The sequence below is a fragment of the Podarcis muralis genome, chromosome 1 (genome assembly GCF_964188315.1).
Source record: "Podarcis muralis chromosome 1, rPodMur119.hap1.1, whole genome shotgun sequence".
NCBI classification, from domain to species: domain Eukaryota; kingdom Metazoa; phylum Chordata; class Lepidosauria; order Squamata; family Lacertidae; genus Podarcis; species Podarcis muralis.
Genome location: NC_135655.1, coordinates 24397839 through 24530815, shown reverse-complemented (window position 1 = coordinate 24530815; position 132977 = coordinate 24397839). Strand labels below are relative to the sequence as shown.

General features: G+C 43.6%; 2 protein-coding genes across 9 annotated transcripts; one reads left to right on the top strand and one right to left on the bottom strand.

The window, feature by feature from the left end:
• The first annotated feature begins 21366 nt into the window (after positions 1-21366).
• On the top strand, positions 21367-75128 carry SPATA7 (spermatogenesis associated 7). 3 transcript variants are annotated; one of them, XM_028718076.2, is made up of 12 exons: positions 21367-21507; positions 29175-29249; positions 33613-33708; positions 42443-42490; positions 47054-47187; positions 58000-58475; positions 60952-61018; positions 62159-62223; positions 64611-64664; positions 71806-71883; positions 72829-72886; positions 74285-75125. In XM_028718076.2, the coding sequence occupies exons 1-12, from the start codon at positions 21450-21452 to the stop codon at positions 74750-74752; spliced, it is 1677 nt and encodes a 558-aa protein (XP_028573909.2). In that variant the 5' UTR covers positions 21367-21449; the 3' UTR covers positions 74753-75125. The 3 variants fall into 3 exon arrangements, with proteins under 3 accessions (XP_028573909.2, XP_077781098.1, XP_077781091.1); XM_077924972.1 differs by lacking the exon at positions 64611-64664 and having other exon boundaries at positions 74285-75127; XM_077924965.1 differs by lacking the exons at positions 21367-21507; positions 29175-29249 and adding an exon at positions 30999-31181 and having other exon boundaries at positions 74285-75128.
• A 3803-nt stretch (positions 75129-78931) lies between these two features.
• PTPN21 (protein tyrosine phosphatase non-receptor type 21) lies at positions 78932-131370 on the bottom strand. Of its 6 annotated transcripts, none has more exons than XM_028718014.2 (20): positions 130955-131370; positions 126962-127319; positions 115447-115616; positions 113445-113542; positions 107794-107861; positions 105159-105229; positions 104375-104462; positions 103099-103187; positions 102694-102781; positions 102147-102226; positions 99979-100080; positions 98155-98215; positions 95812-95902; positions 93225-94693; positions 91283-91423; positions 90045-90266; positions 88243-88371; positions 86257-86491; positions 84670-84830; positions 78932-83848 (listed from the first exon to the last, which is right to left on the bottom strand). In XM_028718014.2, exons 2-20 carry the CDS (start codon positions 127139-127141, stop codon positions 83720-83722), a joined length of 3672 nt encoding a protein of 1223 aa, XP_028573847.1. In that variant the 5' UTR covers positions 127142-127319; positions 130955-131370; the 3' UTR covers positions 78932-83719. The 6 variants fall into 6 exon arrangements, with proteins under 6 accessions (XP_028573847.1, XP_028573867.1, XP_028573859.1 ...); XM_028718034.2 differs by having other exon boundaries at positions 95812-95899; XM_028718026.2 differs by having other exon boundaries at positions 91283-91420; positions 130955-131369.
• Positions 131371-132977: the final 1607 nt, after the last annotated feature.

The window sequence follows — 132977 nt, the reverse complement described above, 5'->3', positions numbered from 1 at the left end:
TCTTCTCAGTTATAGACCTTATCAGTTTTGTGCTCCCTCAGCTCTCTGTGGGGGAATCACCCACACTGCCCTAAATCCAGCTCTGCATTGTAGTTCCACCCTTCCTTCCATCCTGTCATTGCCAATGGGCAGCCACCGCCTCTGTATTTAATGGGAAATGTGCATAGAATTGCAACCTCCCTGGTTGCAGACCTTCTGTGTTTGATTATTTCCCCTCCACATGGCATAAGAAGAACGTTCCTTTCTGAAACAAAAGCCACGTGCAGTTATATTAAGGCCATTGGAACAAGTTTTCTGCATTCAAAACCACGAAATGGCCGGTGCAAGACTCATCACAGATAAACAGCAAATTAACCAACACACTTGCCCATGGTTTGCTGGCACAAGTCCAGTGTGAGGTAAATACTATCCAAGCAAGGCATGCATTGTGACTAGATCCGGAAATGGGGAATTTGCGGCCTTCCAGATTTTGTTCGACTACAACTCCCTTGATCCTTGGCATCAGCTGACTGGGGCTGATGGGAGTTGGGGTTCAACGCCATCTGAAGGGCCAAAGCTTTCCCATTCCTCGACTAGAGGGTGGTAGCTTTTACAGTGGTACCTCAGGTTACAGACGCTTCAGGTTACAGACGCTTCAGGTTATAGATGCTGCTAACCCAGAAATAGTACCTCAGGTTAAGAACTTTGCTTCAGGATGAGAACAGAAATCATGCGGCGGCAGCGGGAGGCCCCATTAGCTAAAGTGGTACCTCAGGTTAAGAACAGTTTCAGGTTAAGAACGGACCTCCAGAATGAATTAAGTTCTTAACCCGAGGTACCACTGTACTATGTTTTGAAGTGACTGTGTTCATGGAGCAAGACAAAGAACGACACTTTGGTATTCCTTTCTGCAACTGAAAAGAAGTATGGAAATTTTGTAACATATGAATGACTAAAAAAAAAAAAAAGCTCCCTTGAAAGTAGGCAGGTACCAATTCACCCTTTTCCTGATAAATGTCCTTTTATTATAATTATCTTTAAGGGGGAAATTTCTTCATTATATTTTTCTTTATGCTGAAAGGAAATTTCTCTCAGCTTTGGAGAACTGGATTCTTTGCTGTTCATACACACGCACACAGCTTGCATTGCTACAGCTGTTGTTTGCTAGTTCTGCCCTGTTCCTCCCACTCCGGGGTTGACTTCTGGTCAAAGACAGGTTGGCACCAGAGGACCCCCCAGGGAGGATCGGCTGGTTCTGGAGACGGCGGAATCACAGCAGCCTTGCACACTTGACTACACTCACCCAGACAGAAAAACGAGACAATCTTCAACTCTGTTGAGACTTGGAATTAGCAGTGTGGCTGCTTAGCCCAGTCAGTGATTTGGGTGTTGCTTTTAGACTTTGTATATGAGGTTTATTTTTTCCTTCCGCATAGTGAATATGCACATTGTCATTGTTTAGGTGCTTTTTGTTCTAAACAAGGGTACAAATGCCCACCAATATTTTATATAAATGAGCAGATACAGCTCAACCCCGCCACACTAAAAAACAAGCAGAAAATTAAGGTCCAAAGCGTGGGTGAATAAAAATGGGGTTTTTTGCCAGGTGCCTAAAAACAGATAGTGATGGCGCCAGATGTGCCTCCCTGCAGGGACCATTCCATAAATGGGGAGCCACCACTGAGAAGGTCAGGTCTCATGTCACCACCCTCTGTACCTCCCTCTGTGGAAACACACAGAGTAGAGTCTCAGATGCAGGGACGCCAGCTCCTGGGGGTTGAGCCCTTTTGGTGGCCCCTATATTTTGGGGGTAGGGGCTGCTCCCCCAATGTCCCAAAACCACAGAGCCAAAGCACAGAGCTGAGTGTGGCATCCCTCCATTGGCTGGCTCCTCCTCTTTCTGCCATGGAGGGGAAGGAGCGTTGGAGCAGCCTTCCACTGGTGGCAGCACAAGAGGAGGCAGAGGAGGAGCCACCAGCCTTTGAGCTGTATGGCCCCCATGTTTGGTTCCACCCCGGCTCCTCCTTATGTCCTTATGTCTCGCATTCAAAGTCGGGACGTCAGCCCTCGCAAGCGGGCGCCTCTTCTCGGATGATGAACACTGGGTCAAGGTTGGTTCATGGGGGGGTGGGGGTTTGAACCACCCACAGGCCCAAGTCACTTGAGCGATCAAAGTATCTGGAATGCTGTTTTGCCACATACCTGCCTTAAGGGCCAGATCACCACACCCAGTCCATTCAATTTATGCAGTAGATGATGAAAAAGATGATTGCACACACTGAAATAAGTCCAGAAGGTGATCATTAAAATGGGCTCCTTCTCAAAACACACTGCATAAGGAGCTATGCAGGGCAGCAGTGCTTTTGAAGCTCAGGTTGTACCATGTCAGTGGCAAATTGATTGAATTGTTCATCATGAGCCCAAATCGCTTTCAAGCATGCCACTGCTCAGTCCATATAAACCATGATTTATGTTTGCCATGAATTGTCCCTCACATCATTGTTTGTGTTTTAATAGTTGAGCAACAGCATTTCATACTGGTCTCTTTTTGTGCTGTTCTGACAATGTTTTATGCTGTGTTTTTTTATGACATTTCTGTCAAGATTGTTTTATTGACTTGTTTTGTATTTGATTTGATGCTATAAGCCACTCAGAAGACTTTGGCTTATGAGCAGTCCAGAAAATGTATAATATTGGGGGAATCACTGAGTTGTGCACTGCACAGAGTTCTACATCTGCAATGTAACATCAGAGTGCAGGAGGAAGAGAGTCCCACTGTACAAGCAAACGTCTCTTGCATGAGCAGAACATCGTTGGAAACATTCCATTACGTTTCCTCCAAAGTGTTCCTTAAAAAAACTGCCAGTACATCTTGTCCAGGAGCCTTTGGAATCATCCCAAAGTTTGTACATTGCTATTAGAACAGGAAGAGGGGAAAATAATGGTGGCACCATTTAATTTGGCATCATTTTGGTATGTGCAAGGAAGAGAGTTTCCATGAATGACAGTTAAGTTGTGGCAAGAAGCACATAACAAGTTTGCATGAAGTTTTGTCAGTTTGCATTCCATCTTTCTCCCTAATTTTGACACCCCCGTGGAGCTCAGTTGCTGTCGATATAGTAGGGAAAGGAGTTGCCAGGCGGCACAGAGACACGGCAGGAATGATAATGAGCTTGTTCTGTCAGACTTGGATTTAACGTGATTGTTGCTGCTATGGGACCAGGACAAAGACTTGATTTCCTCTGAATGGAAGAAAATCCCATTGAAGTCTGAAGAGGCTTTGGGATTCCAAGTGACACAAGTGCAGCAACCCTGAATGGAAAACAGAATGAGATTAGGCTGTGCTTTACAGTCATGTTAACAATAACACTGATTGTAATCGGGGGAGCTTAGATTGTTCGAGGTTATCTTTTCCTAAACCCACATTGAGGGAGGTACATTCCAAACCTGGACCTTCTCCAGATATCAGTGAGGTCTAGAAAGAGTTCGTGTAAAATCACCTTTGACACACCCACCCACCCAATGCTTGTAGAATGTGCCTTACTGGTCTTTCTGGAAAAGAAACCCCTGACAACATGGCTGCTTAAGAAGTAGAGCAGTCTTGGCCTGTATATTCTATTATTATTATTATTATTATTATTATTATTATTATTATTATTATTACCCAACCATCACCAGCAGGTCCCAGTTACAGTAATTTTAAATTCAGAAGTAAAAACAGTTAAAACAAATTACAATCATGGGAATATATCCTGATGTTTTGGTGTTTCCCACCAAACTAGTTGTGATCCGAATTGAGAAAAAACAATGGCCTCGCTGCATTTTAAGCCAACCATGTGTACACAGCCTTGGTTTCACTGAAAACAAGTCCCAGTAGCTTCAAGCACATTGCTTTAGTTGCAGCACTAACAGCAAAGTACATCAGACCTATAGACCTTGGGGGACCCAAAGAGAATCATAGAAAGCTGCCTTATATACCAAGCCAGACCAGTGGTCAATCTCGCTCAGTACTGTCTACACCTCGGAATTGTGGAACCTTTTTCCAGCCTGAGGATTGCATTATTTCTTGGCCTTCCATCTCGGGGGGGGGGGGGGTTTGCACGTCAGTGGTGGGCGGGACCAAAAGAAGAGTAGGCGGGGCCGCCATTTTCTCCCTCCCCCACTGGCCAGCTTCACTCTTAACACAGATCTCTCCCACTTTTGTCAATTAGGCTTGAAAACAGCCTTCAACGGAAGGATTTAATTGCAGCACACGGATGTTTTCCATTTTGGGATCAGTGCATGAAGAAGAAGAAGAAGAAGAGAAGAAGAGTTTGGATTTGATATCCCGCCTTTCACTCCCCTTCAGGAGTCTCAAAGCGGCTAACAATCTCCTTTCCCTTCCTCCCCCACAACAAACACTCTGTGAGGTGAGTGGGGCTGAGAGACTTCACAGAAGTGTGACTGGCCCAAGGTCACCCAGCAGCTGCATGTGGAGGAGTGGAGACGTGAACCCGGTTCCCCAGATTACGATACTACCGCTCTTAACCACTACACCACACTGGCTCCAAGGGGAGAAGGGGAGATTAATGCTTCCTCCCCCAGCTGTGATTCCTTCTGAAAATGCCACCCCCTTGCGCTACAGTTAGAATGCACTGTTGCACTGCACCAACAGAAGGCTGTTTTCAAACCAAATTGTGTGGCATGGGGGAGGGTCACAGCACAAAAGGGCGGTGGGATGAACCTCTCTCCAGCTGTGACAGCCTATGCCACAGTTAAGTCTTGAATAAAACCACCTATTGGTTGCAACAGGAGGTTTTTTACAACCTGAAAACCCAAAGCGAGGTGTAATGCAGGCCAGATGGAGAGGTCCTAGCCTAATGCACTGGCCTGGATTGTGTGTTCTCAGACTTCTATTTATTGGTGGAATGGGACAGGGGAGGTGCAACACCAGCCCCTGCAATTGGGTAGTATAAAACTTCTGGATTGACAAGCCCTGGAAGCCTGACTTTATGTTGCTGCCTGGTCAACAGAGCAATGCCTTTTTCCTTCAGACAGATTAACTCAATGGTAGAGAGCATATGCTTTGCATGGAAAAGGTCCAATGTTCAGTCCCTGGCAATACCATCTAAAATTACTGAGTAGGAGGTGTGGGTGAAATACACTCTACCTAGTTCCCTAGACAGCCTCTTCCAGTCAGTGTTGTGGACCTCTCAGCTCTGTCAGGTTTGGCAGCCTCAGGCAGATCGGGAAGAGGAGAAAGAAAAAGGGGCAGATGTGGGGCTGGAAGGCTGGCCCCTGGGAATGGAGGAGAGGGGTCCCCCCCTTGTGATTCTAGATGTCAGGGAGAAACTGTCAGCTTCCTCCTCTGCCCCTCTGGCAGAGCACTGAGCCTCATCAAGGAGGCAGGAGGACTTTGACCAGCTGAACAGGTGGAACAGATGGCAGAGGAGCTGGAGACAGAAGGGCAGGGCATAGTCTGGTTGCCAAGAACTAGATGGCGCCTTCATGGGTGGGATTAGATGCACCATTCAGATGGAGGACATGGACATGTGCACAGCAGACTCATAGGGCGAGAGAGTCCCATGAGTATGCTCTCCTTGGCTCATCTTTAAAGGCTTGTCACCTGTTAGGACATCTTTGTAGCGCCCGTTCAGTTATGAACCTCTTGCCAGAATCTGGACTTCTTGCTTGCTGTTGAGCCTGTACCGTGGTACCTCAGGTTACAGACGCTTCAGGTTACAGTCGCTTCAGGTTACAGTCGCTTCAGGTTACAGATGCTTCAGGTTACAGACTCCGCTAACCCAGAAATAGTACCTCGGGTTAAGAACTTTGCTTCAGGATGAGAACAGAAATCGTGCCGCGGCGGGGCAGCAGCAGTGGGAGACCCCATTAGCTAAAGTGGTATCTCAGGTTAAGAACAGTTTCAGGTTAAGAACGGACCTCTGGAACGAATTAAGTTCTTAACCTGAGGTACCACTGTACTGCTATCAGCCTGAATAAAGACCTTTCCCTTACTTTCCAGTAAAAGTCACTGCTGTCATGTTTTGAGACGGGATTCTGGCAGTCAAGGTAGACTTTGATGGGTTAGATGGACAAATAATTTAACTTGGTGTGAAGCAGCTCTCTATATTCCTGCCAATTCCAGGTCCCGTTTCTCAGACTTTCAGATCCAGCCACTGACCTCAGCAGAAGAAAACATCATTCAGATGCAGATTTGGATAAGATTACAAGAAGTGCTACAAAGACACCTAATGAAATCACACATTGCCGGTAATTAACATTGATGTTTTTATTGCTGCACTGTAAATTTGTAATCCGTGGTGACGTGTTTCGTGTAGTTAAAAGTTATACATGCTATCTCAAGCCCACATTCCCAGCATGTTTGCACTCCTGTCTCAGTGAGGTCTATGCTGGCTTGGTCATGTACACAGAATGGAAGATGGCAGGATCCTCAAGGACGTTCTCTATGGGGAGCAGGCTTCCGGCACCAGGCCAACTGGCAGACCAACTCTGCATTACAAAGATTTCTGCCAATGTGACACAAAGGCTGGCAACATCAACACTGCTATCTAGGAATCCCTTGTAGATGACCACAATGTTTGGAGACAGATGGTTAAGTTCTGTACCCACAGCAGGAGGAATGACCGCCTGCAGGAGCGCAGAGAGAAGAAACACCATGGTGCATCTGCAGCAGCACATCTGGATGCCTGCATCTGCCCCCAGTTGCAACAAAACATGTCTCTCCCACATTGGTCTCTACAGCCACAGCAGGTGCTGCAACAGCTTGACGTCAGCTCCAAAGGCGCACTCCTCCATTGTCTCCTGAGACAGATGAATGCCAGCAGTATTACAATAGTTCTTTAAAATCATGGGTAATTCAATGGTTCTGCTCTGAGTATGCCTAGCAATGGATTTCACCCCAGTGACGCTTTGATTACATCCTTAAAAGAAAATGTAATCTTTTTCCTAGAATTGAGTGTGGCCATCCTTGGTCTCTTTTGGTTCTACTCCTTTCAGGTTTTCCAGTTCCACCTCTGTCTGCCAAAACTAGTCTCATGTCATAAATTATAAATCAATAACAATATAGAAACAACACATTATTCTAGTATAAAGCTGCAGTGATAGGTAATATTTGGCATTGTAATCAATTAAATCTGATCCCTTTCTTTTTTAAAGTTGCAAATATAAGAAAAACCACATTACATGTTTAAATTTAACCTGATGTGAATGAACAGATCTCAAACTCTAAACTGTAATGGTTGTCACTCTTCTGTTCCATTTGGAATGCTTTTGCATGCTTTCAAATTCTAATGGTTTCATCCATTTTTATAATTGTATATTCTACAGTTATAACCTGCCCTGGGACCTTAGACTGATGGGAAGGGAAGAAGTCTTATAAATAAATAAAATAAATGTCATGGATATTATTATTCACATCATCACATTAGGTCATTGCTAATCTTATGAGTTGTCCAGACCTTTGTTTTATACTGGAACTAAAAAAATACTTCAGTGCTGCCATAGCTGCAGTGGTGTCTACGGTGTTTTCAAGGCTAGTTTTCTAAGTGCCAAGGGTTTCGTCTCCCATATTAATGGGACTACTCACAATTCATTATTTATGAACAGAGCATTATGTCAAGAGTGCCAAAAAAAAGTTGTCTTGACATCCTCCAAATGGCTTAAGCAGCTCATGACAAGCCAGTAGTATTCCCTTTGCATGTTGAAGCTACCAAGGGTCAGAAAAGTGCAATGCAGCTGATAAATGCTATCGGCAAATCTTGCTGAATTATTTCTACACCTTTAAACTGTAATTACCACCAGGTTTAATTGTGTGGTGGTGTTACTTCTGAAATATAAAAATATTCCACCAAGCAATTCATGTTGTGTGTGTGTGTTAATGTGTATGCCCAATGCTGGTGTAACGTTTCAGTTATTTACCATGAAATTGCTGCAGTAATGATCTGAACACAAAAACCTGATCTGTAGATGTTGTACAGATGTTAGCTGTCCCTGGAGAATCAAGAGATAACGTTTTTTGGAAGTGCAAAACTTGTTCCTTGGCCTGTGAATCCCTTCATGTTCTTTCCTTAAACAGTTCATCCAGACCGCCTACAAATTTCAGAGCAGCTTAGTAAATGGAGGAGGTAGCTTCTAACTCAGTGTTTCAGCTTCTCCTTCCAGTTCATTAATTCCATGAGCATTATGAAAGAAATCCAATATAGGTAAATCAAATTGACAAGCAATATAGTGAGATGTATTTCAGGACCTTGGACAGCTATTTGCATAATTCTCCTTTGTGGCGATCCCTGTATCCAAAATAATTGTTAATATGAATAAGCAATTTCATATTAATACCAGTAATAATATAATGGCATCAGTAATAATGTTCAGAATCTTGCCTATAATAACCACACTGGTGACAGCCTCTGAAATTACATAGAGATGTCAAATTTACTAGTCAGGTGAATGGTCTCAAGAATGAATCTCATGTCTGAACAACCAGTGAAAATATGTAGATGCCAGAACTTGCTTCTTTTAGCAACTAGAATCAGATTTCAGAAATGTGGATGATTCAAAGATACACAAATTAGACTTGATTAATGTACACATGGATTGACAGCTGAATGTCTGAATTCACTGCATTAAAAAGCTTGGCCTGATGTGACACAATGGGACAGAGAGAGATTCATATTTGTGCACATATGGCATTGTCAGTATTGGCATTGATTAACTTGCATTTGTGTGGAACAAGCCCTTGGAGTATGCAAGGTGTGTGTATCACACAATTACACAATGAATTTTCATTATCTTTGGGGAAATGCAAAGCTTGAAAGGCTTGTGCATCTTGCCACTTGACTGAGAAGAACCTTTATGGATAAAATTAAAAGTCTATCTAGTCTAGGATCCTGCCTCCCAACCAGGTGCCTCTGGATAGTATACAAGTAGAACTTGAAGACTATATTCTTTCCTCATGGCTTCCTCTCAGCAGCTGGTATTTAATTGGATACTAACTCTGAACCCACATATCCATCATGGCAAATAATCACTGGATTTGTCTAATTTCCTTTAAGAAACATGTGATCTATTGGCCATCACCACATCTGGTGGAAATGAATTCCACAGAGTAATTATGCAATGTGAAAAGAAGTTCGCAGAAGGATAGCTGCACTCAGCATTGTTCTTTTGCCTATTGGGATTCACTGAGTGGCAAAATGTCCCCCCCCCCCCAAATGACCTGTTTACCACAAGCAGAAGGTGCAGTTTTGCATTCCACCTCAAGCATCAATATGGGTTGAATGCTGGACTGCAAGGTTTTGCATGACCAGACTCCATGCAGAATGTCTATTAGTATAATAATAAAAGTATCATTTAAAATCCATCGGAAGGATTATCTCTTCCCATATGTACCTACAAGAGCCCAGAGACCATCAATGGAAGTCCTTCTCCTAATGCCTTTGCAAGTTGAGATTCAGTAGCTGGACACAGAGAAAGGACTTTCTGAGCAGTGGTTCCTCAATTATGGAATGCCCTCCTCAGAGCAGCTCAACAGGAACACACTTTAATGTCCTTTTGGCACCAGGCAAAGAGTTTCTTTTACTTTCATGGGCCATTGCTTCTATTTTCTGCTATTATGCTGTGTTTCAACCCTGTGGAACATGCTATACCAGGGGTGAGGAACCTGTGGTCCTTCAGATGTTTCTGGACTGCATCATCCCCAGTCAGAGATAACGGAAATCCAACAATATCTGGAGTTCCATGGATTCCCTATCCCTTTGTTAGGCTTTGTATTAATTTCTACTAGTCATATGACCTTTAGACTTCTTGGAATTAAAATTATTCTTTTTAGTGTTAGTGTTGCTATATAGAATTTGATGGGTATGGATTTTTGTGGTTTTAAACTGTATTATTCTTTGTGAATCACCCTGAGAAGAATTATTGTTGGGCAACTGATACTTTGGATGGATTATGGATGGATGGATGGATGGATGGATGGATGGATGGATGGATAATAGGATAGACATCAGGAGCCAACTTGCATTTTTACATTTCCAGGCACATAGCAAATGCATCCTGGCATTGGTTTCTTCACAACTTTCATATACAGAAAATTGGAAAGCTAGTTAGCTAGATTTGTGTGTTTCTCTTCTGCCATCAGGCAGGAGAGAGAAAACATAGCACTAAGTATATTAAGCTACTCCCCAAATATAAAAACTGGCACCTATGACAAAAGCAGTACCAATGGTATTTGCCATCTTAATAAGTTTAACTTTCTGGGTGAGAACATAATGAGAAAGCAATTGCTTCTGTGGAATGAACAAGGGGATGCAGCACTTTGTCACTCATGGTGAGGCTGTCACTGCAAACTAAATCGGCTGTCAGGCTCTGGGGTGTGTGTTGCAGCCATGAACAACAGCTGGTGTTTCAAGGCATTCTATAGATTCCCAATGCATACCGCTGGGAAAGGTGTAACATAACACAATTTACAGGTGAATTTTAATAGAGACACGATATTTCATATTATTTCATAACCTGATCTACCTCGCCATGATCCAACTGCCTAGAACAGATCTCTGTAGGGTGGATATTATAATTAAGTGATGGAGATGGGCATAAAGTAACATATTTTTTCTAGGAACTGAGATGGCAGAGGATAGCAAAAAAGGAGGTTTGTGAGTCAGGATGCAACCAGGAGCAGGGTGATAGGACTTAGCTGCTATGAACAAGGCATGTGCAGCATATTGGGGTTTTATCATGCATGCTTTCCATTGGAATTGCTCGCAAAACCCAGTTGGATCTTGAACTTGCAGAAGGTGCTACCTGCATGTGGTCCCCCCCCCCAATCATAATAGCTAGAAATTTGGGGTTAGAAATGGAAATTGCATTTGTTTAAAGATAAAAGACTCTCAATCAAATTTGGCACCAGATTCCTGAATCTACAGCATGTAAGCAGAAGTACAGAAAATGGTTTGCTTTAATAATACTCCAGTTATAGACAGATTTTTAAAAATGATATAAGATGGCTAAACTAGACCATGATGTGGATAATTTTCTATCATTTTGCATTATGAGCAGCCTTGTGAAACCATTTAGGAATGATGACTAAAGTTGGATGCTTCCTTCCTGTAGTTGTTTAATTGATAAAGTCTTGAGAAGGAACTGACTTTCATGAAATACTGAACATTTTCTCTAGAAAAATCAGTCCTTACAAATTATATTCTGATGGGAGAACATTGCATTACTCAACTTCTTCAAAACTCTATGTTAACAATTAGAGCTCTAAAGCCATTTTCAGCCTCCCATATAACTGCTATGCACTCAGTAGAATTGAAATAATAACCTATGATTAAGCCTGACATTTGTGTCAATATAAACATCATTAAGAAGCATCACATTGCAATTGTCGCTTCAGTTCCTGCTCCTAATATCATACAAGTGCGTAGATATATGATTTATTTGCTTGACTAGAAGCTATAACAAAGTAGCAAAATGTAACATTTACTACTAAATGTTAGAGTTAACCATTGAACTACAAGCCTGTCCATTGCTCAAAATACAGCCTTCAACTTCGATGGCTTCTCTTGTCATAGTGGAACCATCCATCACATCACTTTTAAATTACAATTGGTGCTGTTTTCCTATAGCTTTTGTTGTATCATCCAGTTACCAGCATTAGCAAAAAGGGAATCTGTTTCCTGTAAATCCATCCAAAGTTTCATGACAATTGAGAAGATGGAAACATTTACCAAGAGACTCTTCAGTTGCAGGGCAATGGCATTTTTAAAAGAGCCAAACTCCCTGTTACTTCTTCTTCTTCCTCATCGCCACAAATACAGCTATGGGAATTATAGGGCATTTTCCTTGACACACAAGCACACCCATCTAAAACAGCAGAAGATGTTTGCTGTCATCAAGGCAAGTGCTGCAGCCGGTAGATGTTTGCTCTGGTTGCTTTCACAAGTGTGCTGAAATTGTTCCATTGCATAGCAGGCACAACAGTGGAATACGTTACCACAGTTGAAGCCTGTTGGATTAAAGCAAAAGTGGGGAACCTCAAGCCATTCAGTTGTTCCTCCCATTAGCCCTAATTAGGATGACAGGATTTGTGGTCCAACAATTTCCTAGAGGGCCACAACTTCCCTGTCTCTGGTATAAAGTCTGACCAGCCTCATTTATTCCATGAACCGCCCTGAGATCTTTTGATGAAGGGCAGTAAAAATGAATAAATGCAACCAATCCCTAACAGAGTATATGTGTACATAGTAATAATAAGCAGCTCCGCTTTGGGAACCAGGAATAGAATGGCCACTTGGCATTGACTCGCCAAGACTATTGTACACCAAACCAGAGCTCAAGGCAGATATTCTAAGGCAGGAGTGGGGAACCTGTAACCCTCCCAATGTTGTTGTTGTTGTTGTTGTTGTTTAGTTGTTTAGTCGTGTCCGACTCTTCGTGACCCCATGGACCAGAGCACTCCAGGCACTCCTGTCTTCCACTGCCTCCCACAGTTTGGTCAAACTCATGCTGGTAGCTTCAAGAACACTGTCCAACCATCTCGTCCTCTGTCGTCCCCTTCGCCTTGTGCCCTCCATCTGTCCCAACATGAGGGTCTTTTCCAGGGAGTCTTCTCTTCTCATGAGGTGGCCAAAGTATTAGAGCCTCAGCTTCACAATCTGTGCTTCCAGTGAGCACTCAGGGCTGATTTCCTTAAGAATGGATAGGTTTGATCTTCTTGCAGTCCATGGGACTCTCAAGAGTCTCCTCCAGCACCATAATTCAAAAGCATCAATTCTTCGGCGATCAGCCTTCTTTATGGTCCAGCTCTCATTTCCATACATCACTACTGCGAAAACCATAGCTTTAACTATACAGACCTTTGTTGGCAAGGTGATGTCTCTGCTTTTTAAGATGCTGTCTAGGTTTGTCATTGCCCCCTTACTGGAGCTGATGGGAGGTGTAGTTCAGCAACTTCTCGAGGGCCACGAGTTTCCTACCTGTGTCATATGGGAATGTTGAAAACTGGCTCTTTCTACTTCTAGAAACCACCAAGGCTGAAATCCGACCTAGACACACTTCCCCAAGATTAAACCTCATTGTACTTAGTTGGGTTTAGTTATGATTATATAGGATTGTGCTTTCAAGTGTCCTGGTTTAAGCACATACACCAGCGCTGAGCTAAGGGCCTTTCTTTTTCCTTGACATCTAGTTTTCTATACACAGGTAGATGTTATTTTTGTGTGTCAAGGAAAATTCAGCCAGGTGAATTCTCACCTGCAGTCTAAAGTGGCACTGGCTGGAAACAGGTTTGCCATTTCAGCTGCTGTTTGGAAGAACAAGGGCTTAGTTTAGCCTCCAGGAAGTATGCATCTTACATCGTGGTCTATTTTTGTCTCTACCATCCTATTCATTAATCAGGGGTAAGTAGTGGGAGACAGCTGGCCTCCCGTTGTTGCCATTTGTTTCTTATTCATGAATAGGAGGAGGAGAAAATCCAGCTGTTGCAAACATTAGGCTCATAACAGTGTCACTGTCTATGGCATCTTTACAGCTGTGGGTGCTGCCATGGGAACTGACTCACAGTTTTCTTCTAGCTCATAATAGGCTTGCTATATATTGATATTCCAGAACGTCAGACTGCCTGGTAGTGCAGGTAGCCCTAAACTTGGTAAAGCACACATTATTTCATTGTCTGTAGACCCTTATTTCTTTTATGTTCACCGAACTTTTCAATCACCACTAAACCTGGAAGCTGAAAACACTTTTTCAGATACAACAAGGTCAGTTGTGCCATTTACTGCAGAGAATGCCACAGGATATGGAGTCTAATGGATTGAGAGTAGTTTGACCTTCCTTACAAAATCATAAAGCAAGTTTTTATCCCAAGCTATAGTAGATAAGTCTGAAACTACAGTGCTGCTGCTTGCTATAAAGAGAAAGCCCAGCTCGGCCAAGGGATGAAAACTCTTCACTTAGCAAACTACAGTATCAACTTTCACCTTGCATCCACAACTGCCCTACACTTACAAAACCAGAGTTCAAAGACATGTTCCAACCTGGCAAAAATACTTGGGTGAAAAACAGAGCCAGTGATGGGTCTGGCCTTGGAAGAGGGGGTGGGATGCCTGGGACTGAAGGCTGGGAAAACAACACCCAGCAGACTGAGAAAAAGCTGGATATTAAGACAGTGAGATGTTATCCCAGAATGCATGCTTTGAATATTTTAATAATTGTCACATACATAATCAGCTGACAGAGAATCAGAAGACCCTCTTTTTCTTTGACTTTATGTCTCTTCTTAGCTTGTTTTTCTATTATCTTTCATTCTCTATCTGTTAATTCAATCTATATCTGTGCTTTGATTTTTGAAGTTTCCTATCTTGGATTGATGGAGATACACACAGGAAGGTGATAGATAGAAAAAAGAAGGGCCCTGCGTGAGGGGCAGGGTAGAGAGGATCTCCCAGGGCAGAAGGCTGGGGGAAGAGGGGGAAGCTCCCAGATGAGACCTGGGAAGGTTCACTTTTCTGCATGTGGAATAACAAGATATAATTGTGATAGCGGGCCTGGTATTTATTTATTTTTCTTCTTCTCTTCTTTATTTTTTCCTCTTGCTTATTCTTGCTTCTTTCCTATTTACAGTGGTACCTCGGGTTAAGTACTTAATTCGTTCTGGAGGTCCGTACTTAACCTGAAACTGTTCTTAACCTGAAGCACCACTTTAGCTAATGGGGCCTCCTGCTGCCACCGGAGCACGATTTCTGTTCTCATCCTGAAACAAAGTTCTTAACCTGAAGCACTATTTCTGGGTTAGCGGAGTCTGTAACCTGAAGCGTATGTAACCTGAAGCGTATGTAACCTGAGGTACCACTGTATCTTTTTTAGATTAGTTTGGCTTTTAGTGTATTTTATGTTGAAAACTCTTAATAAAATTGACTTTTTTAAAAAAAAATGGAAGAGAGGGTGGTCTGGGCATAATTCCAAGAGCCAGACAGAGCAGCCCCCAAAGCTGCATTTGTCCCCAGGTCTGAGGTCCCTCCACCCTATGCAAATCTATCCTTCTTTACACATGTACCTCTGATTGGGGACAATCAGGTTGTGTATCCAGAGCAGTGGCCAGAGGAGTGACCATTGAGAAGAGTGCAGAAAGAAGAAACGTCATGGTACACCTGCTTCAGCGCAAATGTATGCCATCATCTGCCCAAGCTGCAGCAAAACATGTCTCTCGCATATCGGTCTCTACAGCCACAAACAGGTGCTGCGACTACCCGGTGTTTTGACATCACTCCTGAAGGCACACTCCTCCAATTGTCTCCTGAGACAGATGACTGCCAACCAAAATCTCTGGAAATTATAACCCGTCCCCCTTTTTAATGCCCTTGATTCAATACTGAAAAAATATCCCAGGGTCCACCCAGAACTCATGCCTAGTTCCAGCTCTTCACTTGGCAGAGATTCGGCAAAAGGTTCAGAGACTTGAAAGGCCATTACCAGCTCCTCCAAAGTTGGAGTTTCCTGGTATAAGATCCTTTTCGCAGAGTAATCCCCTCCCCTGTTTTTTTAATAGCTCTTAACCTGCCCTAGCTCCAAGCCACCCCTAGGGTCTGTCCATGTAATGCTTTTGCTACTTAGATCTGACTTCACAGCTGCACCACGAGAGCTTCTGCTTGGCAGCTGCCCACATGCTGCATTGAACCACTGGGAACTCTTGGTCCCATCTGAATCTTCAACCAAGAGTCTCCTGGCAATTAGACCATCTGCGTTCCAGGTTCAAGCAGACAGGGCACGCATACAGAAGCATTCTCAGCACCTGCCTCACAAACTATGGAATTCACCTTGGAGATTTTCCAAAGCCAACATTTCAGAATGTCTCAAAGCATGTAACAAGTTTCATGAATTTTGGGCTTCACAATCCCCACCCCCGAATTTGGAAATAAATTCCATTAGAGTCAGTGGGGATTATTTCCCGTTCTGCATATACATGGCTAAAAAAAGAGAGGCTATAAATCTGTTTTACGTTGTCACAAAACTTCTTTTTTTAAACTAATTTGAGCCATTACTTTTGTTATTTTAGCCTGCCATTTAAACGCATATAGCCATACTTTGGGAATATGCATCTTCTTGATCGTTAATTATCACAAAGGGGCATTTGCATATGTCACATTAGGCTGGTGTCACCTGGCAGAGGAAGTAAAGATTCAGAATTTATGGCCTGGATGACTAAAGTCAGATTCTCAACTTCTTGACTCTTCCAGTTAACGCTGCTAATTAGTGTCTGTATTCTTTAATGCCTGGCATTTCAAACTGAAACGGCGAGAATAAAGCAGCTCTTAGCATTGATAAAGTATAGCTGCAGTTTGTCATGTCCTTAATTCCACTCCAAAAAGTTTATAGGAGGAAATGGGTGAACAGAAAATGGTGCAGTTTAGGTAGAAATACAGAAGCGGCTTTTCTTACACATCAACCACCAATTTTAACTAACCCATAGGGACCTTCCCCATACCGCAGCATCCCCTACAGAGGCCCTATACTGGGTGCCTCTGACAAATGAAGTGAAGTGGGTCACCAACAGGGAGATGTTGGTGAGATTTTGATTTTATTAATAGTGTTTTTATGTGTTTTTTTTTAAAAAAAATGTTTAATCATTTTTTCAATACAAACATCAACCGCAAAAGACACATACAACAAAAACCATAATAACAATAACATAATTTGACAATTCAGATTTGAATACACTGATATACCTACAACTACACCTTTTTAAACAATATTTTCCCACCTCTCTCTCCTCCCCCTACTTCCCACCACTATCCGCCTTATCGCTTAAATATTCATTCCAGATTTCTTCATATTTATTCATTCTTATTTTGCGTCAACATGCAATTCGTTCATGTGTAGCTAATCTGTCCATATTATCAATCCATGTGCTCAATGGAATCTTTTCAGCTCTTCCAATTCATCAAAACAATCTTTTTTGCTTCTAATATAGCATGGTACATCCATATATTTTTTTGACCCCTTGAAATCTCCCATGTTTTGGATTTTTGTCATTTACTTTAATCCAGTCTTTATGTTATGGGGTGGCACAGAAATGTCATATATAAGGGAGCAGGAATTAAATTATGAAATTATGTGCTTTCAATTCTGGCTGAACAGTGCAAGAAATAAGAACATGTGGTTTTTAAAGATATCCCAAAGAACTGTCATTCTACATCTGAATGTCTTTAGGTATCCTAAAAGCTAGCCCAGTTCCTAGGTTACATTTTTTCCCCATCCATGGCATTTGGTGTTATTTGCATGGTTACATTCACAAACATATCATTAGAATGCATCATTCATGCAATTTGTGCAAAGATTATTATGGTAGTCAAGGTTAGGTTTCTAAAATAATTGAGTTCACAGGCTCATCAATGAATAAGTTGCCCAAATAACACAGTCAACTAAATGCTTTTTTAAAACATGTGTGCAGTGTACACACACAGATTAATCCAAAAGCAATTCCATGCATGCATTACATTGGAAACTGACCTTGAAAGGTGTTGTGTAAAAGACAAAAGAGGCTATTCAAGCCAACGGCAATCTGCTAAAAATTGTAGAAAATGTATTGGCACCAGTGGGCCAGAATTCTGGAACAAGGGCAATTCTAATAAACTGCAGTGGACAAGAAAGAAAAGCAAGAGAAATTGTTGCATAGTGTGTTGCCTGGTAACAAGGGAATAGCTGTGATGCTTTTGAAATGTTTGTTTGCTCAGTGGGAGACTGTCCCCATCCCTTTAAAAAAATATGTATTCTGTGAATGAAACCACCAACTTTTGTGGGAAACTGGAAGCCCAATGCATCAAGTGACGGTTGGGGCAGATTCATCCACAGAATTCTTCCACTGGGAAACATGAACTTTCAGAGTACAAAAAGGTGAAATAGTAAGCTGTTGCTGCAGACAGAAATCTGGCATAGTAAAGGTGCTAGAAACTTAGTGCATGTTTCTGCATTGTATCTGGCTGCCCCGTCTGAGTACAAAAACTAATGCAAGAACTGTCTATAGGATGTTAAGAGAATTATATACAATTCAGCCAATGCAATCCAAATTTGGTTCATCAACAGGCACTATTTACAGGACCGGCCCAGCATGGAGCTGATGTACCGTATTTTTCGCTCTATAACACGCACCTGACCATAACACGCGCATCGTTTTTAGAGGAGGAAAACAAGGAAAAAAATTCTGAATGAAACAGTGGATGTATCATTTTTGTGCTTCATGCTGTGGCCACAGACATGTGATCTGATGGTGAATTTGGGGTAGCTCAATGCAAAGATCCTGAGGATCCATGTGGATCCATGCTTTTTAACCACATTTTTGCACCATTGCAGCCCCAGGCAACAGTGGGTGTGTGATTTTTGGGGGGGAGGCTGCTATGTGATCTGATGGTGAATTTGGGGTGGCCCAATGCAAAGATCCTGAGGATCCATGTGGATCCATGCTTTTTAACCACGTTTTTGCACCATTGCAGCCCCAGGCAACAGTGGGTGTGTGATTTTTGGGGGGCAGGCTGCTATGTGATCTGATGGTGAATTTGGGGTGGCCCAATGCAAAGATCCTGAGGATCCATGTGGATCCATGCTTTGTAACTACATTTTAAGTGGGGAGTGAAGGAAAAACACAGAAGGGACAAGAGAGCGGTGTGCAGAGAAGCAGCTGGCTAAGAAAGCAGGAGAGGGATTTTACGGCAGGGAGGAAAGAAAGGCAAAAGTTTCCACAAACCGAAGCCAGCTTTCTCTCTCCTCCTGCATGTTTTCTGGCTGCCTGCGAGGAGCACGGAGAGGAATTAGAAGGAAAGACCTCTGCTTTCCCCTCTGCTTGCCTGGAGGGGAGGGGCTTTCCCTGCTCTTTGTTCCGTTTGAGCAAACACAGCAACGAAACAGAGGAGGGTGGGCAGTAAGACCCTGAGGCAGAATGCAGGAAAGCAACCACTTCCTCTTTTCAGGTTTCCCTCTCGGACACAACGCACGATTGATTTTTGCTGATTTTTGTTCCTGCGCTCCCCTAATCGGCTCCAGGGACCCCCCCCCCACATTCGCTCCATAACACGCACAGACATTTCCCCTTCCTTTTTAGGAGAAAAAATCTGCGTGTAATAGAGAGAAAAATACGGTACTTAAACTCATTGAAGTGTCTACTATGAATTTTTAAAAATAAAATCTAGTTTTTGACATTAGATCTGGAGAAACATGCTCAAATGCCTTGTAAATATTGAACATTTTATAAGACATCCGTATCTTATAAAGAATGAAAATTAGTAGAATGTGCTGCCATTTGTAAACGCTCTTCAAATCAATGTGGAAATTATGCTACTGACACATTTGTGATTCTACTGCTAGCATGCAGCCAAAGCCAAGTTATAAATGGCAGACAGGTAGCTCTTTCAGATGGTAACAGATTTTCCAGCACAGCATTCCACATTTTCTTTCTCATTTCTAATGCATTGCTCTTTAAATAAACACCACTGTTGGTTGGTTTGCTGTGTAGTGTTCATGAAACATGGTCACACTGATTTTCTGGTTAGTTCTGAATTCTCCAAACACAAGACCTGTTTTGTATATATATTGTGTCAAGGTTCACTGAACGCTCCCCCCCCCCCCGCCCATGTCCACCAATGTACCCAACGTACACTACTGAGGGGGATGGAACCTACTGCATGTAATCAGAATGTGCTTCTGATAACAATGCATGGATACATTTAACTTTTATGTTTAACAATGAATGTCACACACTAGGAAGTAAAAAAAATACAGTGGTACCTCGGGTTACATAGGCTTCAGGTTACATAGGCTTCAGGTTACAGACTCTGCTAACCCAGAAATAGTACATCGGGTTAAGAACTTTGCTTCAGGACGAGAACAGAAATCGCACGACGGTGGCGCAGCAGTAGAAGGAGGCCCCATTAGCTAAAGTGGTGCTTCAGGTTAAGAACAGTTTCAGGTTAAGAACAGACCTCCGGAACAAATTAAGTACGTAACCAGAGGTACCCCTGTATGGGTTTGTTACACAGAAATGAAAGAGGCAGAGTATAGGAGTGCTGCTTTGGGTAGCAAAGGTAACAAATACTGTATGCAGGTAGCAAATGATCACTAAGCACATATAAATAAATACCGTAGTTCTAAAAAATATCTCCAAAGCTCCCAAGCCTAAGGAAAGTGAGCATAGCAAAGTTCCATACCACTTACACTAAAAGAAAAGGAGGGGTATACTATCTGACCAATCACATTGGTTCTGCCCCCCCTCCTACTCTCAGTAAGGGGGGGACAGGGCACACTGGGCAACAGGGGGAATCGCAGAGCGGAGGTGGTGGGGAAGGCTGTAGGGTGGTAGGGGGGCTGATGGGCATCCTGGGATAACTTGGTTTTGCCCCTCCCAACAAAAAGCCTGCCCCCCCCCCATAAATTCTGGCTATGTCCATGCTGAGCAAGCACACACATTTGGATAACATGCCTAGGGGTCCTCGAGTTCCTCAAAGGATCACTGTGACTTCCAGAAAGGCAAGCATAAATGAAATGTGTTTATCACATGAGGAGACAGCAACCTGTGTAGAGCAACACTGCTCTCCCCTCCCTGGTAAATGTGCATAGGCTAGCATAGAAAACGACCTTAGGTGTTATGTAGTTGAATAGGATCCAAAAGGCAGCAGTCTGATTGGTCCTCAGGAGCCACCCAATCCAGCTCCAGGTGGAAGTGAATCCGCAACCAGATTGGCCTACAGGTGAATCCCGGAATTAGCCAATCATGTGGGACCCATTGTGTAAATAATGTATATAAAGCAGACATTCTGGGGCAACTTCTATTCCTCCTCACCACTATGAGCATGAAATCCACTCTCGACTCCGAGTATATTTCATTAGGTGAAGCCAGACCCTCACTCCACGTAGCTGAGTGCTGTTTACAATACCAGGCAGTGGCTCTCCGGGATTTCGGAGGGGGCCCTGCTGCCAACCCCACATAAACAGGTGGTGGCATGAACCAGGGAGTGGACCTTCCCCGTGGAAAACAGCCGCCCATCCTACAGTCCACCCTGTGTGGCGCAAGGCACCCGCGCTCCTATGCTTGGCAAGGGGTCCCCTCCGCGTTCAAGCACCACCTTTGGGCACGGCTGGACTTGCTCCTGAGGAGACCTGCTGCTCAGCCTCTACCTCTGAAGCCCCGCGCTCCATTTTTTACACGGGAGCAAGCCCTACTCGGCGGCGCAGAGAACCGCCTTTCCGGGCCTCCTCCTCCTCCTTGCCCTTCCCCCGGTCCCAGGACGTAACGCGCCCAGCGGCGGCGGCCGCCAAGCGAGCGGCGGTGTCCATAGCAACCCGCCGGGCTGCCAGGCCCGCCCCTTGCCGGCCGAGAGAGGCGAGGAAGGAAGGGCAGAGGGAGGGAGGGAGGGACGGAAGCCGCCGAGTTCGGGCCGCCGGTGGCCCTCTGGGCTAGGAGGAGCCTGGCGGGCCGGGCCAAGAGGATGGGAGTGAGCTTGGAGGGCGGCGGAGGCGGCGGCGGCAGGAGGAGGAGGAGCCCAGGTAGAGACGGCGGGCTGGAGGGGACGAGCCGGAGAGCGGGGAGGAGGTCCGCCGGCATGTCCTGCGGATGGGAGGGCGGCGAGACCTGGAGGAAGAGGCTAGGAGCGCTCTCCGCCTCCCTTTCCGTGCCCCTTTCTTCTGGCGCCTGCCAGGACACATTCGCACCTTCCGCAGCCGGCAGAAGCGGTCGCTAATCCTGCACCGCCCGCCCTTCACCTGCCCCCCCCCCGTATAGCCAAATAAATCCCTCTCGCCAGAGACTGCAGGCAGTTCCGTGCGCAAGAGCAGACAGACAATAAACAAGCTCTTCCCCTCGCGCGCGCGCCCCCCTCTCCTCTCCTCTCCAGCCTTGACTATGACGACATCGCCAAATGCGCGCAGGGAACCCCCCGCAGCGCGCGCCGCCCCAGTCGCGAGGCTTCTCTTTTGGAGTTCCGCGAGGGTTCCAGAACGCCCCGCTCCGATCCCACGGCTGAGAAAGGGCTCCAGAACGCGCTGGGGGGAAAGGATGAGGAGCGTGGGAGTTTCCCAGCATGCACCCCTCCTCCTCCTCCTCCTCCTCCACTGTGTTGTCCTGGTTCCCAGCCTCCCTTGCACACAGGTGGTTCTGTGGAGACCTGCCATTCTGGGCAAGCGGGATGAAACAGAAATCGCCGCCCGCTCCAGTACAAAGTGCTTTTTTTAGACGGCAGCTCCATATAATAAATTGGCCTGGGAGAAAGGCCTACTGAGCGGGATGGGGTTTGCTTCTGAGTAGACATGTGCAGGGTTTGTGGTGTGCTGGTTCGTTTATGTATACCTAAGCTTCTGTCCAGCCAATAAGCCCCGGCCTTGTGCCCTTTTGTTTTCTTGTGCAGTTTCTCAGCATGTGCAGTAAATGATTGTGAGAGTTTGAAAGGAGGAGCCAAGGTTTTCCCAAGTGTCACCTAGACTTTGAGAGAAGTAATGGACCCTCGTTATTTTTAAAGAACCAATAGCTCATGGTTTTGCTGGGAGGGGGGGTTGGAGGAGGGCCTGGTGGCAGTGCCGGATTTACGTATAAGCTAAACAAACTATAGCTTAGGGCCCCACTCTCTTGGGGGCCCCCAAAAAAATTAAAGGAAAAAATAAACTGGATGTACATTTCCAAAATATAAGATAAAAAACAAATAACATAAAACCTACATACAATAACAGTGTTTTGTGTTGTGTAGGCTCCTATGATGTAAGTAATGGGCCCCGCCTACTAGCCTGCTCCCTAAAATATCACTGATTTGCTCATTTCTATATATAGGGTGCCTATATTCTGCATTTTACATCCTACATTCTGCATTCTACATTCAGGACACAGGTGGTGCTTTGGGTTAAACCACAGAGCCTAGGACTTGCCGATCAGAAGGTCGGTGGTTTGAATCCCCGCAATGGGGTGAGCTCCCGTTGCTCGTTCCCTGCTCCTGCCAACCTAGCAGTTCGAAAGGATGTCAAAGTGCAAGTAGATAAATAGGTACCGCTCTGGCGGGAAGGTAAACGGCATTTCCATGTGCTGCTGTGGTTTGCCAGAAGCGGCTTAGTCATGCTGGCCACATGACCCGGAAGCTGTATGCCGGCTCCCTTGGCCAATAAAGCGAGTTGAGTGCCGCAGCCCCAGTCGGCCACGACTGGACCTAATGGTGAGGGGTCCCTTTACCTTTACATTCTGCATGGACTGGTCCATAAATTACCAAATAGCATATATTCAACAGAAAAACAGCGACAATTTGTTATTGACAAAGGACAGCTGGACATATAAAGTGCCCCATTACCTTCAGTAGCTTAGGGCCTCGTCAAACCTAAATCCGGCCCTGCCTGGTGGTTATATTATTTCCAACATTTTCTCCTTTTTATATTGCTCTGTTGCTCTCTGGTCCTTCTTTCTGGCTTCCCATAGGAATCGTGTCAACCAGGAAGAATGCTGGACTGGAAAGGCCTGTGGTCTGATCCACAGCATGTCTTTTTAATGTTTTACACGGGTTCTGTTTTTACGTGTCTGGGGGTATTTATATTGAAAGATGGCTTTGAAATGATTTAGATAAATATCCCCATGCTGTAGGGTATTAATTCAACCAAAGTATATATGCAGTCATAATTGATTTTAGTTGGAAGGCTGATACTCATAAACCCTTACTTTGTTGTTTCAACTGGGGTGATTTTTCTCCATGAATGTTCTCCATCTTCTTCTTCTCATTGAGGAATCCCTTTTTCAGCTTTCAAGGCTTACTGGTACAAAGCTTAAAATCCATTGGGTTAAGACAGACAGTGCATGATGTCAACTCAGTTGGAATATATCTAAGGATTCCAACCTTAGGAACAAAGTTGCTGAAGTGTAGTTGAGTTAATTTTTCCTTGGGATCAGTTTAACATATGCAGCAATCAAAACACTAGTGAAAAAAGCACTAACATTTTTTGCATTATTGACAGACCAGTGTTATTTATAACTAGACATTAATGCAACTGCTCTAAAACAGCTTTATTATTCAAAGCTGGTGGTTTGCACTGAGCTGTTTATCTCCCAGTGCCTTTGCTTGCCAAAGGTTGAAGCAGTAATAAAAGAATATCTGTAACACAGAAACGTGATTTTACTTGTGGCAAATAAGACGTAATTTACTTACAGGCTGATTACTGAGATATTTATGTTGTTTGAATAGGAGCTATGTGTGTTGTTCAATTGTAAAAGAAAAAAACTGAAATATTTAGATTAGTTTTTAAACGTACTGGCCATTTTTTCAATAACATATTGCTCAAAAAAAGATGTGCGATAATAAAACAACAATAAAACTACTGTTAAAAACAAGCATACTATTACAAATTACCAGGTCACAGCCATGCAGAGCGGAGCAAACCAAACCAATAAAATTAAATCCTGTTGCCAACATAAATAAAGATATATTTATGAGGCATCTAAAGAACACAGGAAGTTGGATTAGACTGAATCAAACCATTGGTTCATCTAGCTCAGTATCTCAACACCAGGGTGTGGAAACTTTTTTCATCCAAGGGCTGCATTCCCTTATGGGCAACCAGTGGGGGCCATGTGCCAATACTGATCAGGGCCAGAAGCAAAAGTGGATGGTGCGATGTAATTTTTACTTTTGCATAACAGACTAGTTTCTGCACAGACTTGCACATACCTCTCTGTTCTCCATTCATGTACACAGGAGCCATTATCAGTGTGAGGAATCAGATATAGTCTGAAGAGGGCAGTAGGCTGGTCCAAAAGAACTTTTTTGGCCGTTCCTTTAACCACTTCCTTTTCTCATCTGCCTCCCTGGTTTGCTTCCTACTCTATTCTACAGCTTGTTCAGTCCAGCGGTCTTCTTTCATCTTATGGACTGCATTAATGGCTTTGGCTCCTTGCCTGTACTGTCAACTCAATTCCTGCCACCTCTGCTCAGACCACCTAAAGCCTTCTGAACTACCATAATCTAGTGCCACAAGGACTCAGGATCATATACCGTATTTCCATTTTAGAAAACGTTGCCAAAATTGTCTTGCAAGGTACCCGAGAGTGGCAGAATAGAGAAGCAGCCATTGTTGAGAAGTAACCTCTGTGTTGACTTTGATCCAAATCCTCATAGACTATGTGCTACCAAAGCCTGCACCAGTTTAGCCCTCTGAGTGTCCGACTCCCCAGTTGCATCGTTAATTCCACCTCGCGTTCAGTGGAGACTGCTCTGCGCTGAAGAACAAGCATGCACTCTGTGACCTTTAGCAAATTCGTTTAATTGAAGCTAATAAAACCGTCTCCAGAGCAGTAGACTACTAGATGAATTTAGATGTATCTGCCTGCCCTACAATTCTAACTTCCCAAGTAGTTAAAAGTTAAGAGACTTAATTCTAACAGAGACTGTGTTGCTGTCTACTGGACTTTTCTAGGTGTTAAATGGATGTACCCCACCCCACCCGCTTAGCATGGAGATTCAGCAGTGGAGTTTTTTCTTAGCCAATGGGGGAGGGGGTGGCTGTATGACTCCATATAATCTATATAGATTAAAATGTTCAGCAAGTCCAACTAAGACAAAATAATGAAATGATGGTGGTCGCTCTTCTCCAAACATGATTAACCAATGCAGAATTCTAGGGACTCTAGAACTCCCCAAAGCCTGGAGTGGGATGGGGTGGGGGAGCAGGTAGGCAGTGCCAGTTCCAGACTCCAGGAGCCCTTAGCACATTCCAAGCAATGGGCCTCCCACCCAACTAGAGCAGGGCCCAGTGCTGTTTGTGGTAGCCGCAGTAGGACATTCATTATATCTAACCAATAGATGGGAGCTGAGCTTGGCTCCTGTACAAAAGCAGCATGGCCACCTGCCACTTCATATCCCTATTTGCAACCCCTCCCTAAGGTCAGTGTTAAGCTCTCTTGTTTTCGGAACCAATGGTCTGGAACCAGTTTGTGGTAGAGAGACAGAAAAGGAGGCCCAGCTCACACTCTGGGTTTTGTTTTTTGTTTTTAAACCGCTCTTCTTACTAAAGCAAGAAATAACATTTGTGAATATTTTTTCGAAAGCTCACATATTTCAGCAATCCGTTAGAATTCAATAATGAGAAAATGACAATGATAGCTGAAATAGTTTTTAGAACTGTACTGCAAATGGCTCGCTTCATATTTTATGTCAGTTTGCTGCTTCAGAGGAACGGGAGAACGTGTAATCCTCCATGATAAAATGTATTAGTAGTCTTTATCTATTTAATGGATTATGATAAAAAAAATCCACAGCACATGTGGCAGAAACTGATACCTACCACAATTAAGCAGACTCTTTCACAGTACAGTATTCTAGCTTTAACAGTTCCGCTTGTTAATTATACATATGCAAGGGTTCATTTTCAATATAGTACTATAATTGTTTTGAATGTAGTACAGTCGGTGAATGGAGTTTCATGGTGTGCAAGAAATACGTGGAAGCTAGCCATTGCACATGATTTTTTTTATTTTTTAAATGTTTGGTGGGTTAAATCTTAGGATGCACCAGAATATCACCCTATACAGTGGTACCTCAGGTTAAGTACTTAATTCGTTCCGGAGGTCCGTACTTAACCTGAAACTGTTCTTAACCTGAAGCACCACTTTAGCTAATGGGGCCTCCCTCTGCCGTGCTGCTGGAGCACAATTTCTGTTCTCATCCTGAAGCAAAGTTCTTAACCTAAAGCACTATTTCTGGGTTAGCGGAGTCTGTAACCTGAAGTGTATGTAACCTGAAGCTTATGTAACCTGAGGTACCACTGTACATAGTTTACCATGAACTTGTATGTGGAGAAAGCAGTACTCCACAGGTTAAATGCTGCATCCTTTTAGCACAGCAAACTTGAAACTTGTGATTCGTACTACCAATTGAAACTTGTAATTCTACTAATTCCCTCTCCTTCTCCCTTCTTTTCCATTTGTACTTGTGGAGATCAGCAGAGCCCCTACTTGCAGGTTTTAGGAATGCCAAATAATATGGAAACACTTTCAGTCTCGACAAAAGACATTTGCTTTACTGACCCCAGAATTTGACCCCAGTTTATTTTATGATCAGTTACGTATTTCAGTTTCTGTAGCTTTAAGAGGAGTGGGATTGAAGAAATCCAGAATAGCAACCACAAGCACACTAAGTGCCCAGGTTGCAAAGATAATTATATGTTTAATTTTTAATGTGGAAAAGCAGGGTGTAAAAGGGAAGGGAGAGGTAATTTCATACTTCATATCTGACATGACATGCACATATTTTGTACTTGTTTACTGCAGCTGAGTACTAAAAATATAGTACAAGGCAACCCTTTCTCTTTTTGCCTTAGAATCCATAATCCATTTTGATGGGATACATGTGGTCCTACTAATTATGTTAATGATTTGGAGCAGGAAATATTTCACAAAAAGCAAAAAAAATGTGTCTTTGGTACAGAAATAAACAACACAGATATGATTCTAGAATGGATTCTAGAAGGGAATCTCACCCAGGACTCCATCTGAAACCTCCAGGTATAGGGTGGTATATAAATTCAATAAATAATATAATAATAATAATCTTTCATGCCAACTCTCAGCCAAAGAAACTCGCAACACTCTCTCGAAAACTCACAACAATGGGGGTTCCAGGAACCTGCTGATGCCTTGTTACTCTCTAGGCTTTCTGTTATGGGTAGGCACCAAGTTTGGCAGAGCTATATTTTTTAGATGTGTTTATTAAGGTGTTTTTTTAAAAAAACACACAAAAAAACCAACCACATACAAACAAGACAAAAACAAACAAAGAACAAGGACTGGGTGTAGACATTATTGCAGTTAAAATAAAATAAACAGAAGGTTCTGTACACTTTCTCAGACAACATAATAAAATAGATTCAACAAAGGGACATTTGGGATAACATAGAACTTGCCACATAGAGGCATATGTTGTTGGGGGCCTATGCAGCACACTATTTTTATTTGTAAAGGATGTCAATGGAGACCATACAACATGTCTCTAAGAACCCTCGTGTGATAAGTTAAATGATCAGACAAGGCAGTGCTCATACCTTCTCAAACCATCTGTCGCTAGAGGGACCCAATGCAGACTTCTAATATTTGGCAGTTTAACTCCCCCCAAAAAACTTTTTCCCCGCCCAAAAGGTTGATAGAGCTTTGTGAGGCTGCCTGCCCACAACTGGTTCCTGTTAAGCACTCAATCAGCTGCATTTGCACACACCCAATTCCAGGCTATAGCAGATTTATTGGATGAGTTTCCCATATGGTCCAAAGGATAGCAAATAAGACACTTGCCCACTCACAGTTCTTTCTCTGGCACCTGCACACCTCTCTTCTTCTGGCTGCTAATTCCAAATATAGTTTGGATTGATGTACTTGCCTTCCCTTGCGTCCTCTTTTATCACTTTCGATTTTCCTGCAAACCATAGTTTAGTATTGCTTCTATAACTGCTACGAACCAAGGTTTACCCAGTTTGTTTGTCATGTGAAATCAAATCTGATGATAGGAGCAAGCCAGTGAGCCCTAGGATTGTTCTTATTAAACCAAGCAATTGTCTGTTCAGGATTCGGATGTCAGGATTCAGGAATCCATGTTTTTTATGTCCCGTCCCGCCTCCGCAAAATATAGAAAGTGCCATGGAAGATCCGGTAGTTCAAGACAGAACTACTGTTACTGGGATTTTGTATTTTACCAGAACTCAGGGTGCAAAGTTTTGTTGCTCAGAAAATGGACACCTTCCAGTGAATTGTCCGTTGCCACCGTGATGTTTCAGCTCCAAAACTATGATCTTAGATAGCTTGAAACTCAAAAGTATAGTTACTATAATTATGGTAAAATGAATGGGCACTGTATATTCATCTCAAGATGAAAGGAAAAAATATATGACTTCATTTTCAGTCCAATCATAGGCAGAGTTAAATCCGCCTAAGTACATTGATATATAGGCTTATGCATTACTTTAATGTATGGTTGCACAGTTGATTTAATCAGTGATTTACTACTATTAATGAGATTTTTTTTCTCTTCAGTTGATGTAATATTAAAGTAAGTTCACCTCATGTATTTTGATGACTTTCCTACAAACTCATGTTTTTCACAATAGGTTATCATAATGAACATACTGACTTTTTATGAGTTTTTAAAAATTCTCTATGCTGAAAGCCATACTTCCGCCCTAATTTCTTTGTTTCTTTTTTATATCAGTGCTTGAATACCAAGCCATTCCTCGATATGGACCAGCAAGCCCATTCAGGGGACATTTAAGTACTAAAAGTAATGGTAAGTAATTTGCATAATGGGGTAAACAGCAAGATCTTTTAAGTATAGCTTTGCATCGAATTCTTCTTGTTGTGTGGACTCTTAAAATATTTTACATTAAAGCATTGTGGTGAGACACGGGTGGCGCTGTGGGTAAAACCTCAGTGCCTAGGACTTGCTGTTCATAAGGTCGGCGGTTTGAATCCCTGCGGCGGGGTGAGCTCCCGTCATTCGGTCCCAGCTCCTGTCAACCTAGCAGTTTGAAAGCACCCCTAAGTGCGAGTAGATAAATAGGGACCGCTTTATAGCGGGAAGGTAAACAGCGTTTCCGTGTGCAGCGCTGGTGCTGGCTCGCCAGATGCAGCTTCGTCACGCTGGCCACGTGACCCGGAAGTGTCTTCGGACAGCGCCGGCTCCCGGCCTCTTGAGCGAGATGAGCGCGCAACCCTAGAGTCGGTCATGACTGGCCCTGTCAGGCAGGGGTACCTTTGTTGTGGTGAGAACTTAGTTTGGCTGAGACTATACTAATGAGTGGAGGACGCGGGTGGCGCCATACGGGCAGGGGTACCTTTACCTTTATACTAATGAGTAAAATCTGTCATTGCACAGTGCACATATTTGGAGTGGGGGAGGCTTGGGGGGGGGGGAGAAGAGAAAGGGGAAGTCTTTTTTGGTTGATCAGAACTGTTAAACAGAAACTGAATACTGATACTCAGTGCAAGAATATCAGCTGACCCAAAGTTTTTAGTCTTTTAACCAATTTTAACCAATTCAATAAATAATACATCTCAGTGTAGAAGACTGTTGCTGAAGCTTGGCTTAGATATCTTGGGAAAAACACAAATATATTTATTTCAGAGGTGGTTGATTTTTGGTGGGGGGGGCGGGTTTAGGGCAAGGACCACATGGATCCTTGGTCAGTCCTTGTCAGAATTGGCATGGCCAAAATAAGGAAACATTTTAGGATTCTTGGGTATCACCAAAAACTTTTGACATCACAGTGGGGTACCTATGGAAACAATCAGGGGGATGAAAATAAAAAGAATTTTAAATTTAAATACAGTGGTGCCTCGCAAGACGAAATTAATTCGTTCCGTGAGTTTTGTCGTCTTGCGATTTTTTTTGTCTTGCGAAGCACGGTGTCGGGAAAGTTTTGGAAAAGCTTCAAAAATCACCAAAGTCTTTAAAAACCTCAAAAAAGGCTACCACACCACGTTCTATGAGTTGCTCCTCGAAGTCAAGTCGCAACTGTATTAACGGTGTTAAGAAAAAGGAAACAAACTTGCAAGACGTTTCCGTCTTGCGAAGCAAGCCCATAGGGAAAATCGTCTTGCGAAGCAGCTCAAAAAACAAAAAACCCTTTCGTCTAGCGAGTTTTTTGTCTTGCGAGGCATTCGTCTTGCGAGGTACCACTGTAATGCTGATGAGGGGGCTTGGGAGGCCACAAAAATCTTTTGGCACCATGGCAATACAGTGGGGGACTCATCGGAGCAGGAAAAACAAACTTCTAAAAGGCCTTTTAAGGGTATCTTGGGGGGACACAAAATCCTCTTAGAGGATGTATTTATTCCACAGGAACCCCTTATTTATTTCAAGTAATGGATACAATTTAGGTACAACACTACCTCAAACATGCAGCCATTTTTCTTAAGAGCTTGTGCTGTTTAAAACCCAGTTAGAATCTACATACTTGTTTTATGTATAATTTGTTATTTGCCTCACCAGATAGTTGGATCAGTCCTGATAGGCATGAAGTCTGCTGCCAGGGCCTTCAGGCTGCAGTCCTTAAACTACTTGCTCCAAAGTAGTCATGTTGACTTCATAATGGGGCTATTCTGGAGTAGCTGTTTTTGAGGATCTCATCCTAGTTTCATATGCAGGGATATGTTTTGCTGCTTTGGCTGTTAAACGGTAAACCTTACATCTCAGAAGCATCACTGAAATGGCTCTGTGGTGAGTGATTTGCTTGTTCATGGCTTCATAACTGAAGACAGGCATTCTGATGTAAGTGTTGATTTTACCCTTAGCTTTTCAGTATGTCCATGTGTAAGCCATTTGAGTACAAAGTGTCCTCCTGCGATTTGCCATGGCAAGACATGGGACCTTACTAGTCAGCAAATAAAAAGAAAACAAATATTGTAAGTGGTCTGAAAACGGGTGGAAACTGCAGATACGGAAGCCATCAGGCTTGGTGGCATTTGAGTGTACCTGTTGCTAGTTCCACAAACAGTGAGGAAGAACGGATTGTCAGTAAATGTGCACTTACTTACCACTTGGAATCTGAGGTCCAAATAAGTGCAGCTCTGGCTGCCATGTGCAAAAATATATATAAAAGAGCACTGAGAGGAGTGTCACTCTGTTTAAGCCCATAGTAAGGAATACATGTGTTGAAGAGTTTGGCTAATTAAGGCTCATTATGTTCAGAGCCCTAAAAACAGCTTTGATTTATTTAAATACTCTGTTAAAGCAGGAATATTAGCTGAATGAAATATTTAAAATATTGCTTTACCATGGGGCTTCTTGTCCCTACCAGATATCCAGTCTCTCTCACAGCCGCCTCTAATACTACAGCATATGATGTGATCATGCTAGATGGAATATTGCATTAATCTTGGGAAGAATTCCCTGCTTACGACCAGAATACCACAGGGGCCACCTCCTGCTGCGTGAGTCTCCCCATTCTTTTAAACACCACTGAGGAATCAGTGAGTCCCATGTGCTGTTCAACTGCAGCTGCCATCATCCCTGCCTGATGGCCACACTAGTTAGGGCTGATGAGGTCTAATAACATCTGGAGGGCCACAAGTTCCATATCCCTGACTTAGAACATCTGGGGAGGCCCTCATGCATATCCCATTGCAATCTGAAGTTTGTTTGGCATGGTCTTTTTCCATTGTCATGCCTAGACTCTCTGTTCCAGGAGATCCATCTAGCTTCCTCCCTGATGATTTTTTGGAACAAAGTGAAATGGAACAGGAGCATTCCATACTGCAGCATTTTGTTGCAGATTCCAATTCACCCTGCTCCTCATGAGTTTTTATTTTTTTAAAAAAATACATTATTGATACAGCAAAAAAAGAAGAAAAGGAGAAAACACAGATACAGAATGACACACAGGAATAACAATAAACACAAAATTTTCTTAACAAACAATAAAACTTAAGTTGGTCTTAACACTATAGACCCGACCTCCCATCTATTCTTTATTTCAATCTCATATTACTTATTGCCAATACCCACTTTTATCATCATTTAACTTTTTCTTGATATATCTTACCTCTTATGTCTAACTTGCAACTATTACTGAAGTTCCTCGAATGCTGCAACAGAATTTAAACTACTATATTTATATTTCAAATATTCTTTGAAGACCTCCCATTTTGAGACAAATTCCTGTTTTGATTTGTTCTTTATTTTTTCTGATAGACCATCTAATTCGGCATATTCCGTCAGCTTTCAGATCCATTCAGGTACAGTGGTGCCCCGCAAGACGAATGCCTTGCAAGACGAAAAACTCGCTAGATGAAAGGGTTTTCCGTTTTTTGAGTCGCAAGACGAATTTCCCTATGGGCTTGCTTCGCAAGACGAAACGTCTTGCGAGTTCTTGCGAGTTTGTTTCCTTTTTCTTAAAGCCGCTAAGCCGCTAAGCCGTTAATAGCCGCTAAGCCGCTAATAGCTGTGCTTCGCAAGACGAAAAAACCGCAAGACAAAGAGACTCACGGAACGGATTAATTTCGTCTTGCGAGGCACCACTGTATAGAGGGAATTTCGAAACTCTTCCATTTTGCCGCAATAAGAACTCTTGCTGCTGCTATGGCATATAAAAAGATACCCTTCATTTTTTGCAGAATATCCAGACCTGTAACTCCCAGGAGATAGGCCTCTGGTTTTTTATTAAAAGAGATTTTTAACATTTTTTGCAATTCTGAATGAATACTGTCCCAGAATACCTGTATTTTCTTGCATAACCACCACATGTGGTAAAAAGTTCCTGAATTATCTCCACATCTCTAGCAATTACTTGACACATTTTTTTACATTTTCGAAAGTTTCCAGGGTGTTAAGTACCATCGGTGTTGCATTTTTAGAAAGTTCTCTCTAATTGTTTAACACTTTGTGAATTTCCAATTATTCTTCCACAGGTTTTCCCATTGGGCCATGGTTATTGAATGGCCAAAGTCTTGTGACTACCTCACCATGGCCACTGTTACCTCCTGCTCCTTGACTTTCCAGTCAAGGAGGAGTCGATAAGTTTTGGAAAGAGTTTTTCTCAATGACCTGTTTCCATCTATGTGTTCCTTCTTTGAACTTATATTTCTGCAATTGTTGGTGAAGACTACTGGCACTTTCCACAATAACGGTCAAATGTGCTTTACTTTTGTAGCCTTCTGCATTGACGACTCCTCCCGCAGACTAAGCAACCAGTACCTGATCAGGGATCACATGGCAGTCCATTACAATAAAATACTTTCAGCTAAAGGTAAGCATATACAAGTCATTCACCTCTCCTTGAATGGAGTAATTATTTAGTAATACATTTTCCCTGTTATCTGTCGCTTAGGGGGGGGAAAGAAAAATCACTCACATTTAAAGCCTACCATTTTAGAATTAAAAGAAAAATGCCAACGCCTAACCTTGCCAACATTTAACTGAGTGTTTGAAATGCTAAATTTAATCAGAAGCTCTAGTGTTTGTGCATTCTGAAGAGATATTATTTTCCCACTGAAAATTACATCAAGAATATATGCACTAGACTGAATACAGCTTGTGCCAATATGTCTGTCTAAAGATTTTCTATCATTAAGGTACATCATTTGCTATTTCTTGGATCGGTGAGCAGATAGTCATTCTCCAAAGTCAGTGCTATGTGCTAATTAATATTTGGCACAAACGTGAGCATTAATTAATCCTCCTTTATTTCTCATTGCATGGCATTGCCTCGACACACTTCCATTTTCACCCTCTATAAAATCACAGTATGTGGTTCAATATTAAAAAACAAACATATTTTTAATCTCTTATGTTTCAATTGTCAATCCCATAAATAGGAGAAAGATTAAAATAAGAGCACAATTGTATGCATGCCTCCTATGAAGTACTGTATGTCCCATTGGGTTTGGTGGCGCTGTGGTCTAAACCACTGAGTCTCTTTGGCTTGCCAATCAGAAGGTCGGCGGTTCAAATCCCCACAATGGGGTGAGCTCCTGTTGCTCGGTCCCAGCTCCTGCCAACCTAGCAGTTTGAAAGCACACCAGTGCAAGTAAATAAATAGGTACCACTACAGCGGGAAGGTAAACGGCATTTCTGCGCACTCTGGTTTCCGTCATGTGTTCCGTTATGCCAGAATTGGTTTAGTCATGCTGGCCACATGACCTGGAAAGCTGTCTGTGGACGAACACCAGCTCCCTCGGCCTGAAAGCGAGATGAGCACCGCAACCCCATAGTCTCCTTTGACTGGACTTGACCATCCAGGGGTCCTTTACCTTTTTTTACCTTACTCCCAGGCACATGGGTATAGGGATGCAGCCTGCCCTAAGCCTTGTAGCAGTTTAAGATGCATAGTCAATAAACAACCTTTCTTTTAAATGATCTTTAATTTCAAATGTTGTGTGTTCAGACACACACAAAAAGGTTTCCAACTATGATCTGCATTGTTCTGTCTGCAGATACTTAGGGGGTGATACTAAAATTGACTGCTGGGCTGAATGGAGCCTTGCTGCACACAGAAGCAGGAGTGGAAAGTGGGGCAGGCAAATCGCTGTGCCAGCCTGGAGCTGATGCTGCTGTTGGGCCCAGATGGAGTCCAGTGTTGTCATGTGATGGGAGCAAGGCTGGCTTGGACCGTCCCGGTCCTCAGAATGCCCTGTTTCAGGGCTTTCCCATTGGCAGCTGGTGAGCATCCCAGTGGCTGCCTCTTCAGTGGGTGGAAGGGAGAGGTCCATACAGGCACAATTGGGAAGAGTCCAGTGACATGGCTGAGAGGAGGGACCGGTGTAGAAGGGTTTGGACTGGGATACTGGCTGTTTTAACTTGGTTGAGTTTTAACTCATGTACATCATTCACCCCATCAGAAGCCTATTATTATTATTATTATTATTAATTTTATTTATTTATTTATTTATTTATTTATTATTTATACCCTGCCCAGCCACTCTGGGCAGCTTCTAAAAGTCTGGTAGTTGTTGTTCTCTTTGACATCTGGTGGGAGGGTGTTCCACAGGGAAGGCGCCACTACCGAGTGAGCCTCAAACTCTTGATGAGCTAGGGACTGTTCCCTGCATGCAAAGACAGGCTCTGGCAGATTGAGTGGACGAGAACCATAGTGGGTCCAACGGTCAAGAAGGCTGTTTCTGCACGTGCTGTAGAGGGAAGTGAGGGGCAGGTGGGGCTTATCAACCTGGGAAGGTAGCCCATCTAGGAGAAGGAAAACTCTGCTCCTAATCCTCTGCTGCCTTGCGGGAGAAGAAAAGGCTAAGGAGTAAACCCTATACAAATCCCGAATGGAGCCCCTAAGACAGTAGGATGGAGCCTTGTATGCCTCCTTCCAGCAACTCCTGCTGCCAAGCCAGTGCAATGCAATTGTATGCATGTTTACCCAGAAGAAAGAAAGGCCCCTTGTGTTCAATTACTCCTCATTACACCTGCCATCCTAGATACATTTCACCTGGAAATAAGTCCCATTGAACTAAGTGGGGTTTTCTTCTCACTAGACAAATATAGACTTGCACTGTGTGTTTAAGATTTCAGCCCCAGCCAGTCAAATCAAACTAGTCCCCAAATCCATTTGTTTTCCACATAAATTACATATAACAACTTTTTAGTCATCTTGCAGGAAATATTCACCCTGTTATTAAATGAAATCATTTACATATATCAGTCGCTTTTAAAAAATGAACTCAATGTGACTTAGAAAAACAAATCCGTACCAAACTATTGTATCCATTTTGTATTTTTAAAATGTCAACCATAATTGCAAATACTGGGTTAAAGGTAAACAGTACAAAAGACCTTAATAGATGGTTCTAAAAAATAATTTCATTAAAGGTGCAATTTATAGGGCCAGGTATTTTACAGTCTCTGAGCTATGTATCCTCAATACAAGCCCCCTGACAAGTTATCCCTATTTTGCAAACTTAGAATAGAAGCTGAGAACCCAAAGCTGTCCAGGATGTTCACCCTTGGTGAGAATTTGAACCCAGTTCTCCTGCACCCAAATCTAACAGCTCAGTTGGTTAGACCATGGTGCTGATAACACCAAGGTTGCAGGTTCGATCCCTGTGTGGACCAGCTGCATATTCCTGCATTGCAGGGGGTTGGACTAGATGATCCTCGGGGTCCCTTCCAACTCTACAGTTCTATGATTCTATGAGAACAAGCTGCCCCACACCTACCTGCTTTATGAAGAAAACTGTACAGTTCAGTGAACATCACTGTGAAACAAATAAGCCAATATTTTTGTTGAAGTGCACCTCCTCCAATTGCATGCTTCATTGCACAAAATTAATTCCCAGCTCCTGAGCTCATAGGCATCATCTGCCCAGGGTGTAAACTGGTACTATCAGTTTCATGTCACTTTTTTTTAAAAAAAATAATCCATAACTTTCTAGCCGTTGTGATCTAGGTGTATCATCAGATATTCAGAAAATAAGAAAAATAAACCACTACTAGGGATGTAAGAAGGGCAGCGCTGCTTGTTTTCCTGCATTGGGTGCAACTGTTCTTGGGGAAGCAGTCAAGGCACAATGGCAGGGGGCAGGGGAACAGTAACTAACCACAGCTGTTTGTCCTGAAAAGAGAGCAGGGACCAAAAGATATGGGTGTTTTCTGACTGACCAGGATCATGCCACTTTTGGCATGCCCTGAGTCCCTTCTGGCAAAACCTGTTGCCTCCAAGGAATGCCAGCTGACACATACGCACCTTCCACTTGCCAGATTAGAGGCAAGACAGATGTGGATATCTGTGCAAACAGAAGTTGGTTGAGATGCTGGCCCTCACTCGCGTCTCAAAGTGACCCTCTCCAAGGGAAACAGCTGCTGCTGCTGAGGAGTCCAAAAGGTGCAGAAGGTAGCATACATTATGAATGTGCAAATTAGACGCACTAAATTAACATATCTCATTTGTGCCCTGTGCAGCAGGTCATTTATCTCTGTAATTGTGCCTGGAGGGGGAGGGGAGTTCTCTTGTTTAGGTAATTCATATTTCTAAGGCGCTACTTTGGGCAGCAATTGATGGAGGGGATGAGAAGACAGTTGGCCGGTGGAGGGGAGAGGAGTGGAGGGAGAGAAAGAGGGAGGAGGAAAGAAGAATGGGAATGGAGCCTAATAGTCACAGTGCAGTCCAATAGTAGGAGACTATCTCCTGGGTCTGCTGCAAAAATATCATTATAGCCCTCCCTCTGACCCCCTGGGCTTAGTCTGTGCTTCCCTTCACTTGGTTCTTCCTGTGCTCATAAAACTCAAGCTTTCTTGGATGCCATGCTATTTGCTTCTTTAGATACTGCATTTCTGTCATGGCGCCCAAAGTGGCATATAGTTTATGATGAAAGGGTATAAGAAGGAAAAATCAGGAGGGAAGAGGAAAAGAAGCAAGCTCAAAGCACCAACCTTTTCATGGGAAGACATAACGGAATAGCGTGAGACCATTCTGGGGAGGGAGGAGCCCAATGGCAGTTGGCCCCAGCCAGGCTGGTGGAAGAGGGCTTGTTCATCTCTTCTGCTGCTGATGGAGACATCTCTGACAGGAGTGAGCCAAAGGGTGACTGATCCCTTCACTTGAGCCCACAGAATGGGGCTTGCTAAGCTTATTTCTCCCTCTGGAGCAACCAAGAGGAATGTCGGCGGATGGAGCCAGTTCTGGCAGGGAAAGAACCAATTGGCAGTTGTCCCGGCTGTTGTTGACAACTGTTTCAGCCTCTCATGCATCCAGGTGACTGGGAAGCTTTGTCCCCAGCCCTAGATATTCAGGGAACGACTGGAGTTTCACAGTAGTGAAGACTCAGCACTCTGCACATGGTCAGATATAATCTTGGTTATTATTGCTACTCCTCCAAAGCTGAGGCCTCTGGAAAGACTTGGTTCGAATTAAACCCAGAATGCCTCGATTTATCATTCCAACCAGCCTGTTGCCGTTGGAGCCGACAGCCGACAGCTCAATACAGTCACGTGTTTCTATCATGAATAGTCTTCCCCCATCTTCCAGCCTTCCCAGTGTGCTGGACAGTCATGCAGGTAAAATCACTGCTTTGAAATACAACCACGGTAAGTGGAAGAGTCTTGCCCCCTTCCCCTCACAGGCCAACTCAGGGGATAGAATTGCTGTTGGCAGCTTCTCTGGCTTGTCAATCCGACTTGAGGCCTTTTGCTTAAAACAGGAGGAGAGCGTTTCTTTGTTAAATGAACATCATGGTGGAACCTGTGCATTATCTTGCTTGAGTTTTTCTCTCTGTAACTGTGAGGGTTGAACTTCACTGGTGTTGTTGTGTTGTAATGGAAGCTTAGAATATGCAGCGGAATATATGCTAGTTGGAGTACTTGATGAAAATCTTGATGTCCAGATAATTCCCCAAATTCAAGATGGAATGCCAAACAGAGGACCAAGCGATGTCCTCTTGAAAATGTAGGAGGTAGCAGAGTGAAAAGAGGACTGCCCTGTATTAAGGGGATGGGGAGAGGACGAGTGCCCATCCTACAGCAAAGCTTAAGGAAACCACAGCTCCTTGGTTCTCATCCAGAGGCAGTGCCTTAGCATTGCACCAGGTGCCTGCCTCCTTCCCTTTTCAGAGCCACCCACGGTGCAGTGTTATGTTTGCATAATTTTACCACATTAACCATGTGGTTAGCCAGAATCCGCAAACCTGCATCTCACCCTGGTTACCATGGCTACAGATGGTGTGGATGCAATGCAGCGCTATAGATAGCTTTGTAACAGGGAAGGGGCATTTGTGGGCAGAAGAGAGGAAGGAAAGAAGAGGAGTTAGACTACAGCGTGCCTCCAGTTTCCTGACACAGCCACCCAGTGCACACTGGACCTGTGACTCCCAGCCACCCCACAGATCCCTTTGCTTCTTACCAGCACCCCTGTACCCAACAGAATTCTACTTTTGCCTCACAGAAGGAGGTGAGGAGGGAAATTAACTTCCGATCGAACAAGCGCAGTCTACTGTGCATGTACACACACATGTACTTACAATAGCAGCCTGTGTAGTGGAATGGTGTCAGTGCTGGCGGAACCACAGCTGACCTGGATGTGAGGTTAGGTCACATCAGTGGCAAGGTCGGGGCTGTGTGGGTGCACCAGGGAGAACATTGGGTTGGCTCCGTCTATGTGCCCTTGCTGCTCTGAACTGGCAGTGCTTCCTTACCCAATCCCATGTGACTCCGTGGCACCACCTCATCACTCAGACCACTTTTGGTTATTGACAGTGCATTTGTATCCCATCCTTTCCCCATCATGATTCTATCAGAGGCTGGTAGGCTTCCTTTCACTAGGGGGCCAGGACTCAGAGTCAGAAGAAGGTCAGCTATAAAACACCTGGTGTCAGTGAAATTAACTCTCTTTTTTTCAAAGAAACCAAAACAGTGCAGGCCTAGTGATCACAACAACTCTTCCCAGTCAGTCTTGCCCCAGTTAGGCAGTTGCAAGGACTTCTCACTGCTCTCTAAGATTCCTCGCCCAGGTCCTTCCCCAACAACCTGAGACTCCTTCATCTTGTCTCTCTCTGCTCTGCCCTTTTCTGGGAGACCAGGGAGGAAGATGCTCACAGCAGGAGAGAGAGACTCCCTGGCTTCTCCAACAAGCCTGCCCCACTCCTCTCCAGCCTCCGCTTCTGCCTCTGATTCTGGACTGTCCTCTGCCTCTTCCTGCTCACCACTGTTACGTCTTCAGCTTCTGACACCTCTTTCTCCCAGTCTCCTCCCTCTTCATCCTCAGACCACTCCTCACCATTCCACCACCAATCCCCTGGCCCTGAGCCTTCTTCCCTTGGGGCTTCGCCAGGTGGAGCCTCCCACTACTCTGTATCCAGCCAGTCCACGACATCGAGACATCTAAGCAGAGACCGGGCAGCCATCTCTCAGGGATGCTGTAGTTGCGCCTCTGCACTGAAAAAGGGTGGGGGAGTTGGTCTGGATGACCTCTGAGGTTCCTTCCAGCTCTAGAATTTCATGACTGCAACTCAAGGTGGCATAGAGTTCTCAAGTGCAATGGTGCAACGGCATTCTCTCTCCCTGGCGCCGCTGTGCTGGTCCTGTTTCCCTCAGGTGAAATCCCCAATGGAGAGTGAATTACAAGCGATGGTGGGCTTTTCTTTTGGGAAAACAGGTTGCAAACAAACTTTATTATAACAGATGTAAACAAGGAGTTTTATTCCTTCTTCTTCCACAGCAGTGTAACAAACAGTGCTGTTGCTTTTTATTAAAACGTATACTGTTTCAAGTTATAGGCTGTATGCTGTTTAAGCTTATAGTTACTTTCTTTTACACATTTTTCATAGATCAGATTTCTCCACTCACACTTCAGGAACTTAGGATTTTAACTGGACTGTTTCCCTTACAGACCCCCAAATCCTCCTTGGCCTCGGAATCACTGCTGCCCTTTCCTGTCAGAGTATTCCCTCAGAGGACCCTTTTTCCTGTAAACACCATGTGGGACTGTGTCTTTTCTATTTTAACTGTGTTCTGCGATTCAGAACCTTAGAGCATATACTGAGAGTTCTCGGCTCTCCTCAGCTCTACCACCTGTCAGAACGAACTGTCCTGACAGAATCTGACCCCATGAATCTCTCACACCGCCTCTCACTCCACTCCAACTGCCTCCCTTGGAACAGTGGCCAATCAGAAGCTGTTGCTGGTTAACTGTTTGCTGGGAGGGGGCACTCAGGTGACTCAACCTGCTCAGTAAACAAACTTTTCCGTCACATGGTTTCCCATCCAGGCGCCGCTAAGCCTCAGCAAGGTCTAAGAAGGGCCATACCATCTGTATTAGAGCATCTGCTTTGCTTGCAAAAGATCCCAATCCCCATCACCTTCAGGTAGGACTGGGAGAGACCCCTGTTTGAAACACTGACTATCCACTACCAGTCAATGCAGACAATTCAGAGCCAAATGGATCAATGGCCAATGGAGCCAGTGTGGTGTAGTGGTTAAGAGCTGTAGATTCGTAATCTGGGGAACCGGGTTCGCGTCTCCGCTCCTCCACATGCAGCTGCTGGGTGACCTTGGGCTAGTCACACTTCTCTGAAGTCTCTCAGCCCCACTCACCTCACAGAGTGTTTGTTGTGGGGGAGGAAGGGAAAGGAGAATGTTAGCCGCTTTGAGACTCCTTCGGGTAGTGATAAAGCGGGATATCAAATCCAAACTCTTCTTCTTCTTCTAACACAAAGACCTCTTCCTGCGATTCAGTGCCCAGTCAGGCCATGCCTTGGTCTTGAAATCAGTGGGCTAAAGCGCATCAGTTCTTTACTTGATTGTGGCTATAAAAACTCCTAATTGGGAGTGCAAATTTTAAACACTGCTTTAGGTGCCCAAAACATTTAATTATACTGTGATCCATACTTTAGCATCTTGCTTGATAAATAGACTGTAAAAGTACCTCTTTTTTCAGATGGTGCTGATTCGTAGGACTAACAGTATCGGAAACTAGATGTTCTGTATGTATCTGAGTGCGGCCTTGAATAAATATACCATTAGAATATGCTGGTGTGGTCATTCAGATGTTGCTGGTTTTCCATGCACCACTGACCACATTCTCTGTAGTCGCTTCATGGACACAAATACTCAGGTTCCATACCCATTAAAGCCTTGGACAGGAACAAACATTCTTTATTAAGTAATACTGTGTCAGGGAACAGTACGTATCCACAGCTACAGTTACAGGCCTTACCGTTCTTTAATAAGAGTTCATAAATGTTGAAGTACAGCACGGAATCCTCATTATGATGCCCGTCTTCTGCAAAAGCCGGTCACAAGCTTTCTATTTCATTCTTTAACACAGCTAACTGGATTCATTAAAACCAAAAAGCTGGTTAAATGAGTGAAAACATTTATAATGTAGACTGGCCATTATGTTTCATCCATAGAAGTTTTTTTGCATTTTTAGTAGCTTTGGCGAAAATACATCCCACCAATAAGCTGACGTTAAGCAAAGTCTGTTTATTGCAAATCTTCAAAGAGAATGTTGATTCACTCACTTTAATGGTGTGTTGTTTGTTTTTCAGCTGCCGTAGACTGCTCAGTACCAAAAAGCAGGTTAAACAGCATAAAACGTACGTATTTCCGAGGCATTTGTCTTCTAAAAACTTTTCTGAAGGCATACTATGGTATTTTCTTTTTTTAAAATACATTGTTCTTTCATAGATGACCCTCAGGGTCCCTTCCAACTCTATGGTTCTATGTTAGTCATCTCCATTAATTTCAATGGGTCTGCTCTGAGTAGGACTAACATTGAAAATATACCATCAATCCTTTCAGGTTGCTACTTAATTTGGCTTTGGGGGACAATTCTCCACAGATCTCAAATAAGGTCGGACTCTGAGGGTGAGCCAATCCCACTCGGATGACTTCATTGCTGTTAAAACACTCCATAATAACATAGAAGAGAGTAGGAATATTTTACTCTTTCTCTTTAATACCTGCCTGCCAGGCTGTGGTGGAAAACCTGTCATCTTTCTTCAGAGCCTGCCTGCTTTGCTTGCTTATTCATTCAGTCATTCATTCATTCATTCATAGCCAATATGTGACTTATAGCCAATATGTGACAGAAAATGTCATGTCAGGTGTTGGCTGATCTGAAATTACCATTTTTAGACCAGCTGTCTGCGTGTCTCCAGCATTTCCTGTGCGAACACAATAAAGGAATATACTTTTACAGTTGAAGCATATGCAACTTTTGGAGTAATGATTTGAAAAATTATGAGCTTGCCAGGCACCAAACTGTATCACTCAAAGGTGGGGGGAGGGGAACCCATCTGCTTGTCAAATTAAAAAATATATCCGTCCTGTAATTCCACTGTATCCGCTCTCAAGCTACAGACTCATTATTTTTCTAGCTATTTCTGTGCATTCATTAGGTGATGTATGCATGCATTGTCTTGCAGCGCTACATGACAGTTGGAGCCATCTTCTTATCCATGGGCAGAACATAGAATTTACTGAGCCAAACCATTGGTCTATCCAGTTCAGTATTATTTACAGGGACTGGCAGCAGCTCCACAGCAATGTCCTGGCTGTACCTGAAGATGCCACGGATTGAACCAGAGGCTGGTGCTCTCTGACTGTTGGCGAGTGTCGTAATTTGCTGGTTTCCTGAAAAGAAAACAGTATATCTTTGGAACATACGTTTGGTTCTGCTTGAAAATTGCGTATAGAAATTGTACCTGGAATTTTAAAATGGCAGCACTGAGTGCTTTGCTTTAATACTTTAAATAAACCCCACCCGTGAAATCAATAATACCTTTCCTTCTTTATACTCCCATCTTACATCTTTTAGGGTAGGAAAGCTTTCAACAGGAAAGCTTCCTGCACAAAAGAATTTGTAGCATTGCACAGCTGTTCATTGTTAGAAGGTCTGCATTAGAGAACATGTGGTGGCTTATGCTCATTGTCTTTAAGAGGGGGTTAGGTAAATTCATGATGGAAAAGGCTATCAGCATCTACTAGTCATGTGGTTATCTGTAACCGTGAGGATCAGAGATAGGTAGCATGCCTCTGAATGCTGGTTGCTGGGAACATGAGTGGGAGTAGACAGTTGTGGGCTTCCTTGCATCATCTGGTTGGCCACTCTGCAAGCAAGAGGTAGGCCTTTGGTTTGATCCAGTAAGGCTTCTCTGCTGTTCTAATGGGTTTGAAGAAATTGGCTTGGTTTTGTTTGTATTTGATAAGCGTTATGTTGTAAGAAAATGCCAAGCTGACATAAATACATTTTATCCACCGGCTCCAAAGTTTCACCTCTTACTTTCCTCTTTGATCATTTATGGATGAAAACTTTTAAATTGTTCCTTTCTAACCAGGCCTTTGGTTGATTTGATTGACAGCCCTTTTAACATGCGGGAGGTGGGGGGCGGTGTTTGGAGGAGAGGTTTATTGGGTTGTTGTTTTTATTTTGATTATATCTTTTGTGGTTTTATATTTTGATTTTGTCCTGCGAACTGCCCTGAGACTGTTAGTTTCTGTTTCTCACTGAGCAGCTGCTTGCAGTCACAGGACTGTTTACATTCCAGGGAGTCCAGATACTGTTGGATTCTCACGGGAAAGAGAGACGGGATGTGACGTTACTGGTTTCCTGTTTCCTTTGTTCTTTCGTTTCCTTTGTTCAGTTGCTTTCTGCTTCTCATAGAGAGAAGATGTATTTTTCTTTGCTCTCTGCATAGCTTAGTAATAAAGTATAGCAATGTAGCATCATACCTATCTCATCCTTCCGCTGTGGCGTTGTTTTAATGCTATGCTGGGCTCAAAGGAAGATGAGCCTTATCAGCTTGGAGGACCGGAGCTGAAATTCCAATAGAGACCTCCAGGTATAGGGTGGTATATAAATTCTAATAACAACAACAGAACAACAACAACTACAACAACAACAACAACAACAACAACAACAACAACAACAATAATAATAATAATAATAATAATAATAATAATAAATTTATTACAGTGGTGCCCCGCAAGGCGAATGCCTCGCAAGACGAAAAACCCACTAGACGAAAGGGTTTTCCATTTCGGAGGCGCTTCGCAAGACAAATTTCCCTATGGGCTTGCTTCGCAAGACGAAAACGTCTTGCGAGTCTCGCCCTTCCCCCCCCCCTTTTTCAAAGCTGCTAAGCCGTTAATAGCCTTTTAACAGCTTAGCCGCTAACCCTTTAATAGCCACTAAGCCGCTAAATCGCTAATAGCGCTAATCCGCTTAGCCGCTAATGGGCTTGCTTCGCAAGACGAAAAAACCGCTAGACGAAGAGAATCGCGGAACGGATTCTTTTCGTCTTGCGAGGCACCACTGTATTTACACCCCGCCCATCTGGCTGGGTTTCCCCAGCCACTCTGGGCGGCTTCCAACTGAATATTAAAAACAGTACAGCATCAAACATTAAAAACTTCCCTAAAGAGGGCTGCCTTCAGATGACTTTTAAAAGTAAAATAGTTGTTTATTGCTTTGACATCTGCTGGGAGGGCGTTCCACAGGGCAGGCGCCACTACCGAGAAGGCCCTCTGCCTGGTTCCCTGTAACCTTACTACTACTACTACACATGTGCAATCCAAAGCACACTTGAATTACTGTACATTCATTTTAAATATAAAACAAATTGACGCAAACCCAGGGGAAACTTGCAATGTTTCAATTTACATAGAGATCACTATGACAAACTTGTTGTAACTCATTTGAATCCTACCAAGTTCAATGGAACATTCAGGTTACTAACTTTCTTTGGATTTGAGCCAAAGTTTTAGCTATAACAAATTGATGTGTGGATTTCTGCAGTCACTCACCGCGTTTTCTTCCATATGCGGTCATATAAAAGATAGTGTGTCTGATTGTATGAGCAGCCAGAAGAAATGAAGCCAGAAGGGTTCCTAGCATTTTAATTAACAGATATCTATTGTGTCATCCATAAAGATGATTCACAGATCACTTCACAGAACTATGGCCTCATTGACTTTGTATACTTTGTGCCACGCTGAATTACTCACTTCCACAGAATGTTTCAGAGCCTGTGTTTATTTTAAAGGAATATCTACTCATTTTTCAGAAACCACAAGTTGTCCACCTAGTTGCCCTTTATCTGAAAGCTGAAATACAGTGGTACCTCGCAAGACGAATGCCTCACAAGACAAAAAACTCGCTAGACGAAAGATTTTTCCGTTTGCGAGTTGCCTCGCAAGACGAATTTCCCTATGGGCTTGCTTCGCAAGACGAAAACGTCTCGCGACTTTGTTTCCTTTGTCTAAATAATAATTCGCAAGACGAAAAATTCGCTAGACGACAAAACTTGCGGAACGAATTAATTTCGTCTTGCGGCGCACCATTGTAACTGTTAACAATATAGAGGAAAAATGAAGTCCAAGCTTCTTGGATTACATTTGACTCAAATTGATTATGAGAGCGAAATATAACTTTAGCTGCCAACCTGTGTGTTTAATATGTTCTTAATGAAGCCCGACTGATACTTATTCATTTGGTTTGACTCCTTGCCCAACCTTTGCCATTAGTTGCCAGGTTGGGTTACAACAACATGAATAATCCAATTTTAAAGCAAACAAAACCACCAACCGAAAATTGTCATACATTAATTAATAATTTCCAAGTAGGTTGTATTGTTAAAAGTTCATCTGTCAAAAGGCCAGAGGGGCATCTTCAGCATATATATGACACATACGTGACATTGTCAAGTAAATATTATTTGCCTCATTTCTGTTAACCACAACAAAATAAGAGTTCATCTTAGTACTGTTGATGTACAAATGAAATTCCAATTGACTTTAAGGAAGCAACTGTTTTATTTGTTTATTAGTATTTGGTTATTCCAGTTCTGGGGAACCTTTCACCCTCCTGGTGTTGCTGGCCTTCAACTCCCATCAATTTCACCAATCATGGCCAGGGATGAGGAGAATTGTAGTTGTTACACATAACTATTTGTGTGGTAGTAGACCCAGATGGGTGATGATAACACTTATGTGATACATAATTAAACTGAGCAGTATACATTTCTGGACTATATCTCAAAACTTTCAATCTCCTCAGTCCATCACAACACATAATAGGTCAGTAATTTAATTACTAAAAGGAGCTTTAATATGAATCCCTCTGTTTTTAATTCTGGTTCATTTTTCCATACCTTAAGTTTCAGACCAGCAGCGAAGAGAGAAACTCAAGAAAGAAGTCGAAAAATGTGAAAAGGAAATGATTTCATCTAAAAATGGGTCCCGATCTAGTTCCAGGGAGAGTAGAAGACCACTGTCAGCCACCTATAGAAAAGTAGGTATAATGATTTTTATTTTTTAATTGGCCTTTGATTCCACTCTTGTCAGAGAAGGATTCATTCTAATTGCTTTCATTGTCGTGTTGAATAATAGCACATCAAATTACTAGTTCTCGTAAACTTTTGGTTTCATAGCTACACTTGTTGACTAGCACTGGGTAGAATTATGCTAGCCAGGAGAGGAATCTTTTTGTAAGACAAACACTTGGAAGAATAATGTTGTTTTCATAGCAATGAGAGCAGGAGAAACAATTGACGGGATTCATTTTCGGTTTAAAATATGCACCGGGGTGTATTTTGCATCCAGCTGCTGCATAATGCTGGCCATTAGCTGGTTGGTTCTTGCATGACTATTTGGTATCTGACAATATGAGTGATGACATTATTAGGTTTCTGGAAAATAATTGTGCTTTGGAATATTGTTGGTGCTGGAGATGCAATATGCACAGTAGTTACTTCTGTTTTCCGTTTTGAAGAAGAAGAGAGGAATGTCAGATAAAATATGTGAGCTTTCATCTTTTAGTCACTGTTATTTTCTCGCATCAAGAATGTTGTTATGTCTTTCTTAGCCCATGGATGAAGATACTTCTATAACCTTGAGATGCTCTGCAGCACTTGCTAGCAAACTACTGCTTTGACCGTGTTTATGTGGGGTTTGCAATAATGCAGGTGTCTTACAAGACATATGTGAGACTTTAAAAATAAGTGCTCTTTCTACCAGTGAGATAGGAAGAAGTAGAATATGACATTTTAAATGCATTTATTTAGAATACTTCAGTCTCAGTTTATAGCCCCAAGAAGCTCCCGAAATAGCTTGTGAACGATGCTCAAAATAAAATTGCAATCAAGTCCACTACAGGAACTGAAATTGCATGGTGTCCGTATAGAACTAGGTTTATCCAGGCAATGTTTCCTGCCCACTTTGTTCTTCCTGCTTTCGTGCGAGGCAGAAGCTCTCCCACCGAAATGCTCTGGGGTAAGGGAGTGGGGCTGAGCAGCTGGGAGTCAGTCATAATTCAGACAGGCCTACTTTTGCTTGCACACACACTGCTTTTAGGCAAGTACGCATTGTGTGGGTTACTGGGCTGCCTCTGAATACCACTGAAATTGGCATTCCTGCATATTCAACACTCCTCATTGTTTCCCTTTAACATGCAGAATAACAGGCCTAATTCCGTGACATCAACATACTGTGCGTTTCTTCACCTTCCTCATGTGGAAGAGCTTTGTGATGGTGCACTTAGGGCCCTCATGTACAGTGGTGCCCCGCAAGACGAATGCCTCGCAAGACGGAAAACCCGCTAGACGAAAGGGTTTTCCGTTTTGGAGGTGCTTCGCAAAACGAATTTCCTATGGGCTCGCTTCGCAAGACGAAAATGTCTTGCGAGTTCCTGCAGGGTTGTTTCCCCCCCCCCTTTTTCCCAAGCCGCTAAGCCGCTTAACAGCTGATCACTAGAGATGAAAAAACCGCAAGACGAAGAGAATCGCGGAACAGATTCTTTTCGTCTTGCGAGGCACCACTGTACGTCAAACATGCAGGAAGAGGAGGAGTGTTGTCGGCGGGCACAATCTCACTCCTTCCTTAACACATGACCACTCCTAGTGCCATTTCATTGTGATACAGTGGTAACTGACCCAGGACTTTGTGTTGATGAAACCATGTGGGTCAATATTCATCAACACTGATAACAACTGATAAAGCCTTAAACGGTTCAGGACCGCAATACCTCTCAAGGATTGCCTCTTTCCATATGAACCTACATGGACCCTGAGATCATCTTCTAAGGCCTTTCTTCATGTGCCTCCTCCTCAAGAGGTCCAGAGGGTGGCAACACAACAACGGGCCTTCTCTGCAGTGGCTCCCTGTCTGTGGAATGCTCTCCCCAGGGAAGTTTGTTTGGTTCCTTCATTATACACCTTTAGGCGCCAGCCAAAAACATTCCTTTTTAACCAGGCCTTTGCCTGAGCTAATCTACATCCTATACCATTTTTAAAATGTGTTTTTTGGGTGGGGGGGGGGGGCTATTGGGTTGTTGTTTTAATTTTTATTATATATTTTGTGGTTTTATATCTTGATTTTAATCTGTGAACCGCCCTGAGACCCCCATGTATAGGGCGGTACATAAATTCAATAAATAATAAGAAAATAATAATAAACAAACTCTTGCCAAATACAGCATATTTGGAACTGGAAAAGCGGGGATGGTGGCACCTTCCACCCTGAAGCACCTATGGCTGCCTTAGATGCAGCTGTTTTATTCATTCATTTATGTAGTGCTTAGATGCCAAAACAGCTTATTCTGTGCCACTGCAGTATCATCTATATAAGCCTAGAACCTCCTCTTCTTCATGCCGTGCAGTTAGTGTTTTGGAAGAGGGAGTTGGGTTGAGAAATGAGATCCTCCACTTGTACCACAGGTCCTAAGGGGTGAGTTGGGGGCCCAAGTTGTGGGTTTGTTGCAATGAGCCCCAGATCTGGGCAGACTGCAAAGCACAGTGCTGGTGAGATCCCAGCCATTCGCCATCTTAATGCCTAGAGTCATCTATGCATATAAATTGGCAATATTTTTGTAATAGGTCTACAAACCGATGGATCCCCTATTCATCTGTTTTACTTCTGTGTAGACATGGTTAGGAGGAGGAGGAGGAGGAGTTTGGATTTGATATCCCGCTTTATCACCATGGAGTCTCAAAGCGGCTAACAATCTCCTTTTCCTTTCCTCCCCCACAACAAACACTCTGTGAGGTGAGTGAGGCTGAGAGACTTCAGAGAAGTGTGACTAGCCCAAGGTCACCCAGCAGCTGCATGTGGAGGAGCAGGGAATCGAACCCGGTTCACCAGATTACGGGTCCACTGCTCTTAACCACTACACCACACTGGCTCTTAACCACTACACCACACTGGCACCACACAGGATCAAGCTGCAAATCTAAGATATCTGTAGAAGCAAAAGTGTAGGGAGTGGTTTATGCAATTCTTACTTATAGCAGGCACCCAGTGTGTGTCAAGCAGAGCAACCTGTCTCAGTGTTACATTCCATCGACAAGCAGGGTGTGTGGAGATTCTGCTCACCTGTTTTATCTTTAAATTCCATTAATTTAACTGGGATCTGCTTCGATTGCTGTAAGAGATTACATATTAGATGGCATTCATCTTCTAAATCAGGCTGTTCATAATTTCTCAGCTATTGGGGGTCAGGAAAGTAAATTATAATGAATCTTAATATTCAGACAACAGAATGAAAAGTCATTCAATAATTACACTATATGAATCTGTACTGTCTAAGCACTTTGTGGTACTATAGCAGTCAGTGATGGATGAATAGAAATTTCTGAGGTTTTACTCCATCTAAGTATAATAAATACACTTTCCTGGATAACCAACAAAATCAATGTCCAAACAAATTAGCCCATCTTAGCATTGATTATCCACCTGACTTTCTGTTCTATTCTGCTTCTTTTTAAGTGGTATTCATTTGCATTCTCTTCTCATTAATAGTGATGAGTGCTGGCGTCTAATCTTCCATGCATCAGCGAGTTTGCATTTATTAGCTTTAGCATTAGTATTTAGTGTTGCAGTTGCATCTACCTGCCGCAGACATAAGGCTACATGTTATCCCAGTTTTTCCATTCAGAATCCCTGCACTCAGAGAGATCACCAGCTCCTTTTTGCAATAGTTGCCCATGTGAAAGAGTAAATGAAGCATCTTATAAACTGGATAGGCACATTGCTCGATTGTTATTGAAGATATCCTAATATGATATAGTAGAATTTTCTGGCCTGTATGAAAAATTGTTCATGTAAATGGAAAGCCTCATCTATAACTCGTTTTGTTGTCCAATAAAATTGAATAAACAAACCTTAGAGCGTGAAAAGCCCCTGGGAATGCTGGATCTATGCCAGATTGGGGGTTTAAAATACATCTGCTCTGTTCTGATGTAACACTAAACTATGGTTTGCCACAGGGATAGGGAACCTGTGATCCTCCAGGGGGTTTTGGACTACATTTCCCATCAGCTTTGACCATTGGCTTTGTTGGTTGGGACTGGTGAGAGTTGGAGTTGAAGAATATCTAGACAGCGATAGGTTCCCTATTCCTGGTTTAGCATTATGAGAATCAGCTTTGGAGAACTAAATGTCCCATCCCCAATCCTTCTCCTATCTCCTAGGGCAAAGCTTACAAAGAAGAGGTCAGAAGAATTTGCTTCTATTTTTGATTAAGCACAAGTTAGCATGTTTTCCCAACCCTAAACTGTGGAGTAAGAATTTAGGGTTCGAACAACATTCTAAACTGCAGTTACTTTAAAACAGAAAGGAAAATAGTTTAACATGACATCAGAACCCTAAACTGTGATTAATCTTAACTATAATTATAAAACTATAATTACAAAATTACAAAAAAAAACTATAATTACAAAACTATGGTTTGAAGTTGGTTTTTCTGGTAACCAAAGTTAAGATTAACCACAGTTTCTGTAGGTTAGGGCGGCATGGCAAACTATGGTTTGGAATACAGAAGTGAAAACTCCCAATTTCCTTGTGTCCAAGGAGAAGGGAACACAGAAGCTTGGGGGTCCTGCAGTGCATTCTCAGAAGGTTGCAGTACAGTGGTACCTCAGGTTAAGAACTTAATTCATTCTTGAAGTCAATTCTTAACCTGAAACTGTTCTTAAACTGAGGTACCACTTTAGCGAATGGGGCCTCCTGCTGCTGCCACGCCGCTGTGCGATTTCTGTTCTCATCCTGAAGCAAAGTTATTAACCCAAGGTACTATTTCTGGGTTAGCGGAGTCTGTAATCTGAAGTGTCTGTAACCTGAAGCGTCTGTAACCCGAGGTACCACTGTATAGTTTAGCATTAAGTCTGATTCAGCCCAATGTTTTGAGTCAAAATACTATGTTGTAAACTGGCAAGTGGTGTGTACCATACACTTTGAGCTATCCCCAAATAGCTATCCCCAAAGAAGTCTTTTTACTTCTTCCCGTGTAATGCAGAAATTCTTAAAGCAACCTACGTGCACTGAAAAAATGACAGCCGTGTCCTTGACGTGTTGCAATTCATCAGGTTGAGCAAGTGTTACAAAGTTCTCCTGTTCAATAAAACATATCCTATTTGTGCAGATCACAGTATTTTTTAAGACTGGGTCTGGGTGGCTGGGCAGAGAGGCAAAACTAGGAAGCTTTGTGGTTTGTTTTGTGCTGTCAGGGTTATTCAATAGCGCTTCTACCACTCAGTGGGATCTGTGTGAAAGATATATATGTTTTGCTGAAGGTTAGCTGTTTCTTTCTTCTGGTTTCATGCTTCAGTATGGAATCGAAGCCATGGGAAGAGTCCCCTAGGAACAGGATGTGTCTGTCGCCTGTTCAGATTCATGGTTTTCCGTAAATCTTGAATGACTTTCTGCAGTTCAAAGTCAGACAAAGCCTTCAGGAGTGCTGACTCCCTAGTTTTATCGGCAACCCAACTTTTCTAATTCCTTCTCATTGTGCAGGGATCTGTTCTGCAGGTGTATTTGTGGAAATCGACCCACTGAAGGTCAGAAGGCAGCTAAGGAGCACTTCATAATTCTTTCACTTGGAAACACTTTATTTTGTTCTTGCCCCATTGTTGCGATTTTGATGTCTCATGTCTTTGTTATTTGAGTGGTGACTGATCTGTTGCAGGGGTTCCCAAACTGTGGTCCATGGATCACCAGTGGCCCATGGGCTTCATTCAGGTGTTCCTCAGTGGCAGGTCTATGATGAACAATGAGAGAAGCAGCTATGAATGGTGGGCAGAGTGCATTAATTGTTCTTGTTGATTTTTAATTGTATTTTTATTCCATCTTTTGTATTATCATGTTTTATATTGCATTCTATGAAATTCAAATTGCAGTACAAGAAAAAAAATCAAAAGCTAAGAAAATACAATTAGAAATTCTACAGCATCTAGCAGAGACCCACCAAGTGTCCCTATTTTCCAGGGACAGTCCCAGATTTACAGAAGCCATCCTGGTTTCTGATTTGATCCTACAATGTCCCGCGTTTCCTTAGACGTCCCTATTTTCATCGGATAAATCTTGGAGGTAGCACAGCAGATTATATTCTGCTTTGACAGGCGGAAGATAAAATCAGTAAGTGGTTCACTAAGACCCTCAGCAATTTTCAAGTGATCCATGGGGCCAAAATTTTGGGAACTCCCGATCTTTTGGATTTTATCAAATTTTTGTTGTATAGTTTATTGTATTAATAATATTTAGCACATCAAAATAACATAACAAGAAGGACAAGATCTCCTATGCCTCTAAAAACAATCTGTTTTTAATAGCCATACTGAACAGGCCAATCCCTACTGTGGAATGGCTCATTTTAAAGTTCTTGGTCAGAGTACACAGCCAAGAGTGTGTTAGATTTTGTTGGAGTGGGGATGATTGATCTCATTTTTGTGAGGAAATCTTTCTTTCAACCTGAGACCTCGGATATAGGAAGATATAAAACAGTAGCAGGATGGTTATCACTGGTGTTTGAATGTAACTAAGAGACTCTATGATAAAAAAAGAGAGATTTTGCATGTTCTTTTGTAATTCAAGAAAATCTTTAGTCAAAATTATTTCCAAAACCAAACAACACCCGGGAATTCCTTTGGTGTGGGGTGGCGTGGAGAGGAATATAGCTTGTTATCACATAATATCAAAACTGAGATGATAACCACAAAGTCTCAGTTGTGTAATTTATGCTCTGTTTGTTGGCATGAGGTGACAGAAACAAGAATAGAGCAATTGTTGGTCTTATCAGCTGTCCACAGCTGGCCAAAAGCTTCTCCTCTAAAAATGCACATCTATCTATACTGAGCTTTTATTTGGCTCTGAGCATCCTCAAACGTGTGGCTCATTCTGTTTCATACTTCAAGGCAATTGTTCTTCTTTTTTGCTATCATTCACATTATTATTCCTTAGTCTGGTCCATTATCTATAGTTTCCAGCATTACAAGACTGTCTGCATCTCTCTCCCCTCCCCAAAATAATGTATCTCGTAGTCCAGGGGTAGCCAAAATGGTGCCCTCAAAATGTTGTTGGACTCCAACTCCCATCAGTTCTAGCCAACATGGCCAGTTGGCAGGAATGATGGGAGTTGTATCCCAACAACATCTGCAGGGCACCATTTTGGCTACTCTTGTACTATTCTTTTTCATTCTTCTTACCAACCAGCAACTCTGTTTTAGATGTTTTGTATGTTTGCTTCCTAACATACATCACTCTTGCACTCCTAGCCTGTTGATTTTAATGGGACTTGCTCTCAAGTAACAGCTGAGTGAGATACTACCCTGTTGAACCGCCAACACTTGTTGCAATAGGAGGTAATAGGGATTTAGAGGGATGCTTACATGGGAGAATTGGCAAGTAGGAAGGAAGTGTACACAAGCCCATGTCTGCTAATTCTCTAAAGCAAATTCCATACTTCTCCCCACCAGGGTGCTATTCCCTCTTCTGGTTTTGGAGACAGCAGTAGAGAGGAAATCCATTAAAAATGGCAGGAGGGATTTTCAGGGGAGAGTTTGTGGACATGAAAAGTTTTATAAACCCTCTCCCAATTCTTCAAAAGTTGACAAGCCATGTTTCCCTTTTGTCTAGTTCTACTGTAGGTATAGATTTTTATTAAAGGGACACGGGTGGCGCTGTGGTCTAAACCACTGAGCCTCTTGGGCTTGCTGATGAGAAGGTTGGCGGTTCGAATTCCCGTGATGGGGTGAGCTCCCGTTGCTCTGTCCCAGCTCCTGCCAACCTAGCAGTTCAAAAGCACACCAATGCAAGTAGATAAATAGGTACCACTGCAATGGGAAGGTAAACAGCATTTCTGTGCACTCTGGTTTCCATCATGGTGTTTTGTTGCACCAGAAGCGGTTTAGTCATGCTGGCCACATGACCTGGAAAGCTGTCTGTGGACAAACGCCAGCTCCCTTGACCTAAAAGCAAGATGAGCACCTTTGACGGGACTTAACCATCCGGGGTCCTTTACCTTAGATTTGTATTGCTATCTTTTAATGAATTATTTCCACATTCTACTTGTCTTCTCCTACTTTTATGTCTTCTCTGCATTCCTCTTTTTTCAAGCCCATTAAAAAAAGTGTCATATCAGAGGGAAATGCGATCATATTCAGACCAAGCAAACTACCCTTAAGAGACAGTGAAAAATAAATCACAGCTTTCAAAGGCACCGCAAAGTAGCTTTCTCAGATGAAGCTAGCTAGAAGTTCCAGTACACTAGAAAGCTGCAGCATCTGCATTTTGATGATGTGTCTTTCAGGCTATCTTTGTATCTCACTAAATAAAAAACAGCTGAAGACCAGAAGCAGGAATAAATAGAGTTGAAAGAAGACACTAAAGAGGACACATAGTAATGAGGCCTGTATTCTTGGTACCCTATTATGAAGTGATAGGAAGTGGTCTAATTTGGAATCCAGTTCCGAATACCACCTTTAGCATCCGTCTGTTCTTTCTTTTAAAAAGAGGGATCAATGAGTACAATTTTGGTTTAAGACAAAGATGTGTCCTAGGTTAGCTCTCACAACTTCCCTAGATTTCCTTTAGGGCTTGGTCTCACCATGGCAAATCCCCATTGCCACCAGCATTTTATCTCGTTACTGTAAACCTGCCCATGCACTGAGGTCATCAAATGAGGCACTGCTCTGGAAGCCCCATCCTTGGGCATAAGGAACAGTGATGCCTCTGCTGTGGTACCCCAAATCTGCAGTGCCCTCCCTCCCTCCCCAGACACCATTTGCCTGTCCTTACTCTCTCATATTTTAGCCACCATGACAAACTTTGTTTTTCCAACCTTGGAGCAGTGTATAACTTCAGGTTGTTGCTGGTTGTGTTGTTGGCTTTCGTTGCCGTTGGATTTTTAGCTGGTTTTTATGTTAATCGTTTTCATTTCATTTGCATTATTTTCCAGACTGTTTGTAAGTCACCTTAGGAGTTACGTGTAGAAAGGCCAAGCGAAATCCATAAACAAACAAATAATAGTTGGTTTCTCTGCCAACAAACGGCACTGATGCCAATTGTGAGTGGGTAAACATTCGGGAGATGGGAAACACATCGCGGGGATACTAATTCCTATGGGAGGGGAAGCTGCAAGAGAAGGTTTCTTCACAGTTTTAAAAAAATTCTGAACGGGCATCCCAGAATGTGCTGTTTTGGTTCCTTTTGCCGGCCACGAAAAGGAGGTGCCGCCACAGCCCCAAAGGCTCGGCCCAAGCACAGCTCGCCTCTTCGTGGCTCTGGAGGGTGGCAGTCACGTGGCCTTGGTGAGGGAGCCTGTTGTGGATGTGCTGGGTTGCACTGCCTCAGAATTTTGCACCCGGGGCCATCCCTACCCACCCACGCTACAGCACTCCACAAGACACTGGTGTGCTTTCCACCTAAGAGTCCTTAATAAGAAGTGGGCACATAGGACACAAGACTTCCAACTAATAGGAGTCGTGGTGAATCTATGAAGAAAGATGAAAGGAAGCAGGTAGCACGCCTGGTGTTTTCTTTGAAGCATTTAGTTTTCAGGTGCCTTAAATCTACAATGTGATTTATTTAGGTATTTAATCTGGACTTCATTGATAATATTAGTATGTGTGGCAGTAGTGCATGTGCTGCATTCTGTTTTTTAATGTTCCGTTTCAGTGCTAACTGGTTTGCTCGCTCGCTCTCAAAAAAAATGCTATCTGGCCTTGGGGCCTAGTGCTTTCAAGAACCGGGTCCTCCTAATTTTTCTGCTATTGGAGCTTCTCCTTTAGCAGTATCACAACCCCAGAAATCTGAAGGGATGATATTAAGTTGCAAGTTATTTCGTTTATTGTTCAGTTTAATAACCTGCCTGTTCATGTACCATCTCTCAAGGTGGCTAACAAAGAATAAATACATAGTGAACAATAAAAGTGTGAAAAAATCATATAAATAATAGAATTGTAGAGTTGGAAGAGGGACGCGGGTGGTGCTGTGGGTTAAACCACAGAGCCCAGGACTTTCCAATCAGAAGGTTGGCCGTTGGAATCCCCGTGACAGGGTGAGCTCCCGTTGCTCGGTCCCTGCTCCTGCCAACCTAGCAGTTCAAAAGCACGTCAAAGTGCAAGTAGATGAATAGGTACCGCTCCAGCGGGAAGGTAAACAGTGTTTCCGTGCGCTGCTCTGGTTTGCCAGAAGTGGCTTAGTCATGCTGGCCACATGACCCGGAAGCTGTACGCCAGCTCCCTCGGCCAGTAAAGCAAGATGAGTGCCACAAGCCCAGAGTCGGTCACGACTGGACCTAATGGTCAGGGGTCCCTTTACTTTTTAGAGTTGGAAGGGACCTTCAGGGTCAAGTAGTGGAACCCCCTACAATGCAGGAATCTCAAGTAAAGATAGCTGTCGAACTCTGTTTAAAAATGTCCAAGGAAGGAGAGACACTGAAGGAGAATTTACCACTTTCCAAGGGAGTCCATTCTACTGCCTGAAAGTACTTCCTGATGTTGAGTCGGAATCTCCATTTTTGTAACTCGAATCTGTTGGTTCAGATCCTAGCCTCTGCCGGAGCTGGAGAAAACAAGCTTGCTCCATCTTCCACATGACAGCCCTTTAGATATTTGAAGATGGCTATCATATCTGCTTTCAGTTTCCTTGTTTCCAGGCTAAACACACCCAACTCCCTTAAACTGTTTCTCGTAAGGCTTGGTTTCCAGACCCTTTATTATTTTGACTGCCCTCCTCTGCACACATTAAAGCTGGAATAAAAGACTGTACTTTTTAATGAAATAAAGCAGAAGGAGCCTTACTCTCTGTGTATGTATTTTTTAATCCCTGCTAGGATACCTTGGAAGCAGAAGACAACGTTGGGCTACCCTCGTGTACACCTAGTGAACAAAGGTGTGTGTCGGGCCCCCAGGCAACTCCAGAGAGGCAAAACACAGCCCTTCCGAATGCTGCAAATCCTCCCAGGAAAGATGCTCTGAAAGCCTCCAACATCTCAGACCCAGCCTCATGTGTCAGTACATCGAGTCTCCAGAGGTTGCACTCCAAAATTTCATCCAACTCTTCTTCCGACAGCACTGCAAACAAGCATCCTCACAAGGCCCCGAACCCTGAACCCAAAGTGTGCAGCGGGGATCTCCTTGACAAGCACTCTGAACGTTTCACCAATGGTCGGCAGCCATTCACTCCACGCACTTTGAAGTCGGATGCTAAGTCCTTCCTTTCGCAGTACCGATACTATAAGCCAGCAAGACAGAAAATAAGCAATTTCACCAAGCAGGTGGAAGCAGAAACACAGACCGACATAAGCAGGTGAAAAAACCTTCGTAAGCAGGCTGTGCTCAGTCATGCCGCAAACTTGCTTATAATGAAAGCTGCAGCTAGCTACCGGTTCGTGTCTAATCTCAGCTATGGAAAGCTATACACAGTGGTGCCTCGCAAGACGAAAAGAATCCGTTCCGCGAGTCTCTTCGTCTTGCGGTTTTTTCGTCTTGCGAAGCAAGCCCATTAGCGGCTTAGCGGCTTAGCACTATTAGCGGCTTAGCGGGCTTAGCGGATCAGCTGATAAGCGGCTTAGTGGCTTAGCGGATCAGCTGTTAAGCGGCTTAGCGGATCACCTGATAAGTGGCTTAGCGATCAGCTGTTTAGTGGCTTAGCGGATCAGCTGTTTAGCGGCTTAGCGGATCAGCTGATAAGCAGTTTAGCGGCTTGGGAAAAGGGGGGGGGGGAGGAAAAAAAGCCTGCAGGAACTCGCAAGACATTTTCGTCTTGCGAAGCAAGCCCATAGGAAATTCGTTTTGCGAAGCACCTCCAAAATGGAAAACCCTTTCGTCTAGCGGGTTTTCTGTCTTGCGAGGCATTCGTCTTGCGGGGCACCACTGCATGTTGTGGTGCAGTGGACCTGCATGCTTCCCTGCCACCCATGACTTAATATTTGCAGCCAGTGTACCGGATGCAAACTTCCCCATCCCTTTCCTCTGTCCACATACACCTCCACACCCTAGAGCAGCCTTTCTCAACCTGTGGATCCCCAGATGTTGTTGAACTACAACTCCCACCACCCCTAGCTAGCAAGGCCAGAGCTCAGGGATGATGGGAGTTGTAGTCCAACAACATCTGGGGACCCACAGGTTGAGAACCACTGCCCTAGAGGGTTTCCCCAACCCTCTGGAGCAGATTTGGGGAGGGTGCTGGGCATGCACAAAGACTGGAGGGAGGATTTCCATTGCACAAGTGGGAATCCTTGCACTAACAGAATGAGTGCGTTGGACACTGGCCTTAATCATAACTAATTTGTCCCATTAATTTCAATAGCTCCTAAATTCAACTAACTGATTTAATGTATTTATTGAAATTTATTTTCAGCCCACTTTTCATCCACTGATGCTTAGACAAAAGGCAGGCTGATGCCAGGAGAGATGCTCCTTCAAATACTCATGTTCCAACCTATTTAGGGCTTCCGTTTTAAGCTATGAATTGGACTCAGAAGCAAACAGGAAGTTAGTCTGGCTCAAAGCCATGGAATTCAATAGTAATACATAATTACAGAAACTTAATGTTCCAAAGCTCTGAATATTGAAATGTATTCACATTGCAATATATGAACTACACAAGTTTTAGAAGACATCTGAAGGCAGCTCTGTATCAGGAAGTTTTTAATGTTTGTTTTTTTATACTTTTATGTGTGTTCGAAGCTGCTCAGAGTGGCTGTGGTTTAAATTATTATTATTATTATTATTATTATTATTATTATTATTATTATTATTATTATCATTGCATTAGCAAATGGTGTACTCTGTTCCAGAGTTGAAAAGAGAGGTTGCCATATGCAGTGTCTGATCATGTCAACAGATAAGTTGGTTTGACTAAAACTAGGATACTGTGACCTGCCCAAGGCCACTTTATGAATTAACAGTCGAACTCAATTCTCTAAAGATTCAAGGTCAACATCGTAACTTGAGAACCACCATGACTTACATTGGTATACAAACCTAATTTCATTGATTGAAACCACAACAATTCCCCTGGATTTACACTGATATAAGCAAGGTAAAAAAAAACGAAGTTTCGAGCCTCAATCCCTTTCTTAGATTTGGCGTTGTGGGTACGGGAAATGTATTAGACAGTGATCAAATTATTTGGTATGCATGTGTTTTCTTCTGCGGTGAAGTGTTACTGTACATTTATGGAATTGTTTCAATCAATAATAAATTCACTAAGCACCGCTACTGCATACCCTCCATGTAATTTTAATTCTTTAATTTCCCCCCAAAATAATGGAAGATAAGCAGCAACAGTGTTGTAGGAAATATATCCAATTATTGAGAAATATGTGTGATACATGGTGAACACCCTCTTTGCCAAAGCACACGTTCTCCCAATCTAATATTTTCAAATCTTCCCATTCTGAGGGGTTGCTGAATGCTGTCAGGTCTATGAATATCTACTGTATAGCTTGTTATTCATAGGACTGAGGATGTGCCCTAGCTGAGCAACCGTAGCTATTAATATAATCTGGCTTCCTCATCTATGTTGCAATTGCCTTCAATGCTAAAATGCAGTGATAACTAAGCAGATGGATTTGCACTTTTCACCAATCAGTGCCTTCATCACACAAGCAAGAGCCTAGCTGAGATTGTCCCAGGTATCTAAAAGCATTACAATTTCCATTAGGTTTTTGTTTGTTTGTTGGAAGTTGGATGTTCTGACACACAGAAGAAGAAAAAAATGGTGTACTGTTTAAAGGTAATTTCAAGATCTGCCTAATATATCATATTACATTTTGCAGTTTTCAAGTGGCGTCTGAAGGGTCAGAAAAAAGTAATATGGCTGACTTTCAGAAGATGATAAAGGAGGTAATTCAAGTGATATATTTAAATGTATTTCAGTCAACAAGCCATTTTACATCTTAACCTTCCAAGCGGTAATAACGTTGAAATGGATCACTATTTATTTATTTTTTATTTTTTGTTAGAGCATTTATTAATTTTCCAATAAAAAACATCCAGTTAACATATCAAATCACAGTCCAATAAAACTAAAAAACTAAAATAAAAACTAAAATAAAATAAAAACCTTTAAAGCCTTAAACAACCTCAGCCCCGTATACCTGAAGGAGCGTCTCCACCTCCATCGTTCAACTGAGGTCCAGCTCCGAGAGCCTTCTGGCGGTTCTCTCAGTGCAAGAAGCAAAGTTACAGGGAACCAGGCAGAGGGCCTTCTCGGTAGTGGCGCCTGCCCTGTGGAACGCCCTCACAGCAGATGTCAAGGAAATAAACAACTACCTGACTTTTAGAAGACATCTGAAGGCAGCCCAGTTTAGGGAAGCTTCTAATGTTTGTTTGTGTTTTTAATATTCTGCTAGGAGCCACCCAGAGTGACTGGGGAAACCTAGCCAGATGGGCGGGGTATGAATTATTATTATTATTATTATTATTATTATTATTATTATTATTATTATTAATGTAACAGGCCTTGAGATGTTTGCAGATGGCCATCATATTTTGTGAGAGTAGCTTGTGGTCCTGGGGGGTTGAAGAGGAATAGGTTGCTGCACAACTGTAGGGCATAGAATCATAGAATTGTACAGTTGGAAGGGATCCCAAGAGTTACCTTATTTGAGGAATCTCAACTAAAATATGAAACGTTGGCAGGCCTCATGTTCTCATAATAAGCTGTCTGGGTTATTCAGCTCACTATTGTGTACGCTGTCTGGCAGCGGCTCTCCGTGGTTTCAGGCGGGAGTCCTTCCCTAGCTCTTCCTGGAAATGCCAGAGATTGAACCTGGAGCTTCTGCTTGCAAATGTTCTACTGCTGAGGTATGGCCCTTTCCCATACCTGAAAAGTCCAGGCGCATTGCGTTGTCCCTGGTATGGTGGCAGAGCACATGCATGTTGGGGAGGGGACAGGTTCGGTTCCAGATGTTAACAGACTACAGTTCCTTCCTCTCACTTTTCTTTTGCACCAATAAAGCAGATTCTTTCTCTGGGTTGTAGGTGGATGACAATGCAGATGATAAGGCTGATGAAATGAAGTCTTTCCCCCAGTTCTCCTCACCAAGGTACATGGCATTGGGGGGTGTGTGACAATATTCATACTCAATATTCATGCCGTTGTGCTGATGCTGGGCTTATGACCATGTCTGTGAAATCCAGAAAAGGCGCCTTTTTTGAGATTAAGGCTATTATATATTCTTAGCAGACATATTTACATATTCCTTCAAACAAAATTTCAGCAGCAAAGCTAGTAAGAGGGAAAGCGTCTTTGAAAGGAGGGGGCAATTTTGTTAACAGCAAGACCATCTCTCTCTCTCTCTCTCTCTCTACCAATAAATGGAGAGAATGTGATAAAACAAAATGGTTATTGGAAGTAACTCTGGCCCAGGGTGGTGCACCAGGAAATATTTTGGGCAAGTTGTTGGTAACAAAAGATGAAAAGGAGGTTCAAGTTCATTTGGATGTGGCCCAAATACTTGATGCCTTCATGTTTAATAAAAAGTATAACAACAAACAAGACCAGGCTAAGGGGTGGGAGTGGGAGGGCTATGAATATTAATACATATGAATAAATTTAAATGGGGCTTGTGTGTCAAATAATCTTCATTTAGTCATATTAAAAAGTGAGCTGTGAAGTAGCTGTGTCATGTGGCTGCTAGATTAACATCCCCTCTCAGGTTCCGATTCTTGTATCGCCAGACAGAGTCAGGGTTAAGGGCCTAGTGAGGAAACACCTGACCTGCCAGATTAGCCAGGCCCTGTACACCTCTGCCTCCTGAGGGCTTTGAGGCAAATTTTGTCCTGTTCTTATGCTCCAGCACCAATATGGCTGCGACATCAGATACACCATTTAAAAACTCCCAATTCCTTCTTCAAAGAAAGTCGCAGTTCTTTTCACTGGCTTTTACCATAGCTGAGATACCTTTTTGTCCTGCCCCTCCCAGACACACAAAAATACACCGCACAAAACTGAGCTACATAAGGATTCACACTTGTGCAATGCAGCTTCCCCCCCCCCCCCAATCTGTTCTAGGGGCTCCCCCAGCTCTCCAAAGCAGATGTGTCGAGGGTGCAGGGCACACGTGGAAGGGAAGAAGGGAAAGACAAATTTGTGCACTGATGTGACAGTTTAGTTGGATACCACGCATTGGGCTGTATCCAGCTAAGTTCTACTCAAGTGTAGACCCTTTGGAATTGATGGACATAAGTTAGTTGTGTCCATTCATTTGAATGGATCTGCTTCTGTATGAGTAACATTGAATACAACCCAATCAACAAAGCTGCCCTACTAATGCAAGCATAATTCCCGCCCCCCACATTCCCCCAAATCTACTCCAGAAGTTTGGAGGAGCCTCCATGACTGATTTTGGGGAGAATTGAAGTTCTTTTCCACAAATGGAAGACGGCATTGTTAGATACAGCTCAATTGTGTTTTGTTTTGATTTTCCTGATAAACCTCTTGAGTTTACAGCCAAATTCAAGCCTACTCATATTCTTGATGACTCACCTGTGCTGAGGCACAGAGGCCCCCCAAATAAAAAGGTGCCGCAGGTATTTGTGCATTCTGTGCACTCTCCGTCTGCATCGAGGACAAAAGCACTGAAATAAAATAGATTTAGTGGGTGGCATATTCGGCAACATGAGAGCTCTATGATAGGCATGCTGTAAAATCACTGAATCAAAGACCTACTTAAGGAGCATTTCCCTTTAGGAAACGAGATATTGTAAATTCAGAAGCTTATAAAAGTCAATGTACTTTTCTTGAGCTGAAAAGCAGCATTGTCAGAAGTGATTTTTCAAACTACCTTTTGTTGTGATCATGAAGGCATTAGTATGTAGAACACACCAACGGGGCCATTCATTGGATAAATTCCTCATGCTAAAAAAAATTTCAGTCTAAATAGCATGCAGGTCACGTACTTGAAGCCCATCAGACGTGGCATTCCTTGGCTTATAAGAGGTCCCTGGGCATCTTCTTTAAAAGATGGTTTTATGTGAAGGTCATTTCAGAAAGAGTTGCCAGAATTTGATGAATGCAAGAGAATGAAGCCAGTCTCTAGAATATTGCTTAACCTTATTTTCACCACAAGTGTATGTTACATTTTGAAACCAGGTTAATGGTGGTACCCCTCTTCACACGGAATCCTGGGAAATGTAGTTACGTTAGGAGGGCTAGGAATCACTAACAAAATTCTCTGCATCCTTCCCAAACCATAAATACCCAGGATTATTTAGTGAAGAAATAACAGCTAGACAGAAACACTTTACATGTGTTCCTCTCCACTAAACACATGGTAATCAGCCCACCCTCTGGCAACAGGAGCCTCCCCCTCCACATTTAGTCTATTCATTGAGGTATATATGAGCATAAATGCATGGCGGCTTTGTGGTAGTGCGTTGCCTTTCAGTGTCTGACTTCTGCTGCCCTCTCTCCCACCTGCTTGTGGCTCAGGGTGACGTCGCCGTCTTCTGCGCAGTCCCCAACGATGAAAAGAATCCAAGCTGAGTAAGTGCCGTTTTCATTTCAGCATTGCGAAAATTCTGAACGTTCAGAATTGTTAATAATAAAGCTGAACCAATAATGAGGGAGCACCTTCTGAGCTGGTTGCTTTATGCCAGGGAAGAGGAGTCTGTGGCCTGCCAACTGCAGTTGGACTCCAGATCCCATCAGCCCAAGGGTGGCAAAAGCCTCTCATGGCAAATCATTCCTTTGTTCCAGGCACTCTTTCTTTCCTTTTTCTCCTCTACTGCCCTCCACCTTTGATGCCTAAACGAGGCACATAGTGTCAGGAGAGAACCAATTGTAACCAGATCAGCACATGATGCTTCCTTATCTGGTTGATTGGTTTAAACAGTGTCTACCACTGGGACGCGGGTGGCGCTGTGGGTAAAAGCCTCAGCGCCTAGGGCTTGCCGATCGAAAGGTCGGCGGTTCGAATCCCTGCGGCAGGGTGCGCTCCCGTTGTTCGGTCCCAGCGCCTGCCAACCTAGCAGTTCGAAAGCACCTCCGGGTGCAAGTAGATAAATAGGGACCGCTTACTAGCGGGAAGGTAAACAGCGTTTCCGTGTGCGGCTCTGGCTCGCCAGAGCAGCGATGTCACGCTGGCCACGTGACCCGGAAGTGTCTCCGGATAGCGCTGGCCCCCGGCCTCTTGAGTGAGATGGGCGCACAACCCTAGAGTCTGTCAAGACTGGCCCGTACGGGCAGGGGTACCTTTACCTTTACCACTGCTATGGGACGCAGGTGGCACTGTGGGTTAAACCACAGAGCCTAGGACTTGCTGATCAGAAGGTCGGCGGTTCGAATCCCTGTGACGGGTTGAGCTCCCATTGCTCGGTCCCTGCTCCTGCCAACCTAGCAGTTTGAAAGCACGTCAAAGTGCAAGTAGATAAATAGATACCGCTCCGGCGGGAAGGTAAACGGCGTTTCTGTGAGCTGCTCTGGTTCGCCAGAAGCGGCTTAGTCATGCTGGCCACATGACCCGGAAGCTGTACCCGGCTCCCTCGGCCAATAAAGCGAGATGAGGACCGCAACCCCAGAGTCGGCCACGGCTGGACCTAATGGTCAGAGGTCCCTTTACCTTTACCTTTACCTTTACCACTGCTATGAATAAAAATTAAAAGAAACCCTGTCCTCCTTATTCCCTCCCATGCTTTTTAGGAGCTAGGATGCATCACACACAGTGAGAAAAACACCCGTAAGTGTGGAAAACGCTCCTGGGGGGACTGCAAACCCACAGTACCTCTGAGTATCTCCCGGTAGGCACATCTCTGGAATGGCATGTCCCTTCACCCCAGAGTGCCTATCTGTGACACTTATGAAAAGTGCACACAAGTCTTCTGGCATCACACAGCAAGAGGATAGAGACATCCGTAGATCTAAACTACGTTTTATTCACAGTATATACAGAGAATCCATAATCCCGTCTGTGTTCTCCAAACTCTGGCAGAAAACAGAAAGCATACAGCAAAAGCGAAAGTATAGTCCAATAACACTCTCAGACGGAAGAGATATGACAGTCTTCCGTTCCCACGCTCTTCTCAGACATCTCATGTGATTTATACTAATCACACTAACCAGCATCGGTTACGTAAAATCCTAACATCCACCCCCATTTTAGGTAATCGATGCTGCGTAAGCAAGGGCAGCATTAAATGACTTAAACAAACAGTTGTCATACACATAGTATACATCTGTTGTACCAGTTCCACCTTTGGAACTCCCTGCACCTGGACTGACCAGTTCACACCTCTGAATACCTTTCTTCCATGGGATTAGAGCTCTAGTTTTTCCTTGGTCTGAGGAAACAGTGTTGACTCTTGCAACCTTCAGGCGTGGTTTCTTGCCCTTTGAGGACAAACCCTGTACTCTGTTCAAGATCTCAGGTTCTGTAACCTGGTGTGGAATGCAAGCCACAGCTATATTTGGAACAGCTGTGTTGGCAAATCCCTGAGCATACCTGTTGGGTGGTTTACCCTTCGTAGCTCTCTCTGATCTGCTTATCAGGGGCAGGTCTTCCTTACTGACCGTCTCCTCTTTGGGAGAACTGTGACCTACAGTGAACAGTGGCCTCTCTTCTTCCAGTCCAAACGATGGTCTGGACAGTATACGTGTATTTCTAGCAATAACTGTGTCACCTGATTCAGAACTCTCAGTGGTGCTTTCACTGTCACTATCACTATCAATATCAATGTCAAACTCTACATCTGAAGTGGCAAAAATGGGATAACTGTGGAGAATATCTTTCTCCTTTCTAGCAGTGTGTTCTCCTTCCCTAGTGAGAATCACTGTATCATTGTCAGGCAATAAAACTCTGTATTGTCCTTTCACATAACCCATAAAATTGCCATGTGTACCACGTGTACTCTGCGGTGTCTCCACCCATATGTCAGACCCAAAAACTCTAAGGTGTTTGACAAAAGGTTCTCTCTGGAACAGTTTCTCATAGGGCGTACCTTTTACATCTTTGGAATATTTTCTCTTCCAAGTATAAACATTCAGCAATTCAGCCCAAAACTCTTGTGGCAAACTTGCACTTAGCAGTTGTGCTTTCATGCCCTTTTGTAACTCTGTGTTCACCTTCTCACACACATCATTGTTCCATGAAGACTCCTGGACAGCAATCTTGTGCTTTATCCCTTGTTCACCTAGGAAATGTTCAAATTCCTGTGAAACAAAAACCTGCTTTTCACCAGTGAAAAGACATTCAATTTTCACATCATGAACAAATTGCACCCTATCACAAAATTCTCTGAACTTTGTTAAAGTCTGACGTTGTTTTTCTAGCATATAGATCCATGAATACTGAGAAAAACAATCAACCGTAATACTTGGTAATACTTGGTAATACTTGGCTTTGCCTCTAGAAGGTGATAGAGGACCAATCATGTCAGCATACACTCACTGGAAAGCTCTTGTGACTACCTTACCAGGCTTCTTGCCTTTTGGCTTTGTACCTGTAACACAAAATGCATCATCACATTTCTTACAGTCATTACTGTCAAAAGAAAGTAAATAAAGTCCATCTTCTTTGTAGGCATACAGGAGATCACGCCTCTCTTCCTGTTGAAAGAAATACTAAAACCTTGCTCAGTAAGTTGAGACACAGTCAACAAATTGTAAGACAGTCCTGGAACCTAATGGACATTGTTAATCGTGGTTTGGATGCTCTCCAAATATTCTGTTCCAATCCCTGTAGCTCTCAAAGATTGACCGTCCACTTGCTTGACAGTATTCCACAACTCCTTGAAGGTTGTGAACAAACCTTTCTGCCCAGACATGTGGATTGTGGTTCCTGCGTCCACTACATAGGCATTGTGGTGTAACCAAAAGCAGGTGCTTGTGTAGGACGGGGCTTAGCACGCTCTCTGCCACCGGCCCCTCCCACTCCAGAGCTCCTTTTCGCTTCTTTGGGCTTTTGGCCCTTCCTGCAATTGCGTTGAAGGTGTCCGATGGCCCCGCACTTGTAACACCGTGTGGCCTTAAGAGCAACCGCTCCCTCCTCCCTTTGAGCAACCGGAGGGGGGGCTTTCGAAGCTCCATTCTCCCCCTCACTTGCCCCAAATGCTGCTTGTCTATCAGCCTCTGACAGCAGCATAGAACAAATCCTCGTCACGGTGAGGTCTGCAACTGGCAGAGCTACAAGCTGTGACACAACAGTCGCGTACCTCCCATCTAGGCTGAGGATAATCAAGAGACAGAAAACAGGTTCCGAAAAATTTAAGTTCCTCTGCATCAGCTGACCACGCAGATACTTCAACTGTGTGAGATGCTTTTGGAGGCAATCTCCAGCTTTCAACTTCAAATTAAAAAGCCGTTGGAAAAGCAAGAAAGCACTCCCTTCTTTGAGATGAACATCTCGTAAAGCCTGCCACATCTCTTGTGCGGTGGCTAAATCCCGGATATGAATCAACTGATCATCAGACACAGACAGGGTGATTAGTGCTTTTGCCTGCCTGTTCTGGTCACGCCATACTCTATCTGGCTGCAGTGGGATCGGGTCTTCAATCACATGGAACAGCTGCTGCCTTACAAGAACGGCCTCCATTTTCTGTGACCACACAGCATAATTGTCGTCCGATAATGGCGGACACGACCGCAATCCGACTCCTTGCTTGGAATCCATTTTGGCCTTTTACTTGCAGCCAAAAGGTCCCACAACAATTTCTACAGCAGCAAACAGTCTCCAGCAAGCTCGGGCAAACTCCTGGCAATTAAGGCTTGCTTATCTCTCCGAGGTTTATTGCCCTCATAAATCAAAGGGTACTCACACAGTCCGACGGCAAACAGCCAACTTCACTCTTCTCCGGCAGGAACGCAGCCTCGACACTATAGGCACCCCCGGAATGAAGACTTGCCGTCGTTACTCCAGAGTAGCAAAGGGCACTGGATCGTCAAACCATCCTCTTTGTGGAAAACGCTCCTGGGGGGATTGCAGACCCCCAGTACTTCCGAGTGTCTCCTGGTAGGCACGTCTCTGGAATGTCCCTTCACTCCAGAGTGCCCATCTGCAACACTTCTCTTATGAAAAGTGCACACAAGTCTTCAGCAAGAAGATAGAGACATCCGTAGATCCAAACTACGTTTTGTTCACAGTATATACAGAGAATCCATAATCCCGTCTGTGTTCTCCAAACTCTGGCAGAAAACAGAAAGCATACAGCAAAAGTGAAAGTATAGTCTAATAGCATTCTCAGACGGAAGAGATAAGACAGTCTTCCGTTCCCACGCTCTTCTCAGACATCTCATGTGATTTATACTAATCACACTAACCCTAACAGTAAGGTGCCGTGCGAGATGGTGGGGAAAATACCCAGACACTTGAATCTAACTCTGTACACATGAGGGGAAAGGAGTGGGAGTGAACATGCAGCTCTGCATTCCAGCACTTTGTTGCATGAGAGAATTGTGTACTTTAAACACAGGCTCACACACCTCCCTTTCTTTGAGGAATAAGAACGACGAGCATCACAGCATAATTAGGCATTGGTGTGGATCACCCAGCTCACACAGCATCATCTGCTTCATGGTGGAGATGCGATGGTATGCCCGCTCCTTCACCATAAAGAAAGGCATGTCACCACACGATAAAGCAGCTTTCTCCAACCTAGGGTTCCCAGATGTTGCACTACAACTCCCATCATCCCATGCTCATTGGGCTAGGGATAATGGGGTTTGTAGTCCAGCTGAATCTGGGAACCCAAGATGGAAAAACTGTCTGATTCTTTCCCTGCCCAAACAAAGCTTTAGGCTGAGCCAGGGAAATGGTGTTAAGAAGTCTCCCCTATCCCAGCTTTACCACTGATTTTGGGGAGGCTGTTTGCATTCTCTTTCTGTCTTTCAAAGACATCTGGGCTGCAAGACACAATATTGAAAGGCGTTCTATTATTCCTCGGGAGGCACTGCAGGAATGTAGTATTATAAGCATCAACGTGGGGTCTGATCAGAATGCCAAGTAGCTGGAAACTTTCCAGCCTCTATATGATTTACGGCGGGTGCAAAGGAGCCTGTGCCAGAGCCTTTCAAGGTGTTCACGATGCTCAGCACCCTTCACTCAGGCAACAGCTCCTTCAGAGATGCCATTTCTGTTTATGGAAGGAAATTTAGCAGCCCCTGTCAACAGATTTGCATACTGATGGTTGATTACTTCTATTAAGTGTTTGCGTCTCCCCGACGTTCGTTTGCATCTGTTTGCTTACTATTTAGACATCTGAGCAATTAAATTACATTCCTGTGACTTGAAATGTTTTGTCTTGTTTTATTAAACACGTTTGTTAAAGGATGGGGGGGGGAGAGATATAATAACATTATAAGAGAAGACTGAGTGGGAACAAGGGAGGGAACAGCCTTGAGGTTACCTGCTTCTAATGTGTGGGGAATTGCATTCCCATTTGCCAGTAGGTTAATCTGTTAACTCCTGAGTACAGAAGGTTTAGAAGAGTGGATTCTGTTGTGATCTAATCTGTTAGGAGGCAGGGTTAAGAACGAAGGCAGGTGCCTGATAACAGAAATCTGGCCCAATTAATCATACATGTTTTTGTTGATTAATTGATTCACATTTGTGTATGGGGTTTGTGTTCTGAAGCCATAAAAAGAATTCAAATGTGAAAGCAAATAAAATAAAAAGAACATTCCTTGTTTTTAGGTGATGAGAGTGTGTCTTAGTATAGGCGCCATCTCAGAATAGGCGTTCCCTCTTGCGTGAGGGAAAAAGCAGAATGCCTCTTTTACAATACAGCTTGCCATCTTTAGGGTGTATTTTTTTTTTTTTACAGTTTAGTTCTTTTATTAAAGAACTTCTTTAAAAAAATCTGCTGCCCAATTAATTGGTGCATCTTTAGTCATTCAAGAAGTTCATTAATCTAACCCATTTACAGCACACTTCTACTCATGTCTGACAAGGTCTGTTGGATTAAATGAGAGCTACTCCCAGGTAAAGTGGGTTAGGATTGCAGCTCATTATGGAAGCAGAGGGTGGTATTCAACTTATGTAGAGCAGACCCATTGAAATTAACGGGCCCAGTCTAGTCATGTTCATTAATTTCATTCCCTAAAACTTTGTTGAGTATTACCCATCTAACCCCAGCAGCTTATCAAGTTCAAATTACTCATTTTAAGCTTGATAGCTTTATATGGCTGCATATTGAAACTACATGCAGGTCCTGCTTACCAAACACAATGAGTTCCCTGGAAATCATTTGTTAGGGAAATGTTCACATAACAATTCCACAATTTCCATTGATTCCCATGGGAACATTTCTAATCCGTGATTTCTCCAATCTCTCTCTCTCTCTCTCTCTCTCTCTCTCTCTCTCCCCCCTCTCTCTCTCCCTCTCCCCCCCCCCCCAAAGTTTCTTTCTGAAATGGCTGCAGCCAACCAGCAAAGAGATAAAGGGGAAACTGATTTGCCTGATCTCTCCTGCTCTCTGATTTGTCTGATACATCTGTTTGGATATCTGATTCCTTGCAGGGTTTATAGGGAGGTTTGGGCATAATTTTTACATAGTGAGCAGGCAGGACCTGCATATATTGGACATCCTTTGCTTCTAATGATCTCCAGCCTAAATTTATCGATAGCTATCTTTACATCTATATAATCTACTGCTTCAGAGAGAGATACATATTGGCTTTCTTTTTTCCTCTGCAGAGAAGAAGAACTTCTGTATTTAAATTTCATCCAGGACATAACAGATGAGATTCTTAAGCTCGGATTGTTTTCCAACAGGTTTGGATATATTTGAGGTTATTTTATTTTTTCCAGCGATGCTGTGAAAAGCATTATATAAGTGATTGGGAGCTGAAGTGAAGAGGTCTGGTCAGGCGTCTAACAGACAAGAGGAATCCAAAAACAGTTCTATAGGAAGGATCCAGCAAAACTACTTACGTTTTTCCCCAAGGATCCTGCAGCCCCCTGGAGCAGGTACAGGGGGCTGCAGAAGGAACCAAGAATCACCAATAATTGCTTGCCCCCTGCTTTTCAGTCATTTCAGCCTCCACTGGATCAAAGTGTGTTGTATTAGCAAAGGGAAATAATTGGACATGACCCTTTTCTCTCTTTTTTTAGCCATTTATATCCTGTCCTTCCTTCAAAAGGAGCCCTGGGCGGTAAACATATCTGCAATAAAAATGCAGTGGGGAAAAAATAAAATAAAAACATATTCAAACAGTCAAAGGGTGTTAAAAACATCTAAAAGCAGTTAAGGGCAATTAAGCATGTAAGGAGTCGTGTAGCTGAATCACCTGTCCCCAAAACAGAAGCATTTAAGCAGGCGACAGAAAGAATACATGGCACATGCCTAATGTCAATAGGCAGGGAGTTCCAAAGGACATTTTCTGCCACCCTAAGGCCTGACTCCTGATGAATGCAGTATGGAAACTGCAGGGCACTTGTAGAAGTGCAAGTTCTGCCGGTACAAGTGACCGAGTCAATTATTGACTTTGTTAATAACTTTTTAAACTTTTGCTTAATGGCATTTTATTTTATTGAGAAATATTCCTGGCAAAGAATAAATAAGAGAATCTTAGCTGCTTCTGCTGCTTCTTTTGCTTCTTTCTAGAAAACACTTGTAAATGTTGGTGTTTAGACAACTTTAGCAATTTTTAAAAATGGTTTCCTTCAGAGAAAAGGCCAGCACCTTCATTGCAAAATGTTTCTTCTTTTTTCAAAAAGGGCTCTGGAAAGGTTATTTGAGCGTCACATAGAACAAAATAAGAGCCACCTGGATGAGGTATGTCCTGTGTATACAAGGCCATTTGATAAGGCCACATAAGATTAACACAAATGCTGTTGTTATCCTGTTCACTGAGTACACCCACTTTGCTCTTCCCTGGGAATGACCAGGCAAACAAACCACAAAGAGCACGATGACCCAGCCTGAGGTTATTTTGCCCTAACAAACCTTTATTGCTAAGTCAGCAACAAACCGTGGCTTAAGGCTGGATGGCAATTGTGGGTTATTATGCCAAAACAAACAGGTTAGGTTTGTAGTTTATTTACCCACTTGAGCAAAGCAGGTGCACATGGAGCATTCGTGAACAAACGTGACTTACTAACTAAACCATAGTTTTTGGCTTTGCATTAAATGCATAGACAGCTACTGACTGACATAAGCACTTGGCTCTGTGAATCTCTTTTTTCTTCTGTACAGTAGAAAATACACACACACACACACGTAGAGAGTTCCATATACACGTTATATAGACCCATTTAAGAATTTGTACTGAACTGTTCATTCTTGGATGCATTATCTTCTTCTTTCTTTGCCGATCACTCGTAGCCGAGTAAGATTGTCTTCCATAAACACGGTTTTAACAGTGAGTCCGTAAGTGATTGTGGAGGCCAATTCTGGATCCACACATCCTTCCACAGTGGGGACATTGGTTTCCGGGCGGGAGTTGATCACGGTGAAGGTTTGCCAAACATGCCTTTCTCTTAGCACGTTTCTCCCTTTTGTCCTGAGTCTTCAAAGCCCATGACACCTTTGGTAAAGGCTGTTCTCCAACTGGAGCGCTTGAAGGCCAGTGTTTCCCAGTTGTCAGCGTTTATACTACATTTTTTTAGATTTGCCTTGAGAGAGTCTTTGAAACTCTTTTGCTGACCACCAGCATTACGCTTTCCATTTTTAAGTTTGGAATGAAGTACAATGGTACCTCGTGTTAAGTACTTAATTCGTTCCGGAGGTCCATTCTTAACCTGAAGCTGTTCTTAACATGAAGCATCACTTTAGCTAATAGGACCTCCTGCTGCTGCCGCACCGCCGGAGCACAATTTCTGTTCTCATCCTGAAGCAAAGTTCTTAACCCGAGGTACTATTTCTGGGTTAGCGGAGTCTGTAACCTGAAGCGTATGTAACCTGAAGCTTATGTAACCCAAGGTACCACTGTAATTGCTTTGGAAGATGATAATCATACTTTGAAGCGAATGCATTATAACAGGGAATAAGTAGGTTTTTAAAATATATATTTCAGTTTCAATTACCTAGAAAAGCCTGGGTTGAAAATGACCTATTTGATTATCTTTCTGATAGTTAAAAACAAAACCACTGTACCACATATATAAATTACAAATAAATAGATCTAAAATTGTTTTTCCGAACTCTCGTATTATTTCCTCCTTGAAATCTTAGACCAAAATGCGCCACCTGCTGGAGATTCTGAAAGTAGACTTGGGCTGCAGCAAGGAGGAAAAGCCTGCAGGAGGCTTGGACATGTTTGGTCTGCGCAGGCCTGAGCCAGCTGAGCACCGCCAACATCGCAGCAAAGCTCAAAGACAAAACAAGCCAGCAAAATGTGAGGTGCTGTTAAAAGCAGTGGATTTAAATGAAAATGATCCCGTACACAGTGATGACTCTGAGAAGGCGGAGGGCAAGGCTGGCTTTCCCCCAAATCTGAGCGAACCAGTGAGCGTGGGGCTGGATCCTTCCTCCTTTGTGGTCACCGATGAAATTGCAGATACCTCGTGCACGTTGCCGCCGGCGCTCAGCTCAACCACCTGCGACGCTGACTTTGAAACGAGCGACTCTTTGAGGGAAGTCGACGAGCTCAAAGAAAGCTTTGCAGAATCCCTCCCCATCTCCACCGACAACGCGCAGTAGAACTAGCAGCAAAGCACCAAGCCAGCCAGCGGTGCAGATATCTGAACTTTGCAAACTAAATAAAACGATAGCAAATGATTCCCCCCCCCCTTAAAAACCTTCTCTTTTGGATGCACTCGTAAAAAAAGGGCCCGAGTATTTTACGAATCAGGCTGTAGCGAACTGAGTCCTCTCACACACACAGTAGTGGGCAGCTGACATGTAATGAAACATAATGGGATTAACTGCTGAAAACTCTTGAATGTAGAACTTTTCTATATATTTTAAAGGCAGGTGTGATTTATTTATAAGATTTATTTATAATAAATGAATACAACATTTGCAACGGTAAAATACAGTCTTCAAATTGATCTGCCTGCGCTATGTAGCCATTTGTTTTAACACATATGCCCTGGCTCAGTGATTTCATAGAATCATAGAATCATAGAGTTGGAAGAGACCACAAGGGCCATCGAGTCCAACCCCCTGCTAAGCAGGAAACACCATCAGAGCACTCCTGACATATGGTTGTCAAGCCTCTGCTTAAAGACCTCCAAAGACAGAGACTCCACCACACTCCTTGGCAGCAAATTCCACTGTCAAACAGCTCTTACTGTCAGGAAGTTCTTCCTAATGTTTAGGTGGAATCTTCTTTCTTGTAGTTTGGATCCATTGCTCCGTGTCCGCTTCTCTGCAGCAGCAGAAAACAACCTTTCTCCCTCCTCTATGTGACATCCTTTTATATATTTGAACATGGCTATCATATCACCCCTTAACCTCCTCTTCTCCAGGCTATTTCTCACGGCTGTATGAATTCCAGTGCAGAGTTTTCCGAACCAGGGTTGTTGCGTTTATTTCGGTGGCTGCAATGCAATGCCCAAACAGATGTGTGGTACCGTCAGCTTTGAAAGCATGGATCAGCGATTGTAGGGGCTGAGTCCCAGCACTCCACCTGACAGCAGGTGATTGGCATGATGACATGTGTTGCCCATCTTTTGGTGGGACCTATCCTTTCAGGCAGCAGCAGGACATATCACTGCTGTGCATGTGACAAGGGCATAAACATACTGCTAATGCAGATATGTGCAATATGCTTCCAGATTGATCCCAGCTCCAACCAGCCCAGGGTCCAATAAATATTTTCTACAGCAGAAGTTTTCATACCTATCACGAAGTATTCCAGCTCTGACATGAGGCTGTCACTAAGAGCTTTGTAGTCACAGAACATGTGGGGCATTAATAGCGTTGAGAGGATAAGGGGGTAATGGAGCTAATTTTGCTAGGCCTTCCCATCTCTATCCAGAGCCGCAAATAAGCATGCACAACTAATTGAGGGTACCTAGTGCTGTTTACAGAAGAGAAAGTCAAGAGGGTGAGGATCTTCAGTGCCTGCATGCAATTCTGATTCCTTTTTCTTCTGATGCATGCAAAGTCATAATACGGGTAATGAAATAATAATAATTATTATTATTATTATTATTATTATTATTATTATTATTATTATTTATTATTATTATTTATACCCCGCCCATCTGGCTGGGCTTCCCCAGCCACTCTGGGTGGCTTCCAAAAAAAATATTAAAATACTGTAATGCATCAAACATTAAAAGCTTCCCTAAACAGGGTAAGGGGGAAATTAGCCATTTCATTAGTCTCCGAATATCAGCAAGAGTTTGGTGGTGTTTGTTCAGCTTGCAATTGTGTGTATCCCTCACAGTACCCATCCCATTCTTATTCTAAAAGATTAAAAATTGTTTGTTATCTGTGTCTTAGTTGCTTAGGCAGTATCACTTTTCATACACCCCCCCCCCCCAATTTGGTCCCAGTTTTTTAAAAAATAAATTTTATTAGAGTTTGTAAAGAGAAATACAAAACTTAATATCAAATATCGCTTTTATTCAACGTTAATCTGGATAAGATAAAAACATAGAGAAAGAGAGGTGGAAAAGAGCTTAAAAGAGAATGAATACATAGTTCTGAAACTAAAGAACTTCCAATTCTTCATCTGTCCACTATATATATAAGCAATAATCACTTCATCCACCCCAATATAACACCCAATAAAACCACTTTGGCCCTAGTTTTTTTTTAGGTTTGGTTTACATACAGCTGTGTTCTGTTTTCTGTATTTGCCTTTATTAGTACTTTGTCCTTTGTGTTCATAAATACTTCTGCGTCCAGTGGAGACTGGACTAAATAGCTGGAGATGTGAGCATGAGTGCTGATTCCCTCCCTTCCATTCTAAAATAGTCCTTTAGTCATACACTGACTAATAAATAAAGGAAGTCAAACATAGATTTCATTAAATAGAAGTAAACGAAACAGAATCATTAAAATATGGTATTTTGGGCTGCATCCGATCATTTAGCAACATGAACTGGACTTGACAAATGCTTTCCTTTTAAGAACTTTAAATCACAGTGAAAAATCTTTTGTTTTCCTTTACTGGACAGATGAGCACAGCGGCATTCTCAGAAAGAAAGAAAATGGCGCTCTAAATTTAAATAAGGCACATGGCCCCCACTTTACCACTGCTAATAATAATCTTGTTGAGTCACACACAAATAATGTCAGACAGTAGCAAGCTGTTCGGCGAGTCCTCCAAAATTCTTCCCAGATGCTTTGTTCATTAAGCACAAGATACCTTAAGTCCTGGAAATATGCAGCACTGTAAATAATACCAAGTTGCTATGTCTAGGGTGACAGATGTTTGGTTTATATTTGGGTGTTTGTCTGCCACTCACAGGCAAATAATTCTGGAAATGGAATTAGTCAGAAATTGAATTAGTGGAGTGGGTTCGGGTTCTTTTTTTCCAGTAGTGCTACTAAGGGCCAAACTGTATTTGAAGCACGAGATCTGAGTTCAGGTTCAAACAAGGGTGTTGTTGCTGTTTTCAGTTACTAGCAAATATCTTCTCCAAACCAGGCATGCAGATGTCAGTGAAAATAAATTGTATTTTCTTTGCTATTAAGAGACATCAGAAACAATATGGCGGAAGTTCTGCTCAAGTGAGTAACACATGCATGACCCCTGGGGTTCCTTCCAACTCTACAATTCTAAGAAATGAAAGTAAGGGTTTGGCAACAGTAGGTCACCCACTGAAACCACGTCAGCAGCAGGTGGGGCAGAGGCAAAAATGGCTAGAGGCATGAATGTGCATTTTAACTTTGTATTGTAAGCTAGCAGAGACCATGTAACACCGATCCTGAAATACTTACATTGGCTCCCAGTACGTTTCGAAGCACAATTCAAAGTGTTTGGTGCTGACCTTTAAAGCCCTAAACCAGGCATAGGCAAACTCAGCCCTTTAGATGTTTTGGGACTACAACTCCCATCATCCCTAGCTAGCAGGACCAGTGGTCAGGGATGATGGGAACTGTAGTCCCAAAGCATCTGGAGGGCCAATGCCTGCCCCAAATGGTCTCGGCCCAGTATACCTGAAGGTGTGTGTCTACCCCCATCGTTCAGCCTGGACACTGAGGTCCACCTCTGCGAGAACTGAGGTTACAGGGAACCAGGCAGAGGGCCTTCTCGGTGGTGGTGCCCGCCCTGTGGAACACCCTCCCATCAGATGTCAAGGAAATAAACAACCATCTTTCAGAAGGGATCTGAAGGCAGCCCTATTTAGGGAAGTTTTTTATGTTATCAAACATCAGGAGATGCCCAGAGTGGCTGGGGAAACCCAGCCAGATGGCCGGGGTATGAATATAAATTATTATTATTACACACACACACACACACACACACACACACACACACACACACACACTCCCCTCTATGCACCATCCAGGGGTGCATTTTAAGAATTCAACAACACATTCCAGACAGGAAAAAGAACTCAGTGGTATGTCTAAGGAGAGTCTCGAGGGCCTGCTAGAGAGGCTTAGAGGGCCACATTTGGACCATGAGCCTGAGCTTCCCTACTCTTGATAGAGCGAGCCAGCCATCCAAAGCTCCAAAGCAAACCTCCCACTAGCTAGTTTCCTTCGGCCTTTACCAACTGTAGGAGAGCCTTGCTTTGGGATCCTTTGTTCCCTTCACTGGATTGTCTGGCTAAAATATAATACAGCAGTAAGCAAGTGCAATAAACACCAATCCATTTCTGGCATCTGCTTTCGGGTTACGAAACCATTTGGACCGCACTTAAAAGATGCTTCCTCTTAAAACATTTCATGCAGCAATAAAACAAAACCGGTATGTAAGCGCTTCAAATATTTATTTCCATGGCAAAAATAGACTATGATATAATTCATTTCACATATATTACATATCAAAGAAAAACAAGCCTTTCTGTCTATCAAATACAATTTGTACATTGTTTTACAAACCCCATTTCAATTGTACAAGGTTTAAAGCTGAAGAAATTTTACATTTTTTACAGTACTGATTGAGAGAGACACAAAGCAGAGCAAACTTAAAAAAGAAAACAACATTTAGCTTGATGCTAGAAAAATAATACTTGAGTAGGAGACATGTGCTACTGTTAAAGGAAAGAAATTTATAAATCCCTGTATACTGGCACAAAAAACCGACGTGGAAACAAAGCCCAAAATCCAGCATCTTTCACTCACATACAATTAAATCTGAGCACCCAATTAAGGCCAATGAGATGTTGAAGTCTCCAAATCTCAGGAAACCTTGCAAGGTCAACCGACAAGCTTCTAGCCCTAGACAGATTCACACATTTCCAGAATGGCATGGGAACTGCTTCTTTGTGGTCCAGTCTTCCACTGTGGTGGAATCGTGCCTTTAATGATGGTGGTAGACTGAAACTCCCATCATCCTTGACCAATGGCCATGTTAGCTGGAAATGATGCGAGTTGAAGGTCCAGCAACATGGAAGGATCATGCACAAGACATGGTTCCTTCCCACCGCAAGCACAATACTGGTGTGAGAACAAACAACATCATTTGCCTTACCCATGTAGCCCCTACATAGAAACATGACAGGAGCAGCTGAGAATTGGATATCTTTTTTGGGGGGTGGGGAGGGCAATTCCAAACTATAGTAGGAGCAAATGAACACAGACTCACATCCTACCTAGATTAAGCCAGCAGCAAAGTTAAGTTTTGGGTCTAAGAGCCGTCCAAGAAAAGGAACCTCACATACCTGTTTTGACAAAAGTTTTCTTACCTTTAGTAAGAAAATGGGTTAGATCACCTGACTGGTCATTTTCCTTCCAGAATCATCCTTAAGGTTCCATTTAGATCAGTGGCGTAGCGTGGGGGGTGCAGGGGGGGCCGGCCGCACCGGGCGCAACATCTGGGGGGGACGCACTCGCACTCGCAGCTCTCTGCCCCTACCTGGCTCACTCTCTCTCACTGCAGTGCTGGCTGTGCGAATCTGATCTGAGCCGCCGGGTCGCCGCCCACTGTGGAGGGGGGGTGCTGACTGTGGAGGGGGGGTGCTCGAGGGGGGGGTGCTGCCCCGGGTGCTGACAACCCACGCTACGCCACTGGTTTAGATTGTTTCAAACACCCTCGACACATATTGGGACATTCCAGTGAAATAAGATGGCAAGCAACTTCCCTTTATTCATTTGGGAAAATTTTCTTTTCAAGCCGTTTCAGGAGGGAGTTTAGCGTGACTAAAGCAGCTGCAGATCTCTATCTCTCTCTCACACACCAGTTTTCTATTTCTTGCTTAATCTGTAGTAACTGGGTCAAACACTACCTCATTTAGCACCACAGGTCTTTTTGGGGGTGGGAAATTGTGGCACATTCTTCACTTCACAAGACAGCATCATGTCAACGTACGTTTTGGCTACACATACCAAAACAAGCAAACAAACCACTTCGATTCAGGTTCACTGATTTAGCATGTTTGAGATACGAAATGCAGCTTCAAGGAAATCAGAATAATCGAAAAGGCCAGCTCAGGATAAGTGGGGAAGAAACACCCCCCCCCTCTCCATTCAAAGCAAGAATGCTCTTTGCTCTTGCCAGAGTTCTAAAACATTCGCTATTACAGCTTGCATTTCTGCCCATCCCAAAACGTTTGACTGTACAGAGACAGAGGAAAACCAAGGAAACTGCAGTAAAAGACCCACTTGGAGAACTCCCTTTCCCATCCCAAAGTCTTGTACATTTTCAAACTCCCCACCCCTACCTTGCACCTCCTATTTTTTCCATCCCAAACCACTTCTGAAGTTTCCTCAGTTTTCAAAAGCAACTTGCCACGTAATCTAAGCAATGGTTTGCAGGGCAACGGGCTTGCTTCAGGGAGAGACTTGAGCCTCCATTGGTAAGAGTTCTGTGATTCTCTGTGTTGTGCTTAGCGCAGACAGTGCAATATTGCACCATAAGGTGTTTCTGAACTGCACATATCAGAGGGCATGCTTAGTTACGAGGAAGCCAAAGCAGGGCCCTCCCTTCCTCCTTGTGCTGTGCAAGTAAGGCAACCAGAGGAACAGAGTCTCAGTCCCATTATACAGAAACTATTGCGCCAAACTACATCTCCAGGGAACATCCGATACAACTAAGAGAGGAAACTCAATCAGAAAATTTAAAGCAAAATATTAAAATATTTATAGTGAGATTGACCATTGGCTCTCCAGATGGTGCTGGACTAGAGTTCCCAACAGCACAAGCTGTCTGGCCAATGGGCAGAGACTTTGGGAGTTGTAGTTCAACATCTGGAGGCCCCTCGGTTATCCAGCCCTGCTCTATGGTCTCTTGACTTCCCGTAAGAAGAAAGCCCTTCTGACTGCTATATTGTGCATTCAGAACAGTTCCAAATCCCTCTGTGCTGTTTTCCCTGCCTAAACTCATCCCACCTTTCAATGTTGACATATGGGACCGGGCTTGAGGGAAAGTTTTCTGGAAAAAAATGCTACATTTCCGGAATCTATGAATAAAACGCTGAGTCAAGGAATTCAGCCCAAACGCCACAAACTCAAAACTTGCAGAAACTGCTGTTGGTGGTCAACAGCTAAAGGCTGGCAGCAAAATTAGCTCATCCATACTGACTTCAGACAGAGAAATGACCAACATAACTGAGTCTACACAATGTAAATTAGCAGTGATATCGAAAGCAGCCAAAGTTTTCGGTCCAATGCTCTTGGGCCAGCTCTAAAACATGACGCGAGACCTAATGAGATTCTTCAAGGTATGCCATAAACCTCTTTGGACAGTAGTTTAACCTCATCTTACTGGGGGCTGTACACAGCAAGGACAGGTGCGGTCAAAATTCGAAAGAAAAAAAATAATACCTAGAGGCATGTATCTCACACATGGATCAATTTAATTCCTGACTAAAGAGCTCACCACAATCCCAAAAGCACAGCCAGAGGTGCTTTGAAACAGCTTATTTACTAAATAAAATAAGTTTACAGTGTAAATGCCTGTAGAGAGAATGTGCACCTCTCCATTTTAAGCAATTATGGGAAACCTGTTACTTTTGTATGCCTTCCATAGCCATCCAGTTAGAACATTTGCTGTTTCTGGTTCTGCAAGTGATTGCGGACCCATCAAAATGCATACTCCTTCCTTCCTATCTCGTTTCAACCTCACTGAAGGGATGTGACCCAGGAAAGGGAAGGAAACAGGCTGCCACAGCACAGACTATGAACCTAAGGTACTTTTTGATTTCCTTGACAGGGGGACATAAAACCAGAAGGGTTAATACTGCAGCCTCTCTGCTGAAGCATGTAAACCAGTAACCCACTCTCACATACATGTTCCTCTCACCCACTGATTCCATCTTTAAAAACTTTTTCTAAAACAAAAAGTAAAAACGACTTAGTAATGGGCATGTTAACCACTTAAAACATACTAGTATGTTTCCCTAGATAAATAAGAGCCAAGAGAGTGCTTCAATTTCACCGGCATCCACCTTGATTTCAACCAGTAGTAGCAACCAGTTTTCAATACATATATTTTTAAAAGAATAATACTGAGGATATACTTCATTAATTTTGGAGCTTCTGGGCGCTACATAGCACAAAAAGGCAATGCCTTTTCCCCCCTTTTGGCCTAGAACTGTAAGCAAAAAGCGTTCTCCTTTTCTTAGCTTTAAAACAAAAAAAAGTGCCAGCTGTAACCATTCCTCCTTACTTCTTCGTTTTTTAAACCTCGCATTCTTTCAAAACAGACACTGTTCTTGCTCATTTTATGACACTTCAAACTGTACGTGTCACTGTCACTTCCCATTTCTTCCCACTTCCCTCTGCACATTATAAACCAGCGGACTCAAACCCCTTCTTTTCCCCTTACATATTATATACTCTGAAATATTGCGCTATTGGGAGTTTTTAGAATAATACAAAAGAAAAAGTTAAGTACAAAAAAGTAACTGCTTTTAAGTGCCATCTTCTTGCAAATGCTGGTTCCAATATGAAATCTGTACATTTCATGAGCGTCTTAAAGTATATATATAAATATATATTAGCACTGATTTAAATACAAAATTAAAAGCACAGTGATGCCGTTTGTAACTCCAGGGTGGTAGCCAACACAGTCATACCCAGAGAAAACTCACAGAAATAATAGAATGATTTCAATGGGTCTATTCTGAGTATACATAGCTTACTGCTCTCAGTTTGCAGGGCACATGTATTTCCCACATGATGTATCTAAACATATACATGAATATAGTTTCAGGGTTTTCCCTCTCTTCATTCTAAAAGCGGGCTTTAAAAAAAAGAATTAAAAATTATCCATCCTTGGTTTTCAAAATGGTGATGTCTTGGTAGGATCCACACTTATTTTGCCTTCAGTCACACAGTGTCAGAATTACACGAAAAGCACTGCATCTCAGTACATTATTTAAACACACACACACACACACACATTCCTTTCTTGTTCCAACTGCACACAAAGAAGAAAATCCATCCACCCCAAAGTCTTGCTCTGCAGAAACCAGCGAAGTCACTGGACTTGCACTCAGCATCTTCAAACCAATCCAGAAAGGTTGCCCCGGCGGAAGGCAAAACTGCTTTTGTAAACTCTTGCAAACAGCGAGACTTAGGAAGCGGAGTAAGGAAGGTTTATATAAGCCTCGAACTCTTAAGGAATTGGATGAGGACTCCGTAGACAAACGTGTATTGGCACAAGGTCTGCACCATCATCATCCTTTGCTGTCTTAACATATCCAGCATTCTTGGGATGTCCAGTGGCTGCAAAAGAAAGATCAGAATGGAGAATCATCATGCCTGCAAGTCTATAGGTTTCTGCCCCAGACAGACAGGCACATTTACAGACATTTACAGCTTGGGGATCAGTTAACCTAAGGAAGGGAATGGAAGGAAAGACTCATGTCCCTTTCTTGCCCTTGCCTGTACACTCCAAAATGCCTTTCTGGAGGGCCAGAGGGGAATTGCCCAAAGAGTGATACCCTAAGACATGTTAAAGAGATGCTTCTCATCTCTTCTTCCTACTAGCATCCCCCTCAACCCAGGATTTTTTTGGGGGTGGAGGTGTCACAGGTGAGTGTAGGAGAGGACAAGAAACCGTCCTTCAATGCTATGAACTGCCCTGAGATCTACAGATGAAGGGCGGTATACAAATTTAATTAAATAATATTCTCAGAAGAAATTAGTTTCAATGTGTTTCGTTGTGCAGCACTATGCATATCGTGTACATAGACTGTAAATAATAGAAGGTGGTGAAAAGTATGCTTTGAAACCTTTGGCATAAAGTTAGTCATTCCCAGATTGCTAGAACTGGGATGAGTTTCATTAATGCTCCTTGTCTTTGATCCCTGCCAGATCACGCTCTGTTAAAGCTCCCATCTCCAAGAATGCAAAATTTGGTGAAGCAATTGGTAGGCTTTGTTACTTCGCGGCAGGACAGCAATGATGATCAGGAAACCACCAACCCTAGTGCTGTTCCTTGATATCACCGCATGGGAGGGGAATTGGCTACCCCCATGCTCCGTGGACCCCCTGATCAAACTCCCCAACACACGCGCCAGAGTTTTAAAAGGCCAAGAAATAACCTCATTGTGCTCCAAGCAGGCAATCATGATCTCCGACAAGATGACCACGCCAGTTCTCCCAACGCCAGCACTGCAATGGACCAGCAGGGGAGGGTTGGGGGCTGTGGGGTCCGCAGTGCTGTTTGTATGGCGCCGGACTGACTGTATCTCTTCCAAGTATGCTGTCAGATCCAACAGAAAAAAGGAAAGAAGAGAGAAATTATTTAAACTAGGCAACAACGCAACCAGAAAGTGGCAGCCAAGTAAGTCAGGGTAGCAGACAGGGCAAATGAGAAACATCCACTCAGAATGCAATGCCATTCCTTAAAGATGCTTACAAGCTACCAGACCCAATTCCACATGCTACTAATGGATTATAAAACCCCAAATGGCTCAAGGCCCAAGTATCTGCGGGAGCACCTCAACTCCAATACCAACCAACTCAATTAATCCTTAAGATCGGGAGAAGGTGGGGAGGCCTTACTTCCAGTCCCCGTGAGGATATGTAGTCAGGAAGCTCACAGAAGGGCTTTCTCCATGGTGAGAAGAAGAAGAGGAGTTTGGATTTGATATCCCACTTTACCACTACCCTAAGGAGTCTCAAAGCGGCTAACATTCTCCTTTCCCTTCCTCCCCCACAAAAGACACTCTGTGAGGTGAGTGGGGCTGAGAGACTTCAGAGAAGTGTGACTATCCCAAGGTCACCCAGCAGCTGCATGTGGAGGAGTGGGGAATCAAACCCGGTTCACCAGATGCTGAATCCACTGCTCTTAACCACTACGCCATACTGGCTCTGGTTTGTTTGTGAGGTCATGACTCAAGGTCCATAAATAGCAACACCCTAGTGGTCCCGGGCCCTAAGGAAGTTAGATTAGCTTCAACCAGAGCCAGGGCCTTTTCAACACTGGCTCCAGCCTGGTGGAATGCTCTGCCTCATGAGACCAGGGCCCTGCAGGATCTGATTTCTTTACGCAGGGCCTGTAAGACAGAGTTGTTCCACCTGGCCCTTGGCTTGGAGCCAATTTGATTCCCTCCCCCTTTTTCTTTCTTTTTCCTTTCTCCTCCTGTGATGAGGCTGCATTTTAATATTTTAATGTTTCAATATTTTAATGTTGTATTTTAATCTTGTTTTTAAGTTGTATTCATTCAACTTGTTTTTATTACTGCTTGTTAGCCGCCCTGAGCCCGGCCTTGGCTGGGGAGGGGGGTATAAATAAAAATTATTATTGTTATTATTAGTTTGTTCTCCCCATGGAGTGGCATCTGCTCTGCTGCCACCCCCAAAAAATTATTTCTATCCCTCCCTTCTTCAAAAGAACTCATGGCAGAACACAGGTGCATTCCCAGGTTGTGCCCTGGCCAGCATTTGGCTGGCTCTCTTTCAGGACGCTTGCCTTATTATGTGCTTTTCAAGACCATGCCCAGATCACACCAAAACTTGAGCAAAAGTGGGCAAAGCAAAAACAACGCAAATTCTTTACTTGGCAGATGGGAGCGGGGTACTTATAGCCACAAAAGACATTTCCCTAGCATCTCTTGACACCTTGTTCCCAAGAAAGGATTCATTTACCACAACAGAAGACAAGAAAACTCCTCATAAACACTTACAAAGAAACCCTTTTATGTCCTCTGGGCAGCCGTGCTCCGGCCAGTCTGTGTACTGAAGGTGCCAAACTGTTCTCTCTTGCCCCGTGAGGAGGTGCTTGATCTTCAGGCCTGTCGTGGCGTAACAGCCAGAGTCCGTTCGGAATCGGGTGGTGATCTTGAATCTCCCGTACGTCACCGTGTTGTGCCTTGAGCCAAGCCGCGGCCAGTACCGGAAGCTTTTCTCTCGGCATCCCTCCTGGAAACATTAAGCTTCGTCAACAGAAAGCTCCCATGTGCCCTTCCACACAAACATTGTTGTTTCAAAAAGGACTTGTGGTTTATTATTTTCAAAATTTTGATCCCGCCTCTTCCTCCCCCTTCATTCCAACCTCAAAATGATCCTGAGAGGTACCGTATTGGCCCGAATATAAGCCACACTTTCTTTCCAAATTCTGACCGTAAAAAGTTAAAGTGCGGCTTGTATTCGCGACCTTACAAAAAAAATTGCTTTTACAGTGGTACCTCGGGTTAAGTACTTAATTCGTTCCGGAGGTCCGTTCTTAACCTGAAACTGTTCTTAACCTGAAGCACCATTTTAGCTAATGGGGCCTCCTACTGCTGCTGCGCCGCCGAAGCCCGATTTCTGTTCTTATCCTAAAGCAAAGTTCTTAACCTGAAGCACCATTTCTGGGTTAGCGGAGTGTGTAACCTGAAGCGTATGTAACCTGAAGCGTATGTAACCTGAGGTACCACTATACGATATCACTGCTGAAACAGACATACGGTAAAGTGGAACAAAAAAATGTTTTACAGTCATACCTTGGGATAAATACGCATCAGATTAAGTATTTTTGGGTTGCGCTCCGCGGTGACCTGGAAGTAACAGAGCGCGTTACTTCCAGTTTTCACCGCTCGCGCAGATGGTCAAAATGATGTCACGTGCATGTGCGGAAGCGGCGAAACACGACCCACACATGCGCAGACGCGTCTTACGTTCTATTCAGGATGCGAACAGGGCTTCGGAACAGATCCTATTCGCATCCCGAGGTACCACTGTATTGCTGATTTGCGAGCTTGAGTGCCTGCGGAATTGTAGCAATTGAATAGCAATTTGCAATTTTAGCAATTGCACGGTAACACTTGTGGGTTTGCAAGATCAAAGGCTTAAATTGGTTTGGAGTTACAATTCTACCAACCGCAGCGATTTTCAGCCTGTAACCCAATTTTAAGGGAACGGCTTATATTCTGGTATTGTCTTTTTTTCTTCTTTTTTTTCCTTAAATTTTAAAGGTGCAGCTTATTTGTGGGTGCGGCTTATATTCAGGCTAATACAGTATGTTGGGGCTGTTAAAGAGGGGCATGTCCCAAAGTCGCCCAGGGAGTGAAGATTTGAAGCTTGACTTCCCCACTAGCCACTAAACTACATGGGCCCTTCTACACTGCCCTGTCAGACCTGGTCAGTCAAAATTAGACTGGAAGGAATGGGCCATACCTCAGAGGCAGAGGGTCTGCTCTGCATGGAGAATGGCCCAGCTTCAAACCTTGGCTTCTCCAGGTACAGCTAAGACTATCAGTGGCTATTGGCCATGATGGCTGTACTCTGCCATGTTTCTGAATACCAGTTTCTGGAAACCACAGGAGGGGAGCTCTCAGACTCAAATCCCTCTTGCAGGTTTCCCACAGGCAACTGTTTGGCCACTGTGAGAACAGGATGCTCAACTAGATAGGCCATTGGCCTGATCCAGCAGGCTCTTCTTATGTTCTTAACTGGGGGAAAACTCTGGAGAGCTGTGGTCAGTCAGTGTGGACAATACTGAGGAAGATGGACCATTGGTCCGCCTTGGTATAAGCTAGCCTCCCATGTTCCTTTGGTCGGTACATTCATACGTAACCAAGTCGCTTCATGTTTATTATGCTCTTGCGCGGAGGAAGGTCGTTCAGAGTCAGGGCCATGAAGACAGCAGTTTCCAAGCTTATTCCCTCCCCAGAAGTGTCGCAAGTACCCACCTCTTCTGCAGTCACCATGGCTATAATGGCAACCCCTTGCTCCCACACCATCTGCCAGAAATCTTGGCATGTATTCTGCAAAGGACCTTGGGTAGCAATATAATCCCACTCCATGCCCCCAACGCAGACCTAAGAAAAAGAAAGGGAAAAAATGATGCAGGGGATTGTAAGTCTTGAAAGAAAACAGCAGCAACAGGTCTGGAAACCAGGCCTTATGAGGAACAGTTGAAGGAGCTGGGTATGTTTAGCCTGGAAATGTGGAGACTGAGAGGAGATAGGATAGCCATCTTCACATATCTCAAGGGCTGTCACATGGAACAGCCATATTCTGTGAATCGCCCTGAGACCTCTGGGTATAGGGAGGTATATCAATTCAATTCAATTCAATAAAATAAAATAAAATAATGGAAGATGGAGCAAGCTTGTTTTCTCCTGCTCTGGGGGTAGAACTCAAATCATTATACAGTTGCAAGAAAGGAGATTCTGACTAAACGTCAGGAAGAATTTTCTAACAGTGGAATGGACTCCCTCAGGAGGTGGTGGACTCTCCTTCCTTGGAGGTTTTTAAGCAGAGGTTGGATAGCCATCTCTCATGGATGTTTTTGCTGAGATTCTTCCATTGCAGGGGGTTGGATTAGATGACCTTTGGGTGCCTTTCCAACTCTAAAATTCTATGGTTTTGGGAAATACCCAGTGTTTGCCATACTCAGAGCAGACCCACTGAAATCAACAGACCTAAGCAACTTAAGCCTTTAATTTCACTGGATTTGTCAGAGCATGGTAAACATTAGATATCGCCCTCTGACTTAAAAATGGAGAGGTGGAAGTCAGCCAGCACAGATCAACCTGTATACCTTTTGTTCCTGCCATATTATTTCCTCTCTTCACATTTAATCCCCAAAATAGACAATTCATACCACCCTGTATCATAATGATGAGAACAGAAGACAGGTAAGGGCCTCTTCCTTGACTGTTGTCACCTTCACGACAACTAGAAAGTTCAAAATATGGTTGGCAGAGCCATAACCCTCAGGCAGTATCATAATACGCCTCAGATCACTTCAGAGTGAAGGAAGGTTGTCTGATAAGCAGGGCCAGCTCAAGACATTTTGCTGCCTGAGGCAAAACAGCAAAAGGTGCCCCCAGGTCAAAGAGAATTGTATGCAAGGCCGGCCTAGGTTTTGTTTCTGGCACCCAAGACCAAAAAAAAATCTACAATTGCCCCTCTCTGCCAGTGAAAAATAGAAAAATAGTAAATCAGATAAGTAGAAATTGTTGCCCTTTCAGGATACCTCAAATCAGCTTCCTGAGGCAGCTGCCTCAGTCTGCTTTATGGTAGGGCCCAGGCCCGTGAAGAATTCATAATATGGGCCTGCATTGAGTTAGTTCAAAGACAGAGATTCTGAAAAGATCAACTTCCAAGATAATCCCTACTGAGAATAAGCAAAAGGCTCTCAGCTAAAACCTACTTTTTGATAGATACGCTCTGAGGTAGGATAAGTCAAAAGGATCAGAAAATGCAAAGAATGTAGGCTCTTTTTTCTGCCTAGCCTCACAGAAAATAAATGATGGCAAGTGGCATGTTGGATGTACAGCAGATGTTTTATCAGTTCCTTTTGTCCACTAAGAAAAGTACCATTCTCCAGTGCTCCTGCTCCTCTGCACCATCCCTAACACCATCCAGTTAAACAAGCCTGTGGCATGCTTTGACTTTTAATTTCTAAAAAACGTTTCACAAGAAAGATCACAGATAGGTGAAAGAAATCATTCAGGAAAACAATCCCATTACTTCTTGAGCTCACCTTAATGTGGGATGCATTGATATAACCCGTATTGTTTTCTTTAGTAGGGACCAGCTCTACTCGGGTGTCGTCATAAGGAAGCACATCCTGAAACCTGTTCCTTTCTGCATTTTCTGGAAGGCGGGCAATTGAACAGTCCCCATCAAGAAGCCTTTTCTTCTGGATCCGCTCATATTCTGTAAACACCATCCCTTGTTCCAACCCTTGTTCCAGACCTTTACACTAGAAAGAAAGAACACGTTTTATTGCTTTTCAACAGATGTCTGCCTCTGTGTGCGTGCTCTATTTTTTAATCCCCCCCCAAAAAAAACACTTTTAAGTTGCCTTTATATGGTGTGCTCTCAAGTAGGCTTATAGAATTTTAAAAACCACACAAACACACACAAAATTGATTAAAAAGCTGGTGGTTGTAATGAAACTATTATTGTTGTTTATATCTCGCCTTTTTTCTTGACAGGACTCAAGGCAACTTACATATAAAAACAAGAACCGCAAAGAACATAGAAAAAGAATATTAAAAAGCAGATAAACATTAATAGTTTTAAAACTATAGGTAAAGGTAAAGGGACCCCTGACCATTAGGTCCAGTTGTGGCCGACTCTGGGGTTGCGGCGCTCATCTCGCTTTATTGGCCGAGGGAGCCGGCGTACAGCTTCCGGGTCATGTGGCCAGCATGACTAACCCGCTTCTGGCGAACCAGAGCAGCACGGAAACGCCGTTTACCTTCCCGCCAGAGTGGTACCTATTGATCTACTTGCACTTTGATGTGCTTTTGAACTGCTAGGTTGGCAGGAGCAGGGACCAAGCAACGGGAGCTCACACCATCGCGGGGATTCGAACCGCTGACCTTCTGATCGGCAAGTCCTAGGCTCTGTGGTTTAACCCACAGCGCCACCATAAAATCTGTTTAAAACAACCATCCAGCTCATTAATACTAAGATCCAAAACAAAAACGCAACTTAAGGTTTCTGCTTTATAAGGACCCCCGTGGCCATTCTCTACACATCTGCAGAATACAATATCTCAAAACCACAGAGCTGGACCAAGAAGATATACAAAACCAGTGGCAATAAAAAGCACCTGACACTTTTATTCCAAACTTGGTGCAGAAATAAAACCAAATCCTGATGCCTTTACTTGGATAAAACTTCTGCTTGGCGGCAACCAAGATTCTGCAACTATGGGAACTGAATATGAAACCTTTTTAACATGCAGCTCAAAGAAAACATCAAACTGACCCGTTCGTCATTTGTTGCTCTGGCAGGTTCCTCCTTCCCTTCGTCTGGAAGCGGCAGCCGAGATAACGTCAGTCCATTTAGAGCAGCTAACTTCAAAGGTCCCATTTTCTTGGCTTCAGCTCTGTTCTTTTTCATGACCTGCTGGAAACAAGGCAACCTGACAATGTGCTGCAGCAGAAACCTGGCTCAAATGAAATTGCTAGGGTGGGTGGCCGAGTGCGGAGGGGAGGGGGCTCATCCCAAGAAGGGAAGAACCGCCAGCCCTTGCCTCCTCTGGCCGACAGAACCCTGCAGAGACTGCAGTAGCAAAGCAACATTCTTTCCACCTGGTCTGTCTTCATTCCTCAGGTTTTCGAAACTTCATAGGAAGGATAAACAGACCTTAGGGAGAAAGGATAGTTGCAGACAATGGACTTTCATGAACAGCCACGGGCTGCAGTCCAAAAATTAGTGTAGGACAGCAAAATTGTGCACCCAAGTTGCATAGGTCCCAGTGACTTTTATTATTTTCTTCTTGCCCTTCTTTCCCAGGAGCGCAGGGTAAACAGATGTGTGCCTCCTGCTTTCATTTATACTCACAAAAGCAACCCTGTGAGGTTTTTACAGCTGAGGCTAGTATGTGACTGGCCCAAACTGTGGACCTAGGTCTTCCTCCCCCAACATCAGTATTCTAAGTACAGTGGCACCTTGGTTTGCATATGTCTTGGTTTGCACACGTTTTGGATTACAAACACGTCAAACCTGGAAGTGCGTGTCCTGATGTGCAACCTTTTTTTGGATTACAACCCATTTTTTTGGATTACGAACAATTTTTTTTTTTGAGGCCCCATTGGCGAAAGCGCGCCTTGGGTTACAACCTGTTTTGGTTTATAAACGGACCACCGGAATGGATTATGGTTGTAAACCAAGGTAGCACTGTACTGCATTGGCTTACAGTGAGGTTTGAACAGCCTAAATGTGCACAACTGGAATCAGTTAGCACAGAGCAGGAATGTGGAACCTGTGACCCTCCAGATGTTGATGAACTACAACTCTAATCATCCCTGTGGCTGATGGGAGTTGGAGTGCAACAAACCATCTCTAGAGGCACAGGTTTCCCATTCCTGAACTAGGCAAATGGAAATTAAGAGGAAAGTGTGAAGGAACATCTGGTTTGCTTATTTCACAAAATTTATATACCACTTGATTGTAAATTAATAACAATAGCCTGTCAAAGCACTTTACAAAAATACTCTCTTTACTGCCCCCTGACTTCATATACAAAGGTATGCATGGGACAAACAAACATTCTACTACAGAAGAAGCAGATTTCCTACTCTCATTTTGCACAGTAGACACAGAAATTTTTACTGCTTTGCAGAATTGATCCTTTTTTCTGGGACAAAGATGTATTCAACTGGCCAATATCACATTCTGCAGATTTTCTGCACTTCTGTGGAATACACACAGCCCTAAATACAACCTGTCAAATACCTTTCAACATTTAGCTGCCAGAAATTTGAACGTTTTTTATTGGCAGGCAAGTAACATTTCCCAACCCAGAGTATCCAGCCTTTCAAAGTCTTGCACACAAGCAAAATGGTGAGACTCCTTAGGATTATGCCAGCTGAGCATGTATGTTGGCATGAAGTAGAAATTGCAGAGGTTATTGGCTTCCAAACACGTCAAGACACAAAGTTATTGTTCGAAGCGGACTTTATATCCTAGCTTGTTTGGGAGCTATTAACCATATTAACACGTGATGGCATATTCATATATAAAGGTCACATTACATGCACGCATATATTGTATACAGTCAGTTGGCCTGCACAAATCGACAAGTGTACATGCTTCCACGCAAACAATTGTACATGCGTAGAGACTGCTTGCCTGTGTTCCATGTAATGTGTGAACAAGCGTCTAGAAAGACAAAAGAGGAACATCCTAGACTAGAGAAACTCACCCCTAAAGGAGGAAGCCCTTCCACTATGTTCTTCTTCCCGGAAAGCAATTCAGACACAGGCCTCTTCTTTACGGAATCCTTCCGCACCCTGTACCTTGCAGACATTGTTAAGTCAGACTCTGACACAGACGGAGTCAGCAGTCCGTCGCCTCTTCTCTGTACCTGAGTGTCAGCCATGATGTGGGCAGGACTCGCATCTTTTACTCTCTTCTCGGTCTCAGTAATATGCAACTTGGGTTCGTGTATGTGCAAAGGGCCCGGATGTGAAGTGATGGAGCTGTAGGGGTAGTTCAGTAAGGATTCAGAAGGATAGCATCCCATGACAGAAGGAAGCTGGGGTTTCCCATTGACGAAGGGAGAGAGGGTTGCATTGGCCTTGTGTTCGTCTTCAAATTCTTCCTCTTCCTCGCTGCTGTGAATCAGCATAGTGGCATCTGAAAGAGACTTCTTATGCCCATAGCTCACATTTTCCTCTTGCTCCTCATTTTCCTCTTGTTTCATCCTCTCCAAGAAAACAGTGGGCTGCGAGCTGGCAAGTATCACCTTTGGAGGGGCCACATCCGCAGCTGACGCTGACATGGTCCTCTCTTTAATCCTCATGGCCTCAAAGTTGTGGGCCAAGCCAGCTATCTCAATACTGTTCCTCTTCTGCAGCTGAGCGTGCCGGGCCGACGTCAAGGGCTCGCTCACTTCCTGGAGGGAATGTGCAACGGGTAGACTGTCTTCCTGAAACGTCTGGACCGAGTGATGGACCCGCCGGGTAATGAGATCAGGATTGCTGCTGCTGATGTAGAGGTGCCGAGAAAGGTCCGGCGTGCTGTTGGCGGGTCTCGGGTGAGGGTAAGGAGGAGGGGGGCGATACACTTGAGTCTTCATGATGTTTGGCGCAGGGTACTCCTGGGCCTGTAACTGAACGTTCGTCAGTTCAGGGACGCTCACCGCTCCAACCACCAGGCGCCTTTCGGCAGGATAGGGGTAGGGCGACTGGCTGTGGAAACTGTAATTCAGGTTGAACGGGTAGTGGCCAGAATGAGGGGAGGTAAAATTGGCGTGTTCTCGGATTTCAGGCTGGCTATAAACCATGGCGTCGGGCCTACTGTAGGCGTAGGAGTTGCCGATGTTAAGGTTCCTCATTGAGTGGCTCTGCTTGTCTGAGTGGATCATTCCCCGGTTAAGCTGCTTCATCACCGTCTCGTAATCCGGGGTAGGCCGATACGAAGGCGGTATGAGGGCACTGTGCCGGTGTGACGGGACATAATCAGACCGGAGGACGTCGCTGCCGGTGATGCTCGGGTTGGAGGACATGGGCGACGGCTGCATGTAGTGTTGTGGGTTATTCAACGAGTTTGTGCTGTGAGCGCTGTAGACGCTGCCGTTGCGGATTCTGCCATTGTAGTCATGCGGCGCCCTGTCCAGGCTGGTCTGAGAGTGGCAGTAATAGCCATTCTGGTTATTCCCATAGAGGTTATCTGAAATACACAAGTTAGGGCCCTTTTATAGCCACCCGCAGAAGCTTCAAAAAAGGCATGTAATAGTTCTTAACGAAGTATCAACCTTCCCCCTCCTCCATGTGCATTGCGTGCTTTTAGATCAGTAATGGAATCGTGCCTCTCTCTGTATCAGCAAATTAATCTAACAACTTCATGGTCAACAGCTAAAATGGGCTGAATATCTAATTTCAATCCACTGCATAGAACAGGCTAAACATAACAACAGCCTGATGGATCAGGCAGTGGCCTATATAAATCCAGTATCCTTTTCTCACACTGGTTGCAATAGGAGAAGCCTACAAGCAGGACATGAGCGCAGGAGCACTCTCCTGTCCTGTGGTTTCTAGAAACTGGTATTCAGAAGCATTACTGCTTTCAACTGTGGGGAGGGGACGTAGCTAATGGAAGAGCCCAGTAAGGCCACAGTCTTGCAGCATTACCCAGCATCAATTTCCAGTACCTCCAGTTTTAAGGAGCAGTTAGCAAGTGATGGGTCATACCTTAGCCTGAGATCCTACTGCCAATCAAAATAGGCAGTGTTAATCTAGATTAGTGTTTCTCAGACTTGGATCTCCAGCTACAAATCCCATCATACCTGATCACTGGTCCTGCTGGCTAGGGATGATGGGCGTTGTAGTCAAACAACAACTGGAAAGACCCAAGTTGGGGAAACTCTGGTCTAAATGAGCAAGTAGGCTGACCTGGCATAAGACAAGATACTCATGACAGGTCCATGTGCAATGTCAAAGTATAGATAAAACAAACCAAGTTTATAAGTCAAAAAACATGACTACAGATTGTGGTGTGCTAGCAAAACCACAGTTAAACCATTGGGCATTGTTCAATCAAACAATCAAACAAATCACGGTTCAATAATCCATTGTTAATAAACCTCGGCTTGGTGTTACATGCAAATCAGGTCACATTCTCCCACCCAGGCACTGAATGCATTGATAACATTAATAATAACATTAATAACAGTATAATGACCTCCCACTCTCTTCTCTACCACTTCCAATTCAATAATGTAATTTTCCTCAAGCCCCTTTATTGGCAGAGTAAAATATTGAAGTTTCCCAAGCACCTTAAACCTTTACCTTGGGAAGATGTATACTGGTCTGCATAGGGTCCATTGTAGTGCAACTGAGGTGGTGGTGGAGCCATCATATAAGGCTGCGGTTTGGGCTGCTTAAAAAAATAGAGATATTATAGAACTAAGTGGAGATCTACACAAAATTATGATTATATATATATTTTAATACCTGTTGGAAGCTGCCCAGAGTGGCTGAGGCAGCCCAGTCAGATGGGTGGGGTACAAATAAGAAAATTATTATTAAAACTATTTTTATTATAACTTAAAGCACTCCAGGATGCATGTAGTGTTATTTGCAAGCACATGCTGCCGCACACATCTCACTGGCGGAAGAGAGCTGTACATAAAAAGGAAGGTTCATTCTAACTGGCTAACTTATTTAGGGTTGTCATATTTCACAAAGTGAAAGCAAAATCTGTATTAAAAAAAAAAAAAAGGTTTTGGCCAAAGTCGTTGATGTTTTGTTTTTGGTTTTTTGCAAAATCTGTTTGTTTTGGGGTTTTTTAAAGGAAGTACTTGAGCTTTTTTAAAAGGAAATGTGCCAAAATCTACACTTCCGACGTGGGTCGCCATACATCAGGATTTCCCCAGACATTAAAGCAATTCCCGACTGGACGCTGTTTCCAACGGCCGAATCCCAGCTATGTCCGGGAAATTCTGGACAGATGACAACCCTAACTTACTAGAAACTAATAGGACGTCCACAGCTGTGGGATGGGGTGGGGGAAGCCCACACCTATTGGAATTCCCATGTCTGCAAGAAAACTGCTGAATCAGGCAAACACTACCTTACGTAGCTGAGATGCATCTCTTGAAGTTGACAGCCAAGAGCACCTGCCAATCATCCAATCAGCAGTATCTATGTTAAACCAATAAGCATGTAACAGCCAACTCAAGGCTATTATGAAGAAATTACTCACTCCAGTTGTGCAAAACCTGGATTATCCAATAGAGTCAGTACAGTATAGCAAAACTAGCCTTTGTACCTTAACAAGGAAGAACCTACTACACTAGTTGCTGTGTCACAGTGTGATATGAGGACATGAGTGTGGGCAGCTTCCTTCCAGCAAAAAACAGCTAGGGAAGACGTTTAGATATTTTTAAAAAAATTAAAGGGATTAGCCTAAAAGCAGGAATATTCACAGAATAATCTGAACTGATTCGAGTCATTGGTCATTCAGAATCAGAATAGAGGCATGGGATGCAATTTGGTGAATGAAATATGGCTCTTGAATTCATGATAGCAATAATGGGAGTGTCTGTTGGATTCTAAGGAAGCCCTGAGACCTAAAGAAGAGGAGGAGGAGTTTGGATTTGATATCCCGCTTTATCACTTCCCGAAGGAGTCTCAAAGCGGCTAACATTCGCCTTTCCCTACCTCCCCCACAAGAAACACTCTGTGAGGTGAGTGGGGCTGAAAGACTGTGAGGTGAGTGGGGCTGAGAGACACTCTGTGAGGTGAGTGGGGCTGAGAGACCCAGCAGCTGCATGTGGAGGAGCGGGGACGCGAACCCAGTTCACCAGATTATGAGTCTACCACTCTTAACCACTACACCACACTGGTGCTTTATTGCCATTCCCTGGAAGCAAGAAAGTTGGGTTAAGTGGAAACTGACGAGCGGATGGCAGAGGCAGTCCCTGACTAGACTACTTTCAGGTATTTCAAGCTCCAAATGTAAATGTAAATGAAACAAGCCAGTCTGTTTAGGCTTTTGCAGGACCTGCTGTTCAGAGTAATCTCTTCAAATTCATGAGGATTAAACACTGATCTGTGTAAAGTTTCGTGAGGCAGAGGAAACAGCTGGTCGTGGAATATGGGATTGTTTGACCCTGTCCATAAACATAATGAGTTGGGCATTGCAATTTTGTCTTTGGGGGCTGTGCTATGGAACAAAAATTGTCTTTGGAGTCTGAGGTTAAAAGACTTTGAGGAAGTTTTTGAAAGATACAAGTGAGTTTAACTGAGATGCAGAAACTGCTAAAGCCAGCAGGTGGTGGTAATGGGGCCTCTCTTATGGCTTTGCAATGCCATTAAACACTTGTAGGGTTTTGTATGAGAGTAGAAGGTAAAGTGCTCAATTTTTTTTATTTCTAATTGACTTCATGGGCTATTCAAATATTCATGACTATACCAGATTTCTATTAAGTGCTTATTTCAAATCCATAGGCCTTCTATCACATAGGAGTCAGCAGCCCATCCACCACAAAGGAAATTGGTCCTTTCTAGCTTTTTCGAGTTTCTCCTATCAACAGTTCTTCAATCAATGAGAAACCTTTCCCCCTTAATTAATAACCTTTTAAATGAAACCTCAAAGAATAAGGAAGAGCTAGGAGCTAAAGACCTTACCAGAGACATCCTGGAGGAGGACCTTCTTCTAACCGGATTCACAGTCACCGCCTGAGCTTGTCTACAAAGCAAAGTTACACACTTAAAAACAGATTTTGAAGCAATGTCATTGACAGTGCGGTCCTATGTATGCATACTCAAAAGGAAGTCTCACTGTGCTCAAAGGGACTTTCCCCCCAGTTAAGTGTGTTTAGGCTTACAGTCTTGGGGACAAAAAGTGTGAAGTGATTGCTACTCCATTGTAAGAGAGAGGGGCCACCAAGAAAGGCAAATGAAAGAAAATGTTGTGACTTTAACATCCTTTCTCCATCAGGAAACAGTGGCATTAATGCTCATCTTGCATGTATTGCATTAACACCAGGAGTTCAAAGTGAGGACAACTCAGATTTCCAGAAATCTGCCCGAAGGAGACAGTAGCATTTTGCTTGGCAATCTAGTATTCCTCAAGCAGTCCTGCGCATACTGTAGCTGTATTCATAACTGCATAGCTAGGTTTTGCCGCAAGGATATTTTTGTTCATAGTTAGTGAATTCCCAAGTAAACCTTAAACATATCTGGTTCTTTGTCTTTATTAATTAGATGGAGCAGGCTGCTCAATTTACTGCTTTAGTTCAGTGGCTCAAGCATGCTGAGTGGCTCAAGCATGCTGGTAACAGTGGAGTTGTTTGAGAGCTGTCCTTGTTTGAAGAGGCACACCCATGTCCAATAATAAGCCCTGCCTGGCTTGTAGGACACACTCCTGTTGCCCTCCTGCAATATGGCAGAGACTACAACCAGGAATTTTGTAGCCTCACCTCTCGCAAACAGCAAGGCCAGCAGTCAACAGAGATGGGGCTTGCAGCACAGCAACACATCAAGGACCGTAAGTTATCTCTTGCTGGCTTAAGCATGCCTGCCTGTCCTTTTCAATCCATTTGAGTTCTTTCCTTCTGTACCCCCTCCAGATCCTCCCAATCTAATTTGTTTCTCCCGTCTGCTCTGAGCCCATCTGCCCCTGTAAGCGACAGGGAAGAGAACCACAGGCAAGACTACCACGTCTAAAAGGAAGACGCAACTGATTCATCAGGTCTCAGGGCACTTCCTGCTTCAGTTGTTCCAGGAAGTCCCAGCTGTGCTCCTTGCCAGATGGAACTACTGGCCAAAAAGAACACATAATGGGTACTTTTGGCGGCCACAATGCAGAATACTCCTGGTCTAATCACTCCTGTGACAATGGGAATAAATCAGGTTGTGACCTGTGCAGAACCTTGCAAAAGGCATACCCCACTTCTTGCATAAATTGGTCCTATGGTGCACTAACTTTCGCTGAATTTGGGGATCATGCAGTTTCCTTGATCTTTCTGTCCCATCCGGCATGTTCAGTTTGTAACAGCACAAGCCCATGCCCAGTGCTATTTTTCTAGAAAAAGAGGTGCCGGAACTCAACATGAACGCCTCCCTTGTTCTCTTGTAATGGCAATGGTGCCCACCTGAGAGGTACCAGAACTGAGTTCCGGCTGAAAAAAAGCCTTGCCCATGCCAACCTTAGATATGCTTGGCCTGAACCCAAAGCAATTCTTTCACCCCACCCTCGCAGTCTGCTCATGTCCAGGGTCCTGTTCTCGCAGCGGCCAATCACATGCCCACGGGAAGCCCAAAAGCAGAACTCAAGTGCTCCCCCACAACATCTGATGCCCAGCAATGATATTCAGAGATACGCTGCCTCCGAGAGTTGAGCAATGCACGACTGCATTGTGTTGGTGCCATGGGAGCTAACGGGGGAGCAGTACAAATACGTCGCATGCAAAGAACACAAAAGGAAAGAAAGAATGTTTACTGGCTCACCCTTTGAGCAGAGAAGGACGAGAAAGGATTGGAAAGCGTGGAAAGGAAAGAATGAGGAAAGATTTCTGAGAGCCTTCCTCAGGCGGAGAATCTGGGGAGTCTCTAAAGACAAGGTACATGCAGACAAAAATGTAGACAATGAAACAACACATTTATAACAAAAAGGATGCTTGTTATCAATGGAGGAGACATTTCAAGAGATTGTCAGGTGGGTTTCTCAAGGGTGCTCCTATGGTCATGATCACCCAGTCCCTCCTATAATCACAAATTGAAAAATAAAGCAGAGTCTATAGGAAAATGATTTGATTAGTCTACGACAGGGATGGAAAACATGTGGTTTCTGAGGTCATGTGTTTTTGGACAGCAGGCATGAGTTAGGAGGCAAAGAGTCTCTGTTCCTGTTTAATAGCAAGTAAGTTTCTAGTCCACACAGCTAAAAGAAAAAATGCTAGTTGTGTATCTTAAAGAAACAAGGACAGACAAAATGATGCTCACCTGCATCACAGTTTCCTCACCTCAAATCTTATTGTATTTGAAACCCAATAGAAGGGAGGAGATAGATTTATTTGGCTGTGGGTGGGTTTTTTAAGGGACTTGAGTTAGTGCTGTCGACATTTGACATTTATTACACCATAATATTGCAAAGCAATAATAAATGGATTGTGTTCACAGTAATAAAATAAACTATTCATTATTATATTTTTAGACCACCCTTCAACAAAAATTCCCATTTCTATAAAAGTGTTCTGGTAAAATGATAATGACAATTAAGAGTAATTTCTTGAAACTGTTCCTGGTAGAGCTTTAACAAAGTGGCTTGTTTAAATCATGGCAGATACAAGGGGCAGACAGTGACCTCTAACATCACCGCACTGTAACAAGCATTGCTTCCTACAGACATAGCACTGAACCTCTTCCCAAATGACACCATTTTGGATTTCTGGCCTCTTCCTCCATCCCTCTTTGGGCAATCAGTTGTACGGTAGTTCTTCCAAATGCCATGCCATTCTCTCTGCACCATTCCCACAACACAGACATTCTCTGGCAAGTCCTCATAGGAACAGGTTCACGGGAGAATGTGACATATAAATGGAATACTTTTGCACCTTGTTATACTTCCAGTAAGAGAACCAAGCCTTTGTGAGTCATCTTGGTAATCCTGTAACATGCACCTTTGTCCACTGGGAGCTGGTCTGCTACTACACTGGGGGTGAGGAAGCTGTGGCCCTCCTAATGTCTTTGGCTAGTCTGATGGGAGTCGGGAGTCCAAAAATGTCTGGAGGGCTGTTGGCTAACCACCCCTGCACAAAACCCATCTTATAGCAATGGACTTTCTTATTATACAGTAGGAGGACTGTGAAACTTGAAGGATAATTACATTCTGATCCACACATTATTCCAGGAGGTATGAAATCAGTTTGCTCTGGAATTCACAAAAACAGAATTCTTTAAGCACCCTTAACCCAAGGTACTTTGGATCCAGTACATCAGAGGTTTTCAACCTTTTTGAGTCCACGGCTCCCTTGACCAACTACATTTCTTCTGCAGCACTCCTGTGGGGTTCAGGAGCCCAGTTATATCACCCCTTGTCTGCAGAGCTACCAGCCTCTCACCCATTTCTGAACACCCTCCTTTGTAGCGTGTTCCCTTAGCCTCCCCTTCTTTCCCCTCTCCTTGGGAGGCCTCCAGGCAGCTGCTGCCATCCCTGGTCTCTGAGCTGCTCGGCCCTCACCCCACCCAACCCCACCCCAAAGAGAGGTGCTTCCCAGAGGTACCATTGACTTGCAGAGCTTATAGCCAGGGCTGCTGCAATAAACAGCTGTGCAAGCCTTTGGGAGGCAGAGATGCAAGAGGGCATGAGAAGAAGGAGGGAAGAAAGAGGGACAGAGGCCAGTGTTGCCCGTGGCACCCCTGGCCATCATTCAAGGCACCCCAGGGTGCCACGGCACACTGGTTGAAAACCACTGCAATACATTATTCTTAGATTCAGCACCAAGAATAAGACTTCTGTGGCCTCAGATAAGGCTCCTATTTGAACGCTGAAAAATATGTTCAGTCTCAGGAGTCTGCACTCAGAAACAAAGCTATTTGGTTAAGGTGTTCAAGTAGTAAAGTACAGAATATAAATTAATGAGGAGAGAGATTCACTAAAGGATTATTATACTTACAGGCTACATTTATTTAGTCTATAAAATTTGTGCCTGGCCACACACATCCTCCACACATATTTTGCCGTTTCCATGTCTTCCTGTTAAACAAAAGAGATTGTATGTAAGACAAAACGAGTGGCTGGATGCATCTCTTTCAAATCACTTCCCTACTAAGAGGATTCTCAGGACCAAAGTAAGGGCCAGCTTTGGCCTATCTTCTTGCTGCATAAACTCAAGGACAGTGGAAAGGAAGAGAATCCCACTCAGCCATTGTTGTTGTTGTTGTTGTTAATTAAATTTATATACAGCCCTTCATCTGAAGATCACTGGGCTATTCACAACATAAAAATACAAAAAGAAAACTCAAAATACATAAAACAAACAACAACAACAACAACAACGGGAAAACACCAGTAAGCCCTCCCCCTCCTACAAACACATTTAAAAGACCACAGTTCGGGTCTACAAAGGTCTGATATCTAAAAGCCAACAGATGATTTATGCCTTCTTTCTCATGCCACACATTTTATTTAAAATGCATATGAATAAAATCTCACTCACTTACAGTTTGGAACTGGATAGTCTCTTCTTTATTTGCCAATTCTAATGCAAAAAAGGACTTGTTGTGGGACATGTTAGCAATGTCGTGCCACCTAGGCAGGGGTAAGGAAAGAAGAGAGTGTAAGAGAGAGAGAGACCTCACAAAGCACTCTGCTTTAACTGCATGTGTATAAGAGGGGATCTGAATTCGCCATGCCATATCCCACATAGTTGCAAAAATTCTTAGCTACTTTGAAAAGTTTCTGCTTCAGGAGGTCTTATGATTTGGTTGGTTCGACGCTTGCTTGCATGCACACATGCATCTGCAACGCAGGGAATCACAAGGTATGAACTGACCACATGATTGGGCATCTAAAGGTTAAGGGACAAAGACTCTTAAAAGAATCACCATCGCAGGAAATGAGCTCACCTAAAGATGACGGGAGGCCGGCCATTTTTGTGTTTCACAAAGATTCCATCAAGACAAGCTCCGATGAATATGTCACTTCCTTGGCTGTCCTGAAAGATACAGAAATTGCATATCGCTTGCACCTTTTTCCTTGCGAAAATAGCTTCATTCGTCATACCCTGCCCACAGCACCCTGCTCCCATGTTTGTGCTCTAAATTTGCACCAACAATGCAAAGTAAGCTCATTAGATGTATTAAAAATTGAAATGCTCAATATCTCCTTTAATTAAAAAAAAACCAGAAGCCTTTTTTCTGGGAATTACAGACTCAGATATTCCCAAAAATGTAAGAGAGAACTTTTTATATGCCACGCTCGCAGCAAGAGTTCTTATTGCAGCAAACTGGAAGAGTGATAAAGTTCTTTCACGGCTAGAATGGATTCAAAAGTTTGTTGAATATGCGGAATTAGATAATACTGTATGTCTGAAAGAATAAAGAACAAACCAAAATAAGCATTTATCTCAAAATGGGTAGTCTTCAAAATATATTTGAAAAACAATTGTTGCAGTTCAAACTGCAACAGCAATTGAGTAATTTCAGTAGCAGTTTTAAGTATGATGTGAGACCTAAGATAGATAAAAAAATATTTAAATTCTGTTAATAATCTGCTATGTTTCGGTAGCAAGTTAGTGATGAGTAATTGAAGTAAGGAGTGGACGGGCAGTTTGGTCTAAACCAAGAAGTCCTTTTTTAATTTATGGCTTTGTGTTTATTATTTGATATACTATGGGTTCATGTTTGGTATATGGTTTATTATTTGGTATATTATGTATGGTATTTGGTATATTACTTTTTTCTTATTGTGTTGATGGATATGGATAGTTGCCTTTTTTGTGGATTTATGTGAAAACAATAAAAAATTGATTGTGTTTTAACAACCCTGCCTTTCTACATAAAATGCAATATAAATTACATGATAAAAGAATCAAACAATGTTCCTGTTTGCCTAATTTGTTTCCAAACTGAAAATCTGGAATGTTTTAAGTTCAGAAATTCTGCATGCTGAACAGAGACCTGAGCAATCCAAGTTTGACATCTGAGCAATCTGTTGACGTTTCGGCAAAAATATTCTGATATCTCAGAACTGTAAGTACCAAGCCAAAGTGACTTAGGCCTGAGTCAGCTTAATATACCTTTTTTAAAAATGCAGAGAGAGAGGTTTTTTTTATTATAGTCGTGCCTTTGTGAAGTCATGGCACAAACAGTCAACAAATTCACAGAAGAAACTTAGCTTTACCTTTGCAGGATAACTCTCTTCACCATATCCTTCCATCCTCTCAACTTCTTGCATATATAACATTTCTGCATCAGGTGGAGTGAGGCCCCTTCAGAAACAAAAAAAGAAATTCAATTTGCTAAGTAGCTTCTTGAGGCAGGTTAGACTGCTTCTTTTAGCATATCAAGAGTCCACTTTTTTGTATGTTCCCCAACAGAAATACACTTGGTGCAACATCTGCACTTGGTGCAGAAAAAAATTGCAAAAAGCAACTGCACTGAGGGTTAAAATGACCACTATTTAACTTCCATAAGCACCTGTGGAATTATTTATTTTAGGTATTTATTGACAGAAGTATTTTACTGCCCTATCATGAAATATCAGTGCATTTAAGAATCATATCCAGGATATAAAAAATAATTCTAAGCCTTTTAGTTTCCCTTGTTTCATCTATCTCCAATGATCAGGTTTCTGGCACTCAAAAGGTTTGCTGCAGTCTTTTGGCTTGGGGCCAGTGCAGACATAATACTGGATCAAACCCACACTCAAGGAATATGTGCCCAATATCTGAGCAAATTTCTCCCTCTCCTTCTAATAACATGCTGACAACAACATGGGTTAAAGCAAACCGGGGTTTCTATTAACCCTCTTTGAAGCAACTTTCTAAAAACTGGAAATCATGCTTAGCTTAAATTGGTGTTAGTTAGGCACAGAGCCAAGGCTACGTCTGTGCTAGCCCACATGTGAACAAGCTCATCTAGCAACATTCAGACCTGAAACAGCAGCACAATTTCAGAACCGTTACCTGTACTTCTGATGGAGTAAGGCCACTTTCTGGGTTGCCTCTTCCAGGATCTTTTCATCTTGCAACCAACCCTTAAGCAACAGAACAGAAACCATGAGAACTTCCTCCCATGTAAATTCACAACCCTCCAAACTTAATGAAGGGCTGGCTAACATTCACATACCCCAGGCAGCGGCAGAGGGAGAAGCCCAGGCCATCTACCCAGGAAGAGAACAAGTAGTGCACTTTAACATCTATTGCCTGCTATCTGGTAGGCTTGCAGAGCTTGGCTTCCTAGAGGGCCGAGTCAGGCTTGACTCAGCAGTTCTTGATTGCAGGCACCTGTGCCTGCCTTCATCAGTACCTCCTTAAGAAACACTGCCTTGGGCCATGGGCTCACCACCAAAGGGGTTTCCCCCACATTGGGAGCCACTTGGGTGAGGGTGTTTAGTCCTTGGAATATTTGGCTACTGATGGGTTGATTCCAGGAACAACCAGTAACAATAATAATTAATTATTTTTTATTTATACCCCCCCTTCCCGGTTCAAAAACTGGGCTCAGGACGGCTAACAACAAATTTAATTGTAAAGGCAGCATAAAATACACTATAAAAACATGAATAATCATAAAATTCAAAGTTCGGAAATCAATTTAGGGGAAATCCATCTAATAAGCATTAGATAATCACCAGGACTAGCTGGCTGAATTAGTCCTACTTGGGCCAGCGAGGAGGCCAAGGGAGAATTAGCTGTGGGGTCTCAGAGCGGGTAATCTTCATAAAAGGGGAGGGGGAGGGAAGAGAAGGGAAATAAAAGATCAGGCTGAATTCAAATTAAAGGCCAGGCGGAATAGCTCTGTCTTACAGGCCCGACAGAAGGAGGTTAAATTCTGAAGGGCCCTAGTCTCATGGGACAGAGCATTCCACCAGGTCGGAACCATCACTGAAAAGGTAGGTGCCCTAACCCAGCCTCTTGGTGAGATGTGGTGTGCTAGGGAATGTTTAATGGGTGGTAATTGGATAGTGAGCTCTCCTGTTGAGGTAATTAAGCAACTGCCTTTAGGCAGAGAGGGTGGAATCTCTCTGCTCATGAAGAGTCCAGTAGGCTCCTTAAGTTTCCTGAGGAGTTCCAGGCTATGAAGGAGGTTGGTCAGTGGCTGGAGCATAGGTGGCACTAAATTTGGCACATATCTGACCAAATAGAGGAGCAAATACACAGCCATACCTACCACATGGCAGGTGAGGAGAGCATCACTCTCTGTCTCTATTGCAGTGGTTCTCAACCTGTGGGTCCCCAGATGTTGTTAGACTACAACTCCTATCATCCCTGAGCTCTGGCCTTGCTAGCTAGGGATGATGGGAGTTGTAGTCCAACAACATCTGGGGACCCACAGGTTGAGAACTGCTGCTCTATTGCATCTTCAGTGAATCTCCAAGCAGGGCTGTTTACAGAGTGGTAAATGAGCTGGCTCAGAACAGGGTTAAATCACTGGCACTGAACCAGTCAGTAGCCTGAAGTGAGAGATTTGTGAAGAAGAGGAGTTTGGATTTGATATCCCGCTTTATCACTACCCGAAGAAGTCTCAAAGCGGCTAACATTCGCCTTTCCCTTCCTCCCCCACAACAAACACTCTGTGAGGTGAGTGGGGCTGAGAGACTTCAGAGAAGTGTGACTAACCCAAGGTCCCCCAGCAGCTGCATGCAGAGGAGCGGGGAAGCGAACCCGGTTCACCAGATTACGAGTCCACTGCTCTTAACCACTACACCACAGCGAATCATTTTGAGAGCCAAATCACTTGGATCCGTACTGAACTTGATACCACAGTTGGTTCAGATCTGTTGGGAGGTCCTGGGAACAACCAAGATTTACACCTTGAGGGGTCAGTGGCTTCAACCCGTTCATGTGGGATGCTTGCAGCGGTGAGACCAACAATATGCCTTCTTCATCCCTGCCTGACCAACATGGCTGATAAAACTGGGTAGAAGGTGAATGACTAAATGGCATGGTCAGTGCCTCACTGCAGGAGGGAGTTATGCCCACTGCCTTGAAAGAAGCGATATTTTAATTTCTCCCAGGTTTTTTTATTATGACACAGTGGACGCTCAGGTTGCGAATGTGATCTGTGTGGGATGCATGTTCGCAACCCGCAGCGTTCGCAACCCGCGTCTGCGCATGTGCAGGTTGCAATTTAGCTCTTCTGCACATGCGCAAAGTGCGACCGAAACCCGGAAGTAACCCGTTCCAGTACTTCCGGGTTTCAGCGGTCCGTAATCTGAAAAAACGCAACCTGAAGCGTCTGTAACCCGAGGTATGACTGTATTAACATTAAACAAGTTTTCAGAACAGGAAGGATATCTAAATGACCCTTTTGAAGGGGGGGGGGGAGATTTAGTAATGAATGGTGCTACTTTTGAAGAATGATTTTTTAAAAAACTATTTTTATTTATCAAGCTTCTCAGGCAATCCTCTAAAGTGAATTACAATAAAGTAAAGACTAACACACATCTGTTGGGTTTAAAAGACAAAATAAAAAGATTAGCAACCACCAGGCATAATGTGTTCACTTCTGATATTTCTACATCAGTTTGTTTCCCCCCCAGTAATTTCCAAAATTGGAATTGGAGAGAGAAGGGGGGAAGAAGTGAGCTATTCTTACCACAGGAAACAAGGCAAATCTCTGTAGAAATTCCTGCGATTCATATTGGTCATAATCTCCAAAATCAGCTGAGGAATTAAGAGAAAACAGGCAGGAATTAAGTGCATAGGGAAGTTCACTATTTCACAAAAGTCTCATAACAGATACAGCATAGTGGTTGGTGCCCTTTGGTTTTTCATCTCAAAATAAAATTGTGCAAAGCCAAGACTGCCTAAATTGTACAAGAGCAATTAAACAAGTAATAATTTGTTACTTGTTTAATTATTAAAGTCATTATTAAAGAGCCAGATGAGGCTAAAGAAAAGAAATTAAAGAATGTTGCATAAACAAGCTATTTCAAGTCATCAGTTTGATCTCACTGGCAAATAACGTTCTTGGCAAGTCTTTTCTAGCACACGAGATCACCATTCATAGCAAGTAAACGGAGGCAGCAAAGGAAAATAGACCAGAGGCTTAGAGCACTCTCTTCGTTTTCCCTGCCAGGAATCCACCTCATTCTTGTGGTTGTTTTCTTCTCTTGCATATAGCAGCTACACCAAAGTGGTAAGTTAAAACCAAGAGTGATACTGCCTCCTGCATTTCGCAGATGAAAATAAGGCCACACTTGAAACACCTCTCTACCCAAATTAAAAACTGCTGTCTGTGAGAATCATGAATCGCTGAAGGCTGCAACTCTCTCTTGCTGGTTTCATTTAGGGCCGTCCTCCACTGGTTTTAAAAGCCAAGACGGTGCGTTTGTTCTTTGGGCTGGCGATATATTTTTAAATACACAAATGTCCGATATTATGCTGCCGCAGCTCAAAATGTGCCTCTGCAGGTTGTAAAATGTCCTGTTGTGTATTGTCAGGCAAAGCCCCATCCTTCAGCAGAGGGACCTACTACTGATGCCTTGTGTTAAGTTGTGGGTGAACATATCAGACGACACAGCGATTCTTCAAACAGCTCTTGTTTATTCACAGGCCAGAACAGAACAGAAATGAAGGATTCAGCCAGCCTACTTATATAGAGCTCCACTAGAACGCAACAGTAACCATTTTCTGTAACTATCCAATCACTGAACGTCACTTTCAATCCCTGATTTGCATATGTGGACCTGAGTGAAAACTATCTACAATATCCCCCTGCTGGTCCTTCTGCTGCTCCTTGCTGCCATTGCCTGCTCATCTGATCTCTTTAAGAGAATGGGTCTTTTCTGTAGTAGCTCCTTATCTATGGAATGGTCTCCCCAGAGAGGCCCGCTTGGCACCAACTTTCATTTTGGCACCAGGAAAATAAGCTTTTGTTTTCCTAGGCATTTGAGCCAATTTTTGGTTGGTGGTTTGTTTGTTTTTTACGCTATGTTCTTAATATGTTTATGCAATCTATTCCAACATTTTAATTTTTGTTCCAATCAATTTGGGGTGTTTTGTCCTGGGAAGCCATCCTTGAATTCAATTAACTAACTAAATGAGTAAGCCAACAGTGATAGCGAGCAAGGAGAAGCCCCTGCTTATTTCACCCTCTTTATATTGGCAGCTGTAAGCAGAAGAGGGCAAGAGAAGGGAAAACAGAGGGGAAGGGGTAGTGGTTACAAAGAAGTGGGCCCCTCTGGGTGGGGCTCACTAAGGGCATCTTGCCAAAGGACTCCCTGCCCCAATAGCTAGGGATGGCAGAAGAATCTGCACCCTGCTCAAGAGATTTGACTGCTGAAGAACCAGGAGGAGAAACCTTGATAATAATAATAATAATAATAATAATAATAATAATAATAATAATAATAATACATTTTATTACAGTAAAAACATAATAGAGGGGGAAAACCAATTTAAAATACAGGTTAAAATGCAATTTAAAATGCAGCCTCATTTTAAAAGTACCCCATAGATCAAAACCATAATGGGAGGGAAACATAAGGGTCAGACTGAGTCCAAACCAAACAGCTCTGTCTTGCAGGCCCTCCGGAAAGATGTCAAGTCCCGCAGGGCCCTAGTCTCTTGTAACAGAGCGTTCCACCAAGTCGGGGCCAGTACTGAAAAGGCCCTGGCCCTAGTTGTGACCAATCTAACCACCTTGCGACCTGAGACCTCCAAAATGTTGTCATTTGTGGACCTTAAGGTCCTCCATGGGGCATACCAGGACAACTCCAGCAGCATACATGCCACCGCCATTTCAAAGGGCATCCCTAAAAGGGCAAAATGGGAACATAATAATAACAACTGTAATTTACTTGGGACAGGTAACCAAGGAAAGGGAAGGCTCCTGGCAAATAGGGACAGTTAGAGTACATAGGAACACAGAAAGAATGTGACTTCTTGTCCTTCCTGGGACCTAACATTCTGCAGTCACCTAGCATGGGCAATGGAACCGAGGATGAGTGATAAAAGTCAGAGTGGAAAACATTAAGACAGAAGTGGGGAAAGGAAAAATCCAATAAGATGGCGGGGGTGGGAGTGGGGAGAGACAGTGCAAATTTGCACTGCATAGTTTCTGCTCAGATTCTGCTGCAATTTCACTGCTATTTTCTGTGTAAAGTACTGGAAATGGGCTTTATAGGTAGGTAACACCACTGAAAATGGCAAGGAGGAAAATATGAAGATTGTAGGAAAGGAACAAAATCATAATTCCTAGGTATTAAAGCCCACTTCCCTTCAGCGTGCTGGATATACATACCAAGGGAGAACAAATACATCATTCAAAGGCATTTCAGAAAATGACAGCCAATTTCAACAGTCTGGGTAGTCATTTTGCTATTACCTTTTGAAACACCCTTATAGTTCTGGGCAGCCTGGTTTTAACTTCAGTTTCTGCAAAGCACATTTGCTATATTCAAGCAGTTATCCTGCAACTGTCAAAAGGCATTGGGGCTCTAATGGTTTTAAAGTGGTGCAAAGGAAACCTGAGTATCTTGTAGTGCATGTTCAAATCATGCTGTCTGAACTGCAGTTCATACACCTTGTGTGGTACTGTAGTCATGCATATACCAGTTCAGTCACAGGGTTTTTTTGTTTTTTGTTTTTAAAAAATCAACCTAAAGCATGGGTAGGCAAACTAAGGCCCAGGGGCCGGATCCGGCCCAATCGCCTTCTAAATCTGGCCCGTGGATGCTCCAGGAATCAGCATGTTTTTACATGAGTAGAATGTGTCCTTTTATTTAAAATGCACCTCTGGGTTATTTGTGGGGCCTGCCTGGTGTTTTCATATGAACATAATGTGTGCTTTTATTTAAAATGCATCTCTGGGTTATTTGTGGGGCATAGGAATTCGTTCATTATTATTTTTTTCAAAGTATAGTCTGGCCCCCCACAAGGTCTGAGGGACAGTGGACCGGCCCCCTGCTGAAAAAGTTTGCTGACCCCTGACCTAAAGGCTCACAAAAAAGAATGATATGCAGGACTGCATTTGACTCCAAGTCTTTTCTAAAATAAAGAGCTGTTATTGGAGCTATCCTCTCTACAGTTATACAGTCGGTAGAGAATGAGATAGTTAAATCCCAGGGCTGTGGGTTAGAGCCCCATGTTGGGCAAAAGATTCCAGCATTGCTGGGCATTAGGCTAGATGTTCCTCACGGTCACTTCCAACTCTACAATTCTAATAAAGTACCTGCAGTTTATTAACAATGTTAATAAGCAAACTTCCCTGCAAAGTTTCTTACAGTGGTACCTCTGGTTACGAATGTAATTCGTTCTGGAGGTCCGTTCATAACCTTAAACCCTTCTTAACCTGAGGTACCACTTTAGCTAATGGGGCTTCCCGCTGCTGCCGTGCTGCCGGTGCACGATTTCTGTTCTCATCCTGGGGCAAAGTTCTTAACCCGAGGTACTACTTCCGGGTTAGCGGAGTCTGTATCCTGAAGCATCTGTTATGTAACCCGAGGTACCACTGTACTAGCCTTTTGGCCACGCTCTTGGGAGATGTGACTTTCCGATGATAAAAATATATATATATATTTGGCTCTACTGAATTTGTATGCAGGGGAGGTTGCGGATCTTAAAAAATGAAGAGCTTATTTTGCACTTGCTTACAGCAGCACAGGCATCCATAGCAAAACCTTTGAAAACTGTAGTTCGTAATCATATAAGGTATTGTTACTCAAGGCAGGTATGGTAAATAGTCCTTCTCTGGGGGGAAATCCCACAAATTAAAAGTATCCAGAGGACAAGTGGTATGATTTTATTTTTTATTTCATTTGCAAACAAGGAGGCACGTGGTAGAAGAGTTCCCTTGATATACACTAAGGTCTGGGTCTTGCAAACACAACAAGAATCGAGACGCGAGTTTAAAAGCACAAGAAAATGATTTGTTTGAATGCGCCACTCATGGATTCCCAAGAGTGAATTTGGTTTTAGGTTTATCCTGTAAAGCTAGCAGGGTTACAGTGCGGCCTGTCTAGCTATGCACTGGTGGGTGTTGGACTACGGCAATTATTGAAAGTGAGGAAGAACGTGTGCAGATGTAGACTGAGCCAAGGGTGCATCAATGCATGTGCAATTTGTTTGAGCAATTGAGTGCATGGAACCTTATTTATGGATCTTGATTATTTATATATCGTGTTATTTGGTTTTGTTGATTTCCCCCACAAACCATTTTTAAAATAAAGATTTTAAAAAGAAAAGGGAAATCAGTACTGGAAGGCCAATGTATTCCTATCTTCAATGTATTTTGATCTTCGCTACTGCATCAGCCTAAAATAAGTAGTCGTTTCTGTGTGGGTTCTTCTCTACCTGTGCATTTTTCTTTTTTTTAAAAAAAAAGAACTTAAAACTCCCTGAATCAGCAAATCAGTACTGAAAGACGAACCCCTCCTTATCTTAATAGGTGGAATGGCAGCAACACAGCAGTTTGTTTTATAACGGCTTGTCTTTAAGTAGGGTGTCACAGAACCTCAACACATTAGTGATTCATTAAAAAAATAAAATAAAAATACAATCTTCTGATGGTGTCAGCAGGGGAAACTAAATAAGGAACAGTTATTACCTACTTATCTTAGTTACAGCATAAAAAATAAAGCTACTATTGTGTTACATGTAAGTTTACAACGGCACTTTTAAAAAGTATGTATTGGGGTTAGGAAACTAGTTATGGGTACCACACCAGATCTGTGCAGTGCAGCAGACTAGGCAGAGTGATGAGCGTCGGCGCTTGAATCCCAGGCTCAATCAAACTAACAAAGCTTTAGGCAAAACATCATTCATTCATTCATTTATTACATCATTTGTTTATATACCACTGAATTGTCTGTAAGTGGTGTGTGAGTAACTCAGTACAAAAACAAAACGATAAAATCAGAATCCAGTTTAAAATAAAAGTATTCAGGAGGTGCCAGAAGTTCAACTGACTTCAAATGGAAGGGAGTTCCATTTCTCAGCCTTGTCTACCTCGCAGGGCTGTGAGCGGGAAGGGACCTGGAGTTTGTTGCTATCTCTAGCCTGCCAAAGAGTATTCCCCAGCTGAAAAGCTAACAGCTACACAATGATGGCCATGGGCTGGTGAAACAGCTGCTGTATGCCTAAGATCCCTCAACCCAGATTGCTCCACAGAAAAGTGCTGAAATGCCTTTTAGGGGACAGAGCCTTGGTGGACTGTGGGCCATGCACCCACTTCTCCCAGGAACATGAAGTTCAAGCAGCTGTATAAGTTTTCACCTCCTAAAATCAGCTAAACAGGTTAGTTACCTTGAACAGCTAACCCAGCCAGGTGCACTGCTTGCTCAAACGTGCATGGGATGCTTCCTTCCAATATGTCTTTTTTCAATTGTAGATAATACTGGTATCTATTATGGAAAGAGAACATGCATTCAGGGCAATTTTCCGAAGCCTGTGAAAACAGAGGTTGATGGATTCCCATCATCCTTAGCCAGCATGGCCAAAGGTCAGGGATTACTATAGTTATAATTCAGCAACATCTGGAGGTGACCCAACCCTGTTTTATGCTTGCACAATTATATTCTTTCCTGCTTGTCTGGGCAGCAGGGTGACACTACGATCACCCTCTGCAGACAACATTTCGGGTTTGGGTGTATAACATGGAGTCTGGGCACAGGGATCAGACTGGGGATTCTGACCTTGTGCTGCCAAACACACAACCTAGTCGCATTTCTAGCTACAGTTGGAGGTGGTCTGGAACTTGGGAGCAACCTGACTTTTTTGGGGGGGGCGGTCCACAGGGGGAATGCAGCATCCATGCTAAGGAGAAGAATAGAGGGACCACCCTGTATCACGCATAAAATGTGACTCCCCCACCACCAGCACCCTCAATCAAAAGGAGCATACTTTATTTGCAGGAGAGGTTCACTTATGGGACAACATAAAACATATCTACACCTGTGTCATAGTTAAGAACTCAAATAATAAAAATTTCTAAAGGTGGGGCAAGAGTGCATATTTTAGTAAAGGTAAAGGTACCCCTGCCCATACGGGCCAGTCTTGACAGACTCTGGGGTTGTGCGCCCATCTCACTCAAGAGGCCGGGGGCCAGCGCTGTCCAGAGACACTTCCGGGTCACGTGGCCAGCGTGACGAAGCTGCTCTGGCGAGCCAGCGCAGCACACGGAAACGCCGTTTACCTTCCCGCTAGTAAGCGGTCCCTATTTATCTACTTGCACCCGGGGGTGCTTTTGAACTGCTAGGTTGGCAGGCGCTGGGACCAAACAACAGGAGCGCACCCCGCCGCGGGGATTCGAACCGCCGACCTTTCGATCGGCAAGCCCTAGGCGCTGAGGCTTTTACCCACAGCACCACCCGCGTCCCCCGTGCATATTTTACCTTGTCCTTAATCCTAAATCCAATATCCTGGTTTGACCTAAGTAGTATTACTGACAAACCAAGTTTTCTGTTTAGAAGAAAAGTTTTTAGAAGCTGGTGCCCCATGGATTTCATGGTGCGGCTTCTGACTGGAACCTACGCCTAGAGTGTAACACCGTGCGGTAATATAATTTACCTGCCTGCTACACCTTTTCGGTTAATTAAAATGAAAGGCTTATAGTGAACATGGGCAGACCGCAACCTCAACAACCTACCATATTTTTCACTCTATAGGACACACCCGACCATAGGACGCACCTTGTTTTAGAGGGGGAGAACAAGGGGGAAAAAATTCTCCCCCTCTCTGCTCAGCACCCCTTCAGCAAAGCGGCAGGAGAAACGGAGCCCCTTCCATTTCTCCTCCCGCTTCGCTGAAGGGGCGCTGCACAGCTCTCCCTCTCTGCTGAAGCCAGGAGAGTCTTGCTCTCCCGGCTTCAGCAAAAGGAACCCGAAGCCTTCGGAGCGCAGCACGAGTTCCCACTGCGCTCCAAAGGCTTCAGGCGGCTATCCCTGAAGCCTGGAGAGCCAGAGGGGTTGGTGCGCACCGACCCCTCTCGCTCTCCGGGCTTCAGCAAAAGCAACGCGTAGCCTCCGGATCGCGGAGGGAGCGCTCCCTCTGTGCTTCGGAGGCTTCGCGTTGCTATCGCTGAAGCCAAGGAGCCTGCATTCACTCCATAGGACGCACACACATTTCTCCTTAATTTTTGGAGGGGGAAAAGTGCGTCCTATAGAGTGAAAAATATGGTACATCATGCTCACTGTTCTGAAAAGAAGATATACACAGAAAACTACAGGCTGAAAAGTGCCAGGTAAAGACAGCTAAAAGATGCTCCCTCCTCACTGCAGAACATGGCAGGCATGCTTGCACCACTCACCTGGTAATCTCCTGTTGAAGCTGGGAGACAGAAGGCACATAAAACACCACCCCGAAGAATACAGTCGGCTCCAAGGCATATTTGTCCAGTTGCTTTTTCAGAGGCTTGTCTAAGTCTATCCACCGGCGCTGGTTTTGCTTGTTGAAATACCAGAGGCTGAAATAAGTGATCTAGGAGAAAAGAGCAAAAGGAAGAGCTGAGTTACACTTTGCAGTTAATTTATTATTATTATTTATTAAAAGATTCCATCCCACACTTCCTCGCAAAGGAGCCCAGGAGGGAAAGCAACAAAGCAGCGAAGCAATACAATTAAAATAAAATCAGTCTCTACAGTGGTGCTTCCCAAGCTTCTGTTGTTTGAGGAGCACATTATTATTATTATTATTATTATTATTATTATTAAGGATAACAAAATTAATGACACATTTCATTCCAACACCAGACAAAAACAAGGCCAAAAAAATCACCTCCCCTCTGGGGAACCAGCAGTAGAGCACATGTTGTGTACAGAAATCCTGAAGAGTTGCTGACAGTCAATATACCGTATTTTTCCGTGTATAAGATGCCCCTATGTATAAGACGACCCCTATTTTTTGAGCCCAAAATTAAGAAATAAATATTTTACACATTCCGTTTATAAGATGACCCCCAATTTGAAATGTGGTGGGAAATATAGTCTTATACACGGAAAAATACAGTATATTGGTGGGGGAACTATTGAGTTGTTTTTGTTTTTATTTTGATTATGTATTTTGTGTTTTTATAATGTGATTTTATCCTGTGAACCACCCTAAAACCTGCGGGTATAGGGCAGTATACTACTACTACTACTAATAATAATAATAATAATACAATACTGAGCCAGAAGAGCTAGTGGTCTCATTTGGCTTATGAGGCAGCTTCCAGTGTTCCCACCTGCTCCATTTCTGCAAGAGTGACTGATCTGAGCATTCTCACGGAGCAGTGTGGCTCATCATACAAAGATGCATGGCAGCCCTACGGCATCTGAGAATGATCAAATTATATCAACGCAATGATGTAGCAAGGTGGCCAGTCCCCAGTGACAGCTGATTGGAAGGAGGCCAGGCCAGAACAGTGGATCTGTATCTTCTTCTTCTTTGGCGATCACTCGTAGCCGAGTAAGATTGTCTTCCATAAACATGGTTTTAACAATGACTCTGTAAGCGGCTGTGGAGGCCAATTCTGGTTGCACACGTCCTTCCTCAGGAGGACATTGGTTTCCGGGTGTGGATTTGCCAAGCATGCCTTCCTCTTACCACATTTCTCTCTTGCATCCTGAGTTTGAGTGTCTTCAAACCCCTGACACCCTCTCCTGTTGGTAGGGACTTTAGTTTCAAGGGATTCTTTTAATTAATGCATTAATTGCTTGTAGCACCCCAGCAATTCTCTCAAGGCATACTAGTGTGCCTTGGCATACAGTTTGGGAGTCACTGGAACTCGATCTTGCTTGAAGTTATGATAATGCTTCTTACACAAAGCTGCCATCACTGCAGGTGATCTCTAGCTGCCCAGGTGCTAATGCATTTAGCAGGCTTGCCGGTTATAGTAACAAATGTGGGCTACCACTGCTAATCTTTCGGCTCTGTGCCATGATTTAAGCTGGCCACTGAGACATTTTGGTGTTTGAGCAACTGATGCTAAATTATCACCATCCTTGCACCAAAGGCCAGCTGTTCCGCCTGGCCTTTGGTTTGGACTCAGTCTGACCCTTATGTTTCCCTCCCCTTATGGTTTTGATCTATGGGCTACTTTTAAAATGAGGCTGCATGTTAAATTGCATTTTAACCTGTATTTTAAATTGATTTTTTCCCCCTATTATGTTTTTACTGTAATTTTACTGGTGTTAGCCGCCCTGAGCCCAGCTCTGGCCGGGGAGGGCGGGGTATAAATGAATTTTTTTATTATTATTATAAAGACCAGCTGCTTCATATAGGTAATCACATGCAAAATGTACCCCCCCCCAAAAAAAACCCACCAAATAGTAAATGGCGAGATGCAGCATGGGCTCCTGTCCCGTGATCCAGAAAAAATAGCAGCGCTCCTGAGTCACTGGGAATAGTGCCTTAGTTTGCAACTGTTGGAAATCCCATGAAAATGTCAGAGCTGCTTACTGTCCTATTAGATTGCATTCATTAATGTGAACATAAAATGTAAGAGCCAATGTTTTACTTTATAAGAAAATAAGCCCAATTTTTATTGGTTCAGGTTTTCTAGCTGAAATGGCAGTTCCCTGCCTGCCAGAGATTGCAATCTAAATGTAAACATGTGTGCATGGGAAGGGAGGGAGAGACAAGCAAAAGAAGAGATGAATGTGAATGTTATTGTGGTTCCTTTTCTAGAGATGTGCCATTCATATGCTATGGTTTGCTATGCTAATGCTAACAACAAACAACAACAACAGCGTATGCCACTGTTGTGCCAATACTGGATTGATAACAAGCTTGCCCTCCCCTTTCTAACTTGCACAAAACGTAACAATTGATGCTGCCACTATAAAATGGACACAATCTAAAGTACATACAGCAGAATCCTGTTTACCCCTTTGGCTTTACAGAGAAAAGGACACAAGGACCAAATTCAGACAACCAGAAAGTTCTAGTGTTTCAGTTCTACAGCTCCTGAGATGGGAAAAGCGATTCCCCATAGAATTGGGATAAAATTTGCTGTTTCCAGCTCACACGCACGGCTGCAAAGGTATATTTCAGTTTCGCAAGCTCTTGGTGGCATTCAGGCATCCTGGAGCACTGATGCTGAATGGGCTAAAAGCGAATCACTTTGTAATCACGGCTAAAGCTATCCATAGCACAAGAGATTACCTAGCCCTGCAGAAACGACATGACATAACTCTTGAAATATGTTAAGCTTCTGAGATTAACACTGTTGCAAGGTTTATTTATTTTAGCAACTTACTCATCATTCAACCTCCGGGCAGTAAATCAACCCTAGACAGAAAGGACCGTGGATTTTCTACACAGTTATGTTCCAGCTAATTGCCCTCTTTGTTAGATGTACAAGAAATAGCAATATTATTGAATGTGCATGGAACATCTGAAAAGGTGGGGAGGGAGGGTAGCACTCAACCCTGCGACTAATACAAAATATATGTGGGTAACAGAACACCAAATTAAGGAAATCTGAGCTGCAGGGGCAAAGAAAGATTTCCCTCAAAAGAACACAGGAATGGCAACAGTATTTATTTTTTTTAACTAGGCAAGACTGACTTGGGCCAGTACTCCAAAGAGAACATTATAAAGTTCTGAATATTCGTCAAGCGAATACATTGTATATGGGACTTCCCCAGCTGATATAATAGCAGAATAATTATCTCTGGTCTCTCTAGCCAACTGCCAGGACACACCAAAGGAAACATGAACTTCACTTAATTTCAACGGGATTTAGGCAAGTGTTTATATCCTAACCAAGGGTGGCATTTAAGTAAGTTCCATTCAGAGTAGAACCACTGACGTTATTGGACCTTGACATATCCATTGATTTCAATGGGCCTGCTCTGCTGAACACTGGAAACACACACACCCATCTAGGATGGTCCATGCATCATGGGGTATCAAGGCTATGGAAGCTCACACTGTCTTGTATACCATGCCACAACCTCCAGCGCTTGTGATATGGATGCACCAGGGTATGTGTAATAGATGCGATAAATAAATTGATACGAGACCAACACAACATAACCATCTAAAGTGCATACACCAGTAAATGCTAAATTCAGATTTCAAAATTACCTAGGCACACCAATAGGTACCAAAACTATGAGCATATGACTCAAAACCATGAAATTTAGTATTCACATAGTCCAAGGCACTTTGATGAGAAGTAAAACGCAAAATTATTAGATCTCTCTTCCTTGAAACTGAGAACATGAATTGTTGCCGAATCCGGTGAAGACACTTTTATACTACCCAGACAACTGAAAATCTTGTAGCAGATTACTTTGTAACAGTAATCCAAAACACCAGATGCCCGGGACTGATTGACTCAAGCCATCTCAGATGCAAAGGGAGGCTTAGCAATGGCAGTCAAGGAAGAAGCCCCTCATAGCACCTACAAGCAGCTCTAAATTCAGCAGGCCAGATTAGTGATTATCTCTCAATAAAGTCCTATGTCACCTTTGCAACTTTTTTGAAAACGTGGTCCCCATTCTGGCAGAAGAGATTTCCAATTATCCTGACTGTTCTGAGTGCAGCTTTCCACTTCTTTTGAACAAAAGTGCTATGTGAGAAACTGCTACCAGACAACTCTTGGATTTGGTGGAGGGGGGAAATAGTGAAATATAGTGATGGATGCACGAAGGGACTGGTTTTGAAACTTTACCAACTTCTCTTAAAATCTGAGTCCAGATGGTCTCAGAATAATACAAGGAAAAAGAGCTCAGCCTATGTTACAAGGTTGAACAAGATATGTGGAACAAACACCCCCTCCACTGTATCCCAGCGAGAGATGGGCAATTGTGGTTAAAATGAGTGCATAAATGGTGCTCAGCACCATGCAAGTTGCCTTATGCGATTCCCTCATCCCCACCAAGGTGCTGGAGGGACTGCCAGGTTTCCACTACTCATCGTCAAAGTGGGATTTGTCCAAAGTCCAATGATAGTTTTCAAGAAATTGGTGCGATAACAGATCACCACGCTATGCCTACTGCTTGGGTAGCTCTCCTAAATTTGTTTGAGGAAGAAGATATGGGTTTGTACTTTAAAGAGTTAATAATTCACCTGCCTGCAGAAGCACAGGTGACTACAGCCCAGTTTTAGAGGAATGCTAGGGTATGGTAAACAGCCTTTTTTGAGGGGAAATAACTTATAAGCTAAGGGTTTTATGAGGTCAAAGTGAGATTGTTTCCCCCCACAATTCGGCATAAGTTTCTAACCTACAGTAGAAATACAGAACATAGACAATTTCTTCCATTCACCTTCAGAAGGAACTGGTTGATTTACGTGGTAGTATTCTTCATGGAAATGTTTCTTTGCTTATTTAAGTTATTTGCCCTACACAATTAAGTGATGACTGCATGTGGAATGCCCTCCCATCAGATGTCAAGGAAATAAACAACTATCTGACTTTTAGAAGACATCATCGAAGGCAGTCCTGTTTAGGGAAGTTTTTAATGTTTGATGTGTTATCACATTTTTAAAATTCTGTTGGGAACTGCCCAGAGTGGCTGGGGAAACCCACCCGGATGGGTGGGGCATAAATAATAAATTATTATTACTATTACTATCATAACATTGATGCTTGGTAAAGTTAAGACAAAGTCTGAATTTTTCCTAAGCAACCCATTTTACTTCTGGATTCAGACTTTGCCTGAAGCAGATACACGGTCCTTGTGAGCAATCCTACAGCTTTGAAATGGAGATCAGTTTTGTCACCTTTTAAGGCGAATGGGCAATTCACAAACAGGTCTGGTCACAATACTCACGTTGGAGCCAATTTTATTCCAAGTGAAACAGGCTTCCGTCCAAGTCTTTTTAATTAGTGTGTGGATCATAGCCTATGCCATAAATCCACGATGCAATAGTGTTTGATGTAGCAATCACACTCACACTGACTTATTACCTAATTAGCTATGTGGCAGATGCATGTTCTAAAAGATTATCTTTTAATTAGCACCAGCCCATCAGACAAATGAGACATTTCTCTAGGGAGGCAAGATTTGTGAGAGTATCTGCAAATTTCCAGACACCAGAATCTAAAGAGACTGAAAATTTGCATCTGGGGCCATCTGCTTGCACATACTTTTCATTTCCTGTTTCTGGTGACTAAGATGCTCAAGTTTGGATCGTGTTGGTCTTGCCACGGTCCACCAGGTCATACAGCTAGGCTGCTGGACTTCACTTGTAGTCTCACCATCCTGTGCACCATTTTGACCTGTGGTAAGTTGGTGGCTATCCCTCTTAGCTTCTGTTCCTCAAGAGAGCTCTCAAGTCTGAGAACAAATCACCCTCAGTGGCTCACTTTGCTAGGCCTCAGCTGCAGCCCAAGGGCTCCTGGTTTTGTGGCCTGATGCTTGGCACAAAAGGGCCATGCTAGGCATGTCACAGAACTGTGTGTCTCTTTTTTACTCAATGTAATGTCTTTTTTCTAAAATGAGGGGATGGGGAACATAGCCTTGCAAGGCTGTGATCAGAAACGCAATAGCAGAAAATGAGGTATTGCTTAACCCTTTCACCTACGGCCACTCTTCCATTAAATATTGCCCCTGTGCTGCCTTCATATGCCTTTGGGGTAGAAATGTGGGGAAATGGGGGCTGTTTTGGATGTAGACCATAACTTATTGTTGTGTGCATGAGCAACATGAAGAATCAGGCTCACACACTCCCCTGAACATACTCTCTTCTTCTGCTGTAACAACAAAGAAATTGGAAGTATCCACTTCTAAAATAACTAGAGTTCCCTGTTGTGTTAGAAAAGAAGGAAATCATTGTTAGTTTCAACTGCAGCTTGATAGGCCAGGATAATAAACCACGGTTTGACCCAGGCTTGCCTGTGTTTAAACTAGAGTTCTCCCTCAGTTCAAAGTTAGTTATCTGAAGAGCCGATCTTTTCACAGCTTCACCAAAGGAGTAAAGAAGACAGACCAGAGAGCAGGATGTACACCAAGCTGAGGCTCACTGCTGCTTATGCACATATAATGCTAAATTATAGCTTGACACCATGTGCAAAATGGGCCAGTATCTTCACTCTTGAGGGAAGAAAACCTTTGTGGCAGTGGCCCAAATAATGTTAGAAGAGGAAGGGGTTGTGCAGCCCGTTGCCTCCTCTACTCCTGATCACAATCTTCCAGGACAACTTTTTATCTATAAAGAGAGAGAATTAAAAAGAAACATGGAACTTGGCATCCTGTCTATAGTTTGACACTGAGTATAAAATGCTTTTGGGTGCATTTTTGCAGGGAGTGTTCAGTCTCTCGAACACACTACGTTAGCAAAATTTGCTTGTGCTCCATTCAATCATCTCTGTACTCTGCCCACACTGACTCCTGGAATTTAATGAAGGCGCATTTACCACTTGGCCTCTTAGCCAGGGTGTGTCAAAAGAGAACCAGATTGTATTTACATTCCCTGCAATTCACATTCTGCAAATAGCACAATACATGTGCCTTAGCCTACCCTGCTTTAGGAAACTAGCTTTTTCCATCATGTTTACAGTGCACAATAATTTTTTAAAGGGGGGGGGGGGAGACTGGACCAAAAGCAAAGCTTTCAACATATACAAGGTGACATGTGGCAATATATATATATATATATATATATATATATATATATTGCATAGAAACACAACGTTCAGGGCTGAATTACGTCAGATCAACAGGCACATATTTTACATAATATATGCAGGTTTCACTAATGGAGAAAGAACAACTGAGGAGTGGTATGACTTTGGTTAGATGGCAGTTTTCACGGTGGATGACAAAGTGGTACAGCAGTTGAAGAAGAGAAAGAGGCAGAAAAGGACAGACTATTAAGAGAAACTATTCCATGTTTCATCATCTCCTAAGCCTTCTGCAAGTAATGACTAAACTATTCTCCAAAACCATAAAGACTAGACCAGGGGCAGCTAGCATGGTGGCCTTCCAGATGTTGATGGATTACAATTCCCATCATGCCTGACCACTGGCCACACTGGCTAAGGCTGATGGGAGCTGTAGTCCAACAACATCTGGAGGATACCACGTTGCCTATCCCCTGCACTAGACCATTGCATTTTCCTTTTAACACCCTGGAAGTTGAATGGATTCTAAATTTTGTGCCAGCCTACCGGACTAAATGCTTGTGTGATAAGCCCCAGGGATATCTGCCGCCTTCTGGCTCAGTCTCTCTCTAATCCCGGTTGCTTCCTGTTACTGCCCTGGCTTGCTCCCTCAAGCTCCCTGCTCCATCCTCCTGCCCTACTGCCCTCATTCTCCCCTCCTGCACTTTCCTTGCTCTTTTCTCTTAGCTCCAACGTCAACTTGCTTTGGCAACTCTTGTTCCCTGCCTCTTGGTGTCGGTGCCCCATTCAGTGAATTTTAACCCCCCATTTATTTCTCCTTAGGTTGTCTTCTCAGCATGGGAGACGATGCAAAATACTTCTTTGCATCACGGTAGAAGTTCCTGTGGAGGCCCTCCCAGCAATAGTACTGTCCGTCCCAGAAAGGAGGACATTACCGGAGGAGCTACCATGGCCCATGTGGACTCATCTTGCTACAAAGATAACTCAAGGATGCCTTACAGACAGCAAAGAACAAAGGAGGCAAGGCCAGAGACTTGTTGCTGTAATCACTGTGTGGTATAGTGGAAAGGGCAGGGGAACCAGATGTTGTTGGCCTCCAGTTCCCATCAGCTCAAATAAGCAAGGCCAGTTGTCAGGGATGAAGGAAGTTGTAGTCCAGCAACATCTGGAGGGACGTAAATTCCCCAGCCCTGGATTAGACTGTTGGAGTAGGCCCCCAAGAAGACCTGGCTTCAAATTAAGTTGTGGTGCTTAGAGACAATGGATGGCAGCAGCAGCAACTGACTGGCGGACTCCCAAGGAGAGGGGAGAGGAAAGGAGGCTGAGGGAACACTCCACAAGAGAGGGTGTTCAGAAAAGGGCGAGAGGCTGCCAGCTCTGCAGGCAGGAGCTCCTGAGCCCCACAGGGATTCTGCAGAAAGAATGAAGTTGATTAAGCGAGCCGTGGACTCAAAAAGGTTATAAAATATATACCTTCCCAGGATCCTTGGAGAAAGGCTGGGATAAAAATGGAATAAAAAAATTACAGGCAAGACCTCTGGTGGCTTTATGGCTGAAAATACAGGCCTGAGGTGGTTGCCTCAGAAGCAACCCACACCTGGAATGTGGTAAACAGTCTTCCAAAATTATGTAATATTTAAAGTGGACATAACTGCCTCAACATTTCAGATAAAAAAAAAATTAACAGCACTGGAAGCAAAACATGTTTTCAGTTTGCCAAGAATATTATTTTCACACTTAGTGAGTGCTGTTCTCTACCTTATCTCTGTTTCCTTTCCTATCCCATCCCATTCCATCATCGCTCTGCTTCCTTTTTTTTTTTTTTTTGCTGCACAAGTATTTATTTGTCAAAATAATCTGAACAACGATGTGTTCTGGAGAGCGTGAGGAAGCCTGCTCAAATTCAGCTGTCTAGTTTGCACTCCCTAGATCTGATTTACTAACCTCACTTCAAGGAGTTCCTGCCATTTCCCAAAAAAATTCCAGAACCCAAATTAAAATGGAAAAGAGGATCAGGTGACTGGAGTGTCCTTCATAAGGGGTGCATGCACTGGTCAGTGCCAGAAGAGGTTCCTCAGCAAGGGCAGGATCTACCGCTAGCAGTTCAAGCATAAATGATATTCCCTTAACTGTGCCGCAACAGCCATCTCTACTCGGATACATTCAAAGCAGGCCAGACCCTTCGCTCAGCAACACTAGCTATGCCACTGCTGCCATCCCTCGTAATTCTGACTCTGTCCTAGATACCAGAAGCACAGATCAGATAGGGAAAAATATCTGTGGGGTAGTGGTTAGAGCAGGGTAACATTTCCTTGCGCACAATCTGCTGAATGCCACATAGCAGTGGTTGGCAGAGCTGCAACAGGTGTTGACAGGACAGGAGCCAAAAGTGGGTGGGGACCTGCTTTTCTTTATTTATGTGGCACCCTTTCCTCTCTCTCTCTCTCTCTCTCTCTCTCTCTCTCTCTCTCTCTCTCTCTCTGCTCTCACCACACTTATAAAATGGAAAATAAATGGAAGAAAAGCTTAAGGGGGCAACAGTGCTAATATAAGTCCATGAGGAAATATAACGTGCAGGCAAGATGCTTGCTCGCAGGCACGCAAAATCTCCGTCAACAACCGGACGACTTGAGCTGACTCATCTTGAACTCCACTTTCGCTGAACACACTGAGGGCCACTTTGTGAGAGATATGAAGGAAGAAAAAGCATGCCCCGTGCCCCATGTGTAGCAATGCGCAAGGGTTTGCTTCGTTACAGAGAACAGGACTGATCCACGTGCACACACAGTTCAAAACAGAGCACGCCGCACCAAGGTAACTCCAGTTCGGCACTTTGAAAAGTTGGACCCTGCAACTTTGTGGTCCAAATGAAGCACATGGCTGTTGCTTCCTTCGGCTCCTACATTTGGCATGACTTGCTGATGCGGGATGATGGGAGCTGGAGTTCAACATCTGGAGGGCCACCCCATCCCCACCATAGGGATCTCAGGTAACAAGGCTGGGAGAGATCTTGGAGCGCTCCTGCCAGCCAGAGACAGGGGCTAGACAGACCAGTGGTCTGACTCAGGGCCATTTCCTATTTTCATATATCTTCAGGACTCTTCCAATTTAGTGGACATAGAAAGGCTAGAGCTCCAAGCGCAGAAAGAATTCCTGCCATTGTTTTGCACATACAGGCTGTTTTTACAACAAGCCAGGATGGAGTAACCAAAAGTCTTTGCCTTCTAAAGTACAGAATGCAGCAGAAATTAGCAGCATGTTTTTAATGAGATTTCAGGGGCTGAGCAGCATTGGAGAAGGCAATGTGTCTTTTATTATACTTTTATCCCACGCAACATTAAAAAAAAGTTCAAAGCAGCTTACACTGATCATTACATCATATTTTTATTTGCATGTTGAATGTAAGCTGCTTTGAGGGTGAGTGAAGTAGCAAAGTGATACATAAATTCCAACAGAAATTTAATTTTTTTTATTTCTGATTTATCCTCACCTTTTAGGTGACCACTTTCTGCTTCTGAGGAAGCAGGATCTTATCCAGAAATCCCCGTGCCTAAATGTTTTTGTTAGTCTTCAAAGCGCCACAAGACTCTGTGTTGTTTTGGCTGCAACACAGATTCAACATTGATATACCTGTGGAATTTATCTCTCATTTGCACAAGCCTGTTTCTGTGCATGTACATGCTGACAAAGAGGACTGCATGGTGTGACATGTTCATAGGAGGGAACAGAACTGCTTTGCATGCTAAGATCCCAAGTTCAATCCCTGGTTCCAAGTCCTGGCCCAAACCCAAACTCTGGCATCTCCAGTAAAAAAGAATATGTAATGGGAAAGGTCAGGCCTGCCCAAGACATTTAGCCGTCTGAGGTTAAAGGCAAGATGGAGTCCCACCACTGCCTCCATACTAGGCACAGAAGCCAGCTAGACTGGCAGCTGAATCTGACTTTGGCACTGGTGACTGAATAGCTCCTCCCCTACAACTGAGGGCAGCTGGCCGGTTTAGGGGGTGCATATGTCCCACACAGCTCTGTCCTCCAAAGAAGGGAACTGCCCCCCAATATCTGCTACCTGAGGCAGTTGCCTCATTCTGTCTAACAGTGTGTTTGGCTTGGTCTCTACCCACTACCCCTGCAAAGCTGCTCCCTTCAAGCGTAGGCAAATAGTCTCTCCAAGCATAAGGCAGCTTCCTATGTCCCTGAACGGGAACCCCTGAATGGTGCCTCCATCCCAGGATGGAAAGTCTTGCAAGCCTGCCACCACGTTCCCTACCTCTCGAAGTTCCAGCCTCTGTGCCACGGCCTCCAGGCTTTCCTGCCCGGTGCTCTCCACCGACAGTGTAAATTCCACAAACTCATTGTTAAGCAACTGGATGCGGGCCACCAAGCAGCTCTTGCTAGACACTGTGTAGCGTCGAGTTCGTTTCAGCTTCAGCCCGAAAGGCAGAGGCATTTTCTTCCCTAGCACATTCACAAGAAGTCACCGAAAGCCTTCCAGGAATGCCTTGCCTCCCACGAATAGTCAGGAGCTATGAAGTCCCCAGATGATCAACCGGCAGCTGCAGCAGCAGCCATCAAAAAGTGGCAGGTCCTCCTCCAAGATCTGAGCAAAGGAAGCATTGACGAAAATTCTGCGGAGGGAGAAAGCAAAGAGGAGTTTACATAAAGAAATGGGTTTAGCTCACATTGTCCATTCACATTTGGCGAGCTTAGCCCGAAAAAAAAAGTATAGCTTGTTTTTTTCAACACAGAAAATTCCTCAACTCTCAGAGCCTTTATATCAAGCATAGGCAAACTCGGCCCTCCAGATGTTTTGGGACGACAACTCCCATCATTCCTAGCTAACAGGACCAGTGGTTAGGGATGATGGGAGTTGTAGTCCCAAAACATCTGGAGGGCTGAGTTTGCCTATGCCTGCTTTACGTGATCTCAGGAATCCTTACAACAAACTTGCTGGCTCAGCCAATATTATTAGCCCCATATTACAGGTGGGGAAGATGAAGGTTGAGACTGAGAATATAGGGCTTATCTATCCCTCCCCAATAAATACATGGCTTAGATAATTAGGTGGAATTGGGAACTTTCTCAGCTCACATTTGTAGCTACTACACAAACTCTCTTTAAGATTTACTAATCTGTGTTGGTGTAACAAGTATATGTTGTATAGATAAAAGGGTTTTGCAACTAATGGTATTTTTTTTAAAAAAACAACCATGTTCTATATGGAAATTAGAGACATTTATGGAATAGCAAACTACAAGATTAATGTATATTTTAATTTATTGGGCAGGGACCATATCAATTCCATATTTTCTACAGCATTCAAATGCACAGCTGAAACTAAACACATGTTAAAATAGTAGGAGTTATGCACGATGTATAAAATCAGGAGAAAAGGGGTTCAGGCAAGCAGAACTGCAATTGGTGATAACTCCTCTGGCTAATTTACTTGCTAGGCTGTTTGTACCTCTTCCTGTTCCCTCACTTTTGCTCTCATCCACTGTTCCTCTCCCACCCACTTCAATCCTATCACATTGCCTCAACCCCTTTAAACCGCTGCCAGAACTGGTAGACTGGCTGTGTGACAGGCAGAAACGCAACAGGCACAGCGTATCATCATGCATCGTTACTTTACATCTCCATGCCAAGAAAAATGAAACATGTTGATTTATTTATTTTTACAGAAAAATTGTATTGGGGGAGGCAGCTCTAAACTCTTTTCAAAACCAAATTCTAGCAGAGGCTTTCCTAAATCATCCTAGCAGTACCTAGTGCAGATTGCAAGCCTTCTTCCGTGCAGAAATAATGCCTGTTCTAAACAGAGCCTAACATAAACCTGGTGCTAAGCATAGGATTACTACTAAGTTTAAAGGATGCCGCAAGAATGTAACAGAACCTTCCTTCATGTTAATTCTGTGTGGTCTTAGACATCATGACTTGGAGGTTGAAAAAAGTGATTCCACATATGCAGTCTTCCCCTTCCACAAACCAACACACTTTACTGTGAAAACATACAAGAAAGCATTACAAAGCCAACTGGAAATGGCACCTTCATTCATTCATAAATAAACAATACTTACCCCACTAATACTACAATACATAGCTTTATGCATTTTGCAGCAGTTCTATTTATGACTCTCCTAGAGTAAATGAGTTTCAGGCTTCATTCTGATTATTCTCTTGAAATATTTGTGAAGATTACAACCCATTTCTTGCTTATAAAGTCTACTGAGGAGGCTCCCATTTAGTTCTCCATTGCAGACAGTTGCAGTGCTTTATCCATGGGATAAACAGTTACGACTACATTTTAAAAGATGAAGCATTCTTTCAAAACGTTTGATTTTTAAACTAGTCTCCTCAGCCTCAGCACTGACCAACCTGCACTACAGTCCTATACATGTCTGCTCAGAAATGAGTCAATGGAGCAAGCTCCCAGGTTAGAGGGCATATACTGTACTGAATTTTGACATTTTAGCAAACCTTTGGTGGTCTTTATAATAATAATAAAAAGATTTGTGAATGTTAGGAATCTGAAGCCTTCAACTGCATGGAACAATCCAAAAAGTTAAGCAATTTTGCTTGCACTGATTCCAATGGAAGAACGAAGCAATGCTTAAGTCTAAACCTTCAATCTTATGCACGCTTAACTCCTGGTTTTCAGTTAAATTAGTGGGATTCACTTCTAAGCAAAACTGGATGAGATCAGGCTGCCTTGTGCCCATTATGTTCAAAGTCCATCAGATTGGCTCTAACATTTGCTTTGACTTCATAAGCAAAAATAAATTCTTCCACCACCCCCCAATAATTTATAAATCATGTTCATACATGGTGGGAATATTTCCTGAGGCTGCTCCAATGAGAATTCAGGACACTTTCCCCATACATTTTTATATAAATCATTTTCAAAGGGGAGAGCACATGCAGCATTGCTACACTTAAATACATTAACAGCAAAGGCAATTATAAAATGTCTTGGGGGAGAATAATGCTTCAAACCTATTCAACAAGTTTTCGTGCTGGCCAAGCACAATTCTTGCAAACACAGCACAACCAAGCTTTGTTTAGCAGCTGTTATTTTCTGCTACCAGCTGCTGTCATGTTAGTCGTCCGTCCCCCGCCACCGCTGCCACATACGCCTATTTCAAAATAATGTCTATCTGCACGATTAAAGGGAGTTTGCATTCAGTAAGAGGATAGCACTTTAGTGCCAACACTAGCAAATCCAATCAACCATATGTTGAAATCATCGTTCCCTATTTAGCAGGTCTAGGAACACTTCAGATGTTATATTCTGATTTAGCCTATACTTTTAAAGATATACTTCTTTCCTCTCCAGTTGCCCAGAAACTCCATACACGGCCAAAATAAAACTGGAGTGCACAGAAAGGAAAAGGGTTTTTCCTTTGGGTTAATTATACATCAATCATTTTTAAAGGGGAAAATCCACAAATCAAGATTATGTCCTCATTTTATTAATCAACCCCTGAAATCATTTGGAAGTGTGAATGTTATTGGAAATTGGGGGGGGGGGTTGAGGATGAAAGTTGCTCTGGGACTGAAAACTAGTTTGTTTATTCATTTGCTAGCCACGTACAAACAACCCACAAAATACCTTCCCTATTAATGCACGAAACTATACCATCTCCACCACACTCCCTCCTTTTAACAACTGAACTAACAGCAAGCGTTTCACTGACAGAGCTGTACTAAGGGTAAAACAAATCATTTTCTTTGCAAAATATCCTTCTAACTTCTTACATCTAGTGTTATAATTCTAATAAAGGAAGCCTCGTGATATTATTATTATTATTAATACCCCGCCCATCTGGCTGCGATTCTTTATTAAGGGAGGGTTGCAGAAAACGGGGGGGGGGGGGAGGAGTGCGTTTACGTTTTAAAGAAACAAATATTCGTTTCAATTAAGACCCTGCCATACAGAAATGAACAAGGACACCGAGATACGAGACTCCTTGGCACTCGTCCTTTATCCTTTCGAGAGGGCGCCGCGATCTACTTCGCAGCCCGATCTTAACCAAGTTTTGCTCTGAACACCATCCCCAAAAAGGATGCCGAGGGCACCAATCCGCTCGCTTGGGGGCTTCATTGCGCACTGCCACCTTCAGAAGGGCTCCGGCCGGGCGATTCAAGAAAAGAAGCGGCGAAGATCCTGAAAACCGGTACTATAAATGTGTAACAACTCTTTTAAAAAACAAAAGCAGCATCCCCGCATTTCCCCCCCCCCCGCCCCACCGCGCCGCCCCTTTACCTGTTGCAGCAATTCAAGGAAAGCGGACTTTTAACTGCAACCATCCAGGCGCAGTTTGGAGAGCAATCCAGATGAAACCATTTCATGGGTATTCCTTTTTATTTTTGAGGGGAGTGGAAAGGTCAGCAAGGCTTCTCGGGTCCCCTTTCCCTGGAAGCGAAGAGCCGCCTGCACCTCTCTGCTCCTCTCAGAGCGAAAACATTCCTCACTTCCTGCCTCAACAACAACAACAACAGTGGAGGCGAGAAAAAGCCGAGGCTGGAGCTCATTCCACGGGGCCGAGGAGGGAGGAGAAATACTACAGCCAAAGGAGGCTTCCCCTCAGCCAGCCAGCCGCCTTCCTGTGACAGAGGAAGCCCCCGGACTGCTGGAGCGCACAGGACGGCCTCCCGCCCCCCCCTCTCTCTCGCGCGCGCCCCCCCCCCAGCCGCTTTGCTCCACGCCGCGCTTGCCAGCGGCCCGTGCGTGCGCCGCGAGAGCGCGCGGGGTTCTCTTTTCTTCCCTCTCCTGCCTTGCCTTCCTTTCTTTCTCTCCCCTCCGGAGGGAGGCGTTCCCCTTTGCTCCAGCCATGCGGAAGGATACGGCGCGCGGTCATTAAAGCACAGCCCTCTTATGTTTGCAGCCCCATGACCTCAGCGATGTGGAATGTCGGCCGGGGGAATGTCAGCAATGGGACAGCTGCTGCTCCAACGAGGAGAGGAGGGAGGGAGGGAGGGAGGAGGCGGCATGGCAAGAAAGGAAGATAAGGAAACTCAACGCGCGCACTGCCGTCAACATCCCGCCGCTTTGGAACAACAACAGCGGCGACAACGAAATAGTCCTCCCTCCCGCCAAAAAGTGGAATCGATGCAACCTCCCCGAGCTCGAGTCGTGTTAGCCTGCTGCGGCAAAAGTGTCTTGCCCATGGAAGCTTACCAGGAATCATAATAATAATAATAATAATCAGTGCTTTTTTTTCTTTAAAAAATGTTTAGGGGTACTCTCATTTTGACTCAAGAAAATGACCATTTTATCGTTCAAATGGGGGAAAATAAATACTGTACAGTAAATGGACAAAAGTACAGAGATTCGCAAAATGTTTAGGGGTATGCGTCCCCCTGCGTCCCCCCAGAAAAAAAGCAGTGGTGATGATAATTATAATATGTCTTGTCTTGAGGCAAGGTAAAGCTGGGAGCCTCCAGACATAGGAGCCAGCATCTAATTATTAATTAATTAATTATACCCCGTCCATCTGGCTGGGTTTCCCAGCCACTCTGGACAGCTCCCCAGAGAGTATTCAAAACATGATAATGCATCAAACATTAAAAACTTCCCTGAACAGGCCTGCCTTCAGATGTCTTCTAAAAGTCAGATCTAAGGGCCAAGGTCCCTTCAGCCCCCCACTAAAATATTTGAGGGGATCAGGGGGGGGGCAGTTGATGGGCATTGCCATTCAAAGGGTGTGTGCCCGCCACATCATGTGATCAATTCTGCGGGGCAGAGCTTATCTCCCTCCCCTCATATTTTATTTAAGGTGGCACCCCTTGTCTCCAGATGTTGCTGGACTACTATTCCAAACATCCTTGATTACTGGGCATACTGGTTGGGGCTGACTGGAGTTCTGGAAACCCCCGGGGGGGATTTATTGGGCACAGAAGGGGCAAAGTATATTTCTAGGTGGACGAGTTGTGTCCCACATTAAACATAGCAGTATATGTTTCTGACAGGAATCCAGCGATGGGGGTGAGGCAAGTGGGGGATGAGCTCCTTGCATGGTGGGCACTTGCCCCCTCCCCTGCCACCCAGTGCCATCCATGCTGGAGCTGGAGTCCAACAGCACACGGAGGACCACAAGTTATGTGTGTCTACTTTTAAGGCATCGAAAGATGCTGTACAAGATGCACAGATCGGTTCTTCGTGGGAACACAGGCATAACACAGATTGGTGACAAACTGGACGCCTGGCATCACTTGACGCAATAGTTTCCAGAGGGCATTAGTCCACTGCAGCAAAAGCAGCCACAGGGCCTTAGGGCACTATAAAG

What these genes read in the sequence shown, in the direction of transcription:
- PTPN21 (XM_028718014.2), bottom strand. Translation starts at nt 127,141, where the DNA reads ATGCCTCTGCCTTTCGGGCTGAAGCTGAAACGAACTCGACGCTACACA. An exon ending in AAGAGAGTTATCCTGCAAAG is followed by an intron (nt 103,188 to 104,374) that starts GTAAAGCTAAGT and finishes TGTATCTTTCAG; the next exon opens with GACAGCCAAGGAAGTGACAT. An exon ending in GGACATAAAAGGGTTTCTTT is followed by an intron (nt 84,831 to 86,256) that starts GTAAGTGTTTAT and finishes TGGATCTGACAG; the next exon opens with CATACTTGGAAGAGATACAG.
- SPATA7 (XM_028718076.2), top strand. Translation starts at nt 21,450, where the DNA reads ATGGGAGTGAGCTTGGAGGGCGGCGGAGGCGGCGGCGGCAGGAGGAGG. An exon ending in CAGGTTAAACAGCATAAAAC is followed by an intron (nt 42,491 to 47,053) that starts GTACGTATTTCC and finishes CCATACCTTAAG; the next exon opens with TTTCAGACCAGCAGCGAAGA. An exon ending in ACACAGACCGACATAAGCAG is followed by an intron (nt 58,476 to 60,951) that starts GTGAAAAAACCT and finishes TACATTTTGCAG; the next exon opens with TTTTCAAGTGGCGTCTGAAG.